The 123,792-nt window shown below is 35.5% G+C and overlaps 8 protein-coding genes and 1 non-coding gene across 20 annotated transcripts; 3 read left to right on the top strand and 6 right to left on the bottom strand.

The window, feature by feature from the left end:
* Positions 1-14,983: 14,983 nt before the first annotated feature.
* Positions 14,984-24,154, bottom strand: LOC104087086 (cyclic nucleotide-gated ion channel 4-like). The gene is made up of 8 exons (XM_009591480.4): positions 23,529-24,154; positions 21,370-21,585; positions 19,250-19,563; positions 18,598-18,706; positions 17,636-17,872; positions 16,928-17,014; positions 15,923-16,188; positions 14,984-15,288 (listed from the first exon to the last, which is right to left on the bottom strand). Exons 1-8 carry the CDS (start codon positions 23,997-23,999, stop codon positions 15,039-15,041), a joined length of 1,950 nt encoding a protein of 649 aa, XP_009589775.1. The 5' UTR covers positions 24,000-24,154; the 3' UTR covers positions 14,984-15,038.
* Positions 24,155-29,212: 5,058 nt separating this feature from the next.
* LOC104087088 (uncharacterized) lies at positions 29,213-34,494 on the bottom strand. Of its 2 annotated transcripts, none has more exons than XM_009591482.4 (6): positions 34,268-34,494; positions 32,179-32,231; positions 32,055-32,084; positions 31,109-31,976; positions 30,502-30,771; positions 29,213-29,612 (listed from the first exon to the last, which is right to left on the bottom strand). In XM_009591482.4, exons 1-6 carry the CDS (start codon positions 34,382-34,384, stop codon positions 29,544-29,546), a joined length of 1,407 nt encoding a protein of 468 aa, XP_009589777.1. In that variant the 5' UTR covers positions 34,385-34,494; the 3' UTR covers positions 29,213-29,543. The 2 variants fall into 2 exon arrangements, with proteins under 2 accessions (XP_009589777.1, XP_009589776.1); XM_009591481.4 differs by having other exon boundaries at positions 32,179-32,243; positions 34,268-34,493.
* Positions 34,495-34,604: 110 nt separating this feature from the next.
* On the top strand, positions 34,605-34,677 carry TRNAF-GAA (transfer RNA phenylalanine (anticodon GAA)). The gene has a single exon. It is a non-coding gene; the product is annotated as a tRNA-Phe (tRNA).
* Positions 34,678-36,842: 2,165 nt separating this feature from the next.
* LOC104087089 (myosin-2-like) lies at positions 36,843-49,423 on the bottom strand. Of its 5 annotated transcripts, XM_009591485.4 has the most exons (25): positions 48,992-49,353; positions 48,322-48,779; positions 47,337-47,438; positions 47,092-47,235; positions 46,854-47,004; positions 46,729-46,756; positions 46,395-46,563; positions 46,180-46,243; positions 45,989-46,002; positions 45,803-45,887; positions 45,009-45,112; positions 44,760-44,898; positions 42,659-42,777; positions 42,342-42,494; positions 42,170-42,259; positions 41,670-41,747; positions 41,131-41,286; positions 40,695-40,862; positions 40,350-40,555; positions 40,136-40,271; positions 39,609-39,738; positions 39,166-39,279; positions 38,986-39,089; positions 38,108-38,314; positions 36,843-37,688 (listed from the first exon to the last, which is right to left on the bottom strand). In XM_009591485.4, the coding sequence occupies exons 2-25, from the start codon at positions 48,772-48,774 to the stop codon at positions 37,215-37,217; spliced, it is 3,588 nt and encodes a 1,195-aa protein (XP_009589780.1). In that variant the 5' UTR covers positions 48,775-48,779; positions 48,992-49,353; the 3' UTR covers positions 36,843-37,214. The 5 variants fall into 5 exon arrangements, with proteins under 5 accessions (XP_009589780.1, XP_009589778.1, XP_009589781.1 ...); XM_009591483.4 differs by having other exon boundaries at positions 48,322-49,423; XM_009591486.4 differs by having other exon boundaries at positions 38,108-38,311; positions 48,322-49,423.
* Positions 49,424-76,669: 27,246 nt separating this feature from the next.
* Positions 76,670-77,361, bottom strand: LOC138897019 (uncharacterized). The gene is made up of 2 exons (XM_070182972.1): positions 77,020-77,361; positions 76,670-76,969 (listed from the first exon to the last, which is right to left on the bottom strand). The coding sequence occupies exons 1-2, from the start codon at positions 77,359-77,361 to the stop codon at positions 76,670-76,672; spliced, it is 642 nt and encodes a 213-aa protein (XP_070039073.1).
* Positions 77,362-87,173: 9,812 nt separating this feature from the next.
* On the top strand, positions 87,174-93,212 carry LOC104088034 (B3 domain-containing transcription factor VAL3-like). Of its 2 annotated transcripts, none has more exons than XM_070182008.1 (6): positions 87,174-87,618; positions 89,116-89,197; positions 89,754-89,852; positions 90,587-90,659; positions 91,112-91,191; positions 92,572-93,212. In XM_070182008.1, exons 1-5 carry the CDS (start codon positions 87,476-87,478, stop codon positions 91,189-91,191), a joined length of 477 nt encoding a protein of 158 aa, XP_070038109.1. In that variant the 5' UTR covers positions 87,174-87,475; the 3' UTR covers positions 92,572-93,212. The 2 variants fall into 2 exon arrangements, with proteins under 2 accessions (XP_070038109.1, XP_070038110.1); XM_070182009.1 differs by having other exon boundaries at positions 87,255-87,618; positions 89,116-89,211.
* On the bottom strand, positions 90,570-104,966 carry LOC104088035 (ADP-ribosylation factor GTPase-activating protein AGD5-like). 5 transcript variants are annotated; one of them, XM_070182007.1, is made up of 12 exons: positions 104,727-104,964; positions 103,120-103,178; positions 102,915-103,005; positions 98,797-98,851; positions 98,580-98,670; positions 98,252-98,486; positions 97,990-98,170; positions 97,194-97,384; positions 96,369-96,603; positions 96,224-96,284; positions 94,500-94,633; positions 90,571-90,736 (listed from the first exon to the last, which is right to left on the bottom strand). In XM_070182007.1, exons 1-12 carry the CDS (start codon positions 104,955-104,957, stop codon positions 90,684-90,686), a joined length of 1,617 nt encoding a protein of 538 aa, XP_070038108.1. In that variant the 5' UTR covers positions 104,958-104,964; the 3' UTR covers positions 90,571-90,683. The 5 variants fall into 5 exon arrangements, with proteins under 5 accessions (XP_009590933.2, XP_070038108.1, XP_070038105.1 ...); XM_070182006.1 differs by having other exon boundaries at positions 90,572-90,736; positions 97,990-98,173; XM_009592638.4 differs by having other exon boundaries at positions 90,570-90,736; positions 96,224-96,282; positions 96,436-96,603; positions 97,990-98,486; positions 104,727-104,966.
* Positions 104,967-108,886: 3,920 nt separating this feature from the next.
* On the top strand, positions 108,887-112,030 carry LOC104088036 (uncharacterized). Its single transcript, XM_009592641.4, has 2 exons — positions 108,887-109,331; positions 111,608-112,030. The coding sequence occupies exons 1-2, from the start codon at positions 109,052-109,054 to the stop codon at positions 111,880-111,882; spliced, it is 555 nt and encodes a 184-aa protein (XP_009590936.1). The 5' UTR covers positions 108,887-109,051; the 3' UTR covers positions 111,883-112,030.
* Positions 112,031-115,451: 3,421 nt separating this feature from the next.
* Positions 115,452-119,015, bottom strand: LOC104088037 (receptor-like protein kinase THESEUS 1). 2 transcript variants are annotated; one of them, XM_018768043.3, is made up of 2 exons: positions 118,557-119,015; positions 115,452-118,112 (listed from the first exon to the last, which is right to left on the bottom strand). In XM_018768043.3, the coding sequence occupies exon 2, from the start codon at positions 117,922-117,924 to the stop codon at positions 115,780-115,782; it is 2,145 nt and encodes a 714-aa protein (XP_018623559.1). In that variant the 5' UTR covers positions 117,925-118,112; positions 118,557-119,015; the 3' UTR covers positions 115,452-115,779. The 2 variants fall into 2 exon arrangements, with proteins under 2 accessions (XP_018623559.1, XP_009590937.1); XM_009592642.4 differs by having other exon boundaries at positions 115,452-118,682; positions 118,863-119,014.
* Between the last annotated feature and the right edge of the window lie 4,777 nt (positions 119,016-123,792).

Below are 123,792 nucleotides of genomic sequence, written 5' to 3'. Positions count from 1 at the left end.
AATTTAATATTTTGATCAAGAAAATGACTGCAGTAGCAGCAGCTACAAAGAGATCAACATGGATTGTTGCAGTAAGTATAGGAGCAATTGAGGCATTAAAAGATCAGGGTTTTGCAAGATGGACTTACACTTTTAGGTCATTGCACCAACATGCTAAGACTAATTTATTATCTTCTTCTTCTTCTGGTACTACTCCGGCAAAATTATTCCGAGCTGCTACTCCGGCGACGTCGGCGTCGACTGCTTCAGAGTTCTCCGGCAAGATTATGATCAGGCCGGAGATGAAAGAGGAGAGCCACGAAGGCTTAACTCTCCAAAACGGGAGTACACAAACCACAAAGGTTTTAGTTTGCAGAATAATAAGAATAACACAAGTACAGAAATAAATATTAAATTCCTTAAGATTGTTATTCCCGGTCAATATTGCTGTATTTGTAAATATTAATTCTGCAAAATATAAGTTAACGTAATGAAACAATAATAATAAATTCGAGCCCACTGAATTCACAGTGTTTCCTTAAGGAATTTAATCCCCTCCTAGTACCCAAGGTAATGGATTATTTCCTCCCAGGATAGAACGAATAACACACTGGTGTAGCGGTACTTCAAACCCCAGTGTTTCGGCGAACACAAAGTTCGGTAGCAAATCACACTTACAGTTGCTTTGTTTGAAGTTAAAAACAATGCAGAACGAAGGAGTATATACTCAGAAAAACGTATGGATTGAAAAGGCCCTCGGTGAGGTAACCTTTTCCCACAAATATTCCATTCTTACTAATTACAACCTTGTTGGATACAAAAACGCACTTAAAACCGTGCTTAACAAGAAGTCCAGTAGAGACTAAATTCTTTCTCATTTCGGGAACATGAAGGACATTGTTCAAAGTCATGACCTTGCCAGAAGTCATTTTTAGAAATACCTTCCCATATCCTTCAACTTTTGCTGTTGAAGCATTTCCCATATAAACTGTCTCTCCGGGTTCAGCAAGAGCATAGGTAGCAAAAGCCTCTCTAACTGCACAAACATGGCGAGTGGCTCCTGAATCAAACCACCACAGTTTAGGATTTCCCACCAAGTTACATTCAGAGAGCATGGCACACAAGTTATCAACATCATCATGGTTTACTACCATGTTTGCTTGACCCCTTTTCTTGTCTTTCTTCGGAGCACGACACTCCGTAGATTTGTGTCCGGTTTTCCCACAGTTGTAGCAGTTTTCACTGAACCGCTTCTTGCTTGGGTTGTATTTCGGACCAGAAGCCTTCTTCCTCTTTTTGTTAGCTTCAACAATATTTGCTCCCATTATTGTTGAATTTCCACGGCCTCTCCTTTCAGCAGCTTTATTGTCCTCTTCGATTCTCAACCGAACAATGAGATCTTCAAGGGACATTTCCTTTCGTTTGTGTTTCAAATAATTTTTGAAGTCCTTCCACAACGGAGGCAACTTCTCAATCATTGCTGCTACTTGGAATGCTTCGTTGATTACAAGACCTTCAGCAAGTAGATCATGAATAATCACTTGCAATTCCTGGACTTGAGTAATAACAGACTTGCTATCTATCATTTTGTAGTCCAGAAATTTTGCGGCAACGAATTTCTTCATCCCGGCATCTTCAGTCTTATATTTCTTTTCAAGCGCATTCCACAATTCTTTGGATGTCTCCATGCTACTGTATACATTATACAGATTATCATCCAGTCCGCTAAGAATATAATTCTTGCATAAAAAATCAGAATGCTTCCACGCTTCAATCACGAGAAAGCGTTCATTATCTGGAGTTTTATCCGGCAGATCAGGAACATCTTCCTTGATGAACTTCTGTAGACATAACGTAGTTAAGTAGAAGAACATCTTCTGCTGCCAGCGTTTGAAATCAATCCCGGAAAATTTTCCGGGTTTTTCTGCCGGTGCCAACGCCGGTGTTCGGCTTGTCGTTGCGTTGGCAGTCGCCATCGGAACAGCTTGGTTTTCGTTTTCAGTCATCATCTTTTTCAGAAAAGAATGACACAAACAAACGTTTAATACACGTTTTCAAACTGGAGTAAAAATCACGTAGATTTTAATATCCAACAAAACGCCACGAAGGCTTAACTCTCCAAAACGGGAGTACACAAACCACAAAGGTTTTAGTTTGCAGAATAATAAGAATAACACAAGTACAGAAATAAATATTAAATTCCTTAAGATTGTTATTCCCGGTCAATATTGCTGTATTTGTAAATATTAATTCTGCAAAATATAAGTTAACGTAATGAAACAATAATAATAAATTCGAGCCCACTGAATTCACAGTGTTTCCTTAAGGAATTTAATCCCCTCCTAGTACCCAAGGTAATGGATTATTTCCTCCCAGGATAGAACGAATAACACACTGGTGTAGCGGTACTTCAAACCCCAGTGTTTCGGCGAACACAAAGTTCGGTAGCAAATCACACTTACAGTTGCTTTGTTTGAAGTTAAAAACAATGCAGAACGAAGGAGTATATACTCAGAAAAACGTATGGAAGTTCTGAGAGGAAGGAATGCAATGTATAGCCAATTTGTTGAGCGAATTGTATGTTGAGTTGAGTATCTTTCTTCAACATTTGCTGCTCATATATATAGCAGCCAAGAAGGAGTGCAAGACCAAACGTCCACCCTTCATGGTGGAGCAAGCATTACATGTTTGTGGAGCAAGCACTTCATGGTGGGAAGACCATTATCCGGCTGCCAAATTATCAATACACGGATTGGAAAATATCCGTTACAAATACGGATAATCTTACGTTAATATTTACTATTAACAAATAAATTTGGTCCAAAAATTAATCAATCAATCGATCATTTGACCAAATCCAAATCCAAATCCAAATCCAAATCCGAATCCGAAGCCGAAGCCGAAGCCGAAGCCGAAGCCGAAGCCGTAGCCGTAGCCGTAGCCGAAGCCGAGCCGAGCGAGCGAGCGACGACGACGGCGCGAGGCTTGCTTTCTTCTTAACTCTTTAAGAGCTACAAGAAGAGCAATTATATATATACCCACCAAAAATGTCTTCCACTTCCAATATGGGACAATGTCTCATTGTTAAGAGGGGAAACTTAAAATTTTACTCAAAATTTCATTTTTCCTCCATTTCCCATTCACCCTCATTTTAAGAATATTACATCTTAAAATTAAAACCTCAACAATCCCCCACATGAATGGGGAATGGCTATATCACGGAAGTATGCATGAAAAACTGTGTGATTTACAAGCAAGGATTAATTGCATCTGGATAAGTAGGTTTCCCTTTGAACTTTCCGTAGTAAACTTATGTCGGATATACTCGGTCAATCGGTAGATTTGATATCTTTGAACCGTCGATCTTTGGTGTATACCTAGACAACCATAAGTCACACAATCAACCCTTAACCGTCTTTGGTTCTCATTGTTGTGTTCGTTTCAGCCATGAACACCGCCTGGTTTCATAAGTGCGTAGAGAACTGGCCTTACAAAGTTCTCCTTGAAGCGGCTCACACTTCACACTTAAATAGGTGATTCCTAAACGTGTCATCCTGTAGATACACTATTTGATATACCCCGTATCAAATTTAGAAATCATTAAAAAGCCTTAATGCTTTATCCTTGGTACTGAACATTGTCTCATCACGAGAATGGACTAAAGTTTTATTTGACAATGTTGAACCGTCATTAATGACTTTGTTTGATCTCTTTGAACCTAGATCTTGGGATCTCCAGTCTTCTAGGTAAAGTTACTGCCACAATGACTTGTTCTCGGCCATAGCCCCATTCCCCTTGATGATTTCTCAACTACCTCTCTAGTTAGGCCTTTTGTAAGTGGATCCGACACATTATCACTTGACTTTACATAGTCAATTGTGATAATTCCTCTAGAGAGTAATTGCCTAACGGTTTTATGTCTTCGTCGTATATGACGAGATTTACCGTTATACATGACGCTCCCAGCCCTTCCAATTGCCGCTTGACTATCACAATGTATGCATATTGGTGCCAACGGTTTGGGCCAAAATGGAATGTCTTCCAAGAAATTCCGGAGCCATTCAGCTTCTTCACCGGCTTTATCTAAGGCTATGAATTCAGCCTCCATTGTAGAGCGGGCAATACATGTTTGTTTGGACGACTTCCAAGATACCGCTCCTCCACCAATAGTGAATACATATCCACTCGTGGACTTAGAATCAGTTGAATCGGTGATCCAATTTGCATCACAGTATCCCTCAATCACCGCAGGGAAATTACTGTAGTGCAATTCAAAGTTCTGGGTATGTTCTAAATATCCCAAAACTCGTTTCATTGCCATCCAATGAGATTGGCCTGGATTGCTCGTATATCGACTCAGTTTACTTATAGCACAAGCTATGTCTGGTCGTGTACAATTCATGATATACATTAAGCATCCCAATACACGAGCATAATCCAATTGTGATATGCTTTGGCCTTTGTTCTTTGCTAATGCAAGATTCACGTCAATTGGAGTCTTTGCAACTTTAAAGCCCAAGTGCTTGAATTTTTCAAGTACTGTCTTAATATAATGAGATTGTGACAATGCCAGACCTTGAGGAGTCTTATTGATCTTAATTCCCAGAATTAAATCAGCAACTCCCAAGTCTTTCATATCAAACTTGCTATTGAGCATACGCTTAGTAGCATTTATGTTGGCAATGTCATTACTCATTATCAACATATCATCCACATATAGGCAAACAATGACTATGTGATTTGGAACATTTTTAATGTACACGCATTTATCACATTCATTTATCTTAAAACCATTTGACAACATTGTTTGGTCAAATTTCGCATGCCATTGTTTGGGTGCTTGTTTTAGTCCGTAAAGAGACTTAACAAGTCTACATACCTTCTTTTCTTTACCTGGAACCACAAACCCTTCAGGTTGTTCCATGTAAATTTCTTCCTCCAACTCTCCATTTAAGAAGGCCGTCTTAACATCCATTTGATGAATTTCAAGACCATACACTGCAGCTAATGCTACTAACATCTGTATGGACGTAATTCTTGTAACTGGAGAGTATGTATCAAAGTAGTCTAGACCTTCTCGTTGTCTATACCCTTTGACTACGAGCCTTGCCTTGAATTTATCAATAGTGCCATCATCTTTGATTTTTCTCTTAAAAATCCATTTAGAACCCAAAGGTTTATTTCCAGGAGGAAGATCAACCAATTCCCATGTATGGTTGTTCAATATGGATTCTATTTCACTATTGACTGCCTCTTTCCAAAACAATGATTCCGAAGAAGTCATAGCTTCTTTAAATGTTTGAGGCTCATTCTCCAATAAGAAAGTCACAAAATCTGGTCCAAATGAAGTAGACGTTCTTTGACGTTTACTACGTCTTGGATTCTCCTGATTACATGTACTTTCTTTTGTTTCTTCCCGAGGTCGTTTAGATCCTTCACCAAACGACTCACATTCCTTTTTATACGGATATATATTTTCAAAAAACTCAGCATTATCTGATTCTATAACCGTATTATTATGAATGTCGGGATTTTCTGATTTATGAACCAGAAATCGATATGCTTTACTATTTGTCGCATATCCTATGAAAACACAATCAACGGTTTTCGGTCCTATCTTTACCCTTTTGGGTTTAGGAACTTGCACTTTTGCCAAACACCCCCACACTTTAAAATAATTCAAGTTGGGCTTCCTTCCTTTCCATTGTTCATAAGGAATGGATTGTGTTTTGCTATGGGGCACTCGATTTAATATTCGATTAGCCGTAAGAATGGCTTCCCCCACAAGTTCTGTGGCAAACCAGAACTTATCAACAACGCATTCATCATCTCCTTTAATGTGCGATTCTTTCTTTCCGCAATCCCATTAGATTGGGGCGTGTAAGGGGCTGTTGTTTGATGAATAATTCCATATTCTAAACATATTTCTTCAAAAGGAGATTCATATTCACCACCCCTATCACTTCTTATCATTTTTACTTTCTTGTTAAGTTGCGTTTCAACTTCATTTTTGTATTGCCTGAATGCGTCTATTGCTTCATCTTTACTATTCAGTAAGTAAACATAGCAATATCGAGTACCATCGTCAATAAAAGTTATGAAATACTTCTTTCCACCGCGAGATGGTATTGACTTCATGTCACAAATATCTGTGTGAATTAAGTCTAAAGGATTTGAATTCCTTTCAACTGACTTATAAGGATGTTTAACATACTTAGATTCCACACATATTTGACATTTTGATTTTTCGCATTCAAACTTGGGCAGTACTTCCAAGTTAATCATTTTCCGCAAGGTTTTATAATTGACATGACCCAAACGTACATGCCATAAATTATTTGACTCAAGTAAGTAAGAAGAAGCTGAAATATTATTATTATTTTCAACAACCATTACATTTAGATTGAAAAGGCCCTCGGTGAGGTAACCTTTTCCCACAAATATTTCATTCTTACTAATTACAACCTTGTTGGATACAAAAATGCACTTAAAACCGTGCTTAACAAGAAGTCCAGTAGAGACTAAATTCTTTCTCATTTCGGGAACATGAAGGACATTGTTCAAAGTCATGACCTTGCCAGAAGTCATTTTTAGAAATACCTTCCCATATCCTTCAACTTTTGCTGTTGAAGCATTTCCCATATAAACTGTCTCTCCGGGTTCAGCAAGAGCATAGGTAGCAAAAGCCTCTCTAACTGCACAAACATGGCGAGTGGCTCCTGAATCAAACCACCACAGTTTAGGATTTCCCACCAAGTTACATTCAGAGAGCATGGCACACAAGTTATCAACATCATCATGGTTTACTACCATGTTTGCTTGACCCCTTTTCTTGTCTTTCTTCGGAGCACGACACTCCGTAGATTTGTGTCCGGTTTTCCCACAGTTGTAGCAGTTTTCACTGAACCGCTTCTTGCTTGGGTTGTATTTCGGACCAGAAGCCTTCTTCCTCTTTTTGTTAGCTTCAACAATATTTGCTCCCATTATTGTTGAATTTCCACGGCCTCTCCTTTCAGCAGCTTTATTGTCCTCTTCGATTCTCAACCGAACAATGAGATCTTCAAGGGACATTTCCTTTCGTTTGTGTTTCAAATAATTTTTGAAGTCCTTCCACAATGGAGGCAACTTCTCAATCATTGCTGCTACTTGGAATGCTTCGTTGATTACAAGACCTTCAGCAAGTAGATCATGAATAATCACTTGCAATTCCTGGACTTGAGTAATAACAGACTTGCTATCTATCATTTTGTAGTCCAGAAATTTTGCGGCAACGAATTTCTTCATCCCGGCATCTTCAGTCTTATATTTCTTTTCAAGCGCATTCCACAATTCTTTGGATGTCTCCATGCTACTGTATACATTATACAGATTATCATCCAGTCCGCTAAGAATATAATTCTTGCATAAAAAATCAGAATGCTTCCACGCTTCAATCACGAGAAAGCGTTCATTATCTGGAGTTTTATCCGGCAGATCAGGAACATCTTCCTTGATGAACTTCTGTAGACATAACGTAGTTAAGTAGAAGAACATCTTCTGCTGCCAGCATTTGAAATCAATCCCGAAAAATTTTCCGGGTTTTTCTGCCGGTGCCAACGCCGGTGTTCGGCTTGTCGTTGCGTTGGCAGTCGCCATCGGAACAGCTTGGTTTTCGTTTTCAGTCATCATCTTTTTCAGAAAAGAATGACACAAACAAACGTTTAATACACGTTTTCAAACTGGAGTAAAAATCACGTAGATTTTAATATCCAACAAAACGCCACGAAGGCTTAACTCTCCAAAACGGGAGTACACAAACCACAAAGGTTTTAGTTTGCAGAATAATAAGAATAACACAAGTACAGAAATAAATATTAAATTCCTTAAGATTGTTATTCCCGGTCAATATTGCTGTATTTGTAAATATTAATTCTGCAAAATATAAGTTAACGTAATGAAACAATAATAATAAATTCGAGCCCACTGAATTCACAGTGTTTCCTTAAGGAATTTAATCCCCTCCTAGTACCCAAGGTAATGGATTATTTCCTCCCAGGATAGAACGAATAACACACTGGTGTAGCGGTACTTCAAACCCCAGTGTTTCGGCGAACACAAAGTTCGGTAGCAAATCACACTTACAGTTGCTTTGTTTGAAGTTAAAAACAATGCAGAACGAAGGAGTATATACTCAGAAAAACGTATGGAAGTTCTGAGAGGAAGGAATGCAATGTATAGCCAATTTGTTGAGCGAATTGTATGTTGAGTTGAGTATCTTTCTTCAACATTTGCTGCTCATATATATAGCAGCCAAGAAGGAGTGCAAGACCAAACGTCCACCCTTCATGGTGGAGCAAGCATTACATGTTTGTGGAGCAAGCACTTCATGGTGGGAAGACCATTATTCGGCTGCCAAATTATCAATACACGGATTGGAAAATATCCGTTACAAATACGGATAATCTTACGTTAATATTTACTATTAACAAATAAATTTGGTCCAAAAAATTAATCAATCAATCGATCATTTGACCAAATCCAAATCCAAATCCAAATCCGAATCCGAATCCGAAGCCGAAGCCGAAGCCGAAGCCGAAGCCGAAGCCGTAGCCGTAGCCGAAGCCGAGCCGAGCGAGCGAGCGACGACGACGGCGCGAGGCTTGCTTTCTTCTTAACTCTTTAAGAGCTACAAGAAGAGCAATTATATATATACCCACCAAAAATGTCTTCCACTTCCAATATGGGACAATGTCTCATTGTTAAGAGGGGGAAACTTAAAATTTTACTCAAAATTTCATTTTCCCTCTATTTCCCATTCACCCTCATTTTAAGAATATTACATCTTAAAAATAAAACCTCAACAATCCCCCACATGAATGGGGAATGGCTATATCACGGAAGTATGCATGAAAAACTGTGTGATTTACAAGCAAGGATTAATTGCATCTGGATAAGTAGGTTTCCCTTTGAACTTTCCGTAGTAAACTTATGTCGGATATACTCGGTCAATCGGTAGATTTGATATCTTTGAACCGTCGATCTTTGGTGTATACCTAGACAACCATAAGTCACACAATCAACTCTTAACCGTCTTTGGTTCTCATTGTTGTGTTCGTTTCAGCCATGAACACCGCCTGGTTTCATAAGTGCGTAGAGAACTGGCCTTACAAAGTTCTCCTTGAAGCGGCTCACACTTCACACTTAAATAGGTGATTCCTAAACGTGTCATCCTGTAGATACACTATTTGATATACCCCGTATCAAATTTAGAAATCATTAAAAAGCCTTAATGCTTTATCCTTGGTACTGAACATTGTCTCATCACGAGAATGGACTAAAATTTTATTTGACAATGTTGAACCGTCATTAATGACTTTGTTTGATCTCTTTGAACCTAGATCTTGGGATCTCCAGTCTTCTAGGTAGAGTTACTGCCACAATGACTTGTTCTCGGCCATAGCCCCATTCCCCTTGATGATTTCTCAACTACCTCTCTAGTTAGGCCTTTTGTAAGTGGATCCGACACATTATTACTTGACTTTACATAGTCAATTGTGATAATTCCTCTAGAGAGTAATTGCCTAACGGTTTTATGTCTTCGTCGTATATGACGAGATTTACCGTTATACATGACGCTCCCAGCCCTTCCAATTGCCGCTTGACTATCACAATGTATGCATATTGGTGCCAACGGTTTGGGCCAAAATGGAATGTCTTCCAAGAAATTCCGGAGCCATTCAGCTTCTTCACCGGCTTTATCTAAGGCTATGAATTCAGCCTCCATTGTAGAGCGGGCAATACATGTTTGTTTGGACGACTTCCAAGATACCGCTCCTCCACCAATAGTGAATACATATCCACTCGTGGACTTAGAATCAGTTGAATCGGTGATCCAATTTGCATCACAGTATCCCTCAATCACCGCAGGGAAATTACTGTAGTGCAATTCAAAGTTCTGGGTATGTTCTAAATATCCCAAAACTCGTTTCATTGCCATCCAATGAGATTGGCCTGGATTGCTCGTATATCGACTCAGTTTACTTATAGCACAAGCTATGTCTGGTCGTGTACAATTCATGATATACATTAAGCATCCCAATACACGAGCATAATCCAATTGTGATATGCTTTGGCCTTTGTTCTTTGCTAATGCAAGATTCACGTCAATTGGAGTCTTTGCAACTTTAAAGCCCAAGTGCTTGAAATTTTCAAGTACTGTCTTAATATAATGAGATTGTGACAATGCCAGACCTTGAGGAGTCTTATTGATCTTAATTCCCAGAATTAAATCAGCAACTCCCAAGTCTTTCATATCAAACTTGCTATTGAGCATACGCTTAGTAGCATTTATGTTGGCAATGTCATTACTCATTATCAACATATCATCCACATATAGGCAAACAATGACTATGTGATTTGGAACATTTTTAATGTACACGCATTTATCACATTCATTTATCTTAAAACCATTTGACAACATTGTTTGGTCAAATTTCGCATGCCATTGTTTGGGTGCTTGTTTTAGTCCGTAAAGAGACTTAACAAGTCTACATACCTTCTTTTCTTTACCTGGAACCACAAACCCTTCAGGTTGTTCCATGTAAATTTCTTCCTCCAACTCTCCATTTAAGAAGGCTGTCTTAACATCCATTTGATGAATTTCAAGACCATACACTGCAGCTAATGCTACTAACATCCGTATGGACGTAATTCTTGTAACTGGAGAGTATGTATCAAAGTAGTCTAGACCTTCTCGTTGTCTATACCCTTTGACTACGAGCCTTGCCTTGAATTTATCAATAGTGCCATCATCTTTGATTTTTCTCTTAAAAATCCATTTAGAACCCAAAGGTTTATTTCCAGGAGGAAGATCAACCAATTCCCATGTATGGTTGTTCAATATGGATTCTATTTCACTATTGACTGCCTCTTTCCAAAACAATGATTCCGAAGAAGTCATAGCTTCTTTAAATGTTTGAGGCTCATTCTCCAATAAGAAAGTCACAAAATCTGGTCCAAATGAAGTAGACGTTCTTTGACGTTTACTACGTCTTGGATTCTCCTGATTACATGTACTTTCTTTTGTTTCTTCCCGAGGTCGTTTAGATCCTTCACCAAACGACTCACATTCCTTTTTATACGGATATATATTTTCAAAAAACTCAGCATTATCTGATTCTATAACCGTATTATTATGAATGTCGGGATTTTCTGATTTATGAACCAGAAATCGATATGCTTTACTATTTGTCGCATATCCTATGAAAACACAATCAACGGTTTTCGGTCCTATCTTTACCCTTTTGGGTTTAGGAACTTGCACTTTTGCCAAACACCCCCACACTTTAAAATAATTCAAGTTGGGCTTCCTTCCTTTCCATTGTTCATAAGGAATGGATTGTGTTTTGCTATGGGGCACTCGATTTAATATTCGATTAGCCGTAAGAATGGCTTCCCCCACAAGTTCTGTGGCAAACCAGAACTTATCAACAACGCATTCATCATCTCCTTTAATGTGCGATTCTTTCTTTCCGCAATCCCATTAGATTGGGGCGTGTAAGGGGCTGTTGTTTGATGAATAATTCCATATTCTAAACATATTTCTTCAAAAGGAGATTCATATTCACCACCCCTATCACTTCTTATTATTTTTACTTTCTTGTTAAGTTGCGTTTCAACTTCATTTTTGTATTGCCTGAATGCGTCTATTGCTTCATCTTTACTATTCAGTAAGTAAACATAGCAATATCGAGTACCATCGTCAATAAAAGTTATGAAATACTTCTTTCCACCGCGAGATGGTATTGACTTCATGTCACAAATATCTGCGTGAATTAAGTCTAAAGGATTTGAATTCCTTTCAACTGACTTATAAGGATGTTTAACATACTTAGATTCCACACATATTTGACATTTTGATTTTTTGCATTCAAACTTGGGCAGTACTTCCAAGTTAATCATTTTCCGCAAGGTTTTATAATTGACATGACCCAAACGTACATGCCATAAATTATTTGACTCAAGTAAGTAAGAAGAAGCTGAAATATTATTATTATTTTCAACAACCATTACATTTAGATTGAAAAGGCCCTCGGTGAGGTAACCTTTTCCCACAAATATTCCATTCTTACTAATTACAACCTTGTTGGATACAAAAACGCACTTAAAACCGTGCTTAACAAGAAGTCCAGTAGAGACTAAATTCTTTCTCATTTCGGGAACATGAAGGACATTGTTCAAAGTCATGACCTTGCCAGAAGTCATTTTTAGAAATACCTTCCCATATCCTTCAACTTTTGCTGTTGAAGCATTTCCCATATAAACTGTCTCTCCGGGTTCAGCAAGAGCATAGGTAGCAAAAGCCTCTCTAACTGCACAAACATGGCGAGTGGCTCCTGAATCAAACCACCACAGTTTAGGATTTCCCACCAAGTTACATTCAGAGAGCATGGCACACAAGTTATCAACATCATCATGGTTTACTACCATGTTTGCTTGACCCCTTTTCTTGTCTTTCTTCGGAGCACGACACTCCGTAGATTTGTGTCCGGTTTTCCCACAGTTGTAGCAGTTTCCACTGAATCGCTTCTTGCTTGGGTTGTATTTCGGACCAGAAGCCTTCTTCCTCTTTTTGTTAGCTTCAACAATATTTGCTCCCATTATTGTTGAATTTCCACGGCCTCTCCTTTCAGCAGCTTTATTGTCCTCTTCGATTCTCAACCGAACAATGAGATCTTCAAGGGACATTTCCTTTCGTTTGTGTTTCAAATAATTTTTGAAGTCCTTCCACAACGGAGGCAACTTCTCAATCATTGCTGCTACTTGGAATGCTTCGTTGATTACAAGACCTTCAGCAAGTAGATCATGAATAATCACTTGCAATTCCTGGACTTGAGTAATAACAGACTTGCTATCTATCATTTTGTAGTCCAGAAATTTTGCGGCAACGAATTTCTTCATCCCGGCATCTTCAGTCTTATATTTCTTTTCAAGCGCATTCCACAATTCTTTGGATGTCTCCATGCTACTGTATACATTATACAGATTATCATCCAGTCCGCTAAGAATATAATTCTTGCATAAAAAATCAGAATGCTTCCACGCTTCAATCACGAGAAAGCGTTCATTATCTGGAGTTTTATCCGGCAGATCAGGAACATCTTCCTTGATGAACTTCTGTAGACATAACGTAGTTAAGTAGAAGAACATCTTCTGCTGCCAGCGTTTGAAATCAATCCCGGAAAATTTTCTGGGTTTTTCTGCCGGTGCCAACGCCGGTGTTCGGCTTGTCGTTGCGTTGGCAGTCGCCATCGGAACAGCTTGGTTTTCGTTTTCAGTCATCATCTTTTTCAGAAAAGAATGGCACAAACAAACGTTTAATACACGTTTTCAAACTGGAGTAAAAATCACGTAGATTTTAATATCCAACAAAACGCCACGAAGGCTTAACTCTCCAAAACGGGAGTACACAAACCACAAAGGTTTTAGTTTGCATAATAATAAGAATAACACAAGTACAGAAATAAATATTAAATTCCTTAAGATTGTTAAATAAGATTGTTATTCCCGGTCAATATTGCTGTATTTATAAATATTAATTCTGCAAAATATAAGTTAACGTAATGAAACAATAATAATAAATTCGAGCCCACTGAATTCACAGTGTTTCCTTAAGGAATTTAATCCCCTCCTAGTACCCAAGGTAATGGATTATTTCCTCCCAGGATAGAACGAATAACACACTGGTGTAGCGGTACTTCAAACCCCAGTGTTTCGGCGAACACAAAGTTCGGTAGCAAATCACACTTACAGTTGCTTTGTTTGAAGTTAAAAACAATGCAGAACGAAGGAGTATATACTCAGAAAAACGTATGGAAGTTCTGAGAGGAAGGAATGCAATGTATAGCCAATTTGTTGAGCGAATTGTATGTTGAGTTGAGTATCTTTCTTCAACATTTGCTGCTCATATATATAGCAGCCAAGAAGGAGTGCAAGACCAAACGTCCACCCTTCATGGTGGAGCAAGCATTACATGTTTGTGGAGCAAGCACTTCATGGTGGGAAGACCATTATTCGGCTGCCAAATTATCAATACACGGATTGGAAAATATCCGTTACAAATACGGATAATCTTACGTTAATATTTACTATTAACAAATAAATTTGGTCCAAAAAATTAATCAATCAATCGATCATTTCCGAAGCCGAAGCCGAAGCCGAAGCCGTAGCCGTAGCCGAAGCCGAGCCGAGCGAGCGACGACGACGGCGCGAGGCTTGCTTTCTTCTTAACTCTTTAAGAGCTACAAGAAGAGCAATTATATATATACCCACCAAAAATGTCTTCCACTTCCAATATGGGACAATGTCTCATTGTTAAGAGGGAAAAACTTAAAATTTTACTCAAAATTTCATTTTCCCTCCATTTTCCATTCACCCTCATTTTAAGAATATTACATCTTAAAATTAAAATCTCAACAGGATGATCCGACATGCACCCAGCGACATTAATGAAGAGTCCTAGCAACATAGGATTTTAGTGCTAGTCTACTCTTTCTTTTTTCTAATTCTTTTTTGTAATTATGGTGTCCAATTTGAGCGCACCTAAATTATTTTATCAGTTACTTACTTAGTTACTCCTTTCATTTATATTATCATATTTTCTTTTTTATCTGTTCAAAAAAGAATGATCCGTTTAATAAAAATTGGAAACAAAGATCAAGTAAAAACATAGACACTCTAATTTTGTCAACATTTAGAACTATCAGCGTACACAAACTAAACCAAGTTATTAATTATGATTAGAACCCTTTTTTTTTTTTACCCGGTGTCTGGAACCCGAATTGGAGTCTGTCTAAATTTGGATTCACACCGGAAAGTTGAGGGGTATAAAGCGTTCTCTAACAAAGACAACTCCTTACTCAGGACTCGAACCTGAAACCTCTGGTTAAGAATGCTGGAGTATTTACCACCCCACCGCAACCCTTATTAGTATCTAAATAGAACCTTTAATGATATATTAATCGAATTAAAGAAAATTATAAGTATTATATATCAGTACAAATGTCTTTTCTTAAATGATTTTAGAAATCAAAATCATCTTGATTTGGCTTAGGTGAAGTCAACAAAGCAGTATAAATCCTAAGTCTATCTTCCCCTAGCGAAGAACAACGAGACAATGGCCTTCTTGGTCTAATGAAAGACAAAGAAGTAAGTGTTAAACGATGTTTGTATCTTCTCCAAGCTAATTGAATAGCAACAGCACCCCAAGTTCTCCACCCTGGTGAATAATACCTTGCACTTCTCTTCACTTTTTCTTTCACAAATGTATACCTGAAATTATTAGGGACGGATTTAGAATTTAAATATAATGGATTCACCGTTTAAATTTCTAATACTAAATAAATTCTATTTATAGAATTATGAGTTCAGAACTTAATTAATATTTCTTCTAGGTTCAGAGTGCGAGGGGCAATGTACCTAATTTTCGATGTAAACTTGGACATAAATTCTTTAAGTTTTGTTTAACTAAAATATACATATCTAAAAATTATAAGACAACTACTAGTATAATAAGTCAACATAGTTAGCAGGGAGGGAACTAGGGGATGCAAAGGCGTTTAGAACCCCCTTCATGAAAAATTATACCGCATATATAAGGTTAAAATTATATATGTATATAGTAGATGTTAAAAATCTTTTTGACTTCTTCATGTGTTTACTTACTTCTTTATATTTTGAATTATCCCAGTGAAAATACTGGATCCACCATTGATAATAATTCAAAATATTTTAAAACATTTTAAAAAAATCATAGTTAAATAAAAATTATTGACTCCCCAAATATAGATAAAATGAGACAAGGAGAGTATATGTTAAAATTTTATGCTTATTCACATATACCTTTATGTTTTGTATAAAAAATACTGAATTCAACTGAACGCATAACTCAAATACTGTCACTGACCTGAAATGTTGTGTGACATACTTGACGTCTTCGGCCTCAAGGCCGAAGGCTTCGGTGGTCTCGAGCGTCACCAGTGTCGATGACGACGGCGGTAGCCGCTCTACAAAAGGCCGCCGGAGGCACCATGACAGAAGTTCATCTCCGCTGAAGTTGCCGGGGCCTAACATGCAACAACTCTTCACACCATCTCGCAAAAATTGACAACTTTGGAGGTGACCTCTTACTATGAATAACATTCTTTGAACTGGATCACCCTCTTTTGTTATCTAACCAAAAAAAAGAAATAAGGAAAGATATTAGAATCAAAGGTGAATTTAAGATTTTAAATTTGGATATTATCACTTTTAGCTCGCGCCATAAACTTTTTACATTTGGTAGCCAAAAAAGTATATAAAATTTATATAATTTTTGTATATAACATACATAATGTATATATATACAAATTTTATATATTTTTCGGCTATTATTTTTACATCAATTATACAGTGTCATTTTTTCTTTTAAATTAGTGAATGTAAATATAAGCCAGCAAAATATAATTGTACGTACATAAGATTATGAATGGTTACTCAAATTTCAGTTTCTTACATTAAAGTTAATAGATTATCTTTTGTAACGAGAAAGTCAATCAATTTTATCCAAGTATCACAAAAGACACTAAACTATGTAACCAAAAGGGATCTCTCAGTTTTAATTACTTAAGTATCGCATAAAATCATATGGATGAAAACAATTGAGATATTTTTTATGATATTTAGGTGCAATTGAGTGACTTCTTTTTGTTTCAAAAAAAGTTTTTATGACTTTCCTGATACTTTAATTTAATAAAGTTGAATAATTTTTTTATTGTAAAAAATAATTTAGTAACTTTAGCGCGACAAAGCAAAATTTAAGTGACCATCTGTGCAACTATTTGGGGAAGAAATTTGCACTTACTGGCCTAATTTTGGGTTATCAGAATAGATTATTACCAAATGCAAATGCTGTTATTAGGTTCGAACTTACCGTTTCCCCCTTTGTAAAAATCAGGGACTTAACCCGATCACATATGTTCTCGAGCACCAAATTATCCATATGTTGAAACAAAGGCACCTGAAATAATTAAGTGCAATATATTAGGTTAATTAATGAAAAATTAGAAGAACTAACCCAAAATAGTTGTCCATGTTGTGATCGAAATAATATGATGCATGCGGGGAAGCTAACAAGGTAAACTTTTGAGACGATAAATTAGACAACAAAGAAAAATATACTAAACTAGACATAATAATTTATTGTGATTTGGTCAATCAACCTACATATAATCTATAACTAATATAAAAAGAGAATAAATTTTTTGGAAGAATAATCTACTCTAAACATGATTCTCGTAAGAACTACATTGTGGAGGTTGTTGTGTTGTTGTATGAAGGATGGATACTAAATTTATAAATGTCTACAATTTTTCCTCCAAGAAACGGATAAGACATGTGAATGAGATTTATTCCTTTTAGGAGTCTTTTTTCCCTTCCTTCAAGAAAGAAAGTCCTATTAGATTAAAAATGCAATCAAAACCTAACGGTCTACCCAACTGCTTAAATTAAAAATAGCTTATAGATGTATAATATGTGCATAACCGTAATTAATTAGTATATAATATATGTATATCGCCTAAAAAGATTAAACAGTGAATCTAGTCGGCGATTTGTGTAAGAATCCCAAATAAAACTTTACCTGCCTGACCAAGTCCAAACATAGATGATATTTAATGTCCCTCCTAAGGCCCTCGGGCAGATTTCTGATCATTTCACATTCATCAACTCCTCTCATTGCTGCCCATTTTTGCCTTTCAAAATTTCGAGTTCTCTGCTTTAACTCCCGAGGCAAACGTCTACTTCTCATCCACCATTCTATCTTTCTCATTTTCAGTTGCATTGCCTGTTTCTTTGATGTTGTTGCATGCAAGAACACCTGCATTTCATGTATCAACATACGCCTCGAAGTTTTATGCGTTGACAGTGTAAAAATATATTTATATGTTACGATCGAGTTACTTATAATTGGTAACGAGTAAAAGGTAATTAACCATTTGTTAACACATATTAAATGATACTGATTAATTAACACGTAAGAAACTTTGCACTATCAGTGTATATATATATATATAGGAGTATAAATTAAAGGGTGAAAATTATTTACACTTCCCAAGTTTGCTTTAAAGATCAAACTTCTCCTCCAACTTTGAACGATACACATTATCTATTTTTTCCTTACATATATAAAAGCCATGGCTAAATAGAGATTGTGTAGTATAGGAGAGGGAGAATAACTATCATTCAAAATTCAAATTAAAATTGGAGGGGGGGTTTGATTTTGAAAACAAGCTTAGGGGTGTGAATGATTTTTCACTCATAACTTAAATCAAATTACAACTTTCATATATTGACTGGTAAAAATATTTTTATATTATCAGGTCATCCAAAAAATAACTATACGTAACCATCGATAAAAAGTAGAATCAAAAATTTGAAAAATAAAGAAAATTTTACCTACTAGCTACACATACAGTAAGAATGTAAAAAAGATTATCACACCGGTGTTAGATATAAGTTAAATTCTATATATTATTACGTATTCCATTTACTAGAGCAATATAATATTTCTCTATCGAGTGGTTACAACATTAGGAAATTTACCTTGATATTACCAATGAACATGGTGACCAGAATTAGCCCAGAGGTAAGAACGATGATTATGAAAATCACTTCTAGCCAATCTGTTGTGCTCTCCAAGTTTCCAAATGTACTGTTCAATATAATGATATGCATAATCCACTTTGATTAATTTGTTATTGGCTCGATATAAACATAACCAAACAAAAAGTAAAACCACTAGATTATATTACTTTCTCCGTTTCAATTTATATTTTATAATTTCACTAGGTACGAATAAATTTAATAAAGAAATGAAATTTGTGGTTTTAAAACATGCAATAAGAATTGAGTGGCCATAAAACTTTGGGTTGTTAACACATTTGGCATAATTACAGCTACTAACCAAGTATATAAAATATACGTTGAAATATGTATATTATATATTAATATGTAAAAATTATACATTTCCGGCTATTATATTGGAAGCGATTATATTGTTTAGATTTCTGAAACTTTTCTTATAGTGTTAAACACGTCATAGCATTTGTGCAGTTATAAAAGCTTATCATTAAGAGTAAAACGAAAGTTTATTTAAGTTAATTTTTTAAAAATTTTAAAAACTGTCAAATTTTTTTAACGAACTAAAATACAAATACTGTCATGTAAATTGAAACAGAGGACGAAATAAAAGTACCTGAGAGTCATGAGACCCCAAAAGATGGGAAGGAGTATCTTCTCAAAACGATTTTCATTTGCAAAAAGTTGAACAGTCCATTTATAAGCTCCATAATCAAAATTTTCGCCATTGTTTAAGCATGTAAATCTTGCATTACTGGTTTCACCCCAAATTAATCGACTTTTTTCCTTCACCAAACTACTTGTGCCATAGTAAATTGGCTCTTGACATGCCAACATATTCAGGCCACAACCCTTTGTAACTCTGCACTGTTCTTTTAGACATTTTGCTGCCCTTTGGATTCCTAGCAAGTACCAACATGCTCCCACAGCCTGCTCTAATGTCGGAAGCACGATTTTTACCGAAGGGATTCAAAAAAAATAAACACACGAAGAAATCAAGGGAATTCAATATCGAATATACATACATAAAAATAATATGACCTACTCAATGTTTGTATATATTCACTTAGTTATTACAACTCTCAGCTGTTTAGAACGGTGAGAATGGATTATAACAAAAATAATCATGGTTGAGTTCTCGTTCTAAATTCATGTACTTTGAACTTAATTCAATAAGTTTTATTTATTTACTTTAAAACCTAGAGTTATTTTGTTTAACCATTCGGTATTCGGAATTTTATGGCCTGATTAATTCAGATTCGCTCCGCATTGGGTCCAGTGGCGAAGCTAAAAATTACCGAGGGTGTTCAAACTTGAAAGAAGTAAAAAAGATTTTTGATAAAGGGTGTTCAATATATGTTATATACCTCTAAAACCTAATATTTTACCTAGATACGCAGTGTAATATTCTGACGAATGGTGAACAAAGTTTCGCCCCTGAGTGGGCCATTTAAGGGGGAAGCACTGCATGAGTTTCTCTATTCCAAGGCTCAAACTTGACATATCCATCCACCCCTTGGTGGTTAATTAAAATCTGGATTTCCTTTATATCATGTACATGATTTTGGGAAGGATTTAAGTTAAATATACAAATAGTATAAAATTAAAAAAAATTATAGTATCAAAGTAATTTATATAACCTTTAATAGACGGTTATCTACTTTTCGAGTTATCAAATCATGCTTGTTATTAGCCTTTACTATAATTAGGGGTCTACAGAGGTCAGGGTAGTTCGAATTTTCTAATTACCAAACAAAATCAATTGTATCGGACTATTAAATTTAAAAACCAAACCAAACCAATAAAAGTCGGGCTTTTTAATCTCGGTTTTCTCGAGTTTTTCGGGTTTTTTCATAGTCTTCATAGCACAAAACATAGAATTTGTGCTCAAAATATTTTTTTAATCATAGTAAGACAGAACTATATAAGATATTTTTTAATAAAATAACATAAATATGAGATGAGTTATGGCATTGTACTAAAATATTCAACAATAAAGATAATAAAATCGCATAAAATAAATATTATTAATAAGCCATAATGAAAACAAACATAATTTAAAATTACTAATAAGTTACTAAAATAAGTACGACTAATAAGTACTATTATTTACATGACTAAACACTAAGTGATGCATTATATCTAAACCATGAATAAGCTACAAAATAGATATCCAACACTATTTTCATTCGTAGTACAATTGAATTGAATGTCTTTTATTAGCATTAGTATTGATTTGATTTTGGTTTAGGATTTATTTGAGTTACTAACATTTATGAACTATAAAACTTATTGGAGTATCCAAAAATTATAAATCAAAGCTTGAAATAATACGTTAAAAGATAAAACTATGAAAAAATTTAAGAAATATTTATAAACTACACTATAATAAATATTTTTATGTATTAAATATATTTAAAACTTCTATACATATAATGTCAGGTTGGTTTGGTTTTAATTTGACTTTTTTTAATTAAAACCAAACCAAACCAAATATGGTCGGGTTTCTTTTTCCAACATCAAACCAAATCAAACCAAACCATAGTCAGATTATTTTTCTCGATTTGACTCGGATTATCAGATTGGTGCGGTTTACCGGTTTTATTCGTACACTTCTAACTATAATGTTATTGTAGGTAACTAGACTAATAGTGTATAAGTACTAGTATAACAATATTGACAGTTTACATAAACTTTTGCCGAAATGTAAAATAGGGATTTAAAGTTCGTCCTTACGTGCGAGGCGACGAAATAAGCGATGGTATTAAGAGCAATTCCCCACCAAACAGTGCCAAATATGTAGCCAGAGAGATTCTGCATTCTTCTCAAGAGGCAAATGGAGTGATAGATTTTGGGCAAATACTGAAACAGAAACATTATTAATAGCACTGTCATCACTGTTGTTGTCGATCCTTTCTCTAGTAGAGCTGGGATTCCCACCCACATCACTAGCTGCAAAAGTTGTTTTGTGAATTAATTAAGTACGTCCAACAATTTGAAAACTATATTACATGCTAAGTTATGTCGCTCGGACTCTCCGTAAAATATTTCCAGGTGTGTGTCGGATCCTCCAAAAATTGTATATTTATACAACACGAGTGCGGCATCATTTTGGAGAATCCACACGACATAGGTGCTAAGTAATTTAAGAATTAATGTGGGGGTGGAAATAATTAATTGTAGTGACACCTTGCTATATTTGAAAATAATTTAATATTAAACTTCTCATTTTATTCTTAATTGCATGATTTTATTTGCTATACTAATCTCATATCATATTTAAGACAATAAATTTCAAAAATTCTTTTTTTTTCTTCAAGTTTATGCCCTATCAAATAGGTTCACATAAAATAAAACTAGGACAATAAGAAAAAAATTAGACTTTTTTCATTCGTATGAGGTTATCTTCCGCATGCACAAAATATGTCTAAAATAAATGTCATTTGCAAAGATAAACACGTAGTCGGAGGCGAAGTAAGAATTCTAGTTATGCTCGGCAGAATTCAATAATTTTGGCCAAAACTTTAATTATATTTATGTTAAAAAATTTACTAAAAATATATAAATAATTTATTTAGAATCTAATAATAAACAACCTTTTCAAGAATTTAGAACTTATAAATTCAAAGTTCTGGATCCGCCTCCGCAAGTAATAATACTTTGTTAGTACAAATTTGCTTAAAACACAAGGTTACATCACATGCTTACTGCTATTGCGATTGTCGCTGCATGCAACAAAAGCAACGGATGACATGCACGCCAGCTTTGTCATCTTTTAGTATAATTTCACGCTAAAATCCAAAACATACATTATTACACCATTTGGCATCACCTTCTATCGACTATTGATACCTCACCGGCAGAGCCCGAATTTTCATCAAGAGGTGTCAAAATATAAAAAAATTAGATAATCAAAAAGTTAAGGGGAATCAACATATAGTAAATATACATAAAATAAAAAAATTTATCTAACAATATAGTATAATTTTCCGGCGATACCCCTTGATGCTCAGAAGATATATACACCGTTTTGATTAAAAAGAAAGAAAAATTTGTGAGTAAGGCTGATTTAGAATTTGAAACTATAGGTTTCTACATAAACTTTAAGTTAATATACAATAATATATAACTGGATTTACAGTCAAATATTTATAGATACTTAATAAATTTTTAATATATATTCTGGGCCTATACAAAAATTACCGTACTATGAACATATATGGTATACTGTACATTCGCCTCTGCTTGTGAATCATAGGTTTAATTATTTGTTGATTCTTTCGGAGTGCATGAGCCATAAGTTGAGCCAATTTTAGAACGAGTTTCGTAGTTTCAACTGAACATGCTATTTTCGACTCAACCTATATGTATGTATAAAAAAATTAAAATAAAATCACACTTATTCCGAACTCACTAACTTTAATTCTGAATTCACTTGTGATTATAAGCTATGTTGCTCGAACTCTTCAAAAATGTTGGCGCACCCGTATCAGAACCTCCAAAAAATATACTACTTTTAGAGGATCCGGCATGCATGGGACAGTATTTTTGAAGAGTTCGAGCAACATATTACATAAGAAATGAATAGAACCAATTAATAAAGCACAACTTCTTATTAACAAAGCACAACTTCTTACAGGACTTTTAACAATTTTTTGTGAAAAATTAGGAGATCCCAATTACAACTGCCACCTCAACAAAACTAGTTGGCTCAATTACACACACATAGAAAATATAAACAAATTAAATATATTGTTCGGACTCTCCAAAATCATATTGTATTAGTGTCAGATCCACCGGAAATGCACCACAATTGGAGAATCCGACACGCACCCGACGACATTTTTAGGAGGTCGAGCAACATATGTCATAAGAAATGAATAGAACTAACTCACCTGGGGTAAAGGGAGGATGACAAAGAGATCAAAGAAGAAACCCTTCTTAGCCACCATATGAGTTCGCCGTGATCTATTAATCATCTTGAATTGCAACCACATATTCCACACGTGCAATGCGTCGGTCATGCACCGGAGAACCGTCACCGTCACGGCGAACCAACCGTCGACGAAGAGACACATGCAATTCTCACTTATAGAAAGAGCATAGAAAAATAAAGGGTCTAAAAATAGCCCTATGGCACATACTAATAAAAATACTCTGTTCCATTCTTGAACCCATTGTGCTCTAGGGTCTATTATCTTATTTCTTGAGAAAAATTCTATGATTAATCTTCCTTTATTTCTGCCTTCTTGAATTTTGTTACATTCTTGTGAGTTATTTCCTTCTTCTTCTTCAATTTCTTCTTCGTCGTCGTCGTCGTTGTCATCGTCACTGACACTGTATATATCCTCATAATGACTAGTCATTTTTAATTTTTTTTTTTATAGTAGTAACTTTTTTGTATTTGATTACCTCTACAGGATAGACTTCGACGGAAAAGTTAATAGTAACGACAGCGAAGTGATTGAAGGAGGTGTGAAGAGAAGGTTGATTTTAGTTGGGTTTGAGAAGGGAAGAGAATATATATATATATATATATATATATATATATATATATATATATATATATATATATATATATAACGACAGCGAAGTGATTGAAGGAGGTGTGAAGAGAAGGTTGATTTTAGTTGGGTTTGAGAAGGGAAGAGAATATATATATATATATATATATATATATATATATATATATATGCAGTATATATTTGAGCTTTTAGACGTAGGAATGGGGTCTATAATATTTTCAAGAAGAAGACAAATAATTGTAGTTTTGGAGCATTGGTTAGAGATATATTTGGAGCTTATAACGTAAGAAGACAAATTGGAAGAATTTCCTAGACTGACCCTTTGGTAATTTGTAGCATCTATTAATGAAACTGAAAATAGAAAAACCTAGCACATTGGTAATTTTAATGTAGGGGTTTAAGGTAGTTATTATCGATAATTATAATTAGAGTCATAACTTGAAAAAATAAGGTGTATAACATTCTACAACAGATTAAATTATATTGATTATATAAGTTAAAGCATTTAGTTATATACACAAACACACCGTCAATATATAAGAAAATTTAACTAAACTATATGTCCATACTTACTGTCAACATCTTAGTTAATTCTAAAGTAAAACTATTACTCCCTCCGTCTCGTTTGTGAAGGTGTTTGACTACGAAAGAAAGAAGAAAAAAACATTTAAGACTTGTAGTCTAAAATACTTCATATACATTTTTCTGACTATAAAATCATGTCATTAAGTTCAAAAATGTAGACTTAAAATTAGGTCGTTCTAAATATACAAAAATATCATTATTTTTTAGACAAATTTAAAATTAAAATGTATTACATAAAAGTAGAAAAAATGAAGTAGCTATTTATGCTGTTAGAATAAAATTCAAAATATAAATAAGAAAAAAGTTGAAAGGGGTAATATTGGAATAAAAAGAGTGAGAAATAAGGAGACAAAAAGAGGGAAAGTTTAAATAAGGCAAATAAAGATTTGGAGGAAGCTGCAGAGGTTGGCAAAGTAGGAGTCTATTTTACGAATAAGTTTGAAAAAAACAAGCTTCGACGCAGTTTCCTTCTTTTTGTTTGTTTGCAAATCAATTATATGAAAAAATCTGTCTACGTTACTACTATAAGATTACTATTACATCATATATCGCTTTCGAAAAAACAGACTTAGGAGCTCGATTTTGAGAAATAGAGCCGTTAGGAACTTGAACACATTATCTTAATTGCCATAAATATTCCTTCAATTATCACCTCACTATTTTCATCTAGTTTAACTTATGAACACCGACAATTATTTTACGCCATCACATTAATGCAACCTATATAATTGTGACGTCCATGAGAGAAAGGGGGGCGACGAGGACAGAGCAAAAGAAGGACTGTCAGGCTTCTAGACTGACAAACTTCTGAAAAAAGTGTGCACATAATACCTTAGACGAATCCCACATCGCAAGCTTTATAAGGCATTAGCACAAAGTCACATTGTATGCGCATACGAAGAAATAACATGATATAATAAGTTATAATACAATAAAAGTATATGTAAGTTAAATCCTTCCATCCATTGCAAGTTTATGTACTCTATCTAATCCATCCCCTCTTATTACTACATAAACTTTGTTGGGGCATGTAGGAAGAAAAAAAAAGCATATTCTATTTTAGAGCTCACTAAGGAGAGACTTGTAGTACACTATTGCTTTCTCCGTCTTATGTTATGTGAAGGTATTTGGCTGAATATAAAATTTAAGAAAAGACGAAAAAGATTTGAAATTTATAGCCTTAAACATACAGTGACATTTCTATCGCTATTGTAGTACACTATTGCTTCCTCCGTCTTACGCTATGTGAAGGTATTTGGCTGAACATGAAGTTTAAGAAAAAACGAAAGAATTTTAAAATTTATAGCCTTAAATATATAGTGACATTTCTATCGCTATAAAATATATGTATAAGATAATATTGCAGATATAATGTAATGTCACCCATTTGGATCCAAATTATTGAATTATGTCGAACCCGTAACTTGTATGGTAGATCAGCAAGTGTGTAGAGTGAAAGGAGCACATGAATTTATTCTTGATAATATTCTTCATTTTTCTTGGCTTGGCATTGTAAACTTTGTTGTTTGCACTTGTACAGACGATGAAACACTGACATTTCTGTTATAACAGAAATAGTACACTTTCTTGAACTTTTCCTTGTCTCGTCCAATTGTTTGTTTTTTTCCGAAGCAAAATTTTCTGTGCTGACACATAAATATGGTCCATCCTTCTTACTAACAGCCGGCGGACCCAGAATTTCAAGCAAGCGGGTTCAAAAAATATAATGTTAATACCGACAAGTAAGATTTGTCCGATGCCTTTTTTTACATTAAATTCATAATGCTATCACAAAATGAACAACTTAAAAAAGTTGCAGTCAACATCCCTTTTTTCTATAAAAGAAAGTTGAACAAAAAATTTAAAATATTTAACAAAGACTACTTACTTTAAGTAAATATATTAACAATTTATTTATTTAATTTAAAAAATTTAGTTCAAAGAATTTCACCTTTGTTACTTTAACTAAAAATCTATTTACCCAGTTTAGAAACCTTCTAGACTCTAGAAATTGGGAAAAATCTAAAATCTGTAACGAAAAAAGTCGCTAATTTACAAACAAAAGACAATGAAAAAATAAAGAGTTATGACTTAAGCTAAACTAATACAAATTTATAAGAGAAGAGAGCTTATAAAGTAAATTAATAATTTTAATGTAACATAAAATAAACAATTTAAGTTGAACTAACAAATTATAAACAATTTAAAGATTGCACTTGCATATTTTAGCAAAAATAATGTAAGATTTCATTTTGTAGAAAAGTTTGATCCTTATAAAGTAAAATAAACTGTAAAATATTTCCTACTAGATTTTAGTAAAGAGATGAAATGTAAAATAAAAATAAAGTACAAAAATAGAGATAAAAACTAAAGCACATAGAGGAAAAGGAAGAATCAACTAACAAGGGTAACTATTTATTAGTCCTAGCCTCCAAAAACTAGGGAAAAAAACTGCTTAAGTGCTGCACTAAAGTTTTAACCCGCTTGATCATCTTTCCAAAGGATCATCTTCTTTCAAGTGGGTTCAACACGAAGGGTTATATCTATATTTTACAGAATTTAACCTACATAAAATACCAAAATTTTTCAACGAAGCGGGTTCATATGAACCCTCTTGGCTCTAGGTGGCTCCGCCCCTGCTAACCGCCAATGGTGGAGGCATACAGTGGTAAGGAAAATGTTTTCTATGAAAATGAGTGATTTTATCACTTATTTTCCCTTATTTGGTTGATGAGTGAAAAATATTTTCCGAAAAATATTTTCTAGTGTTTGGTTAGAGAGTAGAAAATATTTTTTTATGCTACTCTCCTCATCCCCCTCACCCCACCCCCTTCACCCAAGTCTCTAAAAATTCACACAAACCCAAAGGAACTAATGTGTTGCTTTACTTTTTTATGCAAAATTAACGTTGAAATTTGTGTTCCATAACTAAAAAAAAAACTCTTTATTTGGTTGAAAAAGAAAATATTCTTTCTAAAACATGAAAATAAAGTACTCATTTTATTGAAATAAAAGAAAATACTTTTTCTACATGAAAAGAAAGTATTTTTTTTGTTAAAATGAAAAAAATACTTTTATATATCATGAAAAAAAACATTCATTTGTTGAAATGAAAAACAAATCTATCTATAACATGAAAAGAAAGTATTTTTTTGTTAAAATGAAAAAAATACTTTTATATATCATGAAAAAAAATACTCATTTGTTGAAATGAAAAAAAAAAATCTATCTATAACATGAAAAGAAAGTATTTTTTTTGTTAAAATGAAAAAAATACTTTTATATATCATGAAAAAAAATACTCATTTGTTGAAATGAAAAAAAAATCTATCTATAACATGAAAAGAAAGTATTTTTTTTGTTAAAATGAAAAAAATACTTTTATATATCATGAAAAAAAACATTCATTTGTTGAAATGAAAAACAAATCTATCTATAACATGAAAAGAAAGTATTTTTTTGTTAAAATGAAAAAAATACTTTTATATATCATGAAAAAAAATACTCATTTGTTGAAATGAAAAAAAAAAATCTATCTATAACATGAAAAGAAAGTATTTTTTTTGTTAAAATGAAAAAAATACTTTTATATATCATGAAAAAAAATACTCATTTGTTGAAATGAAAAAAAAATCTATCTATAACATGAAAAGAAAGTATTTTTTTTGTTAAAATGAAAAAAATACTTTTATATATCATGAAAAAAAACATTCATTTGTTGAAATGAAAAACAAATCTATCTATAACATGAAAAGAAAGTATTTTTTTGTTAAAATGAAAAAAATACTTTTATATATCATGAAAAAAAATACTCATTTGTTGAAATGAAAAAAAAAAATCTATCTATAACATGAAAAGAAAGTATTTTTTTTGTTAAAATGAAAAAAATACTTTTATATATCATGAAAAAAAATACTCATTTGTTGAAATGAAAAAAAAATCTATCTATAACATGAAAAGAAAGTATTTTTTTTGTTAAAATGAAAAAAATACTTTTATATATCATGAAGAAATGAAAAAAAAATCTATCTATAACATGAAAAGAAAGTACTAATAATAATATTTTTATTTAGGGTGGGGTGGAGGGGTGGGGTGGGTAGGTGGGGGTGGGGCGGGAGTGTGGGGGGGTGGGGTGGGTTGGTGGGGATGGGGATTTGTGAAGGTTGAGAAGGAGTTTTGGAAAATGTTTTCCTTTCTCTTGATAGGGAATTGGAGGAAAATGAGTTCACGAGGAAAATGTTTTCCAAAACATTTAGGCCAACCAAACATGGGAAAATTGGAAAACATTCGTACCAAACACACCCTTAGCAATTTCAGAATTTCACAAGAATGTACACCCTTTAGATGTACAGGAAAAACTAAAGGGAGAAGGGGCTTGACTTGAGGTCTATAAAAGGGATTCTGATTGAAGCTACAGTTCATGTTTCATTTCTTGTAAGTTATCACTTGAAGGATCAAGATATAATCAATAGATCAATGAAATTTATCGATAAGTTTAGATGGCTTACCCTGTGAAAAAAGACAGCATCACAGTAATGTTGAACAAATTAATGTGGAAAATAGACATACTGTCAACTTTTGATCAACATCTGCAAAGCAAAATTTCAGAGAGCTTGATCTCCCATTGCAGCTCTCTTTTATTCAGTGGACATTGAATATCAACAAGATGAACTAAAATGAAAATCGTAAAACCTATTTGACAGCATAAGACGATCAACATATCATTTTATCCATCTTCGTTGCAGCTCGACAAGAATGAAAACAGGCAGAGTGCTACTATGTACATACAGATTAGCTATTTTATCTAAGGAAAACCTTCTTCTTCGTATTCACACGATTAGCCACGTCCCTTTTATTATCAGCGTTCACCTGCATTAGTAACATTGTAAAGGCAGTTAATCCTTTCGCACAATTGCTTCTCCCACCGAATTACTATAGGTGTAAGGACTATCTGACACCTCATAAATAAACAATGGGAAGAAACCCTATCAAAATGAGATGCAAGAGTGACAAATCTAATTATTCCTCAAAACAACCATACAGCTTATTAACCAAGGGCCTCGATAACTAATAAGTATATGCTTTAAAATAAATGTGCTAACTGGACCAGCTCAGACAGGCTTGGTCCAGCTGGATGGACTTGGTCCAGTCCTGCACTTGGCTCAATTCAAATGGGCCAGGCTGTGCTAATTTTAAGGGGATAAGCCCGACAAAGACCACGACCCCTAACGGTAAACAGGACTTGTAAAGGGCTGGGATAGGCCAGGCTATTTTCTTTTTCAAAAAAGAATGTTTCCTATATTTTCTTTTATCTTTGGAATTTCTACTTTATTCTTTTAGGAAATATCTCGGTTAAAAGTGGACTTTCTCTAATTCCTAGCTGGTCTGGACCGGGCCGGTCATGGTCCAGGTCACTTAACTGGTTGAAAAACCTAGGACCAACCTTGGCTCAGTAACTGGGCCTGGACCGTGCAGGCTCAGTTTTTTCTTATTGGTCACTCTGGGCTTTGTTTTATCAAGCTGGTTAGTCCGATTTCATGGGTCATCTCAGGTCTACTCTGTAGTTGTTAGGACTGTTGCACTCCATGAAATAAGGCCACAAACTACTGACTATGATCAATGAATACTCTAAATTCTGCAATCTGTCTCCAGAATGGGATCAATTTGCATATACTAATCTAATATAGAGATACCTTTTTTGTTTTTACAATTGAACAGAAAAATTAACAATAATAGTAGCTAAGAGGACAAAGGTTACCATCAAATCACTAGACTTTGCGTTCTCAGTGCTTCGTTTATTCTCCTTTGTGTAACTTGTGAATTCTGTACGACACCTTTGGTTGCCATTGATGCTTGACTTCTGGGTCATTCCCATTCTCCCAACCACATTCACCTTACTGGTGCCAACAGTCCTAACGCACTGGCTACCTCCAATTCTTGCAGTAGCCTTCGAGACCACAATTGAGGATACATGATCATTGGCTCTTCGAAATATAAGAGGTTTTCTTTGTACATTATGTTGATGTACCTATAACATAACACAAAAATTGGATAAATCAATTGGTTTGTCATTCGTTGAAAGTGACATGAAACGTTATGAAATAATGCATCACGAACATCGAACAGACTGAAGCCTGAGAGCAGCTCAATTTATCTAAAATGTTCGCCCTGGCTCAAATGCTCAATAATTTAAAGATGGTCAAAAACTAGGGAAACCCTTCTCAATCTCCAAACCTATCAGTAAAACAAAAGGCAAAAAGCATACAAATTCTATTCAATAGCCTACCTAATCATAACCTTTTACTGAAAATGAAAATGGGAAGCTTGTCATATAAGCTTTTCAAACAACTTTTCCAGTCTCTCACCTTTTCTTTAGCACCTTCATTCCTAATGGACGAAGAAACAGATCTTCCAGTAACCAATTTAGCGTTAGAAGTTTTATCAGGAGGTTGAACAGGAACCTTGGACATCTTTGCCTTCTTAATTTCTCCAATTGGAGCTCGAGCCATCCTACTTGCATTTCTACTATCTGGAGTTTTCTCTTTAATTTTTCTCTCATTTAGATTCTCCCTTTCCTTGTAGGGGTTTGAAGAAGATCCTACACTCGACATACTTGAAGAAGATTTCTGACCTTCTGACTGCCTAAAATTGTTTGCCTCCATTCTTGATGCTTGTCTTGTAACACAACTTTTCCCCAGACTTACTCTTAGATCTGACAAGAAGCCACTAGTTCGACCAAGTACTTGATCAGACACTTTGAGAGGCTTCTTTAAACTGTTAACGCCCAATGATTTTTGGTAATGTTGTTCACCGTTCTCCGATGTAATGCAGCTTCTTGGCAGGCTTTCGTATCTCATGACAGCCAAAGAGTTCGAGCTAATTTTTTCATTGCCAGAACTAAGATCTGGTGGCTGACAAGAAGAACCTGAGTCTGAAGCAGCATAGTTTGTTAATTTTTTGGAGCTTGCCTTCTGTTTAACTACTTTACAAGCTTCTGAATCTGCAGATGAAGATTTAGAGCTTAATTGTTTAACTGGATGTTTCTTATCCAAGGTAAGCCAATGATATCCTTGTCCCAATTGTCTGTTTCGGAAATCTTTGCCTCTTGATCTTGAAATCGAAGGTGGAAGCTTAGGAGAACATGACCCCTGCAACCCGAGCTCTAGGTTTATGGAACCCTCTCCAGCATGAGAAAATGCAGATTTCAACATTTTAGAAGAGGCGTGGTGAAACCTAAATATTCATTCAACGTAAGGATACCACGTCGATAAAGTGAAACTGCTTAAGTAAGAAAAACGAGAAGATGCTTACGGATGGCTTATGTGGAACCAATCATCGTCCCTGCAACAAAAAGATGAATATGCTGGATCAAGAAACTAATTTCCCAAGCAACCAACATGAATTTGAGAACCTAACAACTTGTGTAGATGCTCACTTTTCTTGATAGGCAGACTTATATTCTAAGGTAAGGTCCACCCACATAGGGGCCTCAATTTGATCCTGCAAAAATCAGCATCAGTAGAACATCAACCATAAACACAAAATTATAATGTAGGCCATGTAGACCACTCTAACAGTTCAATTTTATGGACACATTATAATTACAGGTAACAGAAAAGGAAAAGGCAATGGCAAAAGACTTGATCAACTACGCTTCAATTCCAAACAAGTTGACTGTACTATATGAATCTTATGTGTCCATTTTGTTCTATTCAGGCCATCTCACTCCAAAAAAAAAATTATTTCTCTCCTTTTTTCCTGATAACCGAGAAATCTGCTACTTCCAACTTTGAAACTCGGTGGATTAAAGCTCCCCCCCCCCCCCCCAAACCCCCTCACCCAAACATGGTTCACCAGTTAGGAATAATTTGTCTTTCTTTTATACCTACGGAACACTGTTGTACTTGTATGAATATTTAAAATGAACAGTGATTACTGCAGGCAAAAGCAGAGTAAAATACACTCAAATAAGAGGAGGTGCTACGAACATAAACCTCATGAGTCGCCCCAGCCCCAGCCATGAGCTGTAACACATATGCAAGAAGGAAGTATGCCTTAATGGACAGGTATACCAAAGAAGGGGAATCACTTGCTTCGACCATAAAAACAGTAACCAAAACCAGGGGCGGATGTAGAGGGGAAGGTATGGATTCATCTGAAACAGTAGCTTTGACTCGGGCACTATATATATGTTAAAAAATTCACTAAATAAGTACAAATAATTCATTTTGAGTCTAGTAAATCAAATGAATTGTGGTATAATTCGAACTCGGCCCATAAAGTTCAAATTATGGATCCACCTCTGACCAAAACCATATTGATTCGTAAGCTTCTGTAGATGAGGGATGCAAGATCAAGATTGCAAACAAACAAAGAAACCCAAATAAGGCTAAAAGATATTGGATTAACACGAGTACCAATGAGAGATGCCAGAGAATTTCCATTCTTTTTTTCTACACAAATCTACGGAAAAAACCACGTGAAAGTCACAATATGCACCATTAAACATACATTTTATTAACATTTACAACTACACCTCAATCCAAAACTACGCGCAAAATGTTCTTAGGAAAACTCAGGCTTCGCTGACATGTATCTCAATTGTCTTTATAAACACAGTAACATGGTGGGAGCATAAATTCCTTAAAAAGAGTAATTACACTACCAAAGCCACTACTTCATTATTACAACAACAACAACATTACCATTTTTAAAATAAAAGAATAGTTCAAATAGTAGGATGAGGTGCTCTAGGTAAACATAAGTAGTTTAACTGAAATTTTTTATCTAAAAATACTTATAAACTTGATATCTTAAAATAAGTTAATCTTTAAATAGTTTTACTCAAAGTTAGGCAAATTGACTAATCAAAAGCTAGACTTTACGATTAAATCTAAATGGAGTCAGCATTACAAACCGTGCTACTATAATAATTTAATACCCTAAGCACCAATCCAATAGTATAACTCCACAGATACTAAAATCCAAGGGTGTGGCCTAATGGTCAATGATGTGAGTTGAGAATCATGAGGTCTCAGGTTCAAATCCCAGCCAGCCAAGGCAAAATACTTGGTGATTTCTTCCCATCTGTCCAAGCCTTGATGGACAGAGTTACTCGGTACTTGTACTGGTGAGAGGTAGCAGCTGCCCCGTAGAATTAGTCGAGGTGCGGGTAAGCTTGCCCCGACACCACGCTTATAAGAATATAATAATAATTCCGTTAGAAAGATATATGAGTAATGACTATTATAAATTGGCTGGTGTAAGAATAACAAAAACACATCTATCGAAATTCCATCGTATCAAATGCAGAAGAATTCATACAGTTAACAGACATTCAGATCCATATTAACAAAGCACAACTTCTTACAGGACTTTTAACATTTTTTTGTGAAAAATTAGGAGGTCCCAATTACAACTGCCACCTCAACAAAACTAGATGGCTCAATTACACACACACACACACACACACAGAAAATATAAACAAATTAAATATACATTTTCAAGGTACTAACAGAAATTACCAGAAAAGCCCAGTGATCGAACTGTTCGTTGCATTTTTTGTTCTTAGGGAAACCTTCAACATCATTGGTTCCGCCATTTTCAGCAGGAAGCTTGTTTACCCGTTTTTTGATAACCATTTCTTGAGTTCACCGGACTTCAGAATCGGAATTTGTGATTCCGGCAAAAGTAAAGTGATTTTGCCTGTGCGTTTTGGCGTTTTTTCAGGTTGAAGGGATTTAAAAGCGCAAATGGCTCGAGGTCCTCTAAAAATGTCCTAATATTGCAATACGGTCCTCGTATTATGCAGTTATTATTTTCTTTTATATATGTACTTTACTTTATCAGACGAAGGGCAAAGCGGGGATAGCTCAGTTGGGAGAGCGTCAGACTGAAGATCTGAAGGTCACGTGTTCGATCCACGTTCACCGCATTTTATTTCTTTTATCAATTTTATCTTATTTGGGAACAAAACTTTTCATTTTACACTTCCACCTTGTTTGGATGGTTGTTCCATGTCGTATCATTTGTTGGGTTTCATAATGTATTGTATTGTTTGATGAATACAACATTTGCATAGATTGTATCATTTGTTGTGGTTTCATGATGTCACGCACGAACAATATGAAAAATAAACTTGCAATATTGCTAATAAATAATAGGATATGACGTAGAAATATTATATAAAAAGTAGAATAAAGGATAAAATATAATTATTTAATAGTAGAAAGACAAGATGAGAGAAAAAACTCAAGGTAACGACGTCACCACACCAAATCCGTCGTTACATAAAGTGACACTTTTCGTCAACGAATTTAACAATACGATCTAATAAAATTTAAGTAACAATCAAAACAAACATTGCATTTAAAGTACGTAAAAGGGCTAAAAATATCCTTGAACTATTTGAAATAGCTCAAAAATGCCCTCCGTTTGTTTGGCTCAAAAAGGGCCAAAATATATCCATGTCGTCTATATTTTGGACCACAAATGCCCTTAAACAGTTAGTCTTGCCATTGAAGGTGACATGGCAGTCCAACTAGGTTAGATTTGCTTACATAGCCATCCACCTAAGCAATCCAACATGGCAAAATTATTTTTTCGGAAAAATTAATTTTACGAATTTTTTTTAAAAATACACAATCAACACTTATTCCGAAAAAAGTAAAAAAAATTCGGAAAAATTATTTTTTTCGAAAATTTTATTAAAATACAAAATCAACACTTATTCCAAAAAAGTAAAAAATTTCCGGAAAAATTATTTATTTCGAAAATTTTTATTAAAATACAAAATCAACACTTATTCCGATAAAAGTAAAAAATTTCCTGAAAAATATTTTTGCCGTCCGAAATTTTTTTTACTTTTTTCGGAATAAGTGTTGATTTTGTATTTTTTTAAAAATTTCGGAAAAATAATTTTGCCATGCTGGATTGCTTAGGTGGATGGCCATGTAAGCAAATCTTACCCAGTTGGATTGTCATGTCACCTTCAATGGCAAGACTAACAGTTTAAGGGCATTTTGGTCCAAAATATAGACAGCAAGGATATTTTTAGTACCAAAAACAAACTAAGGGCATTTTTGAGCTATTTCAAATAGTTCAAGTGCATTTTTTACCCTTTTCCGTTTAAAGTAACAATACGATACAATACAATAGGTAACAACCATTCAAACAAGTTGTTAATGAGAAGAGAAGCTTCTATAGACATATAAGATAAGGTGTTGCTCAAGTATAGCTTAGTGAGGACATGACCATGGATAGAAAGGGGTGGAGATTGAGAATTAGGATAGATGTTTAGGTAGCCGAGCTTCGTCATTGTTTGTTACAGTAGTTTTAGTACATCATTTAGTGTATTTTTGTATTTTTAGACTTCTGTTATTACTTGTTATTGCCTTCGTTTCAGTTTTCTATTGCACTACCTAGTATTAGTTTTGGCTTGGTTTTCTGATTGGTTTTTGCTTGTCATTGTCATTGCCCCTTCCCTTTATTTTTCCTGAGCCGAGGGTCTACCGGAAACAACCTCTCTGCCTTTTTTATGGTAGAGTTAAGGTATGCGTACACGTTATCCTCCCCAGACCCCACTTATGAGAATATACTGGATTTGTTGTTGTTGTTGCCTTTAAGACTATAATTTTCCAAAATCTTCCTTTTTTGTTTCTTAAACTGCATGTCAAGTCAAACATCATATAAATTGAAACAACAGATTATATGCTATTCTGTCTAAAGAAAAAAAGATGGTTATATGCTTCCTAATCTCAACAATGGAGTCTCTTCTTTGTTTGTAACAGCAAAAAAGGAAAGGACAAGGGAAAAGTAGCAAGAACATTCAATCTTGAATGGGCAGCTTATCCTATCAAATAAAGTCCAGAAGCTGGTGTTTATCATATGAAACTTTTGTTACTTTTAAGTCCAACAACTCTAATTATGACAGCTCCACAATGGTTTATGACCAAGCTGAAATTTGACATGATTATTTTCATTTTGTTGAATGGAGAAGGCAATTAGGGATGTGAGCAGTATATATACAGGTAATTCCACTTATAACGATATTCTTAAAACAGCTAGGATTAATCAGTCCAGAAATGTATATCTAATAAGTAAAATGCAATCATGTTTTGTCACTCATTAAGTTATAAAAAATTAGTAATCATTCTTCTGCAATTGCAAACAATTTATAACAACTGCTGCAACACTTAGGCATAAAAATCTATGGACTAGGAAATTTCTAGTCTGTTTTCGAACTAACTCCAACATATATGTATGTTGAGAACCTAACATAGTCTACAACAAGCTATTCACAAACAGATGGATCAGAGTGGATCCTTTCGGAGCACGCTACATTCCCCAGTCTCGACTAGTTCTGCTACACTAAGACACCCATAGTTGGGAAAATTACTTTCAACTATACATTTTCACACACAAAAGAAGAAGAAGAAGAAGAAGAAGAAGAAGAAGAATTATGTAGAGTTACTATCTTTTGCTCTTCTTTCCCCACCAATTTCTACGAGTTTTTTCTGCTTCTGAATAACTAAGCTTGTGTACCTTTGCCTTTGTCTCCTTTAACCGGGCCTTGTAATCTTTCTTCCATTCCTCAAACCTATGTCTCAGTCTTCGAAAATCTTCTGCAGGATTAGTTGAATGTAACTGCTCTGACTTCAACTGAGCAATTGCCATGGCTTCGTCATCAAAATTTTGTCTCCGTAGTTCAAACTCCCTGTTAAGGTAATTGACTACACATAAACCGCCATTATTCTCTCTAATACCTCCAAAATCTACACCGTTGCTAGCAAATTCGATAGGAGTGCTGCCCCCAGGAGTGTGAGTGCCCATAGTTGTTGTGTCTTCAGAATCATAACCGCAAGGAGATTGGGAACCTTCACGTTTTCCAGGGTGACCGGCTGGATTGTCAACACCGAGACTCTTCTTGGCAGCAGCCAGACTTACCTGCGTAGCGAAGCATTTGATATATAAGATAGTTGGCAATTTAAACATTCATGTATATAGAAGAGCATAAACCTAAACTCCTTTTCTGAAAGCAAATTAAAATAATATCAACCACGTACACATCCATGGTAGAAAAAACAATTCTTCCTACATTGATAAAGATTTATTATTCTTTACTCTAACAATTGCTTCTCCCGTCGTGGGGAAAGAAAATATGCTTCTTCAATGCGCTAGAAGCGTAATGACTACATGCACATTAATTGCATCAAAATAACTTTCAAAAGGATTTTATCAGTCTCATTCCGCAGTTTCATCTCACAAACTTTTTCTTCAAATGGAAGGAAATGCAACAACAAAAAATTCTGCTTCGTGTATAGAATTATACTATATTATCACATGGATTTGGAGATATTACAAACCTGCAAAGACACCATTTGCTTTTGCCACATCTCCTCCATCGACCTCATCCTGACCTCATAATCTGACCATCGGGCCTCCAATTGGTTTACTTGCTCCTTTAGGGCAGCATTTTCCTTGTCCTTCTCGTCAAGGGATGCCTCAGCCACCATAACGCGCCTTTCGAAGTCTTCTACAACAGAAGGTAAAATTTCTGCAGGGAAGTCCTGCTGAGACAAAAAGATTTAAGCTTAGTACAGAATCAACCTTGCTTTCAGCTGTCAAAGTGACAGCCATGGGCAATTAGAACAGAGAAAAGAGAAATTGGAATATAAGGTAGAGAAAAGGGGTGGGCTCCATTAAATACTCTTGACCTACTGTCCTAATTCTTTCCTTTTGGGCTGCTAAGTGATTGTTTTTTCTTTGGTGCTGCAGATTGGGCAATAGGATTAACATCTAAACCAAAAAAGGGCCTTCCTATCCATTGAAAAAGACTCATATTTTCTCACTTCTTTACCTTCTAATTAAAGAATCAAACTCTCAGCAATTTCAAGACTGAGCATTTCATCGTCTAGAGAAAGGAGACTATGAAACATTTTCTCATTCCTCATATCAGAAAAGTAGCAGAACACCTTTAATTGGATTTGCTTGTCAAAAAAAGGGGGGGAAAGATACCTAAAACTGGCTTCACGCAACAGGCCACCAAATTCTTAAAGATATTAATCCTGAAGCAGACACTACAATTCTGAACGAAGAAAAAAGAAAAATTACAATAGTATTTATGAAAAAGCTTTTAGAAGAAAGATAAATCATTCCATGCTAAGGTCCCTCTAGATAACAGAAGTTGACGGACGAGAGCTTGCGTATGAAGATATCCACCATTCTCTATCAAATACGGTACCTTCACCTCCAGCGTCTTTCTGCCTTGTTTTTCTCTATCTTGGTTTAACTTTTTCAAACTCTGCAGCTGATTAAGATGCCTCTGTGCCAACCAGCAACGAATTGCTGCAATAAAAGAAAAGCAAGGCATATAAACCCATATTTCATTTCATAATCATAGTCGCCAAAGAAAAAACTTTACCTGATTGTATCTGCACAACAGCCACCAGCTGCTTGTCGTTTTCTTTGTTAGCAGCCTTTCGTTTCGACTCCAGAGATGCATTATACTGCCTTCTAGCAATTTCACCACGAACGACTACAAGAAAATATTTTGACATCATACCTCCAAGAATAATAACCTTGACTTAAAAGTTCCACAATATTTCATGTCGTTAATCACTTTAAGAACTTTCAGCAGTGTGACATATTTCCACTAAAAAAGAAAGGAAGAAAGAAATGAGAGAAAAGAGCTTGGATATGGAATCCCTGGTTGCTCAAGAACTTTAAGTCATATACTAACTACTTAAAACAAACAAAATCATATACAAACAAAACTGGCTTGAGAAAATTCTGTTCATAAATAGCTTCTTCGAAGGTTGATCAACATTCTCAAAATTAAAACTGCTGCAAAACATTTTGCCTTACATGACTGGAGTATGATGATGACTCCTTCGAGCTCAAGGAAGTGACGACGAGCACAATGACCACTGTAGCACTTCGGTACCTCAAGAGTGCCTTGCAAAACTTGTTTTCTCACATCCTCCAGTGCAGCAATCTACAAGTCACCAAGAAAGAAGTTCAGAAAATCGATACACCAGGAAATTGATTCTTTAATAACGTGCACAACCATTGCCTCACTAGAAGTCCAAATTAGCCATACTTATCATAGGAAAATTATTAGCATATTTATCTTCATTTCTCATTAGATAACTATAACAGGACTATTTGCAGAAATATTCCAAGTCAAATATGCTTCTTAAATCTGAAATTCTCTTCATGATGTAACCAAATTTTAAGACACGTTACATTTTTATTTGCTTAATTCTATAGTAGTAATGATTAAATAAGTTACAAGGTATCTGCTTCAATGATTAATGGCAATCCAAATTATTTTTCGTGATAAAAGAAAACATAGGTACACTTAAGAAACTACGAAAAAGCAACAAACTTACCTGTCCTGCCCGGAAATATAACTTTGTATACCCAACTTGGTACATTTCGGGAAGGATATCAAATTGCCGCAGAATTGCAACTGACATGCTTAAGGGATCTTTGGATTCATGAACTTGCGGAAGAAGGACACCATACCTAAATAACCACATTTGTATAAGTTATAAAGCATCCAAAAGGGAAATTCAGCAGCAAAGAAAGGAGCACATAATTCACCTTTTAGAGAATTCTTGATGTGTCATCCTAGTAGGATACCCAGATCTAGAGATCCTAGCAATGTCAAGAAGACCAGAGCACCTGAGCTGCTCAAAGACAAGATCATTATTGTACATGCCAGGAACCTGCTTATTGTTCGGTTTTATGCAACAAACAAAGTGTGGCGCAGTACTTTCCAACTGCTGCATCAATTTGAACAATAGGTCCTGCAAGATTTTGATAAAGGCAGCATTAGGTATTTCTTATAGCATCAGAATAAAAATTGTTATTTTCTCAAAAGAAATTTATAAATGTTTTTACCAGCACATCTAGTTTTATAAGGAATTAAGAAAATGACATAACTACCTTAAATTTAGTAGCAACTGTTTGCTTCTGAAAATCTGCAGACTGATTAGCAAAAGAAGAGGCAAATGACTTGGGTAAGTGTTCACTGCTTGACGAGAGTAGCTGAATAATGTCAGAGTGCACCGTATCTCTATTCTTCTCCAAGAAGCCACTTGTGTCATAGATGACCTAAAAAGATAAAATTAAACTTTATGATGGTCAAAACAGAACTATTAAAGCGAGTAACGAATATTAGATATACTAGAAAGAAGCTTATTGATCTTTATTAATTGAAACATCAACTATTGTCCATGAGCAAATTCTAATGTATCAGATCCCAAACCTTAATTGTCTCACAAGAGTCTCAGTTCAAGGAAATCGCCACTTCACATCTAAAAGGACATCATATGGCACAAGTTTTGACACCAAAAGGGATACATTTCGAAAAGAAACTGACCTCTCCAGCATAATGGTGAATGCCAAATTCTTCTCTATCTCCTATATAGCAAGGGTTAGCTTTCAGGTGCTGCTTAAGCTTATTGGCAAAGGTCAAGTCAGTCGCTTTATGAAAATTTGACTCTTCATCCAATAAAGATATCAGCCCAATGGATTTCTGCAAAAGGCATCATTGGAATCCACAGATCAAGATATGATATATAATTACACTGTGTACTGGATATTTTGCATTTTCAACTTCACTGTCGAGAAGTATTTCTACAATATGAACATATGGTGGGTGTCTGCGTGTGCATGTATGTTTGTAAATGATGTCCATCAAAATTGTGATAATTCGAATGAGGTAGTGTCTCTTCTTATCCAAATCGACAATTGAATATGAGAAAGAGAAAGAACACTACAAGGGAAAACAAAACAAGATTATGTCTGTGTGATGCTGAAGTGTTAAAAGTGTAATCCAAAGTGATGAAATTTTGCACAGACTATGAGTATTCCTGAATGCAAAATGAGTGGAAGAAAAGAACCAAAATGCACAAATACCTTCTCAAAAAGATCCAAGCACTCTTGGTTGTCTTGAAAATCTACTTTTGTCCAATCAATTCCATCCAATTCATATTCCTGAATTAAAGTACATCAGTTTTGGTGTCAGTATCCAACATAAGCTGTAATAAATATCCACAGTTGTCTGAATAAAGCTCAGATATCCACAAATACAAAGAGAAAAGTGTCTGATAATGATATTTATTTCATCTGCACAACTTCAACAACATTTGCAGACAGCAACCGAGGTCCTAAAATATGTGCTCGGACCTTCTCACTCCAATTCTCACGAAAAGTTCACTCATTTTTTACAAGGAAAAAGCTTCACTCATACTATAGCTAACTGATGCAAAGTCAGCAAAAAGCATTGTTCTTTGTTTTCCTATCTAAGTTTAAAGAACTGAGTAGCTGAAAGGAATGAAGAAATAAGAACCATATCCCAAAAAAAGGGCATGAAGAAATAAGAAGTCAGTAACTACAAAACATGCTAATGTTCTTACTTCTTGCTCAAGTTTGAACAGATGTCGGTTGAAATGCTGCTGGAGCCTCTCATTTGCATAGTTTATGCAAAGTTGTTCAAAGCTATTTTTCTGAAAAGGAAGAACGGCAAGTGAGACAACAGATATACTTTTATGTGGTACAATAGCAACAACATCTTGAAAATCAATTTACCTCAAATGATTCGAAGCCATAAATATCTACGATATTTATGGTTCTAGCAGTCTTTTCTTTACCCATTGCAAGAGATTTATTAATTTTATCCACTATCCAGTCAAAAAGGTTTGCATAGATGAACTTCGCCAATGCATCTCTTGTATCAATTGCCTGAACCAAAGTTAAAATCATTTTTTATGGTTCTTAAGAGAAAAGGTAGGAGTGCCGTATTCATAATACGCAAAAGTAACACACTTGTTGCATATTACGGCAAATGTGAGGATGAAAATGTCAGAGAGAATCTGTAGGAGAACCTATATAACCAAGTAACTTACCTGCTGCATGGTTAAACTCTTGACAACCTTATCCTTGCCAGTTTGCATTCTCCTGGTTGATAAAGCTAGCATGAAGTCATTGGCACTACAGCCCAACAAGCTAGCAGCATTTATAACGGCTGCAATATTAGAGATGGTGAAATACCAAACAGGTTAGCTTTAGCGCTGCCAGATAATCATAGATATAACATATAACACTGTATCAGGAAACTCGCACAATTGGGCATAATTCAAAATCTTCACGTACAAAGAGAGATGATTAGAAAAGATTTCATTTGCAGTTAAAAAAACAAGTGCAGGAAATAGTAGCAAAACTGACAATAACAAAACATGACACACTGTCTCCTACTCAAAGGAGAAACAACATTGTAATATTTGACCAGACAAAGAAATTTCAGATAGGCTACAGGGCAAAGCAGTAATTTCAGATTGACTGCTTTGCCCTCTTGAAAGAGTGCACAAACCTAAACATGTTATCCACACTCTTTCATCCTCCTTATAGTAATTTATGAATACTGAACATCTCCGTGTTTGTGAATCTTCTTTTCTTTTGTGTGCTAAACAAAATAACCATTGATCATCCTTTTTAGAGCATGGCATGGGGATGGTTCCAAATTGAGCATCTTAACGGAAAAATTACTTGAATAAAAGTGAAGAAGGGAAGTAAAATAAGGGGATACTGCAATGGGACAACGGAAATACATACTTCTATTCTAGTATCACAGTAATAAATACAAGAGATGATACGAATCTATTTTCAGTAATAGTAAAAGGAATAGACATGATTATCCCACAATTATTTGTTTTTAATGCCCCGTAAATTTTCATTAAGCCTAATTCAAATCTATGCTCCATGTCGCTCAAATTAGTTGTTTTATATAATGGAATGTGAGAAATACTTGGTTTAAGGTATTGGATCGATGGAAATACATTTGGTGGGTGATTGTAATGAAATGAAAATGAATACTGAAATATCTATGTTTTGATCTATCGACCATGCCAAAAGGGGTCGTGCTAGTGAAAATGATCATATAATCATGCTTAAGCCCACGCCATATTTGTACAAATATTCATAAGATACATGATGAGGCCAAAAGTGTTGTATTGAAATGTTATATATTGAAGCCAAATGAGCTGCATTATGATAACATTATGATAAAGCATGGCCCTCGGGGTGAATAATGAGAAAGTATGGCCCTCGCGCGTGAGGTATAAGAAGTATGACTCTTGGGAGCAAAGTATGATTTGCTAAAAGATCTGTGGGAATAAGTTGTCCCTCAAATAAGATTTCCAAACTATTATCCCACGTTTAAAGAATGTTTAATGTATGATGATTTATGGAACCTGTGAGCATAGTTTGATAGTGTAAATGGCCAACAGACAAATGATATGATTTCAAGGAATATCTTTAAATGTTTAAGCTAATCCATATGATTTGAAATCCCACGATTGCATATGAAGAGTTAAATGATCTTTCACATGTATATGATTTCTATTAATGATGTATTTATGAAACTATGTTTTGGCTACATAATGCATGTTCTCTGAAGGACCTGTCCCACCTTTTGGAGGGAAGTCTGCAAGACTTACCGAGAATTTTTATACGCACTCCTTTCACTATCTTGCATATACAAACTTGCATCCCACAGTTACGAGCTAGGTGCTCCACTTCTTTCGCAATGGAATATTTTACTTGCTGCTACTATATTGGGATGATTAACAAGGAATACTATTAATTACCAAGAATTATTCATCTTTCCAGATTACCAATTATTAAAGAGTCAACCATACTCTTCGTTTAAAAATAAATAAAGAGTAATACAGTTGCTTCTGACAGCACCTATCGCCAACTTTAATCCTGGAAGCAGTCTACTTTATCCGTTCCGTTCTCATTGCAGTCCGACTCCTCGTGTGAAAGAGTTTGAAGAACTGTATGACCTCATGGAACTCTAGAACTTTCATAAATTAAGAAGTCTAGGCTACATTTGACTACTAAGAATTGCATCAGAGATCAATAATGACACAAGTATAAGCATAGAAATCAAATATTAAAACAAGAGGAGCAAAATTGGCAAAACTGTGTTTCACAAATATAGCTCACCTTCACTTTGTGCAACTTCAACATAGTTTTCACTGCCAATTGCTTGGAATGTTATGTTTCCCAGCCATAGCACTGCAGCAACCATCTGAAAAGCATGCTCTTGGTCACTTTCGGACATCCCCATTGTGTTTAGGGCTTTCTGAAAAGGGAGTGCATGAAAGGAATTAATAACAAATAGATCCAACATGACTTTGAATCGAAAGAAAAATAAAATCTAAATTAACCATAAATTTGATCCCTTTAGCTCACCACAAGCATGTGAAACTTCTTCGCGTCATGAACATCATGGATCACCAAGCAATCACTCTGGTTGAGAAAGTTGTAGTCTGAAGCACCTTTCAGCTTAAGTTTATCTGACAAAAGAATCGCATAACTGTTCTGAATGTGAAAGCGCAAAATCTTCCAAGGACTTGTTTTCTTAACACCCACATCCTCTCTCAAACAAAGAGAAACAAAAACAAAAATCATGCAGAGTTGTAGAGTATTCGATCACACATCTAGCCAAGAAACAGTTGTTCGGCTTTTAAAATAGTAGAAACTATACTTCATCTAGTTTATGTTCAAATTCCAAACTTTCTGACTCAAACTTCCACGCACCAAGTATATAACACATTATTTTCCGCATTCAATAGCATCTAGGCAAAGCAACCACAGACTTGTGATTGCAAGCTCATACATATCTATAATTACAGTGTCACAAATTCAGACAAAAGATCACCATCATCAACTAATGTTTTCTAATAAAGAAAAGAACTTTATAAAAAAAATTATAGCTCCTGTGTTACCTTTAGTATCATAGTAATTTCAGTTCTAAGAAAAGATACGAGGAGAAACATCTCAAAGGTTGTAAAACGCAGCAGTAACAATAGAAGCTGGTTCATTGGCTTGAAAATGTTAATAAAGTTACATAGAGAAATTACTGAACAATCATATCCTACTGAGACAACTAAAACCTAGAGCCAATAACAGCTCTGAAGCCCAAAACAGCTAAAATAAGTAACAAAAAGATATTACAATAAAAGGTTCAATATCCAAATACAAACCTCTCAAAGCAGATGGAGCCCCAGCACATAGCTGGTAAAAGATATGGTAAGACCTCTCGCCATGAGCCAGTTGAACCACTCTTGACTGCCAAAATAAGACGTGTTTCAAAAGATTTAGACTCTGATGAACAGATACATATTTAACAAGACAATCCAACGAAGAACACAGAGAAGAAATATGCCCACCTTTTCGAGAAGAGCTGCTCATTATTTTAGCATCAACATATTAGACATGCATAAAGATGTGTAAAAGTCAGTAATGAGACCAAAACAATATTACAAGACAATTACAAGAAACTGATACCAAAACAATGCTAACAAGACAATTACAACAAGTTGTATTTTATAAGGAGATTCAACTTAGTAAGCATCCTTACATGTTTGTACATTAGCACCACAAATTCCTCCCTCTGCACTAAAATAAATTTCAATCAACTTTCCCTGCAACCCACCAAGACAACTATCAGTTCAAGTGCAAAAAAAGGGGCATAACCAATCAAAAATCTACTCCATCTCTCTCCCCCCCCCCCCAAAAAAAAGGGAGGGGGGGGGGGGGGGGGCAGAAAAGATGGAAACAAGTGTAGAGACTGACAAATCGAGTGGAGTTGTTATTCCTGGGAGTTTTGGCATTCCCAAAAGCCTCCAATATGCAACTTGTCTGCAGAACCTCGCTTTCTATCCGATTGTTTCCTCCACTAATCATAGCCAAGTATTCAATCGCGTATTTTGCTGTTTCCGTCTTCCCAGATCCACTTTCCCCACTACATGATATGAAGAGAAGTTAGTCATTTAGAAATACAAGCATAGGTTTATCGTAAATTTGATCATTACAGCCAAGACATGCAATTACTCAACCAGTTTAGAAAAACGCATCTTTACTGTCATCAGATTATATAAAATCTAACAATGAGACACTTCAAACCAACCTTATGATGATGGATTGATTTATTTCATCTGCAAGATACAGAGCGAAAGCAAAAAAAAAATAAGAATTGACTGCTCTCATCTAAAGTTTTCAGAGACCAGGAATGAACTTTGGTATTAAAAAGACCTTCCATCATTTGACTGTAGGCAGTGTCGGCAGTAGAATAAATGTGAGGATCATCCAAGAGTTTCTGCCTGTAAGCTGTAACAAGTTCGTTTCCATACAATTGGATCTTTTTGAAGGGATTGACTGCTATTAGAACAGGGCCCGCCTTAGTCTGGAAGCATAGAGAAAACAGAAAACATTAACCAAAAGACAAAGTTTTACATGTAATGAAACAATGAGTCGTCTTAAGAGTACGCACATATATTCTATCCTGAGCATATCTATATTGGAGGTTGTGAAGAACTGATGGCTCATTGAGATAACAAAGTTGTATGAGATTATCCATGCCCGAAAGAATATCTGGATTTGCAGGTAAAAGCTCTCCAACAGGCACCGCCACAACCTATAGGATGACAAAGTCTAAGTACATACACATCTTTTTAATTTCAATTGTTTTAAGCTTCACTGTTCATCATAGTGAATAGCCAGAACATGTGAACTCACACTGCCATCAGAAAGCAATACCGAAGCTTTGTCTCCAGAAGTTGATTGTATTTGTCCTAGTTCCCATTGACTACTTTTCAGACGGCACCAGACACGAAGCTTCTGAAACATAGAGCTTAGAAGTTGAGTGTGTTCAACCAAACATAACTCGTTAATTACGTTTAAAAATAGTCCCAAAAGCTATAGCACAATAGGTAAAATCCGTGAAATCTTCCCGCCAAAGAGCAAACCAAACACAACCAGACAAACAATGGTAGTTGAAAGTAGAAGATGCACAATTTTTCCTTACCTACTTGCCAATTAGTTAAAAACGTCAACTTTATAAACATACACCAGATTTACGAGTAAACTGCAGTAAGCTCAAGAAACAAAAGACCGAAAAGATATTTCAAAAGACATTCAAGAACTTATGCAGCTGTACTGCGTGGAAAAAACCAAACAAGAATTACTCTTATCAAACCTTACATTTAGAGTTCTCCTAAATCCCAAATGCCAAACTACTTGAAGTTAGCTATATGAATCATTTCTATTAACACTGATGTGTGAGCTTTCTGTCCTATACGAGTTCATGATGTTAGTTCCGTTGACGACATTCATAAGAGCTAGTCAATTAATGACAGTAGCAACTCCCATGCGAAAAAGATTATTTCAAACTCTAAGGACTGTCCCACTGCCCATTATCAGAAAGAGATTAAGTTCTATGCACTAACGGTTTAGAGAATATTTACACATTCATGTCATTTAAAAGGTGGTTATAGGTAACTCTACTTAATATGTATTGATTCATAACTTAGAATAAATGGTAAGTAACCTACTATAAGAGGTTAAATTACGCTAAAGGTGTAAAAATATCATTAGATTGTCAATGTAAATAACTTAAATCTTATCAGAAATCCAACATTATGTCGATGCAACAAAAGAAGCAGACAAAAGTATATAAAACTGAACACAAAACACAATCTTTACAGTAATTTCCTTTTTTTACCTTCTCAATAAAATAACTGATGTTGTCATTCCACTCATCCTCGCGAAACTTTGGGAGTGAATAAGGAAGTCTGTTATTATCAAGCTTTGCCCCATCTTTTTCCCAAAATCTCTGTCTATATTCCTTTTCTACTGAAAATGAATTAACATAAGGTGACTCACTAAACTCCATTATCATCTCTTTACCCTTTTTGGCCCCAAACATATTTCCTCTTTTCCCTTTAACCTCTTCTTTCTTCCCATTCTCCAATTCAACAACACTGCGATTTTCTTTAGTATTATTGGGCAATGTTCTCTTAGGAGAAGGAGGCCTAGTTCTGGAAGCTAATTTGGGCCGGGCCGGTAATGCCGGTGGTATATCTTTGGGCTTCTCATTCTCATCCCTTTGCTTGAGTGATTCCAGCATTTCTTCCAGAGAACTGCGTGTTCTCGACGGTGCCGAAACGGACAACATTGCATCTGGTTTCCAAAAAAGGAAAATAGAAACTTTCTTCTTTTAGAAATTTTTATTCGGTTGTAAAATGTAGTTTCATTCAAATCCAAAACCCCTGATTTTTAGATTCGGAATTTCAAAAACATGTTCGAGATTTTCCTACGTTTGGGGGTTCTCTCGAACATGAACATCAAATTTCAACCTGAAAATTCCAAATCAAAAAGAAAATGCAATAAACCTCGGATTCCTCGAAAATATCTTCGATTTCTGATAATGAGAAACAACCGGAATTATGAGCTGATAATTTTTGCTTGTGTTTCTTCCCTTAAGTGAAATGAAATTGTGGAAAAGGAAGTTTCTGGAAGCTTTCTTGTTAAGCTGAATCAAGAACAAGGTAACAGACCAATGGTTGCAGATTTTTCACAAATTACGAGGTTAACATGTGCTTGGGTTAAAGAGATTGTTGAGACGAAGAAAATGGAGAAGAAGGAGAAGAATAAAGAGAGGGCTAAAATGCTATTCAGATGTGTGTGCCTGTTATGCGTTGGACGTTGTTTATTGTTTTGAAAAAAAACACTGCCATTTTGAGTGAGAGATTATTTGGTAGTTGCTTTTAGGAAAATTTGAATTTTTTCCAAGTTAGGAGGTGTACATCAAAATAGAAAAAAGTCAGCTCGGTATACAGAGTTATTGAGTTTTACTTTTGATATCATTTTCTAGTTTCTGGTTCATTAGCTTGATCTTGCGTTCACGTAGTGTTCGTTAAGATCGCAACCCAAACCAAGGGTATATAATGTATGCAATCTATCCTTTTATAAGTATCGGTGACTGATTTCACGGCTCGGATCCTCCTTGACCTATAGGCCATACAAATATAATTCTACTATTGTTCCAAAACTCTTCTTCGAAATAAATATTTTTTTCGTGTAATATTTTAAGTAGAGTTACCCATACTTTGATAAAATACCGAATTATCATACCGAAATTAAAATTCTAAAATTTCGATATTGATATTTTGTTATTCGATACGATATTCAATTTTTAAATAGTGGTTATGGTATGATTTTGAAGTTTAAATCATACATATAAAAAATTAAATAATTTGGAATAGTTCAAGGATAAATTTGGATATGTCTCTTTAAAATAATACAATGATGTGGTAGACACTAGACAGACAAGGGCAATAATAAAACATTGAGAAACCTTAAAGGAAAGGGAAAGTATAAAATTAGAAAATGGGGGCATGTCCTAAATTTGGTCCTTCTTTGTTGTCACGTTGTCTTTGTTAGGTGATGGAGAGGCTTCTATTTCAAACTTTTTAGGGACGGTTTCGAAATAAAATTTAAGATTATATTATTTCATGTTTGATTATATGTATCAATTAATTTCTGGATAAATTTTATACTATAATGATGGGATTAGTCATATGGAATAGCTAATCCAAGGAGTGTCAGTGATTCGATTCGGCTGATTATCTTATAAAATTTGTACCATATCAAATTTTTGGTTATTTTATTATGTATAACCAAAATTAAACTTTTTGAAACCGTCTCAATCATATCGGTTTCTCTTTGGTATCGGTACGTTCGGTTAATTTTCGACAATTTTTTAAATATCATGTAAAATTCACCAGTAGAAGTAGAATTCAATAACATACGTTCTTTTGTATGACTTAGCTAAACTCTCTAGACATTTTTACTATTTAAAGGGTGATGAATTAAAAAAGAAAATGAAAGATGGCTAGAGTATAAATCAATCAACTATTCTACAACAACGTAAAAGAAACCAAGCAAAGGCAAAGAAAATATAAATCACACAGGTGAAAAGATATACCAAGCTGAGACTCGAGAATAAAGTCTATAGAAGATTAAATATACAAAAAGATAAATCTAAATTATATGAAAGGAAACATATTCAATACATTATAATTTGCTACTCATTATCGCTATAATACTTTGTGTCTTGCTGATAAAGATACTTGAAATAACTTAGTTTAAGTAGATGTAGCATAATAGGTTTTAGTAATTAGTATTCTGAGTTTAATTATTTGTTGGCTTGTAATAGTTTTCATAATTTCAAGGCCCAAGGAAAAATTTAATGCATTATTATTTTTAAACTTAATAGATAAATATATTTTTACATCTAAAATTTATTCGGTACGGTTCGGTATTTTTTCGGTTTATTTTTATAAAATAAAAAACCTACTCTAATTATCGGTGCGGTTATAGATTTATATAAAAACCTACGGGTTCTTAAAAAGAGACCTAAAAATCGGTTTGGTGCGTTACGGTTCGATCTGTTTAATCGATTTTCGAATATCCATTGACACCTCTCATGAGATATCCTGGAATATCCTACTATTATACTCGACGACTAGTCACTAGATCAAATTAGGATATAATTTGATAGGCGGGATAAGAACACTAATCCTGAGATAAATTTTGGGGTTGTATTTATTCCTTGTTTGATTATAAGTATTAACAAATTTCAAAATAAATTTTATACTAAAAGGATTAGCTATCTCGTATAGGAAGTAATGGATATTCTAATTTATCCCACTATTATCCCACTGCAGTGTTAATTTGGCACTTTAGCTCTCTAATTAGTATCTCATGAATTTGAACATTTATTTTAGTTTTAAATTTTTATTTTGAATATTATTTTGACTTGGGTATTAATATATTTCTGTTTTTTGTGATAAAAATAATGTATAAGAAAAGCTAGTTGAATTTAGTCACTACTTAATTTACTAATTGGGTAAAAAAATACTCTTTAACAATTTAAACATGATTTAGCAAAGGAAAATGCTTTAAGATAACATTTTCGCCGTTATTTACGGTCTGGTCTGTTTATCTAAAAAAAATCAGACACTAAATGAGTAAAAGGAATTAATCATGTTTAATTTGAAAAAGCAAACTTGGTGTTTGGAAAAGAACTCAAAAAGTTTTCTTAAAAGAAAAACGATAATAGTCTTTGGTTTTTCTTCATTATTTTTAAAACGTTCATTTGACGTATATAAACTTCAAATTAACACGACTATAGAAGTGTTAATTTTACACAAACAAAATTATACTACTAATATTTAAGCTGTAATTTTCTGATAATTTAGACGTAAAATATATTTTTAAAAATATCTTCTCTAGAGTTTCCCTTTTTTATTCTGTTATAAGTGTTTGTGTTCACCAATAATTCATATAGTATCCGTTGTCGGTGAAAATTTATGATATTTCGTATTCATAACAATTATATTTTACTTATTTTTTGTCTGTTTAAGGAATAAAATAAAATTTCAATTCATCGTCAATCTCACTTTACTTTGGAGACTCTATGTTTTTGTCTCTTTATATTATTTAAATTTGCGTTTATTATATGGACTACTAAATAACATACGTGGAAATGATAAAAAATTTACAAATCTTGTATTTACAGTAACATATATTTACAAAGATATATATTTATTTGTTTATTGAGTTGGAAAAAATAATTAAATGTACAGCCACCGTTGAAGTAGATGAATGTAAGAGTGAGTATTTTGTTATGATGTGTATTTTTCTGTTTATTTAATGGAATGGTGATTCGAGTATTTATTGATCTAGAGGATGACCTATATCATATTATTGGATAACTAATATGTCACCACGAAAGATTGTAGTGAAATACTAAATACTCCTTAATAATTAATTAGAGATCGTAAATTTGAGTCTTGAGTACTGTTAGCTGTTATGGATTTGAGGATTGAACTTGAGGAAGAAGACATGCAAATGAAGGAAGCACTCAAGAGAAACAGAATTCAGTTATTCTGAAGAAGAAGAAGAAGAAGAAGAAGAAGAAGAAGAAGAAATGATACAGTGTATCGTTTATATGATGAGTACAGTGTATTTATATTGTACATTATAACTAACTTCTAATATTATACTAACTAACTAACCTTCAACTATAGTTACATAGTTAACTACAGTTAATTTATCAGCTTGTTCACTAACTTTAGTCAACACTCTCCCTCAAGCTGATGGTTGATACAGATTCTTCACTCCTAACTGGTTTAGTAATTGATCATGTTGAAACTTTCCCAAGCTCTTTGTCAGTAAATTTGCTAGCTGGTCTTTAGTATGTACATACTCTGTCTTTAGCAGCCCTTCACATATTTTTTCCCTAACAAAATGACAATCGATGTTAATATGTTTAGTTCTTTCATGGAAGATAGGATTGGCTACTATTTGTATTGCTGTCATGTTGAATCTTGACTCCAAGTTCCTTGAACAACCCTACCATCCAAGTGACTTATGCTGCACATGAAGCCATACTTCTGAACTCAGCCTCAACTAAGCTTCTAGATACAGTCATTTGTTTGTTTGACTTCCAAAACACCAGTGCATTTCCAAATTTGACCAAGTACCCAATTATTGATCTCCTTAAATCTATACATGATCCCCAATCAGAATCACAATAAGCAATCAACTTGTCTGTACTTTCTGCGGGCATAAGTAACCCCGAGCCTGGTGCTTATTGATGTATCTGACTACTCTAAGAGCAGTTTCCATGTGAGACCTTGGGACAATGCATATACTGACTCAAAACCTGCACTGCAAAGGCAATATCTGGTCTGGTCATGGTGAGATACAACAGCCTCCCAACAAGTCTCTAATAACAGCTAGGACTTTTGAGCTCCTGATCACCTTCTTGTTTGCAGTTCTAAATGCACTTGTCATACTCTACAGATGTGAGTTTTTGATTCAATTCCAATGGTGTACCAGAAGGCTTTGCTCCACCTAAACCTGCTTCAGATATCAACTCAAGTGCATGCTTTCTTTGACACATAAGGATCCCATCCTTTGATCTGGCAAATTCAATTCCCAGGAAGAATTTCAATTCCCCTAAGTCCTTCATCTTGAACTTCTTCTGCAACTCTACTCTGGTGCCACACAGTAACTTATCATTGTTCCCTGTGATCGGCAGGTCATCCACATACACAAGGATGATACTTGTATCACCATTAACTCCTCTAATGAACAATGAATAGTCATAGTGACTCTGTTTAAACCCCATCTGCAGAAGTACCTCTGTTAACTTCACATTCCAATGTCTTGGTGCTCGTTTAAGACTATATAAGGACTTGTGAAGTTTGCAAACCTTTTTAGTCTCCCCCCTGTTTGCAAACCCCTGTGGAATATGCATGTACACCTCTTCAACCAATTCACCATTTAGGAATGCATTATGAACATCCATCTGGTACATTATCTAGTGCTGAGATGCAGTAAGAGCTACAGTGGACCTAATTGTTACCATTTTAGCAACATGAGAGAAGGTTTCACTGTAGTCCAGCCCTTCCTTTTGACCATAGCCTTTGGCAACTAGTCTGGCCTTGTATCTTTCAACCACTCTTGAGGCTTTGTACTTAATTTCGAATATCCACCTGCAACCTATAGGAGTTTTTCCAGGAGGTAGATCAACTATGCTCCAGGTTTTATTTTCCTCTAGGGTTGCAATCTCCAACTTCATAGCCTCTACCCATTGAAAGACTGAGGTTCAGAACATGCTAAATGAGCTGCCAAGACCCTACTGTATGAAGGAGTAATGTGAGAATAACCTACATAAGCTGAAATGGGATAATAACACTTAGCAGCTTTGGACTGCACCACATAATCTTGCATCCATATGGGAGGTTTGCTGGGCCTGGAGGATTTTCGGACCTGATCAGGTACAACACTATGTGTGTTAGCCACTACACTAGGTGATGCAGCATCAAACTGAGTCTCAGCAGGAGTGTCACCGTGTGCTGCATTATCTGTGAAGTCACCTTCAGAATTTGTAGTATGGTGAGGAGTAGCCTCGGGAGAGTCAGCAGGAGAATGAGAAGACTCCCCCTCAGATGTAGCACTAGCCACATGTGAAGGAATATCAACTCCAGGAGATGAATCTGCAACAGAGATCTTGGGATCTGCACTAGATGGTGAGAGCAGATCCAGTATAGGAAAAATAGTGCTACCAGAAGATAACACATACTTGAAAGGAAAAATGTCTTCATGAAAAACAACATTTTTGTTAACAAATAAAGACTTAGAATTCAAGTCATACAGAACATAACCCTTTTAAGATGAAGAATAGCCCAGGAAGACAACAGAAATAGCTCTTGGTGAGAACTTGTCAACAATCCTGGGGCATGCTTCATAACACAAACAACCAAAGACCTTTAAGTGTTGCAGTGAAGGAGGATGCAAGTAAAGCAACTCAAATGGGGATTTGTACCCAAGTGTTCTAGAGGGCAGCCTGTTGATGAGGTAGACTGCAGTAGTAACACATTCACCCCAAAACCTTAGAGGAACATCACCCTGAAACTTGAGAGACCTGGCCATGTCTAAGATTGTTGTGTGTTTTCTCTCAACAACTCCATTTTATTGAAGGGTGTAGACACATGAACTCTGATGAAATATACCAAGACTGGAAAGCAACTGTTTAAACTCATTACTAAAGAACTCACTACCATTATTAGTCCTTAAGACTTTTATGGAAGCTGAAAACATGTTCTTTATTTGAGTTAGAAAATCTCTTAGTACAACTATAACTTCTGACTTGAAATTGATAAAAAATATCCAAGTGTATCTAGTATAATCATTAACTACTGTAACAAAATACCTCTTACCACTATGAGGAGGAACTCTATATGGCTCCCAGATATCACAATGCACTGAGTCAAATGCAGATTGAGATACTGAAGTACCTGGAGGAAAAGGCAGCTTAGTTTGTTTAGCAACTGGACATACATGACAGTACTGAGTTCCTGTTTTTAGGGTACTAAGAGCATCTAACTTCCTTATTACATCAATAGGAGCATGGCCTAATCTCCTATGCCATACTACTACAGAATCAGGTAAGTTGGCTGTATGAGCACACTTATTGTCTGGTGTTGCTGTAGAATCCTGGGATGATCCTCCTTGAAGTATGTACAAACCATGCTCCTCCTTACCAATCCCCTTCCCCTGACCACTATAGAGATCCTGGAAAATACAGAAGTTAGGGAAGAATGCAACCATGTATTGAAGTTCTTTGGTGAGTTGAGACACTAAGAGCAGGTTGTATTTAAAGTCTGGAATGTACAACATATTAGAAATATTATTATTTCTAAGTACTGAGGAGGTCCCTTTATGTGATACAAATACTACATTCCCATTAGGTAATTGAACTTTGCACTTCTCTCAACTAGGAATGGACTGACAGGAGGTAAGAGCATCAAGTTGAGAAGTCATATGATTTGAGGCTCCTGTGTCTATGATCCAGTTATGCTTAAGATAATTGGACATCAGAGTAATTAGAGTACCTGCAGCAACTAACTTGGTGGATGGTTCTGGACCCTCTTCATTCCCTTTGGTCAACATCTGAAGAATTTGTTGATACTGCTCTTTGGTGAAGAAAGGAGCAGCAAGACTATTGTTAGGAGTGGTCTGGACAAACTGAGGCATATAAGAATGTTGAACTTGCTGTATCCCTGATTGAATTCTATAAGAACCTTGTTGATAGCCTGGTTCTGAAGCATTTGGAAACATTGGACTACTTACACTGTTTGCATATACTCCAGAGTTCTGCCCTTTTTTCTTTCCTTTGAAATCTGATGGATAGCCCTACAATTTGTAGCAATTCTCTTTTGTGTGCCCCTTGTAGTGACAGTATTCACACTGAACCTGATTCTTTCTATACTTAAAATTTCCACCTGCATTTGTTGGATTCTTATTACTATAGAATACAACTCCTTCTATGCCTTCAGTAGTTTGGGTAGTTTGAGTAAAATTAGCCAGATTCCCTTGACTCTCTTGATCAATAAGTAGAGAATAGGCTTTGTTAATGCTAGGAATTGGATACATCATCATAATTTGGCTCCTTGACTGTGAGTAGTGTTGATATCCAATTTTCCCTTCATATTTTTCAAATATATGTATATACCTTAAAAATAACGCATATGCATCATCATTTGATTTACAAGCATACACAAGTATTTTTTTTATAATTTTTTATAATTTTTAAAGACTTTAAATTAATTTATTTCTGTATTTTTATTATTATTATTATATATATATATATATCCAATAATTACCCTATAAATAATTTTTATGATGATTTAATCATCTAAACTTATCATTATACCAATATGAGGTTTTAAATATTTTCAGTGCATTTATCATAATTACATTTGCATTTTTTAGGGCCAAATTGCACATTTTGCAATAATAGCCCATGTGCATATATAATTACATTTACCTCTCCTCGCCACTGGCCACTCGTCTATGATCTTACTTAGTTGCTTGCCTAACATGGCAAGCAAATCTTGCCAAAACCGAACCAAATCGGTTCACACCTCTAATTTCTGTGGCTATTCCGTCTATGTTCATCATTGATTCTTTGTGAGTAACGAATATTCTTCATATCTATAAATGATTCTTACCTACCCCAAATTAGGGTTTTCAAAACCTTTCAATCGGACCAAAATAGGTCCGATTTTCTGATTTTTAATGTTATTCCGCTTCTATTCATCTTATTTTGTGCGATTTTTACTTTATTTCCCACTGATTTCACGCTTTTCCTAAAACTAGTGTTTGAAACTTTCTCATTTGCTTACCGATTCTGGTGAATCTTTCCTTTCTGTGTTCGATTACTTTCTTTCCTTATGTTTTCCCTGATTTTTACTTTAATATTTGTTTAAATATTCTGAATAATTTTTGTTTTGGTATTATTTGTGTTTCCTTTAATATTTGCTTAAATATTATGAATAATTTTTTGTTTCAGTAATATTTGTGTGTCCTTTAAAGTATGCCTTAATAAGTCTGAACGATTTGTGTTTTGGCATGTCTGTGTATTTACCTTAAATATTCTGAATAATCTCGCGTGTTTCCATGATTTGCTGAATCCCTTGATTTGTGCCCTAAATTACCTATAACTAATTCTGAAATATTTTCTTGCATATGACTGATTTGTTTCCATGTTTATGTGCCGATTTCTATCACTATATATACTCTTCCCCCATTCCCTTTTAAAGGGACCTTCGACTACTTTCTCAACTCACGATAGACTTACTAGACCTAAGGTTATTCTGATTTTGCATTCTATACTCTAACTTTGGCCGGATGGAAGTGAAGGTCAGTCAGCTCTGAACTCTTGTTATATACTGTGGACTTCCATACTTTGTGCATTTTTCTCGCTTAACTGGTGAGTCACCTAACTTCTGCATTTTCATTCTTACATGTCCCTGATTTGTATATGTGATTACTACTGAATTTGTTATTCAATATGCTTTGGAATGGTGTTTAAGTATAGCTCTATCAAATTTGTATGTCTTAGTCCCTTTAACACTTAATTGCTCCTAATGTTACCTGTGCTGAAGTTATTTGAACTTATTTAAGGTCTATCCAGTTAGTGTATCAATCCTTGAATGCCTATGAACATGTTTATCCCCTTACCCTGAATCCCTGCAGTGAATGCCTCACATATGTGACTCTTATTACTAGTTATAATCTGCCTCTTTGCTATTATGTTAACATGATCACTCGATCCCATACCCCCTCTAGTGTTTGTTTGTAATTTGGAATAGTTGTCTCATCATGTTCGAACTGCTGCTTTATCCTTTGATACAGATTAGATCATCTTTGGTTAGATCATTATAACAAAGTTACCTGCTACTTAACATGATTTTACTGAGTGTGTGTGTCTTGACTTATGACTGTAAGCATGATGCCCTCCACCCTTCTATGATGCTGTTTTAGTTTTCTTGATAATAACGCCAGGTTATATACTTAACATGATTCAGCATGCTTTAACTCATTCTACACCTATGACTTTGCCAAACTTACAAACATGTTCTTTGCCAACTTTTAGCATGTGACTGCTACTGTGCTAAGTTTGAAACCTGTTTATTAGTTTCATTAAACTAGTTCTTTTTTTAAAGTTCTATTTAAGTGCCTGCTTGTTGACTCAATTTGGTCATGTCTGTTTAAATCCTCAATTCCTGTCTTTTCAATTTTGGTCTTTCTTTCTCTGTCACCTAAGCTCTTTTAAATCCTATTCTTAGCCAATGTTGCCCAAGTTATGTCCTTTGGTCTCCCTAGTGTGAGCACTGCTCAGGGTTCATTAGAGACCCTTGTGACCTCTGACACACTAGGATTTGGTCTCTAATCCATCCTCTGAACTATTCTTGTTAACCATCATATTGTGAGCACTGCCCTGGGTTCTTGAAACCCTTGGGAACTCTGACTCACTAGGGCCTTGGTTCTATATGCTCAACTCTATCTTGTGCTCACTGGGTGAATCATTCAATTCCTGGTTGTTGTATGTCTATGAGTGTGTAACTTGGAGACTGTTGTGATTTGTGAGAATAAAGGCCAGGCCTGTCCAGGTGTATTTTGGGCCTGCTGTAGGCTCTCGATAGTTATTCTCCTACGTAATTCATGCTATTCATTCTGGGTCTGTAATAATCATTATAATAATATTTGGGGCATTAGTGAAATTAGAAAAGGGATTTTTATCTTATATTTGCAATAAATGGGGTAGAAATCGTGCCTATCGGTTCAATAATATGTGTTTAGTTATCGTGTGTTAGAAATCATGCCTATAGGTATCCTATTATGTTCAGTCATTATATGTTAGCAATTCTAGCTATGGTTTCAATACTTGGTTTAATTATGTTCTATTTCTGCTTATTAGAAATCACGCCTATAGGAAATTGTATGATTCAATATGCGTTTACATGCTGCCCTATTCACAAATTGTAGAGATCATGTCTATAGGATCTAAAATTGGATTAAATTGTAGAAAGCATGCCTATATGTTTGAATCAGTTTAATTATCATCTTGCTCGTTTATTCAGGAGTTTTCGACACTGTGTCATTATTATCACTAGAAAAATATGCCTATAGGACTAAATAAGTAATTCTGAATATCCTTACGTGATTACCATTATATATTATTGAGTAGAACACCTAGACATCATGCCTATAGGTTTAATCCCCTTATGCTTAAAATCAGTAGGCAAATTATGTAGGTTTTTGGAAATCGTATTTAGGAAATGGCTTTTGCGTGTAGCTGTCTACTCATTAATTTGGTATCACATAGAGATCCTGCCTATAGGATTCTGCAACCTTAACTCATTAAAATCTGTCAATGTTAATCAGTTTGGCGTGCATTTGTTGTCTAAATGCGGAGGCTAACTTGAGCCCTTATTTGCTTATATGTGAAAGTCCTAAATGTTTTGCTTGTCGCCTAGTATTTTCCCCTTTGAGCAACATAAGTTAAAGTCTAGAACCACCTTGAAATAGAGGTCCAAATGCCTCATGGATCATAGGCATGGGACGGGTAGTGCACGCATAGAGTACGACTTAGAATTGACTAGTGTGCTTTAGGTAAACAACTTAAAGATAGTAATCGGGTAGCAGGAGATGATAGTCAGTGCCCGCTGAATAATATGAGTAACACCCCATCTTCAGGGAGTTACGAAGTATTATTTATGTTGCACGGGGTGATACTTTAAGCTAAAAAAAACTTAGGACCCCCCGCCCACCTTTGTTTAAAGTCAATCATTTTATTTGCCCAAATTGCTTCCCTTCTCTTAGACTAATTCATATAATTCGAGTTCGGCCGGGACCCATCATTGTGGACCTCGAGGAGTTTCTAACACCTTCTCCTCAAGGTAATTTGATCCCTTACCCGATCCTTAGTGATGCGAACTGGTTAATCTAGAGTTATTTTCAAAATAGGTACCCTAACGCACCTTAATCCGTTAGGTGGCGACTCTGCTGGGGATATTTTTAGGCTTTTACCATAGCGAACTTGGTCTATATGAATTAGTCTTCTTTGATGAATGTGTTTCCTTATTCTTTATCATTACATGAACATCCCGCTTCCATTTTCCCTTTTATGGCTACATGCACACTCTTTCCCCTATTTCCCTCTATATTAAATTTGTATGCAAATCTTTGCTTAATTTGGTTACAATGTGCGTTTTCCTTTATTTCCTAGTCATGTTCACCTGCTCCGAATCATTTTTAAATTTTCTACATCATGTCTCTCTCCCTACAAGTACCCCTTTTCTTTGCTTTACCGTCTGCATCACGCAAAATACTTGACAACGTATTGTTTTATCTTTGCATAAAGCATGCTCCACATCATATTCCACTCGTGCGTAACTAATACCATAGCAGCACTTGATGAGTGTCCACGCTCTTCCTAAATTACCCTTTAAATTTGAAAGGCTTATTTGCGGTAAAACTAGTCGATCAGCGGTGCAATCGACGGTTTCGTGCATTTCCCTCTCAAGTTGTCTACTTGAGGATACCGGTCTAGACTCTTCTAGAAACCCCCACTCGTATATTAACTGTGCATGCATCATGTCTAAACCTAGTATGGGTTAGAACGATGTCTGCGTAATAAATCTTTAAGGCAAGCCTTGTCCAAAGCCCGACGGAATTTCCTTAAATCCCAATGGGTACGATCATGATATGTGCATTATTTGAAGAAAATATGCCGATATGCTAATCATTAATGTGCAAATAGTCAAATCCGGAGGGGAAAGGGCTAACTTTATTTGTTTTACAAAAATGAGGCACGAAGTCCCCAAGTTCGGCATGGTTTGAAGTATCCCACCTTTGTTGCTAGATTGGTGGGAAAATCTCTCGCCGAGTGACAAAAACCATGTGAAAAGAGTTCTCAGGAATTTACCTTATTTGTTAGATATTCAACCGAACAATGTGTTAATTGAGGCTACCACCATGTTCTGGGATGAGAAGAGGGTCGTCTTCCGTTTTGCTGATATAGAAATGACTCCCCTTCTAGAGGAAATAGGAGGCTTCGCTAGGCTCCCATGGGATAGCCCTGGCTTGTTGGTACCAGAAAATCGTACTTCTCGAGGTTTCCTAAAAATAATGGGTTTCAGAAAAAATGATGCGTTAGTCTGTTTGAGAAATTTTACATACCATTCGACTTTCTTTACGAGCGTTATGGTCACAACAAGTCATATCACCTTTACCATGATGAATTTGCCATCACTTCTTTGGGTTGGACCCACCGTCGGGTTTTTGTATTCATTTTCTGTTTTCTGGGGATGCTAATATTCCCGATACAAGGAGAAATGATCCACACTCGCCTAGCTATGGTCACTAAGACCCTAATGGAAGGAATTAAGGGGCAAACTTACACTATTGTCCCAATGATCGTGTCTGAGATGTACCGAGCCTTAGACCATTGCAAAAAGGGATATAGGCATTTCGAGGGTTGCAATCTGTTGCTGCAAATATGGTTGTTGGAACACCTTTAGAGAGAACAATACCGTCAAGAATTTTCGCGACGACCATGAAATGACCACATAGCTTATCACCATCCAAAGAGAATGACTTTTATCCCCGACAGGTTTGCACAACCGGGAAACGTTGTGAGCTGGGTACATTTCTTTAGCAATTTGACTGATTACAAGATACATTGGATGTTCGAGTGATTCCCTAGCAGTGAATTCATCATCAGGTCGAGAGATGTTCCTCATCTAGTGCTAATCAGATTAAGAGGAATCTATCCTTATGCTCCCATCAGAGTCATGAGGCAAGCTGGGAGAAAACAGGTTATACCACGAGTTTCCAAAATGGTTCATTACAAAGCAGATTTCCAAGGGAATGTCATTCCATTCAATTTCGAGGCACAACACATGTAGCATCAAAAGATTATTGTGGAGAAAGATACCATCGAGCCAGACAGGTATCATGTTGGCCATGTGTACTTCTACCCATCATGGTTGGTCGATGACATAGCAGGAGAGGTCAAGCCAGGGTTGATTTGAGAAATAGGGTCATAGACGACGCTGCTGAAGCACAAGTCAATACAGAAGGTTGCGCAAAAGGGTCTTTGAATCTGAGTCCAAGCATTTGGAACAACATAAAGTGGACATGGAAGCAATCAGTGAATGGAGAAGAATCGCTACTAAATCAACAGAAAGGTTGGAGTATTTGGAGCAGAAATTTGATGGAACTTGAGGGAAAGATGAGGAAAAGGGTCTCGGATTGTTAGAACGCAGAGAGCAATGAAGAAGGACATCTAGCAAGGGCGTATCTGCTATTGGACATGCACGACCGGGGGAATCTGATTGACGAGGCTAAGAAAGCCAAGCTTGGAGAAGGTCCATCTGGGACCAAGTAGATTAGGGGTGATGTTTTCTAGATTCATTGCAGAATTTGATTGTAGTAAGGCAAATGCCACTAGTGACTCTTTATAATTATTGTCGTTTTAGTAGAGATTTGGTCTATTTATCATATTAATGAAATGATGCAGTTATCGGCATTGAGTTTTCTCCAAAGCTATATGTCGCTAGGCCTACCTCGGGCACGATGAGGTCCCCAAATTAGGACATGAATTCCGCAATACGTGTTTAAATATCGTAAATATCCTTTTAATACTCTTTACTGACTTGTTTACCTTTTGTTTTTCTTCTTTTCTTTGTTTATTCCTATCCCATACGGTTGGTTTGTGCATACTAGTATCATCGGCATATCATACCAAATCTAGAGGTCCTCCACCACTTCCTCCTCCTCCAAGTGATCTTAAGAACAAAGGAAAGGCTAAAATGGATGATCTGAGCGGTATTAGGAAAGACAACGCTACACATGCAGAGAATGTTGAGACTTCGGATGGTCGGAGTACTCCGGCACAGAACGACTTGGTTTTGCGATTAGAGCAAAAGATACTGGAGTTACAAGGGGAAATTGAGCAGGTCCGTAACTTGGCAAACCTTTCCCTTACCATGAATGTTCCCGACATCAACCAACAAAATGCCCAAAACTCAACACCTCCTCAAAACACACAAAACCAGCACCCGCAAAATCATCCTGCACCTCATCAATACGCCACGCTTCCCCAAAATCCTAATCCTCCACCAGCACCAACTCCTCTACAGCGTCATCATCATCCGACCCAGTACCCACAAACTACCACATACCATACTCCTCAGAATGCACCACAACCTACTCCTGACCCGCAAAACTCAACCAATGACCACCATTACGCCTAGATTCCCGGAGTCCACCAAAGTAATCCCATATATGTGGAAACCTTACCCCACACCCCATAACAGACCCTATACATACCTGAATCCGCCGAGAAGGACCTGCTCATCAAGAATATGGCATAGGAACTCAAGAAACTTACCGGCAGGGTTCAAAATGTCGAAGGGGCCAAAGGCGTTGAGGGTTTGAATTATGAAGATTTGTGTATTAAGACAGATATAGAACTGCCAAAGGGTTACAAACCTCCTAAGTTCAAAATATTCGACAGAACTGGTGATCCGAAGGTGCACTTGAGAACATATTGTGACAAGTTTGTAGGAGTTGGTAGGGATGAAAGAATCCGCATGAAGCTGTTCATGAGAAGCCTCACTGGAGACGCCCTATCTTGGTACATCAGTCAGAACTCAAATAAATGGGTTAGTTGGGTAAGCATGGCATCAGATTTCATGGATCGGTTCAAGTTTAACACAGAAAACGCACCAGACGTTTTCTACATTCAAAATCTCAAGAAGAAGCCAATGGAAACTTTTCGCGAGTATGCTACTCGATGGAGGTCTGAAGTTGCAAAAGTAAGGCTAGCGCTGGAAGAAGAACAGATGAATAAGTTCTTCGTCAAAGCTCAGTATCCGCAATACTACGAAAGATTGATGGTTATTGAAAACCATAAATTTTCTGATATCATCAAGTTGGGAGAGAGAATAGAAGAAGGGATCAAAAGAGAACAAATTTTGAAGCACTCCAAGCCAGGCCCTGCAATCAGGATGTATCTCCAAGAAGAAATAAGTAGTTACAGTAATGGTAGACCAAGGTCTGAAGTCTCCTCTCACATACCAAACACCTCCACCCACATATCAGCCTTCACCTCCCAGATACCAACAACCTGCCACCACTTACAATACCTATAACACCCAACCCGCATACTACCACTCACCACCAGCCCGCCAAAACTACCAAAAACCTAGACCTAATTTCGACCACACATCACTCAGAAAATACACCCCAATTGCTGAACCTATAGACCAACTGTATGAGAGGCTAAAGGTTGCCAGTTATATCACTCCCATTCCCGTTGTCGCCATGGAAAATTCCTCTTAATGGGTTAATCCAAATAAGACATGTGTCTATCACTCAAGCATGAAAGGTCATACTATTGATGAGTGTCGTACTTTGAATGATAAGATTCAGACATTAATTGACACCAAAGTCATACAGGCAAAGGAGGTTGCACCCAATGTCCGTAACAATCCTCCTGGATCACAAGGGCAGGGGGGGTAAACATGATAGAGACCGATGAAGAATGGGACTCAGAGGGGTCAATTGGACTCATTCGAGAAGGAGATAATCCTGAAACATCTCCAATCACTCTCACACCTATCGTGGTACAAACTCAGGCACCAATTGAAGTTGAGGTAGCTGCACCAACTCCGTTTGAGGTTGAAGTAATAACACCCTTCACCGTGATGGTAACACCTACACCGTCTTATAAGTCTAATGCTATACCATGGGATTATATTGCGGAGGCAAAAAGGAAAGGAAAGGGGAAAATGGAAGAAACTGGCGCAGCACAAGGTATGACCAGAACGGGTAGGGTTTACACGCCTGAGCATTTGGGGGGAACAAGTAAAGAAGCCGCTTCCAGGCATCCCATCATTGAGACCGGCCCAAATGATATTTGGAGAAAGGTGCAAGCAAGGGAGTATTTTGTGGTTGATAATTTGAACAAAACCCCTGCTCAGATTTCCATTCTATCACTACTAAAGAATTCTGAGGCACACAGGAATGCATTGATGAAAGTGTTGAATGAGGCTTATATACCCAACAACATTACCAGTGGAGAACTGGCCAATATGATAGGACAAGTTTTGGAAAGCCACAAGATCACTTTTCATAAAGACGAGCTACCACCAGAAGGACTAAGTCACAACAGGGCACGGCATATCACAGTGCAGTTTGAGGATAAGTTCATTGTAACTAACTACTCTGAAAAGTTTGGGTAAAGGCCTGCACGAGATACGAGCAGGAAGTATGAATGTGAAAGCATTTGATGGGTCTCAAAGGGCCACAATTGGGGAAACCAACCTCAGCTTACAGTTGGGCCCAACCTGGTTTGATGTTGAGTTCCAAGTGTTGGACATATCTGCTACCTACAACCTATTGTTGGGACGACCTTGGATACATGCCGATGGGGCCATAGCTTCTACTCTGCATCAAGTCGTGAAGTTTGAGTGGAACCATCAGGAAGTGATCATCCATGGGGAAGGAAGTAATCCCATTTACACTAGTCAAACTGTTCCGGTCATCTAGAATAGAAGGAAGTTGGGTGGAGAAACATACCATCGCATCGAGCGCATCAATGCAGTTGAAAAGGACAAATGGTGGAGCAGTAAGATAGAAGGCATATTGGCATGGATAGGGTATGAGCCTGGCAAAGGTCTCGGTAAGAATCTCCAGGGGATCACCAAACCAATACAGCTAAAGCGTCATGGCACAACTTTTGGGCTTGGGTATGAATACACCTGGCATTAGTATCAGAATTGGTCGCCACCATGGCGTGGTCCTTATTACCCTCTAGAGCAACCGATACTACATTTGAGCCAGTTATTTTATCAAGCTGACATAATGTGGGAGTCCGAAGAATATGAAGTTCTAGCCAGTATAAGGAATCTGTTTCTGGATGATGAAGACATGGATTGCAGTGTGATAGTTGAGGAGGAGGAGGAGGAGGAAGGCCTCATTATTCAGACCGTGGAGAAGGGAGTTGTTCTCAAGAACTGGACTGATGTACCATCAAGGGCCCATCGAGTTCCTGGGTAACTTGGCAATTAACATCATTTATTTTAAAAGCAATTTTTATGAGCATTTAAGACATTTACAGTATTTTATTTTAAGCATGTTTTATTTTGAAATAATTGCTCGGGTCATCGAGTCGTACCTGTTTGACGTTTTCAAGATTTATCTAAATGCATTGTTGTTTTTAGTATTTATTATTATTCTTTACATTTTAACTCTACAACGTTATTATTACCCATCCCGGTGAACTTACAACTGTGATATGTAATGAGACAACGTAACATAAGAATAACGATTCAGAGGATCTGGAAGAGGATATAATACCTGTGGAAATTGTCAGAGAAGTGGAAAACTTTGAAAAAAAGCCTAAGTCCAATTTGGATGGTACTGAAACAGTTAATCTAGAAGACTCCAAAACAGTCAAAGAAACACGTGTAAGCATTCACCTGTCACCATAAGAGAAAGAAGAATACACTCGTTTCCTGAAGGAATATGAGGATATCTTTGCATGGTCCTATAGTGGCTCATAAACTACCTACCAACCCAATGTGTCCGCCGGTAAAGCATAAGCTCAGAAAGTTCAAGCCATATATGAGTTTGAAAATCAAAGAAGAAGTTACCAAGCAGATCAAAGATAAGGTTCTCAGAGTGGTTGAATATCCAACTTGGTTGGCTAACATCGTGCCAGTTCCGAAGAAGGATGGGAAAGTCAGAGTATGCATCGATTATCGGGACCTAAACAAAGCAAGTCCCAAAGATGATTTCCTGTTACCCAACATACACATACTGATCGACAACTGCGCTAAGCATGAACTCCAATCCTTTATGGATTGCTTCGCGGGATATCATCAGATCTAGATGGATGAAGAGGATGCCGAAAAGACTGCTTTTATCACGCCATGAGGGGTGTACTGCTATAAAATGATGTCGTTTGGTCTGAAGAATGCTGGGGCCACTTATATGAGGGCCATGACAACTATTATCCATGACATGATACACAAGGAGATAGAGGTATATGTGCATGACGTCATCATCAAATCCAAGAAAAGTACAGATTACATAGCAGACTTGAGGAAATTCTTTGATCGGCTTCGGAGGTATAATTTGAAATTGAATCCCGCAAAATGTGCCTTCGGGGTCCCCGCAGGAAAATTATTAGGATTCATCGTCAGCCGCTGAGGAATTGAGCTAGACCCATCAAAAGTCAAGGCTATCCAGGATTTGCCACCTCCAAAGAACAAGAAAGACGTGATGAGCTTCTTGGGACGTCTTAATTACATCAGCCATTTTATAGCACAATCAACCGTGATCTATGAGCCGATTTTCAAAATGTTAAAGAAGGATTCCGCAACCAATTGGACTAAACACTGCCAGAACGCTTTTGACAGAATCAAAGAATATTTGTCCACACCGCCAGTCAAGGTCCTGCCAGAACCTAGTAGACCACTGCTACTCTATCTCTTCCTATTAGATGGGGCTTTCGGTTGTGTCTTGGGACAACACGACGAGACGGGAAGGAAAGAACAGGCCATATACTATATAAGTAAGAAGTTCATGCCCTACAAAGTACGGTATTCTTTGCTGGAACGCACCTACTGTGCTTTGACCTGGATAGCCCAGAAACTGAGGCACTACTTCTGTGCCTATACCACATATCTCATATCGAGGATGGATCATCTGAAGTACATCTTCCAGAAACCTATGCCTACAGGGAAGTTGGCAAAATGGCAGATATTGTTGAGTGAATTCGACATTGTCTATGTGACTCAGAAGGCGGTTAAGGGACAAGCATTAGCGGATCATCTTACGAAAAATCCTGTAGGAAGAGAATACGAACCACTAAAAATGTATTTTCCTGATGAAGAAGTATCATTCGTAGGAGAAGATATTGCAGAAGCCTACGACGGGTGGAGAATGTTTTTCGATGGAGCCGCAAACTTTAAAGGAGTGGGTATTGGAGCCGTTTTGGTGTCAGAAACAGGTCAACATTATCCGGTATCCGTGAAACTCAGATTTTCGTGCACTAATAATATGGCAGAATATGAGGCTTGCATATTGGGGCTCAATTTGGCCATTGACATAAATATCCAGGAATTACTAGTAATTGGTGATTCAGATCTTCTGGTACACCAGGTGCAGCGAGAATGGGCTACAAAGAATACCAAGATATTACCATATCTATATCATGTACAAGAGATGATGATGAGGTTCACGAAGATAGAGTTTAGACATGTCCCGAGAATCCAGAATGAGTTCGCAGACGCATTGGCCACTTTGTCCTCCATGATACAGCATCCGGACAAGAATTTCATCGACCCCATTCCGGTAAGGACTCATAATCAGCCAGCTTACTACGCTCATGTTAAAGAAAAAGCAGATAGGAATCCATGGTTCCATAATATCAAGGAGTACTTGGCAAAAGGAGAGTACCCGTATCATGCAAATCATACTAAAGAATACACGCTCCAAAGATTGTCCAACCATTTCTTCCAAAGTGGAAGAATTATGTACAAAAGAACTCCAGACTTAGGATTATTACGGTGTGTTGATGCCAAAGCAGCTTCTAAACTGCTCGAAGAGATACACTCTCGAACTTGCAGACCACACATGAATGGTTTCGTTTTAGCCAAGAAGATACTGAGGGTAGGTTATTTTTGGATGACTATGGAAACAGACTGCATCAGATATGTCCAGAAATGTCATCGGTGCCAAATACATGCAGATATGATACGGGTGATGCCAAATGAACTCAATGCAACGAGTGCACCTTGGCCTTTTACCGCTTGGGGAATGGACGTCTTTGGACCAATCGAGCCCGCCGCTTCAAACGGGCACATGTTCATTTTATTGGCCATAGACTACTTCACAAAATGGGTCGAAGTTGCATCCTACAAAGATGTAACCAAGAAAGTCATCGCAGATTTTGTCAGAGATCGTATTGTTTGCCGATTCGGGGTTCCAGAGTCCATCATCACCGACAATGCCACCGATCTTAACAGTCACCTAATGAAAGCCATGTGCGAGACCTTCAAAATCAAGCACAAGAATTCCACAACATACATGCATCAAATGAATGGAGTCATAGAGGCTGCAAACAAGAATATCAAGAAAATACTGAGGAAGATGGTAGACAACCACAAGCAATGGCACGAGAGGTTACCATTTGCCTTATTAGGGTACTGGGCCACAGTCCGCACATCAACCGGGGCAACACCTTATTTGTTGGTCTACGGTACCGAAGCTGTCAGTCCTGCCGAGGTTGAAATTCCTTCTTTAAGAATTATACAAGAAACTGAACTTAGTGATGCAGAATGGATAATAAGCCGCTATGAACAATTAGCTCTCATTGACGAGAAAAGAATGAATGCAGTGTGTCATGGTCAACTCTATCAGAATAGGATGTCCAGAGCTTTCAACAAAAGGGTCAAACCTAGACAGTTCACACCGGGGCAGCTGGTACTGAAGCAGATCTTCCCGCATCAAGATGAAGCCAAAGGGAAATTTTCGCCCAATTGGCAAGGGCCCTACATGGTTCACCGAGTACTAACAGGAGAGCACTCGTACTCACAGAAATGGACGGAGAGGTTTGGCCAAAGCCTATCAATTCAGACGCAGTCAAAAGATATTATGTTTAGAATGTTCGCATTTCTTCATTTGATGTAATTGAACTACGCTTGACATGATTCTCGTTTAAGAGGGGATACGTAGGCAGCCCTGTGGGTTCGGTCACAATTCAATAAAATTCTCATTTTCCCCACAATCAGAAACTGGGGCATAGTAAAGCAAAGCAAGCAGGCAGAGGCACAAACCGACCTCCCCGTAAAACTCATAATTTTCCTTTGGATACAAGAACAAGGAATAGCCGCGAGTACGTGCGCACCTTAGAATCACTATCTTTATAACAAAAAAACTACCGAACGCAAACATATCTCCAGCTAAGAAATACTCTGCTATCACTTATTATCTATTCATTGCATGAGACTAAACATTGTCTTCATTTTGCATGAGGCTAAGCTCTGCCTCCTTAATTGCACAAGGTTAAGCTCTGCCTTTCCTATTGAATGAGACTAAGCAGTGTCTCCCATCTTGCATGAGGCTAAGCCCTGCCTCCTCAATTGTACAAGGCTAAGCTCTGCCTTTTCTATTGCATAAGACTAAGCATTGTCTCCATTTTGCATAAGGCTAAGCTCTGCCTCCTTAATTGCACAAGGCTAAGCATTGCCTTTCCTATTGCATGAGACTAAGCATTGTCTCCCATCTTGCATGAGGCTAAGCCCTGCCTCTTTAATTGCATAAGCCTAAGCTCTGTCTTTCCTATTGCACGAGACTAAGCATTGTCTCCATCTTGCATGAGGCTAAGCCCTGCCTTCTCAATTGCACAAGGCTAAGCTCTGCCTTTCCTATTGCATGAGACTAAGCATTGTCTCCATTTTGCATGAGGGTAAGCTCTGCCTCCTTAATTGCATAAGGCTAAGCTCTGCCTTTCCTATTACATGAGACTAAGCATTGTCTCACATCTTGCATAAGGCCAAGCCCTGCCTCCTCAATTGCACAAGGCTAAGCTCTGCCTTTCCTATTGCATGAGACTAAGCATTGTTTCCCATCTTGCATGAGGCTAAGCCCTGCCTCCTTAATTGCATAAGGTTAAGCTCTGCCTTTCCTATTGCACGAGACTAAGCATTGTCTCCATTTTGCATGACGATAAGCCCTGCCTCCTCAATTGCATAAAGATAAGCTTTGCCTTCTTAATGCACGAGACTAAGCATTGTCTCCAATCTTGCACGAGATTAAGCATTGTCTCCCATCTTGCACGAGGCTAAGCCCTGCCTCCTTAATTACATAAGGCTAAGCTCTGCCTTCCCAATGCACGAGACTAAGCATTGTCTCCAATCCCGCATGAGACTAAGCATTGTCTCCAACCTTGCACAAGACTAAGCATTGTCTCCAATCTTGCACAAGGCTAAGCATTATCTTTCCTTGCATAACCACAAATGTTGTGCTGTTCAAAACCTTGCATCTTAAGCATCATGTCTTTGCATCTCATGGGCTGAAGCATAGCCAAATTTTTCGAAGGCGTCATAGTCCAAAGGCATCATCCTCATAGCCGGAAGACACCATGCCATGGCCTGAGGATCTCTCAATATTGCACATCATTATTCAAAGGCATCATAGTTCGGAGGCACTATCTTCATAGCCCGAGAACATCATTTCATGGCCTGCGAATCCCCTATCTCACAATTCATGGCCCGAGACATCACGGTCTAAGGATACCAGCCTCACCATCCAAAGACGATCTCCATAGTCCATAGGGAATTTGCATCATGCTTAAATTTATGCAATAATCTATATGTATTTGTATGCATCGTATTTTGAGTTTGCAGGTGATCCAAGAAGTAACCGTTCTCTTAACTGGAGGAATCTTCGCTCCGGTTTCCATTCAACGTTCATGTCCATCGATTATTTCAAACGTAACCAACCACCGTCTGTTACCCATTTCCATCTGATAACCATTCAAATATCCATAACCATTCCCAGATACATCCGTTTACAATCCCGATATCGTCCTATATAGAATATTTTGTACATTCTTACAATAACTCCATCGGCTTATTCCACCATTGGATCCAGAACTACACATGGCCTAATTCCTGTAAAACCATGGATATGTAGGCAGCTCAAAAATTAGGGTCCGGCCTATATTTTTTAAAATCACCTCGTTCGGTCAAAATCGATCATCATTTCTTTACCCGACAACTCTTTCATCCTTTCCGGGTAAAGATGGGCAGCTGTTAATACCCAATTTTTTCCTCATATCATCATCATTTGATTTACAAGCATACACATGTATTTTTCATAATTTTTAAAGACTTTAAATCAATTTGTCTCTGTATTTTTATTATATATATATCCAATAATTACCCTACAAATTATTTTTATGATGATTTAATCATCTAAACTTATCATTTATACCAATATGAGGTTTTAAATATTTTTAGTGTATTTATCATAATTACATTTGCAATTTTTAGGGCCAAATTGCATATTTTGCAATAATAGCCCATATGCATATATAATTACATTATTCATACATAAAATGACTTTTTATATTTTTATAATGTTAATTAATTATTTTTAATCATTTTCATGCATAAATAATATTTTTGTTATTTATTAATTATTTTTATAAATTATTTATTTGTTAAATAGTGAGTATTTAAAATCTAGCCCTAAAATCCCTTATTTTCGGATTTAACCCAACACCCTTACACCAGCCCAAGACCCATTATCCCAATCCCCATACTCATTTAAACACCCGACACATGACCCTTTTAAATCGTGACCGTTGATCTCTAAGATTAACGGTCCACGTTACACCCTCCCCTTTAAACCAACCTAAACCCCTAACACTAATCATTCTATACAACCTCGCTGCCCTGGAATTCCCTCGTCTCTCATATCTCATGAAACCTAGCCGCCGTTCCTATCAACCCCCCCCCCCCCAAATCAGGCCCCAAAACAGAATCCAACATGGATTCTCTTACCTTATTTACCTCCCCTCACCACTGGCCACTCGTCTATGATCTTACTTAGTTGCTTGCCTAACATGGCAAGCAAATCTTGCCAAAATCGAACCAAATCGGTTCACACCTCTAATTTTTGTGGCTATTCCGTCTATGTTCATCACTGATTCTTTGTGAGTAACGAATATTTTTCATATCTGTTGATGATTCTTACCTACCCCAAATTAGGGTTTTCACACCCTTTCAATCGGACCAAAATAGGTCCGATTTTCTGATTTTTAATGTTATTTCGCTTTTATTCATCTTATTTTGTACGATTTTTTACTTTATTTTTCACTGATTTTACACTTTTTCTATAACTAGGATTTGAAACTTTCTCCTTTTCTTACCGATTCTGGTGAATATTTCCTTTCTGTGTTCGATTACTTTCTTTCTTTATGTTTTCCTTGATTTTTACTTTAATATTTATTTAAATATTCTGAATAATTTTTGTTTTGGTATTATTTATGTTTCCTTTAATATTTGCTTAAATATTCTGGATAATTTTTGTTTCGATATTATTTGTGTGTCCTTTAAAGTCTGCCTTAATAAATCTGAACGATTTGTGTTTTGGTATGTCTGTGTATTTACCTTAAATATTCTGAATAATCTCGGGTGTTTCCATGATTTGCCGAATCCCTTGATTTGTGCCCTAAATTATCTATAACTGATTCTGAAATATTTTCTTGCATATGACTGTTTTTTTCCCATGTTTATGTGATGATTTCTATCACTATATATACTCTTCCCCCATTCCCTTTTAAAGGGACCTTCGACTTCTTTCTGAACTCACGATAGACTAACTAGACCTAAGGTTATTCTGATTTTGTATTCTATACTCTAACTTTGACCGGTTGGAAGCCAAGGCCAGTCAGCTCTGAAATCTTGCTATATACTGTGGACTTCCATACTCTGTGCATTTTTCTCGCTTAACTGGTGAGTCACCTAACTTCTACACTTTCATTCTTACATGTCCCTGATTTGTATATGTGATTACTAGTGAATTTGTTATTCAATATGCTTTGGAAGGGTCTTTAAGTATAGCTCTATCAAATATGTATGTCTTAGTCCCTTTAACACTTAATTGCTCCTAATGTTACATGCGCTGAAGTTATTTGAACTTATTTAAGGTCTATTCAGTTAGTGTATCAATCATTGAATGCCTATGAACATGTTTATCCCCTTACCCTGAATCCCTGTAGTGAATGCCTCACATCTGTGACTCTTATTACTAGTTATAATCTGCCTCTTAGCTATTGTGTTAACATGATCGCTCGATCCCACACCCCCTCTAGTGTTTGTTTGTAATTTGGAATAGTTGTCTCATCATGTTCGAATTGTTGCTTTATCCTTTGATACAAACTGGATCATCTTTGGTTAGATCATTATACCAAAGTTACTTGCTACTTAACATGATTTTACTGAGTGTGTGTGTCTTGACTTATGACTGTAAGCATGATGCCCTCCCCCCTTCTATGATGTTGTTCTAGTTTTCTTGATAATAACACCAGGTTATGTATTTAACATGATTCAGCATGCTTTAACTCATTCTACACCTATGAATTTGCCAAACTTGCAAACATGTTCTTTGCCAACTTTTAGCATGTGACTGCTACTGTGCTGAGTTTGAAACTTGTTTATCAGTTTCATTAAATTAGTTCTTTTTTTTAAGTTATATTTAAGTGTCTGCTTGTTGACTCAATTTGGTCATGTCTGTTTAAATCATCAATTCTTGTCTTCTCAATTTTGGTCTTTCTTTCTCTGTCACTGAAGCTCTTTTAAATCCTATTCTTAGCCAATGCTGCCCAAGTTATGTCGTTTGGTCTCCCTAGTGTGAGCACTGCTCAGGGTTCATTAGAGACCCTTGTGAACTCTGACACACTAGGATTTGGTCCCTAATCCCTCCTTTGAATTATTCTTGTCAACCATCCTAGTGTGAGCACTGCCCTGGGTTCTTGAAGCCCTTGGAAACTCTGACACACTTGGAGCTTGGTTCTATATGCTCAACTCTATCTTGTGCTCACTGGGTGAATCATTCAATTCCTTGTTGCTGTATGTCTATGAGTGTGAACTTGGAGACTGTTGTGATTTGTGAGAATAAAGGCGAGGTCTGTCCATGTGTATTTTGGGCCTGTTGTAGGCTCCCTATAGTTATTCTCCTATGTAATTCATGCTATTCATTCTGGGTCTATAATAATTATTGTAATAACATTTGGGGTATAAGTGAAATTGGGAAAGGGATTTTTATCTTATATTTGCAATAAATAGGGTAGAAATCCTGCCCATAGGTTCAATAATGTGTGTTTAGTTATCGTGTATTAGAAATCATGCATCTAGGTATCATATTATGTTCAGTCATTCTATATTAGCAATCCTGCCTATGGTTTCAATACTTGGTTTAATTGTGTTTATTTCTGCATATTAGAAATCATGCCTATAGGGAATTGCATGATTCAATATGCGTTTACATGCTGCCCTATTCACAAATTATAGAGATCATGTCTATAGGATCTAAAATCGGATTAAATTATAGAAAGTATGCCTATAAGTCTGAATCAGTTTAATTATCATCTTGCTCGTTTATTCAGGAGTTCTCGACATTGTGTCATTATTATCACTAGAAAATATGTATATAGGACTAAATAAGTAATTCTGAATATCCTTGCATGATTACCATTATTTATTATTGAATATAATACCTAGACATTATGCCTATAGGTTTATTCCCCTTATGCTTAAAATCAATAGGCAAATTATGTAGGTTTCTGAAAATCGTATTTAGGAAATGGCTTTTGCGTGTAGTTGTCTGCTCATTAATTTGGTATCACATAGAGATCCTGTTTATGGAATTCTGCAACTTTAACTCATTAAAATCTATCAATGTTAATCAGTTTGGTGTGCATTTTGTTGTCTAAATGCGGAGGCTAACTTGAGCCCTTATTTGCTTATATGTGAAAGTCCTAAATGTTTTGCTTGTCGCCTAGTGTTTTTCTTTTTGAGCAACCTAAGTTAAAGTCTATAACCACCCTAAAATAGAGGTCCAAATGCCTCCTGAACCATAGGCATGGGACGGGTAGTACACGCATAGAGTACGACTTAGAATTGGCTAGTGCGCTTTAGGTAAACAACTTAAAGATAGTAATCGGGTAGCAGGAGGTGATAGTCTGTGCCCGTTGAATAATATGAGTAACACCCCATCTTGAGGGAGTTACGAAGTATTATTTACGTTGCACGGGGTGATCCTTTAGGCTAAAAAAAACTTAGGACCCCTCGCCCACCTTTGTTTAAAGTCAATCATTTTATTTGCCCAAATTGCTTCCCTTCTCTTAAACTAATTCATATAATTCGAGTTCGGCCGGGCCCACTGTTGTGGACCTCGAGGAGTGCCTAACACCCTTCTCCTCAAGGTAATTTGAGCCCTTACCTGAACTTTGGTGACGTGAACTGGTTAATCCAGAGTTATTTGTAAAATAGGTGCCCTAACGCACCTTAATCCGTTAGGTGCCGACTCTCTCTTTTAGCACCCTTCCTTTAAAAGAGTTGTCACGACGTCGAAGCCCGATTTCGCGAGAAAAAAGGGCGCGACAAGTAGGACTCATTCAATCCCGTTAGAAATTGCAGTAGCCTATGATACTCAAAACGCTGAGCATACTTTTTTGACTCTGGACAAGGACAACCAGGACAAGGCATTAACGTATCAAATTCATCCCAAAGGTCTCTCAATTTGGAAAAGTAGTCAACAACAGACATGGTACCTTGAGTAAGAGTATGAATCTCCCTATGAAAATACAGAACCCTGGATTCATTCACCTTGTCGAACCTCTCATTTAAGTCTTCCCACACCTTGTGAGCATTAGAGGCATATACTATACTACTAAGTAAACCTGGCTTACTGTATTCATTATCCATGAGAGAACTACAACATTCACTGTCTCCCATTGGTCATGAAGTTCAGGTTTAAACTTGGACTTAGGAAATCGACCATCTGCAAAACCTAACTTGCTCTTCCCTAACAATCCAATCCTCATAGACCTACTCCATAGTGCGTAGTTATCTGAACCAGTAAGCTGAAGAGAGATCATAGTACTACATGGAGTGTCTGTTGGTTGAAGGAATAGTGGGTAATTGTGGTCAATTGACGGAAATGCAGTTTCGCCGGTGCCAGAATTGACATTACCAGAGGTTGTAGTGGCTGGATGTGAAGTATCACCTACCGTTTCTTCTCTAATCGCCATTGTTCAGCTGCTTCTTAAGAGTAAACCCTAGACTTTCTACTACACGCTATAATCGGACAATTTTTCAGAAGAATTGCAAAATTGAAGTAACAAGTGTAGAGACTGACTTGAGAACTACCTTCGATCTACTTCGGTAGCTCTAATACCATGTTAGCTGCCATGGATCTGAGGATTGAGCTTGAGGAAGAAGACATGCAAATGAAGGAAGCACTCAAGAGAAACAGAATTTTGTTATTCTGAAGAAGAAGAAGAAGAAGAAGAAGAAGAAGAATAAGAAATGATATAGTGTATCGTTTATACGATGAGTACAATATATTTATATTGTACATTATAACTAACTTCTAATACTATACTAACTAACTAACATTCGACTACAATTACATAGTTAACTACAGTTAATTTATCAGCTTGTTCACTAACTCTAGTCAACAAGTACAGAGTCACATTTACTTAAGAGCGCTTTATCCTAATATCATAGACGGAGCCAGGATTTCAAGTTTATGGGTTTGAAATTCTAATCGTATTAAGTTACCGGATTCAAAATTAATAATTTATACATATTCAATAGATTTTTAAATACAAATACAGAATTCAGATCAAAGTTATTGGATTTGGCCGAATCCGCTTCCGACACTCTAAATCTGCCCCTACCTAATATAATACTTCTCCGTGAATCGAAATTTAATCAGACCCCAATCCGAATACGGAACAGGGATAGGCGGAAAAAATGTACATAACTAATATGTCATGGTCGAAAAAGTTTAGATTAAAATAAATTAAAGGGAGAACAAGACGAAAACGTGGTTGTCTTTGACCTTCTCATGTCGTTCGTTGGAGCCATGTAATGAATTTTACAAATTTTAAAGCACGTAGAATCGTGAATATTTAAATGCAAAGCATCAACATTATTAATTAATTAATCAATTAGTCAATCCGCTTGTCAAAGATTATTACACACTTAAGACTTTGTGTTGATCTTAAATTATTTATTTTAAATGTAATTGATCTACTTTAAATGTAGTTGATTAAAGTATAATTTTATTTATTGTACTAGAACTTTCCTTATTTCATTTAGTAAAATTTAATGCTGAATTATTGGTAAAGTTAATGTTGATTTATTTCGCTTAGCACCACAACTACTAGCAAATCAAGATTTAAAACTTCAACCACTACTATTTTGTGATAGAGAATACAAACTATGTGACCATTTAATTTCATTCAAATTCACAAAAATTTAAGTCAAAAAGTTAACAGATGTAAATAGCTGCCAATTATAACTTTTGTTGCTGACGAGATGGATCTTTGTGTAACTATTATATTAGTAGTACTATTTTTTTTTTTTTTGTACGTATTGAGTTGCCTTTATTAGGGAGCTTTTTATCTCTAATATGGAATTTTTTGGTGCGAGTCCGAACTTAATCAGGTCTCAATGCTAGTATCGAACATCTGGGTGAGAAACCAAAAAAAATACTCTTCTACTAACGTGTTCTCCATAATAATAATAATAATAATAATAATAATAATAATAATAATTCTCTTTTTTTGGTCAAAATAGAAATAAGTTGCTAAAATTTGGCAAAATATTACAAACCTTATTACTAGAGATAGATCTAAGATATGTAGTTCCAGAAATAACAAACATAAGACTGACAAACTAACATCAGTACAAATAGTATTAACGTATTTTAAGGGTAACAATGACATTAGAAATATTATTATTATTATATATGCTTTCCGTAACAAATATGTAGTACTATTTGGAAATATTTTATGCTTAAAAGAGATCTTAACATTATGTCTAATCATTACAACTTTCAAACTCGCTTGTGCTAGTACGCTGTCCGAAATTATCTATCAAAGTCATCTTTTTCTCGTTTGTATCATCAACGTCACTTAACTATGCCTATAGCACTCAGAAGATCACTCAACCAGATTTATAAAACTTTTGATTGCCAAATACCTATTTTACCCTCTAAATTATCAACTTTTATCTTCTGTATTTTTTTTCTTTTTAATATTATGATTTTTCTCTCTTTTTAATCAACATTATGGACTTACCTATAGAACAAACGTATTTTATTTATAAAAAAGAAAAATATAGCATTATAATGTCGAAATAATAATATAATTGAGCATAATATTCAAAAATATGTAATGTATATTACAAAAATATTTTTATTTTTAAATAATTATTTTCTATAGTACGTGCATGGAATATATATTTTAAAACTTTATTTTCTTTCATTCTCAATTATGTAAATATTTTTTTGAGTTTTTATGTTAATATCAAAATTATTATTACGAACAAATTGTTCTAATTAACTTTCTACTATGCTCAATATTTTATTATTCTAACACTATATATGCTTAAATACTATTTTTATTTTTTTAATTATAAATAAAATTTATTTATTCTAAGGTAAGCCCATAATATAAATTAAAAGGAGAAAAAAATTATTATATTAATAAGCTAAAAAATAAAAAGAATATAAAAGTTGATAATTTAGAGGGTAAAATAGATATTTGGCGATCAAAAATTTGAGAAATCTAATTGAGTGACCTTCTAAGTGATGTTGACATAGTTAAGTGACTTTGTTGTTACAAACGAAAGAAAGATGACTTTGGTAGATAATTTCGAATAATTGAGTGACCAGTTAAGTAATGGACTCCTAGTCTGTTAGAGTAGTTATGTTTCATATCGCTCTCTATATCTCTGTCTCGCTCGCTATGTTTTATATATTTTCGAAGAATTAACCCAAATAGTCGTCCACTTAATCTCTTAAACTGAAAATAGCTGGTATATATATAATATGCGTATAATTTATATACAATATATGTATAACTATGTATAATCGATATATAATTTATATATACTTGCTAGAAAAAATAAACATTGAATTGGATGGGATACTTATGTAACAATCCCTATATTGTTTTAGGTTCAAAGCTTAATTTTCAATAAAATGGTAACTAATGCTAATTATTTAGAAAGATTTTCATTATATTATAGGTTTGAGTTTTAAATTTTAGAACATAAAAGATATATTTGAAATTGAACTATATTAACATTTGTTTTAGTAATTAAAAAATAACTAGAAATACATAAATTGCTCTCTAAACTTGTCGTGAAAATAATAATTACCACTTTATCAAAGAAAAAGGTGAAAAAACGAGCCAATGATACGTGTCCTTATGTGTATACACATCGAGGGTAAAAATAGATTGTGCTATTTTACGTTGATAACAACTCCATTTCAAACAAGTATAGGGAGTAATAGGTTGTCCATATAATAAAGATATAATTTTATCGGACAAGTTTATAGGGGCAATTTATGTATTTTTCCGATTAAATAAAGGGTAGATATTAATTATTATGGGAGTGGTTAGATACGAGATGTCTCATAATAGTAGCAAAAAATGTGCCCCCTTTAATTTGTGGAAAAAAGACATAATAGTATACCAGTCAATATGGTGCAATGGATGAGACTATTCTTTCCTTAATCAGACGTGTCGGGTTCGAGCCTTGGGTATTGAAAAATCCTTGGTAGGGAACGCTTCTTCCGAATGGGGTTCTACACGGCTCGAATCCGAATATAGTCGGGCTCCAATACGGGTACCGAACACCGAGCGGGAAACAAAAAAAATTCAAAACCATAGATAGACTCTTTGACATTCATACTTAAAAACCATAGATAGAGCTCTGAATATAAAATCGCTTTTAGCAGTGAACATTTTAACTTTTTTTGATAGGACTATGAATTACTCAGAGTCTTAAAATAGGTACCGAGCGCTAAATAAAAAATAAATAAAAACCTTTTCCTTAAAAAAAAAATGAAAGAAAGAAAGATGGCCCAGACAAGGATAAGTGTTGGAAGTTGATGCACGATTGTAACATAAGATCCTCAAACAGACAGACATAAGACATTCTTCTGACAGGGCCCAGTTGCAACCCAACATCAATTATTTCAGGTTTTCTTTTTTGAAATTTTACCTGCTATAAACAAAGGTATAACCATATTTATTATAAACTAAATTTATTTTAAAATATTATTTTTTATAACTATCTTTTATATTTTATAGCAAAATAGGTATTTATGATATATACTACTATTGAGACATAAAATACGCTATTTATATTTTTCCTCTTTCATTATTTCAATTAACACAAGATTTTCTCTCAATTTTTTTCTTTTTTATCTCCCCTCCTTCTCTCTTATGGCAACTCAAGTCCTAGCATTGATGGCCGACGATATAGAAGAATCTCTTTTTCTCTTCGATTCTCTGTCATATTTTTTCTACTTTTTCTCTCTTCCTTATGTCTCTTCGAGCAACTCAAGCCCTAATATCGATGGCCCACGAGAAAGAAGAATCTCTCACTCTTCAAGCAAGTCAAGATATATGTCCGAGTATTGATGGCCAAAGAGACATTAGAATAGAGTAGAAGGTATCCAGGAAACAAAAAGAGTGAATTTTTCGAACGAAAATGAGTAATGTGATGAACTCTTATCATAAATTTGTTGTACGAATCCGACAAACTTTCTTCTCTTCTTTGCCGGAAAACGCCATCTCCGATGAACTTTCTTCTCTTCTTTGCCGGGAAACGCCATTTCCGATAAACTTTCTTCTCTTATTTGCTATTAGTCACATACAATGATACAAATATATTGTATTCTGTACAAATTCACTAAAACACATCTTATTTTTATATAAATACTTTTTTTGCTTGTATTTGTGTATTTAAAAAATTTATATTTTTTTAATATAACTGAATACACGTGTATTCATGCATACTTTACACACAATATGCATGAATACATGATATGACCATTGAAATACACTGAATACAAACATTAAAATAGAATAAAATGTAAACAGTGAATATATTTAATTTTAAAATACAGTGAAATACAGTAAAACACACTGAATACAAATAGAAATAAAATGAATACAACCAATGAAATATACTGAATACAACAATAATAACATGTATTATGAATAACTAAAATACTGTTAATACAAATACATTTGAATATACTGAATATAAAATAGCGAATACTGTAAATATAAACATTAAATCTAATGAATCCAACAGTAAAAAAATATTGAAACACACTAAATACAAAAGTTTAATACAATAATTTTATACAACTGAAAAATTATTCTAATTAATTGGGTTGGTAATGAGGCATGTTAGAACACTTCTAGAAATCCGGTAAAAACCGACCAACGTTGGTCGGTAATGGCCAAAAATTGACCAAAACGCGACCATTTACGTGTGGACGGTATTTTTGTGGTCGGGAAGGCATACCGACCAAAATTGGTCGAAAATTACCGACCAAAGTTGGTCGGTCAATTACAACAACAACAACCCAGGATAATCCCACTAGTGGGGTACGGGGAGGGTAGTGTGTACGCAGACCTTACCTCTACTCTGGGGTAGAGAGACTGTTTCCAATACACCCTCGGCATCCTTCCCTCCAAGAACTCCCTACCTTGCTCTTGGGATGACTTGAACTCACAACCTCTTGGTTAGAAGTGGAGGGTGCTTACCATTAGAGCAACCCATCTTGTCTTTGGTCGGTCAATTGAATTAAAAAAAAAATATGCAAAAAAATCTGACCAAAGTTGGTCGTTATTTTAATTATGTAATAAAAAGATTCACCATCTGGGAATCGAACCGGGGTCTATACTGTGACAGGATACTATTCTACCACTAGACCATTGGTACATTTTGTTTTAAGACTGTCTTTTATTTGATTTATACTGTTTAATTATATTTTCGGACGAAAATAACCGACCAAAGTTGGTCGGTTTTTTTTAAATGACCGGCCGAATTAACCGACCAATTTTGGTCATTTTTTTAATATTAATTTTTATTTATTTTAATTGAAAAAATGACCAAAGTTGGTCGGTTTCTTGAAACATAAATTCCGTGGGACTCAAAAATAGTTTCCCGCATTTTGCGCCAAAGTTGGTCTGTTTCATAAAATATATATATATATATATATATATATATATATATATATATATATATATATTAAAAGTTGGTCGGTCGACCTTGGTCGGTTTTTGCCGAATTTCTAGTAGTGAAATTTATTTTATTGAATTTATATTAGGAGTGTATCACGCTAATTGATACTATTTCTGTTATTAAACAACTGGATATACCTGTTTTTAAGGTGACTGTCGTTACTATATTCATGAATACATGGCACGAATATATGTGAATACGTGCGCGTACAACTGGACTGCCACGATTTTATGCGCTTTTTGCTGCTATAGCGCGAATACAACGAATACACTATCGTAACAACTGAATAGTAGCTATAGAAAGTAATTATGCATATTGTAACTATATGAAGTTAATAGCCACTAAACAAATAGTGGATTGTGAACATTATTTTTAACTCGCGCCTGAAATTATTTACAGTTAATAGTCAAAAAAGTATATAAAAGTGTGTGTGCGTTTTGTATATAGCATATAAAATGTGTGTGTGTATATATATAGCGACTATACATTATTATTTTTTCATTATTTTATATCACACATCGCGTGCCTTCTGAGGCATAGCCGAGCCTAAGCGACCAAGATCAACGTGAAGTTTAGGGTGATTTGCACAAATAGGATATTTCAGGTGTGTGTGTGTATATATATATATTGAGAACGGCTATACAATATCATTTTTCCATTATTTTACTTCACACAATGCGTGCCTTATGAGCCATGGTCGGGCCTAAACGACTAAGATCAACGTTAAGTTTCGGGTGATTTGCACAAATAGGACATTTCAGGAGCCATTCTCATTTTTTGACCCTACTTACCCGATTAGCATAACTTCAAGTTTAACAAGTATTGCTCCGCGCTTGCTCCATAAGCGATACTTTGACTTTTGATATTATATGTTCACCCATGGGACAAAGGAGAGTCAAAAATCAAGATCATCCATTTTAAAGGTCATTGGGTATAATTTTATATGAAGTTTTCGCTAGATGTCCTCTTTGTATTAATTGTTTAGTTTTTCTTATTTTGTTTACAATTGATGGATCAATCAGATCACGGTCTAAAGATTCTTTTTTAGGAAACTGAAAATCTTATGAGAAAACATTAGACTACATTCTAAAATTTTATAAATTATGGCAAATATTGGACTACAATTTAATATTTTGTTAGCAAACTAAAAATTATATGAACAAATATTAGATCCGAATCTAACATTGTCCGAAAGGGGTAATTTTATAAGTGCTATATTTGCAAAACTTTTTAAATTAGAAATAAAATCCAGACAGTCTAAAAAGGGAACATTTGCATAAATCCACCGAGATCAACACATCCGCAAAAACCACACTATTTAAACTATGTTCATTTTTTTCAAAAATATTTAACATGTAGCCAATATTAGCAACCTTGAAACAAAACTAGCATGCTCCTTCAACTGAAGTTTGAACCCTCTTATTAAAACTAACACATACTATGGATTATGCGAGTAGAGAGCTGAAAAGTTTTCTGGTTCTTTCATTTAAAGATTCACAAATTCACTTTACTATTTATCTATTCCATTTACACTATAGTTGCTAGTTGCAGTATCTAAAACTGGTATAGTGCCTATGTTTCAAAAGACAAGCAAGAGCTTATAAAATAAAAGTAATACCAATCTTGGAAAAAGAAAGAGATGCATAAAATAAACTTCAGAAAATTGCTTATCAATAAATTGATCAATGTGGTAGGGTTTGTTAAACAACACAGAAAACTTATGCCAATGTGGTAGAGTTTGGTGAATAATTGAACAAGCACAAAATTATACCACCTCAATAAAGTTTGTGAACAATTTAACAAATAGGTCGAAAGCATATAACATCAAATTATGTCAATATGGTAGAGTAAATATAGCATAATATCTACTATTCCGGTAGAGAATCCCTGACAAGCAATGTATGTGTGTATTTCTGGAGGTTAAATTTTTAAATACGTTTAAAATCGGTGGCAATTAGGGGCATCAAGTTACTAATTCATACCATGAAAGTTTTGGAGATGGTGGTGGAAGGGAGGGTAAGGAGGGTAGTGACTCTATCCGACAATCAATTCGGTTTCATGCCGGGTCGTTCTACTACAGAAGCTATCCACCTTATGAGGAGGTTGGTGGAATAGTACACGGATAGGAAGAAAGATTTGCACATGATGTTTATTGACCTAGAGAAAGTGTATGACAAGGTTATCATGGAGGTTCTTTGGAGATGCCTAGAGGTGAAAAGTGTGCCGGTAGCTAAGGCTCGGGTTAGGACTGTGGGAGGTGACTCAGAGCACTTTCTGGTTGTTATGGGGTTGCACCAAGGGTCTGCGCTCAACCCACTCTTATTTGCCCTGGCAATGGATGCATTAACACACCATATTCAATGGGAGATGCCATGGTGTATGTTGTTCGCTCATGATATAGTTCTGATTGATGAAACGCGAGACGACGTTAACGAAAAGCTGGAGGTTTGGAGACAAACCCTTGAATCTAAAGGTTTCAAGTTGAGTAGTACTAAGACATAATATCTGGAGTGTAAGTTCAACGATGCGTCGGGGGAAGCAAACATGGACGTGAGGCTCGTCACTAGTCATCCCCAAGAGAAGAAGTTTCAAGTACATTGGGTCAATTATCCAGGGGTGGGGAGATAGGCGAGGATGTCACGCACCGTATATGAGTGGTGTGGAATAAATGGAGGTTAACATCTGGAGTATGTGTAACAAGAAAGTGCCACCGAAACTTAAAGGCAAGTTCTATAGAACGGTGGTTAGACCAACCATGCTTTACGGGGTTAAGTGTTGGGCAACCAAGAATTCTCATACCCAGAAGATGAAAGTGGCATAAATAAGGATGTTGAGATGGATGTGCGGGCACACTAGGTTGGATAAGATTAGGAGTGAAGATATTCGGGAGAAGGTGGGCGTGGCTCCCATGGACGACAAGATGCGAGAAGCGAGGCTTAGATGGTTCGGGCACGTGCGGAGGAGAAATATAGATGCCCCGGTTAGGAGGTGTGAGCGGTTGACATTGGTAGGTATAAGGAGAGGTAGAGTGCGGCTTAAGAAGTATTGAGGTGAGGTGATCAGGTATGACATGACGCGAATTCAGATCTCCAAGGACATGGCTCTTGATAGGAAGGTGTGTAGGTCGAGCATTATGGTTGTAGGTTAGGAGAGAATTGAGCGTTTTTCTATGTTGTATCAGGGGCAGGGCTAGGCTGATAATGTTTCGCCTTGGTTTGTTAGTGGTTTATGTAGTTTTCACACTATTTTCTATGGCATTATTACTCGTTATTGTTATTGCTTTTCCATTTTTATTTTTTATTTTTTACGATGCTGGTATTATTTTTCTGGCTTCTGGTGCTATCATTGATCTATTGCCTATTATTTATTTTCTTCTTCTTGAGCCGAGGTCTTTCAGAAACAACCTCTCTATCCCTCCGGGATAGGGGTAAGGTATGCGTACACTCTACCCTTCTCAGACTCCACTTGTGAAATTTTAATAGGTTGCTGTTATTGTCGTTGTTGCTCTTTAAAATCGAGGACAATATTTAAAGACCACCCCTAGTAGAGCCATTCATGTCAATCACCCATTATTTCACACATCCCCGCCTTATGGGCCATGGTTGGGCCTTGGTGACTAATTGTCCTTTTTTGTATCAATTGTTTAGTTTTTGTTTATAATGGTGGATCAATTAAATCACGATCTAAAGATTTTTCTAAGAAACTAAATATTTTATGAGAAAATATTAGACTACGGTCTAAAATTTTACTATAAGTTATGGCAAACGTTAGGCTACAAATTAATATTATGTGAGCAAACTGAAAAATTATACTAATATTAGATCCGAGTCTAACATTTTGTGTGGAAGGGGTATTTTACAAGTGCTATATTTGCAAAAGAAATTCCCGCTCTTTCACCCCAAGTCGGTTAATTTCCCTCCTCTTTCTTCTCCAATTGAGTATCCAAATGGCGCGGGTTTCAATTGAAATAATTGTCTCTCTAAAATACTACAAAGTGAAAGGTAAATCTGCTACTAAACAAAACAGGCAAAGCTTAACAACAATACCGTTAGGGTTCCTTTGGCTTCTCTTCTGAAAGCTTCAATGGCTTCTCTTCTGAAAGCTTCAATGGCTTCTTTTTCCTCAAGAAGTTCCTGCTTTCATTGTGAAGAATCAACGTCAGATAATTTCAGAAATGGTTGGCGCCTTCGCAGTTGCAAGTTCGCTCAGCTCTGTCATCTTTGCGCGTGAGTATTTATTCACTTGTCCCACCAAAAGTTTTATGGGTGATAATAATTTGTGACAGAAATGGGGAAGCCTTTTAAGTTAGAAAAATATATTTTTTTAGCCGCTCTTACAAATAAAAATAACAGCCGAAAGGTGTTTTTTTTTTTTTTTTTTTTTTTTTGTATCGTAAATGCTTTCTTAATGATGGTAATTTTGTGCCCAGAGATGGGAATCCTTTTTTCAATGTTTTGTTTATTTAAGTTTGTGAATTTTGTTACTGAGTCTGGCTAGAGATTTTCCATACATGGGTGTAAAACAGTAGGTTTTGTAATTCTTGGATGTGTGGATGTTTCATTGGCATTTCTTTTAATCAGTTCCTTTGTTTCAAGTTTTCATGTTTCTGGAGCAAACTTTTAAAACATAACACTCACATAAAATACCTGGATGCAATACATAGCTGTCCGAAATCCTTTCTTGGTGATGATAAAATTGTGAGAAATAGTGCAAGAATATGGGAACCTTAAAGTGAGTAGGTTGTTAAAGTTTGTGAATTGAGCGTGTCTGGCAGTAGATTTGCACTTAATGCGTGTAAAAGAGGAGTTTTCATTTGGATGTTGCTTAGTATTTGGATATGTCGATGTTTCATTGGTATTTTCTTAATTAGTTTGCGTGTATCAAGTTTTCTTACTTCTCAAGCAATTTGTTGATAAACTGTATTTTCTCTTTGCTGTCTTGTCGTGCGCCTTTTTCATGATTACTGCTAGCTATCCATCTATCGGTTCGATTAATTTCTTATATATTTGATATTTTTGGTGTACACCCACTCTCCCCATGCCAAGCACTAGCTGAGAGCACTCTGTGCGTGGGTAAGTTGTTTGTACAGTTAGTATATTGATTTTTATGAATGTGGATTCATTTTGTTAGTTGCAACTTGCTTGTCCAAAAGATATAAAGTGGACTAAAAGTTGCAAGTATTCTGGACTGGTTATTAGGAATTGATCTAATCTTCCATTCAATTTCAAAATGCCTGGTCTGAAATTTTTTGGCATTTCCATTCTGAAATTTTTTGGCAGTTTTAAGTCGATACTCGCCTTAAAACTGACATCAGTACTAATCAATTATGTGGTTGGTTATGGCGAGTAACACTCTTAGGTGATTTGACTTGTATACGGAAAGACCTCCAAGTAAGAGCTTCTGCACGACTTTATTTTCCAAAGATGAAGTCAGAATGTATTCTCATATATTTCTTTTTAACTGCTAATGACTGCCGAAAAAAGTCAATATATAACTTGATTTTTTGGTGAATGGAATGTTAACTGCTCTCTGCGGTTAAAGGAGAAATGAATGACATGACGAGTTCCGAATCAGGAAACTGTGAGTGTCATAATTCTGTTTAGTTGGATGAAGTGATATCAGTCCCTCCCTTCACTTAGCTTAATATGGTGTAACATGTTGAGGCTTATAAGGCTATTAATGAATGTGATTTACCTTTTGATTAGTTCTTATTTTTCGTCTAGTTCTGTATTTGAGGCCGATAGGTTTTGCGAGACTTTCCATAGAAGAGATGATGGCTGGAGAGATTGTGAGTCATGTGGCAAGGTGAGTGGAAAAAGGTATCAATCATAATTTTACATATAGAAACTTAGCTATGCCTATGAATAGAGGTGGCAAACGGGCGGGTCGGATATGGACGTGCCGAAAACAGGTAATGCAAAAAACGTGTAAATTATCCGACCCGACTCATATTTAATACGGATAAAAAATGGGTTAACTTGCGGATAATATGGATACGGATAATATGGATATCCATATTATTCATGGCTTCTTGAATATGATCACTTTTGGGGGGAATTCCAAGTCTCCCACACTTGAGGAACCCCCAATTTGAGGCTTTAAATGTAAAAGTTAAACCCATTAGTTATCCACTTGGTTATCCATTTTCTAAGTAGATAATATGGTTCTTATCCATATTTGACCTGTTTTTGAAAAGTTCATTATCCAACCCATTTTTTAATGGATAATATGGGTGTATAACTTTTTACTTTTAACCATTTTGCCACTACTGCCTATGAATAAAAGGTCTTTGTTCATAAGTATATATACTTGTAAGCTTTGTGAGAAAAGTTTCTTATCAGTAATATTTTTATCTTCGCAGTTGGTCCATTGTGGATGTATTGTATCATTCGACGCATATCTGCTGTTGGATTTTGGTGGAATTATGTGCATGGAGTGCTCAAAGAAGAATTTCGTTCTTGTAAGAATTTTTAAGGCATTTGATTTTACCAGTTAACTCTCTTTTACTCCCACAATCATTTCTCAATATTTGTTGGAATGATTCAAACAACCTCTCTACCTTCACAAGGTAAGGGTAAGGTCTGCGTACACTCTACCCCAGACCCTACTTTGTGGAATTACACAGGTTTTTTTTGTTGTTGTTGTGGATTCTTTAAGAGTCAGCTTATGCTGCCTCCATCCTTTTGTACTATGTATAATAAGAGTCACTTATTTTTTGTCGACAAGTAGAATGTATTTAATCATTTCTTTGCTAAATCTTGTGAAAGTGCCTCGAGCAAAAGCAGGCCTGTGATTACCAGTCATAACCGACTTTTGGCTGATTGCTTTAGTAAGATACAATGACAACTATTATAGGCAATCTAGCTAAACAGAGCTGTTCATACCTTTTCCTGTTTTCAGTTAAATTGCGCTTAGACAGTTATATACATAGTACTTTTATGCTACTTTGAACTATATCTGTCTCAATTGTGATACTTATTTTCTCCCTTCTTTCTGAACTTCTTCTAAACGTGTCAAAGCTCAACTCTTTTAGGTTAAAACTATCTAGGGATGCTTCAAGATGTTGTTCTTTTATTCTTTTGCTATTCCTTTTTAGGATGAGGAAACTAATGTTATATATATATATATATATATATATATATATATATATATATATATATATTTTTTTTTTTTTTTTTTTTTTTTTTTTTGCAGGCACGGAACCATTGCTTGTCTCATGAACGTCGAGTGCCAACTGGAGAATCTCTGCTGGTCCCAGCAAAACTTGGTATAGCCGGTTGCATCCCTTCCGCTAATGCAGCATGCATTTTTTGACTGAGATTAGTGATAGAATATCCTTTTGATCTATGATGACCATTAGTGAATTAGTTGATCGTAGTACAGTCAAACCTCTCTATAACAACATCCCTATATAACACTTCTCTATAAAAGCCAAGCTTTTCGGAATCAATTTTTATGTTATGATATAATATATGTTCTCTATAACAACACTTCGCTATAACATCCAAAAATATTCGGAACAAACGAGGCTGTTATAGAGATGTTTGACTGTAGTATAAGTAGTTTTCAAGCTAAAGGAGGTTAGTTGCATGTTCAAGTTCATTGGAGTACCACTTAAGTTTTAAGAAAACAATCTGAAGATGATATATTCCTACTTCCTTCTACTCGTGCATGGGACATTATCATCGTACCCTGACCAGTAGTTGTTTGGTTTTGTAGTTACTTTTTATCGAATTGAACCAGGAAAGAAATTGTTCATGGGATTAAGGAAAAGTTCTGCTGGTTCTACCATCTCATAGGTATGCAAGACATACTCTTCTGATTTTGTTTACTAACCAATTAAAATTCTGCATCTTTTTAAGATAATTTCTAGCTGATCAGAGCTTCTCTTTTCGCATGGTTCTATTATGATAGAATCGGCCTATATTTTGCCCTTTGTTTCAAGAAAAGGGCCGACACTATGTGCTGAAATGGTATGTGTATATAAATAATAGTAATAATATAATAATAAGGAGACCCCCTGGTTCCAGCAAAAAGCAACAAATGGACAATTCTTTTGGTAAAGATTTAAGTTATATACAATTTACTTACACTACCAATATATTTTTTAACGTGGTGTAAATTTTTTAAGCTATCAATGCATAGTTATAGAGATTAACAAGTAATGTATAGTAATAATAATAATATTAGAAGTTCTCAAAAAGCTATTCCCAGCTAGTAGATATCACATGTATGAATTTTTTTTCTTCAATTGTGTTATATTTTAGCTAAGTTTGTATTGATTCCAATGATTGTAGGTCGTTCAAGACAACTTCTTTCCATGTGATTTTAGGTCTACCCCGACCCCGTTTAACACCTTCACTCACCATAGTTTCACACTTACAGACTGGTCGACGCAGGACATGACCAAACCATCTCAAGCGACTTTCTCTTAATTTATCCTCAATGCATGGTGCCTGCAACTTCTGGAGAATGTGGTCATTTTTAATCTTATGAACAAGTCCATCTTAGCATTCGCATCTCTTCACACTAATCTTGTGGATATGTTAGACTTTAGCGGCCCAACATTCAGTATCATATAACGTTGCTGGTCTTATACATGTTCTATAGAACTTACGTTTCACTTTGGTAGGTATCCTTCTATCACATAACTCCTCGGTAACACTTCTCCATTTCAACTATCCTATTTTAATCCTATGAGTAACATCATCTATTTTTTGAGTATGATATCATTCCATTCCCTTGAAACAATAAGCCTAGATATCTAAATTGTTTGCATTTTGACACCACAATCCCGTTTCGTCTGACCTCAACTTTGCTCGTCTCATGCTGACTAAACTTGTCAAATTTCCCTTAGTCGACAGAAAAAAAAAGTCCGAACCTCAATACCAAAAAGGGACACATGAAATATCACGTTAAGTACCTAACAACTGGTTATCTTCAGGTAATAAATTATTACACTGGAGAATTATTTCACTTATAGTTTTACACCATTTTATTGCTGGCAATAATGTGTTATAAACAGGTTGTTTGCAACGACAATCTGATGATGATTTTGATACTTTGGTTAATGCCCTTTAACCGTGACCCTGCCCCCATCGCCCTGGATGCTGAAGTTATATGTGAACCCAACAATCTCGTCACATAATCTACAAATGAAAGATTATGTTGTTTTACAGGTTTCAGCTCGATGTCCTGGAACAGGACTGGCTACACTTCAATGCATTTGGCTATGTATCCAGGGAAGCTGTTGGTGTTATCTGTGCAAACTATCCAAACATTTTAGCAGATCAATGTCTAGTCAAACCGATGCCTGTTTGAATATGTAAAGGTTTCTCTGTTGTTTCCCACAAGTTTCTGCATGTAAAGAACAACAACAACAACAACATACCCAGTGTATTCCCACAAGTGGAGTTTGGGGAGGGTAATGTGTATGCAGACCTTACCCCTACTTTGTGGCGGTAGAAAGACTGTTTCTGATAGGCTCTCGGCTCAAGAAAAGCAGTTCTAAGCATGATTCTGCATGTAAAGAAGTCATAATTTTTTTGAACCTATATTCAAGTATGAAGAGCAGTAGATAGCCTTCAGAAAAGAGTCTCAAACTGTTTTAGTTCCTCCTCTTTGACCTAATATTAGTTTCATCTATTCCCCATTTTAAATCTGTTGCAGCAAAGGAGGGGCAGAAATGCATCCAAGTTTGGAGGGAGTCAAAGTGATCATGAGCATGTCGTAGACCCTCTCTGCTTTTTCGTCTTCCCGGGAATGAAGACTTTATAAAACAAATGATTTTTCTTTAATACTATTTTTTTTCATTTTTGTATATGGATGGATATATAATATTATCTAATTATTATTATTATTATTATTATTATTATTATTATTATTATTATTATTATTATTATTGTTGTTGTTAGTTGTTATTATTAAGGAGTGAGTGGCCTATTTACGACTCATGTGCTCTCTAGCTTGCTACGGCTCAAACAAGTCGGGAGGTTTCAATTGGCTTGTAATGTCGGTTGTTTGCCTTTAGTTAAAAGTAGAGACACAAGGTGCTATATGCCCCACTCTTAAAGTAAAAAAGAATGGATGAAATCAAAAGAAATTACAGAAGGAGCGAGAAAGAAAATCTTAATTACAGGAATCAAAGGTTAGACCGATTACTTTAACAAAGTAACACCTAAAAAAAAATTATTAACAAAGTATCACCTAAAAATATTTATTTATTCCCGCTGCCCGTGGCGGAAGTACTTGCTTTGAATGCCATTACATATTTCACTCGCATAATGGTCTGTGCATATGGTTTGAGCACCTCTATTTAAATAGGTAAATTAAATGTTTTTTATGTGCTTACAACAGCCAGGACCACGTAAAATATCTCATGTAATACTTTTTGCACAAATAGAATTATCACTTGTTCTCCATTTCAAAAATTTTGCAAGATTTTCATTGTTAATTTTCACACAAGTTAATATATATACACATGAAGTTTGTTGTTTAATAAAAAATGACTAGAGAAGATTGGCGAGTAATGAAAATATTTAATGAGAGATTTTCCAAAGAAATAGTCAAAACACTTATGCCCTAGCTATTTGTAACGCACTTGCCAAGGTCTTACCTCATTTTTGGAGTCCTTTACTTAATTTCCTTTTTTTATTTTCACGCCCAAGAGGCGGAACCTGGATTTAAAATTTGTAGGTTTTGAAATTTATAAGTTTTGAAATTTGTCATGGAACCCATAACTTGTCTTAGTTACTGGGTTGACAATTAAATATTTATATGTTTTTAATAAATTCCCTACTACAAATACAATGTTTAAGCAAACGTGACTGAGTTACTCCGAACCGCACCTAATAGGCTAGCTTTGCTTCTGTAGTCAGAAGGGAAAGGACCAAAAGTCCATTCAATTTCAACATCTAATTATTCTACCTACAAATATTAATCAACTCATCCATAGAAAACTGAATATTGTTTCTTTACAATAGTCTATAATTTCCTAGTAACGCATAGATTTCCGATAGCTACTTTCATGTTAATAACTCTATTTGTATACTATGATCCAAAAACTAGTATAATTCCTCAAAAAAATTTCAGCGTTTCGAGAACATGCCTTGAGTCAAAGACGAGAAATCGCATTCTTTTGTTGATTGTGTAGAACTTGATGAAAGTGTGGTTGCTGCATCTCTGCTCGGTACAGAGGGGACTGTACCATTGCCCGAAGAATTCTGTCCCATTGGGTAAACACTGCAATATACAAGAGGAAATATAAAAATATCAGTCCAGATTTTCTGACAGTGTTACGCGATTGCAGGAGTTTAGTTAACTCGAGGATCACAGAGTTGATTCAGGAATGATTCGAGAAATCAACAGTAAACGAGTGCAGAGAAGAAGAAGGGAAGAAGAAGAGAGAAGAAGTAGAATAGGAATTGTATTATTATTCATGTTTGTAATTTGTGTACTACAATGTATTTATATCTATTACATTGAATGAAATTCAAGAGCTCTTCTAACAGATTCCTTCGGCCAACAGATTCTTTCAACTAACTGAAGTTAGTTATTGTAACAAACTCTAACTCTTGTAACAAGTCTAACTAACTCTAACTACTTTTTGAATTCCTAACTAACTTCCCTTTCTAATAATCGTGTATCAGACAGTGAGTATTTAAAAGGGAAATGGTTACAAGATGTTACAGTCAGAGATGGATCAGGATTTTGGTTCTATGGGTTCAGGACTCGGGTTCGAACCACATAATCCATCACCTTGTTTGAGTTTTGGGTTCATAGTTCAATGTTTTCAACAATTCCAATATATTTTACACATAAATTCATGCCTAGGCTAAATGTTATGGGTTCAAATGAAGCCTAGATTTGCCCCTGGTTATAGTATAGACTCAACTATCAAAATTGGATGGCAAACCAATGTAGAACTAGCTATCAAAAGCAGATTGCACACCAGTATAGTTGTGGCTACAAAATCTTCAAGTTTCCAAAACCTTTTTTTTTATAAGACAAATAATTTTATTAATGATGAGAATATCTCAGGTTCCTAAAATCATTTTGAGCAATGTACAAATATTCAAATTTAGTAATCAAAGTTACTAGTTCGAAGTTCAACACATGTCTTGTCTCAGAAGCTGATAGATGATATCTAGAAAAAAAATCTCTCTCTTCGCGGTAAATCGTAATAAAACATGAGAGACAAATTGTCATAAATTTGTAGTGGATGCAGTGCTTTCTCAAGGAAGCTTTCATGTTATGGTTTGACTAAATTAGCTGCTATGATCTCTCAAAATTTTAAAATAAAGGGAAAAGATTACCATATATGACCATCTAATAGATCTACGGGATGCCCTGTTTCAGTTGATGATTAATTTTATTCGTTTGAGTCGGTTAACTCTTTTACTAAACTCCGTCTATGTAAGCTTGCTCACATTGCTGATAAAGGAGGAGAATTGCAGTAGGCTGCCAACTGGCGTAAAACTTGCCAAATTATGATAAATCCTCATAATATAGATGACATGGTCAGTGAGGACTCACATAGTCGACCCCTACTTGTTTAGGACTGAGGCATAGTTATTATTGTTTAACTTGTTTATTATGCTACAGTCCATTTTATGCGGACAAAAGGTGTAATCTGAAGTAAAAAACCTGAGGATAGGTTGTGTCTAATTAACAACTATTTTTTTCTTTTAAAATTAAAAAAATTAGACAGAACCTATCCTCAGGTTTTCCACTTCAGATTATGCCTTCAAGAAAAGAACTTGTTGCATCTAAATCTAGCTATTATGAGACCAATCTACAGTCCGCAAATGACATAGAACAAGAAGTAAGCACCTCGATGTTGAAAGTGGCACAGAGTTTCCAGCTAAATGTGTTGCTCCCCCAGTGCCCACCTAGTTTACAAGCAACGAAAAACAGTTTTAGCAGAGTTTATAGCAATATTCCAACAAAAAACTCAACATTCATGCATTTTTGAACTGCAAATATTTCTCCAGTTCAGTCTTTCCACTGGCTGGCATCGTCATTCCAGGGAACTGGTAGCTTACATTTGGCCAACTTTGATTCACTATATTGGAGCCATTTGGTCCTTGTTGAACATCCCCAGGGATTTTTAAAGCGCCACTAGCAGCGGCAGCAGCCATTAGAAGAGACTGTTGTTGAGCTAGCTGGGAAAGTTGTTGCTGATGCATAGCAAATGGTGACACCATATTGGACTGCAGAAAACTCAAAATTATTTTTAAATAAAAGGAATTTGACTATATAGATTATGCCTCAATAACAGAGCAAGTTACGGTTAACTATATGAATCCTCACTGACCATGCAACCCCTATTAAGTTCATCTTAGGCCCATATTGTACAATAATGACGATGATAGAAATTTTATACATTTTCTCTTGACATATAAATCTCGACTAAAAGACTCCTAGAGAACATAATACCTAAAGTGAACATACTACCGTGATTAAAATTTAGTCCCAAGTAATAGGTATCGCCAATATAGAAACTTTTTTTTTCCATTATGCCTTATTTTTCGCTAGGCCTGCGTGGATTCCAAGAGATTGTAGGTTTTTTGAGACAATTTCCTTCCCATGTAATTTTAGGTCTAACTCATCCCCTTTTAACACCTTCACTCACCATGTTTTCGTAAGTACATACTGTTGCATCTGGAGGTCGAGGCAAGACATGACCAAACAAACCATTTCAAGTGACCTCTATTTTATCATCGACGTGTGCTACTTGCACCTTCTATAATAAGAAAGACCAAGAACAACTTAAAGCTCCAGTTCTGAATAGGGATAATACCTTGTCAAAAAGGCTCATGATATCATTTTTGACATCTTCTGGAAGCTTCTCGGTCAAGGAAGAAGTTGAAATTGATGATGACAATGATGGTGAATCCTTGAATAAATCTTCTACCGCAGAAGCAGATTGGGATTTCCGATGATCAGATTTTGCAACACCAGTTTTCGCTGCTGCTATTGCTTCTTGAGCAGCTGAGAAGTTTACAAGGTTCGATTAGAATAAAATGCGCTAAACAAATGACATAGCAACTGCAATACAGTGTTTTTGCTTTTCTCAAACTATCATTCACCCCTTCGGAGGAGCTCCCTACTTTGCTCCCTTGATGACTTGAACCCGCAACCTGAGGGTTCATTCACCCTCACTCAAAAGTAGATGTAGAGGGAACGGAAAATTATGGATCATACTAAAATAGAAAGAAATAGACAAAAGAATGCCCATGCTTTTTTTTTTTTCTTTCCAATTTGGTTATAATGCCGGTGTCCTAGCTAACTTGCACGTACCTCTACTATTCCAATTGCTACATGAATTATCCCATTTTCCTACCAAGGCTTAGGCTTATGGGAGAAGGTGGCCTAACTTTTTTGCCCCTATTGGGATTTGAACCCATGCTCTCCCTCAAGCTAAAGAGGAAAGAAAAAATAAAGTTCGTGTAACCTGTCCACCAAGATTTAGGTAGATCGGGGGGAGATCAACTAAGTTTTTTGTCTGTACTGGGATTGACCATGCTCTCCCCAAGGTAAAGAGGAAAGTAAAGATAAAGAAAAGACAGTTCTTACAAAAGTGTGACTTAACGTACATTGAAAACCTGTCCACGAGTTATCATCTACAGAAGCAGCTTCTGCTCCATTGTCATTTGGAGAATCCATAGAAAGCATGTCGAAAAGATCAGTAGCAATATCAACTTTAGGAGGATAGGCAACTTCTGCGACCTGCTTTGCAGATTCAATGACTGCAATTGGTTGTGTCTTCTGACTTGTCTGCTGAGGAACCACATCCGAAGATACTTTTTCATGAGTTGAACTATATGATTCAGAGTTTGAAACATAGGTTTGACGTACTTGCTCTGGTGCTCTTGGAGGCAGAGGTATACTGAATCTAGCAGAAGGTATATCTTGCTTTATGCTAGGGCGTTGTATGCTTATCTGCTCATTAGATGAACCGCCGGAGTTAGTAGCATGCTCATGGCCAGTTTTGTCACAACGTTGTTGACGTTGCACTGTGGCCAACTCTTCTTGAATCTTGGAAACTGATTTTTCCTTCCCATTCTTACGGATCCACCTCTTCTCTTCATATCTAAGCAAAACACAGATACTGCCTTAGATGAGTTGCAAAATACTAGATTAAAGGATAAATGATTGCTAAAGCCAGGGATTAGTAAAGACATACTTTGCACGGATGAAATTCTCAATACCAGCTCTATCATAATTTGGAGGAAGCTCCGCTTCCCAATAACTATTTGCCTTCTCGTTTCCCATTGCTATACCAGCATCAGAAAAGGGATTATGTACAATTGGGCTATTTATGTATCAGATCAACAGTTTTAGGCTACTAATTATGTATGATATCAACATCAAAACTGTAAGAGTTTAATAAAAAAACTTACATTGAATAAATGCAACTTGTTCAGGAAGCCATGTATCTAAAGTAGCTGATCGAACCTGCAAAAATTCGCAAACAACAGAAAACATAACAAAATTTTGAAACAATAAGCATCTTTCACAAATCCAACAATAGTCATTACAAAAAACAAAAAAATCTAGAAACACATGAAGGCATGGAAATTCATCGCACATGGTCCAGATACACATCAGCGTGCATTTATAAAAAAAACAAGGATCAACGCATTTACCATACATAAAAAGTGGATTAGACCGTCAAATAACAGAATCTTAGCCAAATAATTTAAATCAGAAATTTGGCAGAACAAGGGATGATTATTGAGGTTAGGAATGTAAAAGAGCTGAGCCAATTTGAGCTTTCGACAAACTTGCTTGCCTAGACATGTCCATAAGGGAGCTCAAGCACAGATCGGCATTGACCAGAAACCCAAGAGCTCAAGCACGGCTTGAATGATATTCCACAAGGCTCAACGTTACTTGGTAGGATCTCTAGACTTCACAAACAACAACAACAACAACAAACCCAGTGCAATCCCACACGTGGGGTATGGGGAGGGTAATGTGTACGCAAACTTTACCTCTACCTTATGAAGGAAGAGAGACTGTTTTCGATAGACCCTCGGCTCAAGAAAAGTGAAAAGGACACAATAAGCAAACATTAACAATGACAAGGAAATAAGATAGTAGAAACAAATAGCACAGCATGTAATAGCAGAGAAACTAGGAATACGAAGCTATAAGAGAAGTACGAAAACTACCGGCAATAATGCCACATCGTCTAATCAACAAGGAACTCGGAATAGGAGAATACAAGACTAATACTAATACTACTAGTACGACTAGAAGAGACTCTCGACTAACCCACAATCCTAATCCTCGACCGCCACACCTCCCTATCGAGGGTCATGTCCTCGGTAAGCTGAAGTAGTGCCATGTTCTGCCTAATCACCTTTCCCCAGTACTTCCTAGGCCTCCCTCTACCTCTCCTCTGACCCTCTACGGTCAACCTCTCGCATCTCCTCACTGGGGCATCGGTGTGTTTCCTCTTCACATGCCCGAACCATCTTAGCCTCGACTCCCGCAACTTGTCTTCCACAGGGGCCACACCCACCTTGTTCCTAATAACTTCATTCCTAATTCGGTCCTTTCTGGTATGCCCACACATCCATCTTAGTATCCTCATCTCTGTTACTTTCATCTTCTGGACATGAAATTTCTTGACTGGCCAACACTCAGCTCCATACAACATAGTCGGCCTTACTATCACTTTGTAGAACTTGCCCTTAAGTCTCGGTGGCACATTCCTATCATACAAAACACCAGACGCAAGCCTCTATTTCATCCACCCCGCTCCAACACGATGCATAACATCCTTGTCAATCTCCTCGTTCCCTTGAATAACAGACCCAAGGTATTTGAAACTATCTCTCTTGGGGATGACTTGTGAATCAAGCTTCACCTCCACTTCTGTTTCATGCGTCCCCACGCTGAACTTGCACTCTAAGTATTCAATTTTAGTCCTACTCAACTTGAAACCTTTAGACTCCGGGGTCTGCCTCCACAGCTCCGGCCAATTGTTAACCCCGCGGCGCGTCTCATCGATTAGCACTATGTCATATGCAAATAACATACACCATGACACCTCCCCCTGAATGTGGCGCGTCAGCTCGTCCATCGCCAGGGCAAATAAAAATGGGCTAAGAGCTGAACCCTGATGTAACCCCATCATCACAAGAAAATAGTCCGAGTCTCCTCCCACAGTCCTCACCCGAGTATTCGCTCCATCGTAATATCCTTAATCACCCTAATGTATGCTATCAGAACACTACTAACCTCCAGACATCTCCATAGAACCTTCCTTGGGACTTTATCGTAAGTTTTTTCTAAATCGACGAACACTATATGCAGGTCCCTCTTTCTCTCCCGATACTGCTCCATCAACCTCCTCACCAAATAAATGGCTTCTGTGGTCAAACGCTTCGGCATGAAACCGAACCGATTCTCCGAAATAGACACACTCCTTCTCACCCTCTTCTCCACCACCCTCCCCCACACGCCTCTTCTACCAATACCTTGTGATCCTCGTCTTTGATTCAGCTCACTCGGTCTAGGTCCCGAGCTTTCCTCTCTCGAAACTTGGCTAACTTGAACAATCTTTTGTCACCACCTCTGCCCCCAAGTTCCGCATACAAGTGTTCAAATGTTGCGGTCTTAGCCACCGTGACTGCTAACTTCGCCTCTTTCTTAGCCTTCTTATAACACTCCATAAGCGTCCTCCTCTCCTCCCTATCGGCGTTCTTTACTAGCTTCATATACGCCGCTTTCTTGGTTTCTATTTTACCTTAGACCTCTCCATTCCACCACCTGGAGAAACCCTTCGTGACCCCTAACACCGCCCTAGCAGCTTCCCTAATGCAGTTCGTTGTCGAGGTCCACATACTACTCGCATCCCTACAACTCCTCCAAGCCCCCATATCTAACAACTTCTCCCCCAATGCCTGAGCTTTGTCCTCAGTCAAGGCTCCCCACTTGATCTTAGGTTGACCAAACACCGCTCTCTGCTTCTTTTCCCTCTTAATCTCCAAGTTCATAACCAAGAGCCTATGTTGGGTCGAAAGCGACTCACTCGGAATAACCTTGCAATCAGTGCAAAGACCTCAATCCCTCTTTCTGCAGAGTAAGTAATCAATCTCAGTCTTGGCTACCGCGCTCCGGAACGTGAACAAGTGGTCCTCCCTCTTCTGAAAGCACGGGTTAGCTAGCACCAAATCAAAGGCTCTAGCAAAATCCAGCAACGGAGAACCACTTTCATTCCTAACCCCAAAACCGAACCCGCCATGTACATCATCATAGCCCCTAGCCGTCTCCCCAATATGTCCATTAAAATCATCTCATATGAAAATCTTGTCGGCGTGCGTAACATCACGCACTACCTCATCTAAATCCTCCCAGAATTGCCTCTTGACCTCCTCTCCCAAGCCCGCTTGCGGTGCGTATGTACTAACCACGCTTAAAGTGAGCCCACCAACCACTAGCTTAATAACCATCAATCTATCGTTCACTCTCTTAACATCAACCACCGGCTCCCTGAGATCCCTGTCTATTAAGATACCTACCCCGTTCTTGCCCCTAGTTCCCCAGCGCCCCCTGAGTACCACAGTTTACACCCGTTAACCTCACACGTCCTAGTGCCCACCTATCTAGTCTCCTGGACACACGCTATATTGATCCTCCTCTTCTAGAGAATCTTCCCTAGTTCTAGACTTCACAAACATTTTAAAAAAATGAAATCCACTATACCATGTGAATCAAAAAAAGAGAAAAGAGCATCATATATAAACATCAATTGGAGTAAATATACATATTTAGATCTCGGACGAAGCTGGCATAAGAATGTCACAAAACTAAGCATATTTTCGAGTCCAAAAGACACTCAACAGCCTGATCACCAGGATATCACCATATTATCAATAGATATGCTAGAGATCATGTAAAGCATGTTTTGCATATATTCTCATAATTATCTATCACAAGCAAGCACTGCCCAAGTTCAGAGGCGGATCCAGGATTTAAACTCTATAGGTTCAACCTTTAAAGTTCTTAGTATTGAACTCATTATATACTGAAAGTTATGGTTCAGTGAATTTTTGCACATAAATTTATACTCTATGTCAAAAGTTATGGGTTCAATTGAACCCGTTGCTATATGACATCCACATCTGCCCAAGTTTCATGTAAGGCAGAAATGTATGTGTTGGGGACAAACATGAAAGCGCTGAGATGAGACGTTCACAGACAGTCATTTCTAAGGTGAATCAATAAACGTAGAGTCATCTCCATCTGGGTGATCTATGGATCAATGTATTTCAGTAGGGTGCTGTCAGCTGGAAAAGGATAAAATAAGTATACGCTACACATAATATTTAGTAGTTCAAATGGTTCTTAAGTCAATCAAGACTATGAGCCTTAATAGTCTATCAATTGCTACAAGACCTAGAAATTAAAACATGCACTATTACTATTGCACCATTTCATAGTTCAGACATATCTAGCAAATCTCACATATGATGACGGATTGACAGTAGAATAGTCAATAAATTACCTTTGATATGTGCACCCCTAGACTTCTGTGGATTCCGGAGCATTGCATACATATGAAGATCCCCAGATTCACACTTGCCCATCGAGGACCTCTGCATAAAAAAGAAGAATACATTAAAGGCAATTCCTGTTTAATATCAACAATCCTCTCAGCAGCATAAGTTCTGATTCCACAATATCAAATTCAATTATATCCTAGTACATACTTGGCTTTGCAATCTGCACACTCCCTGTTCTCTGGCAACTTAAGGAGTCCTTCCAGAATCTGTGAACAAACACAGTCCGCTATTATATTGAACATGAATGCACATGTAAAAGGAAAATGAAACCAGCCAGGAAACAAATTGTGCAGGCCAAATGCACAAGATTCACAAAGAAAACTTTTAATGTAGTGTTTTTTGAATCCCCTTGTTAGAATTTCTAGCTCCGCCACTGTGTACTTATAATTTAACACCTCCAACTAAGGATGCTAGCATAACTTTGGGAATTCAAATTTAAGCAAGACGGAAAGATACGCTTTCAGTAAGTGATTGGCTTAAACTCCTAGTTGTCTAGACATGTCTCTCCTCCATCATGACGGGGGAGCAATTCCATGTAAAGACCTTTTCTTTTTTCTTCGTCTTTTCATGAATGGCCAATTCTACGTGGAAAACTTCTAATGCTGGAGAACCTAAATTATTGAATACTGCAATGGAACAGGTTCAAATGGAACAAATTGGATAGTGAGGATTCATATAGTTGATCCCAACTAGCTTGGAGTTGAGACGCAGTTGTCTTTATTGTTGTTGATCAAGTCTATGTAGCAAACTTATCACCAGAATGATTTATACGGATAATTACATCTACTGTTTAATATTTTTCTAACTTTCACTCAGTTAAAAATGTTAGCTAGAACCTGAAAAGCTAACATCTAGACATATCAATTAACAGCTCAAATAAATCAAACTGGTTGTTCTGACTGATGTATCCGTGATTGAACAACAAACTTCATTTGAAATTTCACTAATCACACGGTTCACTTATTAATTATCAATAGAGCGACAGTTACATAATCGAAAAAAGGATCATAAACCTCAAATCTCAAATAAGATGATAAGAACAACGAGCGATATTGATCCACCAAACAATAACCAAAAGCTAAACTTTCGGCTATTAAAATCAAAATAAGAACAAAGGCAATAAGGCACCCAAGGGCGTGGCCTACAGTCAATGAAGTGTGTTGAGAATAGAGGTGGCAAAATGGTTAAAAGAAAGCAGTTATACACTCATATTATCCATTAAAAAATGAGTTGGATAATGAACTTTTTAAAAACGGGTCGAATACGGATAAAAATCATATTATCCACTTAGAAAATGGATAACCAATGGATAACTAATGTGTTTAACTTTTACATTTGTAAAGCCTCAAATTGGGGGTTCCTCATGTTTGAGAGACTAGAAATTCTCTCATAAGTGATCATATTCAAAAAGCCATGGATAATATGGATTATCTGCCGGATAACCCGTTTTTTATCCGTCTCAAATACGGATCGGGTCTGATAATTCATATATTGAATTATCTGTTTTCGACCCGCTCATATCCGATCCGACCCGCCCGTTTACCACACCTAATTGAGAATCATGAGGTCTCAGATTCAAATTCGCTCAAAGCCAAAAATCTGATGTGATTTTTTCTAGCTTTGGAGGACAGAGTTAAATGGTACTTGTGGGAATTAGTCGAGTGCATGCATGTTAGCTAGCCTTAACTCTATGGTTATCAAAAAAAAAAAAAAAAAAATCAAAGGCAATAAGAATGAGAATTTTGAGTGGATACCTTTCTGTGCTTGGCATTGAGCTCCTTTGTAACGTTGGCCTTCTCATTCATAATGGCGCTGGTCGGAGCTACGTACGGAAATGAAAAAAAAAAAAGAAAAGGAAAACAATCGCCGATTATATGACCGCCGAGGAGTATAACTGAAAGGAGAAATCGCAATATCGTTTTTGATTGGCTTATTATGTATTTACAAAATTTTTTCCAAATTAGCTTCAAAATGTTAGATATCATCCACCAATAATGTTAGCTTAGATAATTTAATTTCGAAGGCTCAAATTTATTACTCCTTATATTTTATTTTTTTTGGGTGACCAGCAGTACGACTGTTAATCTAATTGATTGTACTAGATAACATATAAAGTCAAAAGTTTCTAAAATTTATTTTGTCTCGATATTTTTTGGGCGGCCGTAATGAAGTGTAGTTATAGATAACATATATATTATAACATAATAAGAAAAATTGATTCCAAACAATATTTGAATGTTATAATAAAATATTGTTAAAAATAATGATTGTTATAAAAAAAATATATTTAGTTTTAAGTCTTCGATAATAAATTGTTTGATGTTGTTACGCGTCACTTTGTTAAAGATTTCGAGTAATTAATTCCAACATTTTAACGTTTGATTTACTGCCTAAAGAAAAATATACTACAAAGGGTCAAATATACTCTTCTACTCTCGAAAATGATTTAAGAATACCCCTCGTTATACTATTAGGTTATCTATACCCATGCAGTCATACTTTGGGTTCAAATATATCCCTCATTTAAACGGAGGGATACATGTCATCATCCTGTTGGTCAATTCTAAATATCTCCTAATTAATTAAAAAAACCCATTACACATATCCGAAAAATATTTTATTTTTTGTAAAAACTGAAAAAAACTAAAAAAAAAATTACTAAAAACTGAAAAAAACGAAAATATTTTTTTTCCAATTTTTACAAAAAAACTGCTTTAAAAAAACTGAAATATATTTTCTAAAATAATATTTTTGTAAAAACTGGAAAAAAGTAATTTTCTAAAGCAATTAAAAACTGAAAAAAATTGAAATATTTTTAACTAAAAACTGCAAAAAAGTAAATATTTATTTTTTCAGTTTTTACAAAAATATTGCTTTAGAAAATTACTTTTTAGTTTTTTTTTTTTACAAAAAATATTATTTTAGAAAATATATTTCAGTTTTTTTAAAGCAGTTTTTTTGTAAAAACTGGAAAAAAATATATATTCATTTTTTTCCAGTTTTTAGTAAAAACAATTCAGGTTTTTTTCACGTTTTACAAAAAAAATTGCTTTAGAAAATTGATTTTCACCTTTTGTTTTTTCCAGTTTTTACAAAAATATTATTTTAGAAAATATTTTTCAGTTTTTTTCTAAAACAGTTTTTTTGTAAAACTGAAAAAAAAATATTTTCGTTTTTTTCAGTTTTTAGTAAAAATAATTTCAGTTTTTTAATTTCGGGTATGGGTAATGAGTCTTTTTAATTAATTGAGAGATATTTAGAATTGACCAACATGACAATGGCACGTGTCCCTCCGTTTAAATGAGGGGCATATTTGAACCCAAAGTATGACTGCAGGGGTATAGATAACCCAAATAACGAGGGGTATTCTTAGACAATTTTCGAAAGTAGAAGGGTATATTTGTCCCTTTGTCGAAAAATATAAGTAATGAATAATTAGTGGTGGGAATAATTGACGATAATAAATACTCACTCCCTTTCAATTTATGTGAACTCATTTGACTGGGCACAATGTTAAAAAAAAAAAAAAAAAGAGAAGACTTTTGAACTTGTGGTATAAAATGAGGCACATATATTTTGTGTGGCTATAAATCATTGCATAAAGGTAAATTGTTTCCAAATAAGGAAAGAGGTCACTCTTTTTGGCACAAACTAAAAAGAAAATAGGTTCACATAAATTGAAACGGAGGGAGTAATAAATATATTAAGTTATAAATCTTTGTGTTATATTTAAAGATAAAAATATCTTTTTAAAAAGCAAGTACTTAATGCATACATGGCAATTTCCATAAGAGGGAAAATGGCCAAATATACCCTCTATTTTAGTATATTATCTATATTTAACTTTCGTTATACTATCGACCCAAATTTACCCCTACTGTGATGCTACCGGACCAAATTTACCCCTATAATCAACAAACTTTTAAAAATACCCCTTGATCTATTAAGTAATTCAAAATCTCCCAAATTTCCTTTATTTAAATTACTTGTTGTTTTTCTTGCTCCATTATTTTCAAATATTACTATTGATGTGAATCCTAAAGTTACTAGACTATACAAATTATTTATAATTTTTTTAAATTACCAATGCACACATTGCTCTCCTTGTAATAAATAAAATTGTTTTAGAATTTTATTTATTTTTCAATCATATACACACCGTATAATTTAGCGGGTCTATTTATTATGTATTATATGCAACTGATCATCATGTATGTACATGTATATTCAAATATATTTTGTCATTGTCTGGTTAGTATAAAGTTCAGTCGACTAACTTAAGAGTGCACAATGTGTAGGCATTTAATTAAAGTAAAGTTGAATTAGACAATGTAAAGTCTCTCATGAACTTCAATCACTAATACTTGCAAAGTCTCCGTACATTTGGTGTAACGAATTCATTAAAATTGGGATGTCGTAAATACTTTTAAAATTTAAAAAAGCTACCTAATTTAGATTTTTCAATTTAATATACTTTGCTTATTCGGTTGTATTATTTAATATTTTTTTCTCTAATTTGAAAAGCAGGTAAATGCCAATTATTTTTAAAATAGTGGACCAAGAAGAACAACAAGTGATTTAAATAAAAAGAATTTGGGAGATTTTGGATTACTTAACAGATCAATGAGTATTTTTAAAAATTTGCTGATTGTAAGGGTAAATTTGGCCCTATAGTATAATAGTAGGGGTAAATTTGGCCCGATAGTATAACGAAGGTTAAATATAGACAATATATGAAAGTAGATGGGTATATTTGGCACTTTTCCCTATTATTAATAACTGCATATTTTTTTATGAAATAATTACAAGAAAATACACGTGACTTTATACCGTGACAAAAAATGGCTCGTGTTTTTAAGTTTTACCCGACCTAACCCATATTGTACATATTTTGAAAGCACGAGCAAATTCAAAATTTGTGTTCTTACAACTATTGATTCTAAAAGCTATGGAGTTAAATCTGTGTTCTCACAACCATTGCTTTCACTCTCTCTTATTCTCACATCTTCTACATATGCTTCAAGGGGCCGTATATTTTCTGCTCCCCCCGTGTCACTTGAATGCAATATAAGAAAATTGAAGAGTAGAAGTCCACAATTGAAGGCCATTCAAAGCTTTGCTTTCGAAAAATAGGATTTTTTGAGTTTGTTTGTTGTTTGGATTGGGTGTTGTTCCAATTGATTGAAAATATCAAAAGGAGTTCAAAATTTAAATTTGAAGTGATTTGGAGTAGATTTGAGTTAAATTTCAGAAAAGACGCAAGGAAGAAGACGGAGTCAGTTTTTTGTATAATTATATATAATCTTGTATAATAATGTATATGAGCGTATAAACACATCTTATAAACTATTATACACTTTTATACATCTTTATACACATGTGTAGACGAACTTCTTCCACGATTTTCAGTTGCAATTCTTGTTAAAAAACGGTCCAAATCTCCATTAAATGACTTCAAATTTTATATACAACCTCCTTATACTATTTCTAACAAGTCTAAATAACACCCGCTCCAATTTTTTCACAAAATCAAATTCGTAATTTAAACCCACATATTTAAACTTATTAAAAATATAATTTTCACCATCCAAATGAATTTGATTTGTTGATCTAATATTCGAGTCAGAGTTACTGATTCGAAAATTAACTTAAAAGGTTGAGCAACTTTTTTTAAAAAAATAAATAGTAATTTTGAGAACCTATTGAAGTTAGATGTTGAATCTTAACCTATTGTTTTTGGGCTAGTTAGTTATAAATTAAAATATAAGGTATAAAATTGAAAAGTAGGGAGCCCAATTGTTCTTATGTGAAATTTTTCCTCGTTAAACTACTCCTCAAGGGCAGCTTGATTATCCGAGTTAGAATATTAATTTTGATATAAAATCTAAGATTACATTTATCTCGTGCTTGACAGCCAAAATTTTATATGATATTATAATTTTGTTTTTCATCATGTCGTCATCGGGGAGGTAGTTTCACACGATAAATATAACATGATAATATACAAACAGAAAATCAATTTTTATTTAGACAAAAAGAGCAGCCAACAGCAAAATTATTGTGGGACAGCGGGTAAGTAATGGGCATTTTTGATGAACTCCGAGCAGCCGCCGGCAAACTTTTGAACCGGAAAGTTCAACAGAAATCGTCAAACGCATGCGCGTTAGAAGGCAAGTACAGTGCCGGTATTACATCGTCCGTTTCCAAAATCGGTGGTTCCGTCAAATATGACGGCGCTCAAAAGACGGATGATTACGTTTTTTACCCTGACGGCCGTGAAAAGATCGGCCGAATTCTCTCAAAGCTTACGAAATTTGCCGTCGTCTCTGCCGTTGACGAATCTCTTAAAACCGTCGCTGGTCAGAATCCCCCCCTCTCTCTGACACACACACACACACACACACTTTTTCTCTTTTTATTATGCGCGGTATATGAGTTTTGAATTATGCGTTGTTTATTACAGATAGAGTTAAAGTTAATTTATCTCTGAATTTTTATGTTGGAATTACTGTGTGTTTTTCGAGTATATATTGATGAGGTTAAGCTGTACTATATGCGAATTTAGCTGTGTTTCTGAATCCTAAGCATTGTATCCCGCTCCTACGCTTTTTACTGGTTCAGCATGATGCAATATGAGGGGAAAGTTATATAGTAGTATTATACTCACAAGATATTGTTCCGTGGTAGCTCAGTAGCTGTGGTATTAGTATATTTTAGCTTTGATACTGCCTTCGGTTTAAATTATGCATATAATTAGTGGAGAGTTTTAGGTTATATGCACTAACTGTGTAAAAATAGTTACAAAATTAGGTCATTTATAAGGCAATAACAGGTAAATCTCTACTATAAGAATTAATTGATAACATGATAAAGATAGGAAGTAACATGCTATCAGGGGCAGAGGTAGATTGGTGTAAGGGGTTCAACTAGATTGGTGTAAAGGGTTCAGTTGAATCCTCTTTGACAAAAACTAATATTGTGCAAATAGAGAAAAAAATGAGTTTTTTTTGTTATATATAAATTGTTGAATCCCTTGATGCAAGGAAACATTCTAGTTATAGTGACAAAGGGGGTTCAAAATTTACTTTAGGTCACATGTTCAATTGTCAAGTGTGACATTGCAGTATTTTTTGGAATCTCCTTGACAAACTCCTGGCTCCGCTTCTGCCCGCTATAGTAGGTCGATCTACACCAATGGTGTAAAAAATCTTTACATCGTCAGTGTATATAACTTAATCCTTTTTGAATATTTATAGATAAACTAGGATCGCATGCGTTGCCGCAAAGAAGGATGTAGAGTCTATATTAGTAATTTGCGTCCACTGACTTAATCCGCCTTTGAGTAGAAGCCGTTTCTGCTGCGAAATGCTGTATGTGATGCATCTAAGACCACTTAGTAACTTAGCATGTCCATTTGCTCTCGCTGCATTGTAGTAACCCTTGGTAAGGTAAACCTTGATATTGGATCGCCTTTTGGTGGTGCAGTATCTGTTTTTGTGTACTGTTTTTATGCTGGACTACTGCCAGTGGCGGACCTAAGTGGTGGCTTCACAAAAAAATAATACTATGTATATGTATAAATTAAGATTAAAACTGTGTAAATTTTGCATAAATATTTTATTTGAACCCACTTGACAACTATTATTTTACGACTAAATTTATATACTTATAAGATTGAACCCGCTTGCACAAAATCCTGGGTCCGCCACTGACTACTGCAATATGATTCCAGTGTTCATAAACTTCACGTGTTTTCTGTTGGTGAGAAAGGAAGGGGGAAATTGGAAGTGACCCTTGCAAGGCCATTTGTATGATACAGAACTCTAGCTTTTGAGCGACTGCCATTGTCGACTTCTCCATTTTGGCGATGTACTATCCTATGAACTATAGATGGAGCATGGCCTTTACTGTGTGGACTAAAGTAGTAGCTGAACTTGCATGTATGACTAAAATAGTAGCTGAACTTGCATGCATAACTTCACACACCTACATTTCCATACTTTGCCCTTATAGTTTCTTCCTTCTTCTTGAATGTAGAATCAACTTTTGTGAGTTCTCAAATCATCTTTTAATAAGTTGATATGTGCTGTGTACTCAAGAAATAAAGGTTAACCGAAAGAAAGAAAGAAATAAAAGAAAAAGAAGTATTTTAGCTCTCTACAGATGCATAGCAAAACATGCCAGGCATTTTTTCCGAGCAGTAAGGTTAGATAATAAAAAGAGAGCTTTGCCCCCAGGACTCTGGTTAAATGGCAAAGAAACATTGCTGGATGTGTGGTAGCCACAGATAAACAATCCCTCCTATTTCCCTCATTAACATGATGCATTATAATCCCACCTAATTTCATCGGTCTGCAAACAAAAAACCGTGCAGTGGAATTTCTAGAAGATCCTTGTCAATTTTGGGAACCTGACATGTCTGGATTTGGGTAATACAAACAGCTGATTGTTGAACCCTTCGGATTTGGCTATACTTGATATTATATTCTCATTGATGGTCGTGACTCAAGAACACTGCCTGCTAGGATTACACGTCTTATGGCAATTGATGAATATCACTAATATTGTCATCGAACATTTATGTACTTATTCATTGATATACCATGGATTGTCACATGCTTAGTCATTTCTGCAGGTGGCAGTAAAATTATCAAGGAGGGATTGAAGGACCAATCGCCTTCATGTCCTTCCACTAGAGCTGAGAAACAAGATGTTTCTGTTATGATGGAGGAGATGCAAGCGAAGATGGAGAAATTTCAGGATGACATGAATAACACGAAGCAGCAAAATGAGGTGTCAGTTAAATGTATCACGGGGTTGGATTCCTTTGAGTTCTCTGATGAGCCTGTCAAGTGTTCAACGCCTTCAAAATCTAATAGAAAAAAGGTTTTCATTCGCTCTCGGTTGTAGAAAGCAGGATATCTTGTCTTGGAATCTGCGATGTTCATCTTTTGTAGTGTGGCAGTCCTGCTTCTGTAAAGTTTTTGTGCTTTCAACCAATCTAGTTGTATAATACACAAATAAATGTTAAATACAATAGTAAAATGTTAAACTGGTCTCTATTGTCCAAGCTAGTGTCCTTTGTACCAAGTAATTGGCAAATCTTCAGACACTGTCATGAGCTAATGTTACTTTTACCAGGGCCTTTAAGCTGATGCCAAGAAACTTCATCCTTAAGATCGCACCAGACGGCAGTATATTCAGAGGATCTTCACAAAGGCGAGTAACAATATGCTAAATCCATGTTTCTTGACTTGTGGATTGATCAACTAAAGCATGCTTTAATGTGTTTTGAAGACCAAACTTAGCACTCATTGTACCGATATTAGTAGCACCCTCAATCTCTTAGAGGTCAAAGAATTGCCCCAAATCCTAATTCATTAGGGGTGTGTTTGGTATGAAGAAAAATGTTTCTTGGAAAATATTTTTATGGAAAATGAGTGATTTTCTTACTTATTTTCCTTTGTTTGGTGAGTGAAAAACTTTTTCCGAAAAATATTTTCTAGTGTTTGGTTAGAGAGTATAAAATAGTTTTAGGAAAATAATTTTTTATGCTACTCTCCTCAACCCACCTTCCCCAAAATCCTCATGTTTCCTATACTCCTTCCCTCCCCCCTCTCCGATACTCTATTTTCTTTAAGAATTTAATTATTCTTTTCAAAATTAACACAAACCCAAAGGAACTAATGTATTATTTTATTTTTTCACATAAGTACAACATTAAGCTCGATAATTAAAAAGAAAATATTTTTTTTTTGAAAAAGAAAGTATCCTTTTTACAACATGAAAAGAAATTATTCATTTTGTTGAATGAGAGAAAATAATTTTTATACATCATGAAAAGAAAGTATTCGTTTTGTTGAAATAAAAGAAAATACCTTTTCTACATCAGAAAAAGAAAATATTTAGTTTGTTGAAATGAAAAAAAAAATATTTTTTCTACATCATGAAAATAAAGTACTCGTTTTGTTGAAACGAAAGAAAATACTTTTCTACTTCATGAAAAGAAAGTACTCATTTTGTTGAAAAATAATACTTTTTCTATTTCAGGAAAAGAAAATACTTAGTTTGTTGAAATGAAAGAAAATACTTTTTCGACATCATGAAAAAAAGTATTCATTTTGTTGAAATGAAAGAAAATATTTTTTTACATCATGAAAATAATATACTCATTTTGTTGAAATAAAAAAAGTATTCTATTTACAACATGAAAAGAAAGTACTCTTAATAATATTTCTATTTAGGTTGAGGTGGGTGTGGTGTGGTAGGGGGTAGGAGTTGGGGTGAGGTAGGGGTGGTTTGGGGGTGGGATGGATAAGGTGGGTGGGGATGGGGAATAGGGTGGAGAATGTTGAAAAAGAGTTTTTGAAATTGATAGGGAAAATATTTTTCTCCAATTGGAGGAAAATGAGTTCACGAAGAAAATACTTTCCAAAACATTAACCAAACATGAGAAAATTAAAAAATATTATTTTCCTTCGTACCAAACACACCCTAGATCCCAACCTCAACACTATCTTCAATTCAAGTTTTTAATACGGCAAAGGTCCAAATATACCCCTGTACTTTTGAAAATGGTCTAAGAATAACTCTCGTTATACTATTGGGTTATCTATACCCCTCCAATCATACTTTGGGTTCAAATATACCCCTCATTTAAACGGAGGGACACGTGTCATCGTCCTGTTGGCCAATTCTAAATATCTTCTAATTAATTAAAAAGACTCATTACCCATACCCGAAAAATAATTTTTTTTTGTAAAAACTGGAAAAAAGTGAATTGTTTTTTTACTAAAAATATAAAAAAATGAAAATATTTTTTTTCCAGTTTTTACAAAAGAACTGCTTTAAAAAAACTGAAAACTATTTTCTAAAATAATGTTTTTGTAAAAACTGGAAAAAAAACTGAAAAGCAATTTTCTAAAGCGTGTAAAAACTGGAAAAAAACTGATTTTTTTAAAACTAAAAACTTAAAAAAAAAGAAAATATTTGTTTTTTTTTCCAGTTTTTACAAAAACATTGCTTTAGAAAATTGCTTTTCAGTTTTGTTTTTATTTTTTACAAAAACAATTGCTTTAGAAATTATTTTTCAGTTTTTTTAAAGCAATATTTGTCTAAAAACTGGAAAAAATTATTTTCGAATTTTTCAGTTTTTAGTAAAAAAACATTCAGTTTTTTCTAGTTTTTATAAAAATATTACTTTAGAAAATTATTTTTCAAGTGTTTTTTTTTTCAGTTTTCACAAAAATATTGTTTCAATTTTTTTAAAGCAATTTTTTTGTAAAAATTGGAAAAAAAATATTTTCATTTTTTTCAGTTTTTATTTAAAAAGAATTCAGTTTTTACAAAAAAAATTGCTTTAGAAAATTGTTTTTCGGGTATGGGTAATGAGTCTTTTTAATTAATTAGGAGATATTTAGAATTTGCCAACAGGACGATGACATGTGTCCCTCCGTTTAATTGAGGGGTATTTGAACCCAAAGTATGACTGCAGGGGTATAGATAACGCAATAGTATAACGAAAGGTATTCTTAGACCATTTCCGAAAGTACATGGGTATATTTGGACCTTTGCCGTTTTTAATATGATATTTACGATCACTTACCTCATCATTAGCTGCAACTCAAGTGCCTCTTAAGACAAATATGTATAAAGCTGCAGTGGTTGGGTAAGTAAACATTGACATGTTTTGCCCGTCTAATTTCTATATGACCGTTTATGAGGACCAAATTGGGATTGGAGATTAGGACTTCCCATTTATCTTTTTTTGTCTTAAGTCATAAAGGCAGAATTATCCCATGTGTTGGTGCGAGGTAGTAAGTATCTTGTGCAGAAACGGATCTAAGATTTGAAGTTCATGAGTTCGAGTTTAGAAATCTACTCCAACCCATTTGATTGACTGGGTTCGAAATTTATTTTTTTCACGCACTTAGTGAATTTTTTTAACACATATACAAAGTATGAGCCAAAGCTACTGGATTCAAGTAAACTCGTAACATACATACTGCATCCGTCCTAGTCTCGTGAATTAGTCGAGGTACGAGACAAGCTGGCTCGGCCGCCACCATCATTTAAGACTTTAAATTATTTTTTCCTTAGAAACTTGTGACAAAGTGACAGCAGATAACAGATATAAATAAAGGGCAAAGACTTTTAAGTGAGAAATGGTGTTATTATTAGGCCAAGTGTGCATTGAAGGAAATAGTAGAAGCATATATTTAATGAACAATAAAGAAACTAATCTAACACTTACGAACCATCAGATGTTTGAGAAGCTGAAAATTTGGCTTTATTGAGAACAGAAAGATATGCAATGATAATCTGAACTATCTCAAGACCATTTTCATACAACTCAATCAAGAGGAAGTCAAAAACAGATTTTCCAAAAATCAATTTACCAGAGCATAATTATTGCATTAGTGCAAACAGAAGAAATGAAAATAACAAACAGAAGCACTTCAATCAGAAGATAATTCAGCTGAAGAGACAGAAGCATATGCTTAATATTGCTATTAATTAATGTGATATTATAATGCTTTTACAAAAACATATTCATGACTATCTATGAGATAATTTGGGCAGCTATATCACCTATGTAACAATGGAAACAATGCTACAACTTGCAGTATTTGAAGGACAAATTTCAAAGAATACAATAGGTTGACTAAACAAATATGTATATTACATACCTTATCATTCAGTACTACTTTGAAATCATATCCACTTTCCCTTGAATCCATGAAATTAAAATTTTGGGATGTCAAGTGGCCGAGACCTGAGAGCACGTATACGAGGGAGTATTTATTCTCATCTTCCCCGTGAATTTACCAGCTGAGAAAAAACAGCACTATTAGCAGCATTCCTTGCATCATCATCTGTTTTTGAGTTAATCCCTTCAATCTTGCTAACACTCTTGTCGAATGGCTCGTCTGGTGTTAATGGTATACCAGGTATATGGTTTGTACTGTTATCATTGGTCTCTGCTAGTGCTGATGAGGCTTCTTCAAGTTGAAGTGCATATTCTAAGTTCCACAGCACATCCCCCATCGAAGGTCTATCAACTCCGTGCTCAGCCAAACACTTTTCAGCTGTCTCCCCGAACTTTTTCAGCGAGGCTGGATTCACCTTCCCCTCGAGGTTTGTGTCCATTATCCGATCCAACATGCCTTTCTTTTGCCAAATCATAGCCCACTCGGCTATATTAACTTGCTCGCGTGGGAGCACTGGATTTAATGCAGGTCTAGTGCAGAGAACTTCCATTAGGACAACACCAAATGAATAAACATCTGATTTCTCTGTAAGCTGCTGCCTCCTGAAGTATTCAGGATCAAGGTATCCAAAACTACCCTTAACGGCGGTGCTGACGTGTGTCTGATCAAGAGCCGGTCCAGCTTTAGAAAGACCAAAATCAGCAACTTTAGCTACAAAGTTCTCATCCAAGAGTATGTTGGTAGTTTTGACATCGCGGTGAATGATGCTCTGAGCTGCACCAGTGTGGAGATAATGCAGCCCCTTGGCAGCACCGATACAAATCTCAAGACGTCGCTTCCACGAGAGAGGTGGGAGATCCGTTCCATAAAGATGACTTCGGAGAGGACCATTTGCCATATATTCATAAACCAGAATCATTTCTGACATTTCATCACAATAACCAATCAAAGACACAAGGTGACGATGGCGAAGCTTGGATAACATTTCAATCTCAGTTTGAAATTCAGCTAAACCTTGTTCAGATCCTTGTTTTCCTCTTTTAATAGCAAGTCTAGTCCCATCTTCTAGTGTTCCTTTATAGACCCTACCAAAACCACCAACACCAAGAAGCAAGCTTTCATCAAATTTGTTAGTTGCATCCAATATTTCTTGGAAACTAAAGAATCGTCCAACGTTTGGTGAAGCCAAGGAGATGCAGCTTGCTCGAGAAATTGTAGACATTTTCGTCAAAGTTAAAGAGTTTCCATACAAGGGAGGAAGCCACGAGTGCCTGTGGTTGGAATTCTTTGATCTCCGGGCTATAAAGAAGCAACAACACAACCCGATAAACGCCAATGCAGCTGATGCTCCTAAGGCAAAACCAAGAATGATACCTATCTTGCTCTTTTTGTGAGGCAACACAAGAAAAGTCTCAACAGATTGAACCCCATTAAAGCTTCTGGCTTCGTTGCTAATCTTCATGATTTCAAGTCCGTTCATAATTGCATTTATATAATCAGCACTCGTGTCTGGACCAACACTAACTTTTAGCATACTTGAATTCACCGAGGAATTACAGACGAAATCTTTGTATAAAGGTACGTCCAAATTACCAGCTAAGTTTGACAAGTCTATGTCCAATAGAGCAATGTCATCATTAACATATAAGTTGAACAGAAGAGCGTTCAAAGATTCGCTCACAATATCACAAAAATGTACGCGGATGAAGTACATGAAGTTCGGATCAACTGTGAAGATCCACGTGATGTTAAAATTCACATCAGGTACATTTGCTTCTCCCATTGTTTCAGCAGTAGCGTAAACCCAATTTGGTGCTATTTCAGGAGTCATAGTAGCCGGATATTTTATACTTGACGGACTAACTGAAGCATTTACTGCAGAGCTGTTAATGTGCAGGTACTTCGCGTCATTCTCCCACTTTCTCCCCAATGTGTCATTCTGAGCAGTGAGCTGAGGACCTCCCATATTTAGACGATAAACAGTTTCAAGGGCTAGTTCTGAAAGACCATTAAAAGGCGCTAAGGGAGATAAAGCGACTGCTTGATCTGGAATCAACTCATCAGGGACGGACACAACTTCAATGGCGTTTATAAATGCAACGGAATTGTTTGAAGGGATTAAAGCAAGAGTCAAGCTATCCGAATTGACGTTGATGGCATATTCCTTAAAGAGGTATGAACCATTATAACTCTTGAAACTGAAGTTATTCAACAGAACAAAATTTTCTGTGACAATCGTCATTGAGGCAGACTTTAAGTTGTGGCCAGGAAGAGGATAGAAATAGAGACGAACCCAATGTCGTCCTTCTTGCTTTATATCAAACTTGTAAAATATCGTTCTATAGAAAATTCTTGCAGAGTGATAGATCGAAGACGGAGAACTAGAATTGGACGTGGCAGCAATAGAATTTTCGTTACTCTCTAAAGAAACTGAAGAATGGAGTGAATCAGGAACATATGTTTGGCCAATATAAGTCACATTTTGTGAAGATCCACAAACAAGCAAGTAGTTATCAGTAGGAGTAAAGGAAGCGTTAGAACCCTGAGTCAAAAAACTTGACACTACTAATGCTAGAACCAAAGGAATCAAATGCACCATTCTCAAATTCATTATCCTAAAGAGCCAATTGCTATACACTAAACTCCTATTCTCCCAAAAAATTAGCACTCCAAAGGCCACCTAAGTACTATTGAGAATCAACAATTCTAGCATTGTAGATCTTACTTATCTATCTAGAGAAAACACAACAAAAAAATCTTGAAATAGAAAAAAGCTTTCTTGACTGACAAAACACAAGAAACTACCAATAAACTATGGCTACCACCAAAGTCAGAAAAAATAGTGTTAAGACAAGAACTGAGTTTTTCCACTACCTGTAGCTTTTCCCCCTAAAGCTAACAACTTTCCTCAAACTGCAAATTGGAAATGCCGGCTTTGGCTTTGGTCTAGCGGTAAGAACAGGTGACGTGTGGCTTAGGTGAATGTCACAAGTTCAAACCCTGCGGCAAAGAGAGGTATTTAAGTAGAGAAGGGCACAGGAACGTGTCTATTATCCACTAATTTTCAAACCGTACACTACTACTTGCGATTTCTTGATTATATATTAAAGAAAAAAAAATACTGCAGATTGGAAATGTGGGTATGAACCAGAAGAATTAAAGCAAGAGAATAAAGGTTACCTCAATGCAACATTGAAAATATACAAGGAGAGTTTTTTAGTGCAACTATATGCCATGAAAACTTGCATCTTTAGAAATTATTACAATGAAAACAGAATAAAGAAGAGTTTTTTTAGTGGGAACTCAACTCCACAGCTAGCTCTTAACAAGATGTGGATTAGACTGTTACTTTACATTTACAAGGATAGCAAATGGAAATTAAGGGACCCACAAGAATGAATTTTGCAAGCCCCACTCCATGTCCTATTGCAACAGCTGTTTTCAAGAAGCAATAGTGAATTGATTGTGATAGTATATCTTTTAGAAAGGAATGTTATAGCAGAAAGCACCATTAAAATTCTGCAAATGATCATTAAAACTAATGTACTTTTATGATAATAGTACATTAGTTTTAATTTAATGATACAAATAGCATGCTATATGCTCTAGTGGAGAAGCTAGTAATTTCCCTTAGCGTGTTCAAACGTGAAAGAAGTAAAAACAATCCCGACAAAGAGTATTCAATATATCATATATACCTTACATGTATATACAGTGTAATTTTCCGACAGAGTATAGCTTCGCGCCTGATGTGCTCGTAAATTCACATGCAAAGCCTAATTAAATACTCCTATCCCAATTTATATGATGGTATTTGAACCCGAAGTTTCAAAAATTACAGTGTGAAATAAGTCATAAATATTTATGTGTAGTTATAAATCATCTCATTAAAATAAAATGAGTATTTTAAAATTAAGTTATTACTAATATAAAAATGCGTCGTTAAGCGGACAATTGTTAATGGCTTTGCTTTGTGGGTCTACTGTAGCGGTTAATAATCATATGATATTTAGAACTCTTTGGCACGTAAATTCGTGCCATATCCGGAGTTTCTTCGTTCGGAAGTCCGAACTCAAACCCAAAACCTCTAATCAAAAGTGACGAACAATATAAATAAAAAATAAAGAGTGAATAATTTTACAAATTTAAATTCTTAAAAGTTGAGAAGGTTGTATAACGATCAAATAATGTAATTCATTTTGTAACAGTCCAAGATGGAAAGATTGTCATACAATAAAAATGGAAGGAGTATTATTTTTTCAATAAAACAACATATGAATTAGGGGTGTACATGGACGGGGTTGATTCGGTTTTTATCAAAACTAAGCTAGGCCAACTATATCGGTTTGGATTGGTTCGGTTTTATCGGGGTTTTCAGATTTTTTTGTTACATGAATATTTTTCAATCTTACTTTGTTAAAGTTATAGATAAAGTTTTAATAACTGAATATATGTTTAGTAAAAATTTAAAAAACTGACAAACACATGATCTATTAAAATATTCTTATGGGAGAATTTTTTTAGTAACACATGATAGTAATTTTCTTAGTTGTCTAACAATAATTTTTTGTTAATGTACGCTTTAAAGGTTAACCGAATTTAATAATTAAACATAAAAATCAAGATGATTCCTAAGTAATGATATATTCTATTTAATTTTAAATTATCGAAATACCATTTCAAATTTTTAAAAAGATATAAGAAATCTTGACATATGAATATGGAAGAGCATAGAGATGATTGACGCATTTCAATAACACTTGATAAGAAAGTAATACAACCCATTATTTATAGTAAATAAAAAAGAATGCACTTCACAGTTCTATTAAATATTACATCCCATGAGAAGATCTCAAATATTTGTACACATTTTTTTAAAAAGAAAATTCAATATAAAATCATAAAATTATATATTTATATGTCGGTTTGGTTCATTTTTTTTACTCAATACCTAACAAAATCAAGCCAAACCTAATCGAATTTTTTAATCAGTTTGGTTTGACTTTTCGGTTTGATGTGATTTTTCGGTTCGGTTTGAACACCCCTAATATAAATAATGAAATATATGCGCACTAATTTAGTTTAAAGTTATATATATAAAATAACATATTTAAATACAAATTAACCAATTCCTCAAAAAGAAAATCTTATTATTTAATAATTAGAATATTATTTTTACCATTCTTGCAAGGCCTAATTGTTTGTTATAAGCTACAGTTAAGCCATCTACTTCGTCCATAGGTTAAAACTCTTTGAGAGTTGAAAACATTTCTTATCTCATCTGCCTCATACTATAAAAAGAAAACCTATTATTCCATAAAATGAAATAAAATAATTTTTTATCTGTCACTAAAAAAGAAGAAAATAAATTACGTCTCCATAAGGAAACTCATTAAGTAGGTCTTTCGGGTTGTCTTTTAAGTACCGGCAAAGTTGTATGGAAGACCTTTCAACGCCCCGTTCAAACAAATAGCTTTGATACAAACAAAAGTCGGGTTGGTTCATATTTTTCAATTATCAAATCAAACCAATAGTGTCAGGTTTTTAAATTTATAAACCAAACTAAACCAACAAAGTCGGGTTTTTCAATCTCAATATTTCTCGGTTTTTTTCAGGTTTCCGGGTTTTTTTCTGGTAAAATCTTCATAGCATAAAATATGTAACTTGTGCTCCAAATATTTCTTAAGTCCTAGTAAAATACAACTATATAATGTGTTTTCTAAGAAACTAACACAATAATATGAGATAAGTCATAGCATTATATTAAACTATTCAATAATAAAGATAAAATAATAAAATTACATAAAGCAAATATTGCTAATTAATAAGCCATAATGAAAATTAACATAATCTAAAAATACTATATAGGTCATGCTAAAATAAGTATAGCTAATAAGTACTAATATTAATTACATAACTAAGCACTAAAGGAAAAGATAAACTAAGTTATGTATTTTTATTTTAAACCAATATAAAACTTAAATAATTATTCAACACTTTCGTCATTTCTAATATTGAATTGAATTTCTTTTGTTAGCATTAGTATTGATTTGAACTTTGTTTGAATTACTATATTTATGGACTATAAAATTTATTTACTATTCAAGAATGTTAAGTCTAAATTTGAAATAATACGTTAAAAGATAAAACTGTGAAAAAGTTTAAGAAATATTTATAAATTACATTACAATAAATATTTATATGTATAAAATATTTTTAAAAATTATATAAATGTACTGACGGATTGGTTTGATTTCGGTTTGATTTTTTTTAGTTAAAACCAAACCAAACCAAACCAAATCAATTATGGTCGGATTTTATTTTCCAATATCAAACCAAATCACATCAGGTTATTTTTTCCGATTTGACTCGAGTTATCGATTTTATCGATTTTTTTTTGTACCCGCTGTTCTATTTCATAAATTTCCTTACGCGGAAGTTCATAGATACACTGACGGTGCACCAAACTTAAAACTCTTTCTATTATCTACCGCACAAATGCACATGGCCACCGACAATAGCAGTCCCCATCTGCTTCCTTTTGTATATTTCTGTGATCTTTTTCTTTTATAATAATTTTATTATTTTCGAAAGTATTTAAGGAGGAAAAGCCTATAGGCAAAGATAATTATGTCGTCCGCCAAAATATTTTAACATCGGAATTCAATTCTGAGGTCGTTTACGTATAAGTCAATATCCGATCAACTTTTTCAACTTAAATTTTCAATTAAGAGACTAAGTGTCTCATTTGACGCTGAAATTCTTCCGAACCCGAACCAACTAACTCGGTAAGTCATAAAATAACTGTAAAACATAAATTAAACAGTAAATAAAAAACGGAGTTATAATACTCAAAAGGACCGGCCGGGTCATTACATCATCACTAGCAAACGTCAGAAAGACGAACCAGCCACTTTATATATACCGAAGGCCTTATGAATCTAAGATTCTCATCATCACTATTCAATAATCAGGATCGTAGTACAAAAGTCGATTTACTTAATTTTCTATGTGAATTTGGACAAAATGTTTTTAAGTTTCTTAATTTTTTTTGTATATCTGGCAATAAATAAGTACTTAATTAATGAGAAGCCATAATAGTTACTAATTTCTATTTTAAAATATTTAAAAGATATTTTAAAAAAATCACAGTCCAAGAATAACATTTTTTAACTCCTTAATTAATAGAAATGTCACATAAAATGAGATTGAGGTGCAATAGATTAGTAAAAGATGTTTTGATCCCGAAAAGTAATTTGACTCATGATGATAACAAGTTCAATATCTCTTATTATATATATGTATTTCATCGTAAGTCCTAAATTCACGAAGTTAAATGTTGGAACAATAGTAAAGTTGTTTTCAAGGAAGTAACGGTAAAGTTATCTTGAACGATGGTAAAATTATTCGAGCTGTTTAATCACCTATTTATATTTACGGTATGATAGCCTACGTACATCACTCATTTTGAGGTACAATCCTTTCCCGGTGTGAGCACATAATTTGTTATCGTGCTTGAATATTTTCCGCTCTCATCTTCCCAAGCGTGTCCCCATTCTTTGTCCCCCACACCTTGTCCCCACTCTACTTTTCCTTGTCCCCCACACTTGCCCCCCATGCTTGTCCCCCACACTTTGTCCCCCACTCACAAATCACATACCCTATTTTCAGCCATTAAAACACACATAACACACCAAAAAAAAAGGAGGGAACAAAAAAAGAACGAATCTCTCCCTTTTTACACAAAATAATCCCTAGCTATCACCCAGTCCTAGTTGGCTCCCTCCAACCTGCTTACCCTCCACACACTCGCTTCTTTCAACTCACTCCTATAGACACACACACTCTATGACACTTAGAGGAGACATCCTTTGCACTCTAAGAAAGAACACAACTCGAGAGAAAAAAGGGTCAGAATGTTTGAGAGCTAAAGATAAAATTTCAAGAGTCTTTCACTTGTGAAATTTTCCAAAAAAAAAAAGTGGGGGGGGGGGGGGGGAGGGAGGGAAGAAGGTTTCTTCTAGCTTAAACGCTTGCATTTCAGTTTGAAGTATTAATTCTTGGGATTTTATTTTGCTATTTTTCTACTGGATTTCTCTGAGTTTTGCTG

This window comes from Nicotiana tomentosiformis, chromosome 8 (assembly GCF_000390325.3).
Source record: "Nicotiana tomentosiformis chromosome 8, ASM39032v3, whole genome shotgun sequence".
In the NCBI taxonomy this organism is placed as follows: Eukaryota; Viridiplantae; Streptophyta; class Magnoliopsida; order Solanales; family Solanaceae; genus Nicotiana; species Nicotiana tomentosiformis.
The sequence above is the reverse complement of the archived record's forward strand: the minus strand, read 5'-3'. Positions and strand labels throughout refer to the sequence as shown.

What these genes read in the sequence shown, in the direction of transcription:
- LOC104087088 (XM_009591481.4), bottom strand. Translation starts at nt 34,384, where the DNA reads ATGGTTATCAAAAAACGGGTAAACAAGCTTCCTGCTGAAAATGGCGGA. An exon ending in ATGAAGGTGCTAAAGAAAAG is followed by an intron (nt 30,772 to 31,108) that starts GTGAGAGACTGG and finishes GTTATGTTATAG; the next exon opens with GTACATCAACATAATGTACA. An exon ending in CAAAGTCTAGTGATTTGATG is followed by an intron (nt 29,613 to 30,501) that starts GTAACCTTTGTC and finishes TTACTAATGCAG; the next exon opens with GTGAACGCTGATAATAAAAG.
- LOC138897019 (XM_070182972.1), bottom strand. Translation starts at nt 77,361, where the DNA reads ATGGCGATTAGAGAAGAAACGGTAGGTGATACTTCACATCCAGCCACT. An exon ending in TCTCATGGATAATGAATACA is followed by an intron (nt 76,970 to 77,019) that starts GTAAGCCAGGTT and finishes AATGCTCACAAG; the next exon opens with GTGTGGGAAGACTTAAATGA.
- LOC104087086 (XM_009591480.4), bottom strand. Translation starts at nt 23,999, where the DNA reads ATGACTAGTCATTATGAGGATATATACAGTGTCAGTGACGATGACAAC. An exon ending in TGGGGTCTCATGACTCTCAG is followed by an intron (nt 18,707 to 19,249) that starts GTACTTTTATTT and finishes TATATTGAACAG; the next exon opens with TACATTTGGAAACTTGGAGA. An exon ending in TATGTCACACAACATTTCAG is followed by an intron (nt 15,289 to 15,922) that starts GTCAGTGACAGT and finishes TAATAATTTCAG; the next exon opens with GTATACATTTGTGAAAGAAA.
- LOC104087089 (XM_009591483.4), bottom strand. Translation starts at nt 48,774, where the DNA reads ATGTTGTCCGTTTCGGCACCGTCGAGAACACGCAGTTCTCTGGAAGAA. An exon ending in ATAACAACTCCACTCGATTT is followed by an intron (nt 46,244 to 46,394) that starts GTCAGTCTCTAC and finishes GGTGGGTTGCAG; the next exon opens with GGAAAGTTGATTGAAATTTA. An exon ending in GAAAGACGCTGGAGGTGAAG is followed by an intron (nt 38,315 to 38,985) that starts GTACCGTATTTG and finishes TTTTTGTCTCAG; the next exon opens with CAGGACTTCCCTGCAGAAAT.
- LOC104088036 (XM_009592641.4), top strand. Translation starts at nt 109,052, where the DNA reads ATGGGCATTTTTGATGAACTCCGAGCAGCCGCCGGCAAACTTTTGAAC. An exon ending in ATCTCTTAAAACCGTCGCTG is followed by an intron (nt 109,332 to 111,607) that starts GTCAGAATCCCC and finishes TCATTTCTGCAG; the next exon opens with GTGGCAGTAAAATTATCAAG.
- LOC104088034 (XM_070182008.1), top strand. Translation starts at nt 87,476, where the DNA reads ATGGCTTCTCTTCTGAAAGCTTCAATGGCTTCTTTTTCCTCAAGAAGT. An exon ending in CAGCTCTGTCATCTTTGCGC is followed by an intron (nt 87,619 to 89,115) that starts GTGAGTATTTAT and finishes TTTTTCGTCTAG; the next exon opens with TTCTGTATTTGAGGCCGATA. An exon ending in ATTGTGAGTCATGTGGCAAG is followed by an intron (nt 89,198 to 89,753) that starts GTGAGTGGAAAA and finishes TTATCTTCGCAG; the next exon opens with TTGGTCCATTGTGGATGTAT.
- LOC104088035 (XM_070182004.1), bottom strand. Translation starts at nt 104,957, where the DNA reads ATGATATCTAACATTTTGAAGCTAATTTGGAAAAAATTTTGTAAATAC. An exon ending in TGTGCAGATTGCAAAGCCAA is followed by an intron (nt 103,006 to 103,119) that starts GTATGTACTAGG and finishes TTTTTTATGCAG; the next exon opens with AGGTCCTCGATGGGCAAGTG. An exon ending in GAGAATTTCATCCGTGCAAA is followed by an intron (nt 98,487 to 98,579) that starts GTATGTCTTTAC and finishes TGTTTTGCTTAG; the next exon opens with ATATGAAGAGAAGAGGTGGA.
- LOC104088037 (XM_009592642.4), bottom strand. Translation starts at nt 118,293, where the DNA reads ATGAATTTGAGAATGGTGCATTTGATTCCTTTGGTTCTAGCATTAGTA.